Source organism: Rhododendron vialii, chromosome 11a (genome assembly GCF_030253575.1).
Source record: "Rhododendron vialii isolate Sample 1 chromosome 11a, ASM3025357v1".
NCBI classification, from domain to species: Eukaryota; Viridiplantae; Streptophyta; class Magnoliopsida; order Ericales; family Ericaceae; genus Rhododendron; species Rhododendron vialii.
This window is the reverse complement of record NC_080567.1, coordinates 21,590,735-21,708,298: the sequence shown is the minus strand read 5'-3', so window position 1 is coordinate 21,708,298 and position 117,564 is coordinate 21,590,735. Positions and strand designations below refer to the sequence as shown.

Below are 117,564 nucleotides of genomic sequence, written 5' to 3'. Positions count from 1 at the left end.
TTTATATAATAAATATATTTATTAGACCAATATACACCACAAAATATCAACCAAAAACCCATAATTCAACTCCTCCCCTATGTTTTTTTATATTTATATATATATATATATGTATATATTATACACATATATAACCGGTCTTGTTTCAACCGGTTTTTAGAACACATAAACCGGATCGAAATTATTTTTCCGGTTTATAATATTTTATAAATCGGAACCGGATCGAAATTATTCAACCGGTTTAAAAAATTCGGTCCGGTCCGATTTTTCCGGTTTCGATCGATTTTCCGATTTCGAGTAATAGCCCTACCATGGTTGAATAATGTGCTTAGATTGGTTGGAAAATTTGGATAGTCACCAGCCGTTCCTAGGCATTTTGCCATAGGAAAAATGCCAATTTTTACTATAGCAAGCCAAAACATAGGAATGCCCCAACAGTCTAGGCAAAAGGAAAATTAGGATTTACCCAATTCTGGGTGCACCAATTCTTCGATCTCCAAACCAACACGACAACGATGATGACTTCAAAATTTTAAGCACGAAAGGAAGGAAAAACATGCACACCAACGCAATGTTTTTTCTAATAAGGCAAAGTCAAGGATTTACCCAATTGTGTTGTGTTTGAATTTGGAATTTATGAAAAGTATGCGTGAAGAAAAAATAAGGGAAAGTTATGAAAATGACTTTTAAAATAGTAGTAATCCAGAGTTGCCAACTCATTTTCTTTCAAAATATATGTCCTCCGATCATATATTGTTCGGTATCTAATTTACACGATGTTTTGCGTGATTGTTGTACTTGACAAGCTCTACAATGTGGACGAGTCAGATCATCAAATTGACTCCAAAATGAGTTCAAAATAAGCTGGATTTGGGCTCCATTCCGGAACGTAAAATAAGTCCTTATTTTTTAAGAAGGCAATTTCAAGCTAAAAATCAACGGGCTTATTGAAATCTAAAAATATGCAATATGGATCTTTTTTGAAAGATCTCGATGAGATCTTTTATACGGTGCAAAAAAATCAAAAAAATCATTTTTTATTTACACTATTTTTGAATTTGAAAATATGAAATAATTACTTATTTTTTAAGAAGATGTTCTGGAATGGGGCCTAATTGCACAGGGTGTAGTTGATTGCTTGGTCTGTCGTTTTCGTACAAAAAATATAATTTATAAAATAGCGAATTAACTAATATTTCGAAGAATAGCAGTCAAGTCCGAGAGCGTCCACGGAGAGTAAAAAGCTAAGTTACGGTACTTTCAATTTGTTTCTAATTTAATTCTGAAACTAAAAGGGAGTTTGGATTTGTGATTGTTTTGATTAAACTAAAACTAAACTAGAAAGCAGATTAAAGATTTTGGAAGCAGGAGAGAGAAGAGACTAGGGTTTCCGATTCAACCTCTCCTTGTTATATAACTATATCAAAATCTAGGGTTTCGATATTCAACTTGAAGAACAAACTACTGTTAGGGTAGCGATCCCCATCGAGAGTCACCAATAATATAATCAAGACTCGTATTCAGTATAGACTATCTCAACACGCACAGATCGTCTCACTGGACTTAACCAACGGCATGACCCATCTTATGTCGTATAGTCTATATCAAAGACTATCCCGGAGAAGTGAAAATTATTGTATGACGGTGCTTGATATTACGAATACAAACACAATAGATAAATCGAAAAAATAGTAACTTTCATAAAAACTATGAATCATCCAAAGTCATACAATTTGTTGTTGAATAAAAAGCCTTAAAGCCTTAAAATCTAAACAATCATACTATTTGGAGAAGTATCCTCGTCGCCCTAGCCAAAGAAGTTTAGCCAATCATGGCTCCCAACTGCAGCCGCTGTTCTTTGTTATGTGCCGAAGTGTAGAAGCCCCCCAAAACAGAACCCTTGCTGCCTCTTTTATATTAGTGGGGATTGGTTTCTTGCTATTTTTGTGCATTTATTTATATATAGATCACTGTTAAGCATGTTAAAAACCAGTTTACTGCTTTCCTTTGTTAGAAACTGCCAGTTTGTTTATAGTTAATTTGTGTTTCTGTTGTTTTTGAGTACCCCTGGGATTATTCTGGACCTGTCCCAGAACCCAGAAATATGTAAACCACACACTGGTTAAAAGGCTCAGACCATCGTGCGCCTGACACACCGTCGCGCGCCAGAGTGAGGCCATCGCGCGATAGTCTGCCTCTGACAAGCAAGTGGCCTTGCACGGGTAGCTTGACTTTAGGTCGTTATTTTGTCCCCACACTGTTTATGGGGTGTTTTGTTAGCCTTTAAACATTGCTTAGAACTGTATATTACGTTGCCTATAAATTGCTTGGTTTGTCCTGGGTGTGCACTGGTCCTTCCAGAGCCCAGAGGGTTTGAGAATAAGAGCTGTGGGTTTGAGCTCACCGGCGCGCGCGTGTCTTGGAGTTGTGCCCGCATGAGTGAACAGCATGCAGTGACTTGTTTAGTGCATGATGGTTTCTTCCTGCGCATATCACTCCAAAACAGGGGCTTTCCAGTTTGTTTAAACTCCCACAGCAGTCTGTTCTCATCCTATACTAACTGCATTCATGCTATCATTCATATCCTGCAAATTGTTACAGTTTTAATCCCATTAAACTGTTCCCCCGCCCCTAATTGGCTAAAGAATTGATTAATCAAACAGAATCGCAAATATTTTCGCAAATGCCTAAGTAGAGACCGATCTTCGGATTGGGGCGAGAGGGGTGCCTTAAAACCCTTCCCCTCTAGTAACCTGGCTCCCGAACCCAGATATGGTTATGACAGATCTTCACCTTTTTCAAATCAAACAGCGTAGCAAGCGTTTCAAGTTCGGTTCCTTGGGTGTCAAACCTTCAAAACCCAATGGCGACTCTGAATTGAGCGCTCGTCTGCCAAAGAAGCGCACTCATCGATCTGCCCTTCTTTTTCCGTGCACGCTGCCCACATCGGCATACCAACACGAGTGCCCATCCTGAACGTTCAGAGCAGTTAAGATCAGTGACTGAACGTCATTATGAAGGACGACACTCGACTGATTCTTATGGCCACCACCGAACGTCAAGCAGGGACAGACGCTCAGAGCATAACAACACGATCGTTTTATATGATCAACTCACAGGTTTGCCAACTGTATATCAACCCGTTGATGGAGGAACCGAGCTCCATCACGCTCGTTTAGGGGGCTCAAAAGGTGAGGCCCCAAAACCATTGGGATGAGGCAGTCAGCAAAATCGGGAACGAGTTGAACAGCCGCGACACCATCACCGAGAGCACAGAAGGGTTCCCGAGCCTCATGTTGATATTCCGCAACTCGCAGTTTAACCAGATCCCGTGCCTGTTGACAATACGAAGCTTAAAAAGGCTAAGGCTTCCCTCTTCGTTGACGCTATCCAGTAAGAGCGACTGCTGGGTCGATTTATCATGCCGAAACTCAAGCGTTATGAAGCAAACGAGGACGTAGTCGTGTTCATCTACCGATTCCGACAGACGATGAGCCTCCACAACTTCATTGACGCTCTGATGTGTAAGATCTTCCCTTTCACATTGAGCGAGCCAATCATGTTATGGTATAATCAGTTTAAACCCAAATCTATTAAATGCTTCAACGAGCTGGAGTTGGAGTTTACAAAGCGTTTTATGATGAGCAATGTCCAACCAAGACATTGTCAATGTTGGTTAATATGAGAAGGACGGCGGGAGAGACTCCTTGGTTGTATACCAAACGATATTGGAAAGTTTACAATCTCATTCCTAATTGCGTTGCCGAGTCATTCATGAATGGACTAGATCCTTCTTCGGCAATGTTTTGTGATCTGTCTCGAAATCCACCAAAAACTATGGGAGAGCTCATGGTCATTATCGAGAAGGATTGTGTTCATGAAGAAGCAGTGGCCAAGCGCCACGTGCCAAAGGCCTCAGAACTCTCTAAGACCCCAGTCATGGCATAGAAGCAGGTGACGAACATTCACCAAGGGCAGGGTGGCCAAGGCAACACGAGCCAAGGAACTAGCAAACCAAACAACAAAAACCAACCTCTATAGCACCCTCAACAACAACAACCGTGGCAGCAGGCAAGGCGGGAACCAAGGCCAGACGAGCATGTGGCCGAGCGAACAGCCTTCACCAAACCAACTTACAAACTCTTGGGTATCATAAGCCAGCTACCATTCTTCATTTGGCCGATAGGATTTATGGGGACTATAGGAAATGGCCCCAGGATGTGCACGTATCACAAAGAGCGTGGGCACTACACTACACAGTGTCAACCATTCAAGCGATACCTGGAGGAACTTGCCGCAGCTGGGCATCTCAATCCTTGGATTGATACTCGGAAGAACCCGCTTTCCCCCCCACAGCCGATCATTGGAAACATTGTTGGAGTCATCCAAGGTCTTGTCTTTGAAGGACGAGCGGATGATCTCTGGTCTGAAATCGATAGAGCCATCGCTGCTTTGTCTGTTTGCAACATTGGCACCTGATAGGTGCGTAAATGTTCACATAAGTGCTTCCTAATTTATCATTGCTGAGTCTATTTATTTTATTACTTGGTGTTTAATGCTTGATTTTTGTATTGTAGGAATTTTGGAGAATACATTAAAAATACATTCCAGGTCCTGGCTAGAGCTTCAAGAATTGGGCCTTAAAAATGTTCCAATTGTGCACGTGATTGTGAAGGTGTAATTGGCAGCAGAAGAATAGAAGTTATACATGTTATATTGGTGGGCCCAAAGAGCAACCATTCTTTATTCCTAATTTTGACTTAGTCTTGGACTAAGAAAAGAAAAGAAAAAGAATTAGGAAGCCCAAGTCAGTTTCTCTCGGTTGTGGGCATGGCCCACCATATTTGGAAGTAGCCTTGGAGCCCACTCAGAAGAAAATTGAAAAAAATAGGTCGACACTTCTATCACTTATAAAAGGACGAAGGACAGGGGCTGCGAGGATGATGATTTATTTATTTATTTTTCAGTAGTTTTCTTTTACGGATGAAACAAAGAACAGAAGCTGCGGTGATATCTTCTTGGGTAACACACATGAATCGACAGAAAACAAAGAACAGGACTGTGATTCTTTGTTTCGAATATTGTTAATTCTTTTCTGATTTTTTTTACTCTCTTCAAGTTATTTTAAGTTTTGTTCAATTACTCGCACTCTGGTAACTAGTTTTAATTTCTGTTCTTAATTAAAGTTGTTCATTGGAACTCAATTAGTTATTATCTTCCATTTATTTTCTTTCTCTGTTAAAAAAACATGATTAATTCTAGGGTTTTATTCGTTTTATTTTTAATAATGAGTGAGTAATTTTTCTGAGATTTGGTCATTGGGTAAAGGCGCACCGCAACCCAATTAGGATTCGTCTCGCAATTTTTTTTCGTATATTAATTTAATTACATAATTTTAGTTGGTGAAAACTACGTCCGTTGGACAAATCCGAGGCATTGCCGGGACTCATGTGAGTGAGAACGGGGGACCAAAACTTTTTCGCCACTGTGTACGGGACCGACAACTTTAGGATTCGCATCCTTCGAATTTTCTAATTCTCCCTAAAATTTAACCGTTTTTTGAACCTTGAAAAGCGAATTGATTCTGATTGGATAGCGAGCACCGAATTACTTATGACTGTGCCTCTCATTTTTATCATTTAAGCAAGCTATCTGTTAATATTAGTTAGTTAATCTACTAAAAGACAAGGGGTGGCTACCTAAGAGCTAACTTTAATACTACAACCCGAGGTTCTACAGCATACACTTCACCGTCCTTAGTGGATTCGACTCCGGTCTTACCGGGTATTGTGCTACATCGATCTCAGCCCTATGCTTGGGGCAACCCATTATTTTAGGTCTAGGAATCGGTCAAACAACACCTCAACGAAGCGAAAGTGGGTGGATCCAAACTTCGAAGGACCTATAACCTTTACCTCTGAAGACTTCAACGGAGTACAGTTGCCTTATATTGATGCCTTTGTCATCACCATTACTGTTGTCAAATCCACCGTTCAACGAGTGTTGGTCAACTAGGGAAGCTCGACTGAAGTAATGTTCTCCTTGACATTCAAGAGCCTTGGACTTTGTCTTGATCAACTTCAGACAACAACCACTCTGCTCGTTAGCTTCATTGGCGCCCCCATCTGGCCACTCGGTTTAATAACCCTTCCCGTGCAAGCCGGTTCTTGAGTGATTGATGTTGAGTTTATGGTGGTCGATTCTCTAAGCCCCTACAACGTCATTCTCGGCCGAGCCTGGCTACATGGAATGAAGGCAGTCGCCTCAACCCTACACCAGGTCATGAAGTTCGTTGGATGGAATGGTCGACAAGAGAGCCTTCATGGGGATCAAGTCTAGTCCAAAAAATGTTATATCAGTATAGTGACGAACAAGCCAAGCTTTCTCGAAGTACAATGTGTAGAAACAAGCCAAGCTTTCTTGGCTTGCTCGAAGTACAATGTGTAGAAATAAGCCAAGCTTTCTCAAAGTACAATGTGTAGAAACAAGCCAAGCTTTCTTGGCTTGCTCGAAGTACAATGTGTAGAAATAAGCTAAGCTTTCTTGAAGTACAATGTGTAGAAATAGTTGATATTCCTATGCTTGAGGATGTATGTTTGCCCGCCTAGCAACGATCAACCGATGAGCTTATGAGAATGCCAATTACTGAAGATGGAGGACGATATTTTCTTGTCGGCAGTTCCCTAGATGAAACCGAGCATATGGAGATGTTAAATTTCCTTAAGGAAAACATTGAAGTATTTGCTTCGACTTTGCAGGAAATACCGAGCGTGGATCCCTCGTTCGCCTTTCATTGGCTCAACATCGATCCGAGCAAAAAATCGACGGTGCAGAAGGTCCGACGCTCGGCGGCTGTGTACGTAGAGACAGTGATGGCAAAAGTAGATCAATTGCTGAAGGCTAGAGCAATTCGGGTGATTCTATACCCAACTTGGCTCGCTAACCCTGTCGTCGTTCCGAAAAAGAATGGTAAGTTAAGAGTTTACGTTGACTATATAAACCTCAACAATGCCTGTTTGATGGATCGCTTTCCTCTTCCTCGGATCGAGCTAATGGTGGATGCAACTGTGGGTTATGAACGACTGAGCTTTATAGATGCCTACTGAGGTTACCACCAGATTGTCTTGGCAAAGGAAGATCAGGAGAAGACGGCTTTCATTTCTCCTCGCGGGATATATTGTTACAATGTCGTTCCATTCAGATTGAAGAAGGCCAGGGCTACTTTTCAGAGGACGGTTACCAAGATATTCCCTGGTGAGCTCCGAAAAACAATGGAGGCATACATAGATGACATGGTCTACAAGAGCAAGCTCGGCGTAGATCATCTTCGGGACTTGGGAGAAAGTTTTGCAATCCTGAAAGAGCATAAGCTTCGTTTGAATGTTGAGAAGTGTGCGTTTGGAGTAGGATCGGGCAAATTCCTTGGATACATGGTGAGACTCCGAGGAATAGAAGCTGATCTGACGCATATGGAGATGTTAAATTTCCTTAAGGAAAACATTGAAGTATTTGCTTCGACTTTGCAGGAAATACCGAGCGTGGATCCCTCGTTCGCCTTTCATTGGCTCAACATCGATCCGAGCAAAAAATCGACGGTGCAGAAGGTCCGACGCTCGGCGACTGTGTACGTAGAGACAGTGATGGCAAAAGTAGATCAATTGCTGAAGGCTAGAGCAATTCGGGTGATTCTATACCCAACTTGGCTCGCTAACCCTGTCGTCGTTCCGAAAAAGAATGGTAAGTTAAGAGTTTACGTTGACTATATAAACCTCAACAATGCCTGTTTGATGGATCGCTTTCCTCTTCCTCGGATCGAGCTAATGGTGGATGCAACTGTGGGTTATGAACGACTGAGCTTTATAGATGCCTACTGAGGTTACCACCAGATTGTCTTGGCAAAGGAAGATCAGGAGAAGACGGCTTTCATTTCTCCTCGCGGGATATATTGTTACAATGTCGTTCCATTCAGATTGAAGAAGGCCAGGGCTACTTTTCAGAGGACGGTTACCAAGATATTCCCTGGTGAGCTCCGAAAAACAATGGAGGCATACATAGATGACATGGTCTACAAGAGCAAGCTCGGCGTAGATCATCTTCGGGACTTGGGAGAAAGTTTTGCAATCCTGAAAGAGCATAAGCTTCGTTTGAATGTTGAGAAGTGTGCGTTTGGAGTAGGATCGGGCAAATTCCTTGGATACATGGTGAGACTCCGAGGAATAGAAGCTGATCTGACGCAACTCATAGCTGTGTAGAATCTTTGAGCTCCAACTACTATTAAAGAAGTGCAACGACTCATGGGAATGATGGCTGCATTGAATCGGTTTATTAGATGCTCGGGAGATCTCTACCGACCCTTCTTCCAAGCAATCAAGACCAGCCGACGCAGGTTCGTGTGGAACGAGTCGTGTGAGTTGGCTTTGCAATTATTAAAGGATTACCTTTTCCACACTCCACTCCTCGTCACACCCCTTGCCGAAGAAGATTTATACCTCTACCTTGCTGTCTTGAATCATGCTACGAGCGCAGTTCTTGTTCAAAAGGAAGGGCTAGAGCATTTACCAATTTTTTGTTTCCAACAAAACAGTGATGGACTCTCAGACTAGGTATTTGCCTATGAAAAAGTTGGCATTGGCTCTTGTTTCAGCTAAGATGAGCCTCTTGCCTTACTTTAAATACCATGGGATTGTGGTCCTTACTGAGTTTCCTCTCAAGGTCGTTCTTCGGAAAACAGACTCATCAAGTAAGATCTTGAAGTTTTCTCAAGACCTGGCCAATTTCGACATCAGTTTGAGCCTCGGACAGTCGTCAAAGGCCAGGCTTTGGCAGACTTTTTTGTCGAACTCACTCCAGGATTACAAGATGAAGCCAATGCCTTGGCAGCTGCTGAAGAAGACGCACAATTGGTCGACCAAGAGACCCTAACCGAATGGAACAATCCTCCCCAAGAATCCCTTCGAGCTTGGTACACTTAGGGCAATAAGAAGCCTAAGAAGGAGTGTAAATTCTTTTCGGGAGATGCTTGGAGGATGACAGTTGACGGGGCTTCGAACGTCAATGGAGCAGAGGTTGGCATTGTACTAGTGTCTCCAGGTGGAACTGTTCACGAGAGTGTGGTTTCCATTGGATACCCCACGACGAACAATGAAGTTGAATATGAAGCTTTCATTGACAGACTACAACTCGCCCGTCGGATGGATGTAGACTCAGTTCACGTATTTTGCAACTCTAGGCTGCTTGTGGGTCATCTAAACGACGACTACCAGGCTAAAGACGAGCATATGAATGCTTACGTTAGTCATGTTTTGGCCCTTTTCAAAAGATTTGGCTTCGTAAAAGTGGAGTAGATTGCTCGGGAACAAAATGCTCATGCTGACGCCTTGGCAGGTCTTGCTTTGGTAGATAGGACCTCGGGCAGTCGTTCAATTGTCTTTGACAAAGTAGAATCTTCAAGCTTCAAACCCTCCATGTGTTTGGTATTGGCGATTGGTCCAAGCCAGATGGATCTGATAATTTCCTACTTGAAAAATCAAGTTCTTCCACCGAACAGACGTGAAGCACACAAAGTCCATTGCCGAGATGCCAACTATTTCTTGGATCCGAATGATAATTTGTACTGAAGGACATTCACATGTCCTGATTTGTGTGTTGTTTATGAGGATCAATTGGAGGGTGTCTTGGACGAGCTTTATTTGGGCAGCTGTGGAGCACATTTGGGAGGATGAACCATGGCCCAACGAGCGCTGACACAAGGCTATTGGTGGTTAAAGATGGTCAAGCAGTTCGAAGATTATGTGAAGCGTTGTGTTCGGTGTCAGAAGCAAGCATCCCTCATCCACCAACCTGTCTTCCCTTTTAAAATGATCATTAGTCCAGGGTTGTTCGCGGTCTGGGCTTTTGACATTGTCGGCAAAATGCCGAAGGCACCTGGAGGATTTGAGTACATGCTCACTGCCACTGATTTGTTCACTAAGTGGGTGGAAGCTTCACCGTTGATCAATACTACTGCAAGGGACGTAGAACGTTTCATCTGGAAACACATCATCTCCAAGTTTGGTGTACTTTATGCGATCCTTTTAGACAACAGCTCCCAATTTGTCGCAGTAGCCATCAAGACCTTTTACAAGAAGCGCCATATCACGATCCACAAGTCGTCCGTAGCTTATCCCCAAGGCAATGGCCAGGGGCCTCAAATAAGACCATCACTTGGGGGCTAAAGCGTCTCTTAGATCAGAAGCTCGGATTATGGGTCGAAAAGCTCCTTCTTGTTTTGTGGTCCTATCACACTGCCCCTCGGAGGTCTACAAGTCGAACACTGTTCTCGATGGCTTATGGTAATCGTTCTCCCCTCATCCACCTTGATTCCTATAGCTCGGACGGAGAATTTCAATCCGGTGAGCAACAACGCTCTTGTGGGTGCCGAGTTAGACTTCGCCGAAGAACTTCGAGATAATGCTAATCTTCGGCATGCGGCATATTAGCAGGAAGTCACTAGGGGCTACAACAAGAATGTTCGGGTTTGTCCGTTCAATGTTGGTGATCTCGTTCTTCGGATGGTCACCGAAGTAGCTAAATTGACTAAGTTGAAGGATCCAAACGAAGGTCTCTACTGAGTAGTCGAGAAGATCAGCCATGGCGTTTACAAACTTGTAGAGATGGATGGTCCACCGATCGCTAACCCTTGGAATGCCCAAAAACTTAGGAAGTTCCATGGGTAGCCTCGGCGTCCTCTTCTTCTCCATTGTTTTGTTCTTCGTTTTGTTTTTGTTCGGATTGTAAGCCTTCAGGCATCATCTTAATGAAAGTATTTTTCTTTTCTCATTGTTTCTTTGGATTTATGTTTGGTTTGCTGGGTATACTATCTAGCCCGCTTTACATCCTTCGGGATCAGGCACTTCTACCCAATATTTTTCCTTCAAGATATTGGTTAGCCTTCGGTTGCCGGCACTTCTACCTAATGATCCTTCGTTCGAGATATTGGTTTGCTTTCGGGTTTGGTACTTTCACCCAATTTTCGATCGTTAGGGAAATTGGTTCTCCTAACTTTACGTTCGGAATATTTTGTTACCTACAGATGAAGTGATGTAAAACACGGGAGTTGCATATGAGAAATCCTCGTAGCCTTTTATTCTTTAGGACCCTCCTGCGCGATGGGGCTTGGAATTCTTTGTTGCTTTACCCATTCTTTTGCCTTATTGAATTTCCACTTTTTCCTTGGCAATCCACTAAGGCAGGGGGCTACTACATGGGTAAACCCCGAACAAAAAGACATGAAAAATTTTCAATCCTTTTTCACAGTTCAATTGAACCAAGCAATCAAACTTTGGCATGAGCAATCTGGGTGTCAATACAAAGTAGCATTCACAAAGAGGAATCATCAAATGAATCAAAAGTCATGTAAAATTTTCTCAAACTTCCATCAATTAATTGGGGCCTGGCAGGTGGTGTATTGTTCATAGCCATCCCCTAAAATATTCCTAAACTTACCGAGACATGGCAATGGTAGATCGTTTGGTGCCACCCTCAAACCTGTATTAATTATATATTGTGGCACGGCTAAGGCCCAATGTTCGGCTCCGACTGTGTCAAAATAAAATGTTCAAATTCAAAAACCAAAAGTAAACTAAAACTTCTAAGTATTAAACTTCAGAAGGAGTGGCTAATGGAGATTCTGTAGGATTGTCTGCCGGAGCTTGAACTTTTGAAACTTCGGAAGCATTCATTGTTGGCTCTGTAGCTCTGGCTTTGGAAGGAGCCATGGGAGGCACTTCCACGAAAATCCTTCTATCATCATCCGGCTCAATCCCTGCGTCGTCCAGGCCTCTGTTGTAGCCAAGCATGAAGCTCACTTTGTGTTGCGCCTTTTTCATTTCTGCTTGGGCTTCCAAGAGTTCATCAGCCGCATCCTCCTCGACCTGGTAACAACCTTGGTTACACCGCTCCAACAGCTCCTTTTCCATTTTTGCTTTCATTTTTTCTCTCCCCAAAGCTCTTCCCTTGGAGAGTCCTTCATCCTTCCCCTCGGCTCTGGTTCGTTCAGCAGAATCCTGCAGCCCCTTTATCAAATCATTGAGATTTGCAATTTGCAGCTCCAAGGATTGGTGTGTGGCTTCGGATTGATCCAGGCTGTTCTTGTATTCCTCAGCCATGCCCTATGATGCTCCAATGATTGCTGCAGCCTATTTGTCTTCTTGTCATGCTCAGTTAAATAACATTGGGTGCTTATGATTGATTGAGTGGCCTATTCATAATACAAATACACATTATTCGAAGAAATAAGGAAATGAATTTACAGGACATGCTTTGTATGGAAAAGTAACTTACCCTTTCGATGTAGAAGTAGTATTCACTCGGAGCTATTTTGATGGATTGGAGATTTTGGATGTCCCTCAACAGAGCGAGCCTGAATTGTAGGGTGAAGGCAAGGGATGGGTCCTCTTGTAGGCTGTCAGACTTCAAGATCTGCTTCTTGTCCGGTGTGATGAAGTTCAAGATCCACAGAGTGTTGAAATCCGAGGCTGTCTTTCCCCTTTTCCTTTTCCCCTTCTTTCTCTTCTTCTTTCTTTTTTCCACCATCCCTTGGCATGTCCCCCCCCCCCAGCTCCAGGCACCTTCAAAGTGGTTTTGGCCTTCTTGCTGCCCGGTGCGCCCTTCGGGGAGGTGGGGGCAATGGGAGGTCATTTTCTGTGATTGATGGGATGAAGGAACCGTGAGGCTCGGAGCAGAATCTGAAGCTCCGAGCGCTCCAGACTTCTTCATCTCGGCTTTCTCTCTGTCTTGCTTTACCAACTTTTGTTGCAGAACGACCTTCATGCTTCGGGGAGGCATTTCTTCTTCTTCTTCTTCTTCGGGTAGAGTTTCTTCTTCGTTTTGGAAGTCAAAAAATCCCTCGGAGAGGTTTGTCCTTGCTCGGAAGAAGTTCTTCAGGAAGCTCAGTTGGATCTGCTAGGGGAACCTTCCTCTCACCCTTGTTGGAAGTTTTCTCTCGGATCCGGCCTCCGTAAGTTGGCTCGTAATTAAGAATTGTTGGGGCATCCCTTTCTTCTCTTGGGATCGTGAGAAGAGCAGCAACAAGCCCACAACCCTTTGTTGCTTTTAAAAGATCTTTGTTGAACTTGGGGGTATCTGCCGAGCACAGAAAGATGCAAATCAAAAACAATAGCAATTCCACTTAAGCAAAAATAAACATGACAGTGTGAAACAATAAAAATGAACATGTGATCGACTCTTATGTGGTTTTCCCCTATGCGTTGCAACCTCAAATTGCCCATATTCAAGTGGAGGAAACTGATAGTTTCCCCGAACCTCAACATAGTCCGAAGCCCACTTCTCTAAATCATACATACCTTCGGGGATAATCTTTTCCATCTTTCTCCGAGAATAGAAGTAGTACCGGGAATACCTTGCATTCCTCGACATCATGTAGTTCTAAAAAATATAATGGGCTTCGAGCCTGAACATCTTCACCTCGGCAAGTTTAATTATTGAGTGAATGAAGCGGTACGAATTCACGCTTAGTTGACACGGAGTGAGCTCGAAGTAATAAAGGATTTCCCTTAGGATCCTGTGCATCGGAAATCGGAGTCCTCCCTCAATAATAGCCATCAAGGGAACTGTGATGTGTTTATCACTGAATCGTATTCGGTTACCCTCGATGGTTGATATTACGACGTTGTCCAGGATATTGTATACCCTCTGAAAGAGGGAAAGACCCTTCTGGTCCTCGAAGCATCCCCAATATGGGCAATGGTCTCTTTCGGTGCGGTCTGGGATCAAGTCAGGGTCCAGTGGGATTATTCTCCTCCTCTTCTTTGGCGCTTAGGAAGAAGATTCACTTACCGCACATGTATACTCTTCTACTCGGCTCAACGAAGCGGCGGGAGTTTCTTCATCGGCCATGCCCCATTCGGTTGTGTCTTCGCCGCCCTCTTCTTTAGCTTCATCCTTCTTGTTCTGCTCCTCCCTCCCTCTTTCCGAAAATTCCTCGTCGATACTTATTATGTTGGGATCTAGCCCCATTGATTGGAGAGGAATTACCCTAGAAGGGTAATCGATCCCCTCTATTCCTTGGGGCTCCTTCCTACTTCCATCGACTCGGTAATCCCGAGCGAGATGTTTGATTGCTTCTGCGATTTGTGGTTCGACTCTTCGGAGGTGTGAGGAGTTGCTCTCCACCGAACGATATGACTCAATGGATGAAGTTGACTTCAATGACTCCATACCTAAAGCACAAGTGCAGGGGCAAGACCATTAGTAAGTTGCGTGGTCAAAGTTCCTAGTGTGCCTACGTTTGGTGTTCTAGTTTTACTGAGCGTTCCCTAACACTCCCGAACGACGATTTGTCATACTGGAATACTGAGCGTGTGAATCTATCGTGCATCGGAAAGGTCTTGGAACATCGTTTCAAGTCCTTTGCATCTCAAAGTTTCCAAGCCCTAAGTTTTGTTCGGAGGAATCATTTGGAAAACTCGCTTGAATGTCGTCCTTTGAAAGAACATGTGTTCAATTTATATTGATGTTCGGAAGAACATGGGTTGAAGATGTACATATGCTCGGAAGAACACATGAACGTCTTCAACATTATCTACAGTGTTTCAGGCAGTTGTTCCAATCAAAACGGAAGAGAAAACCCGATTTATTGGGCCAAAACATGCATGAAAACAACCAAAATGCAGGAAAAACATCATGAATTAAGAAATACCTGAAAACCAAGAGAAATCTGTGATCAAATGCTTCAAATCTTCAGATTATTGGCGGTTTTTTTGTGTGTTGAATGTCTCTTTGCAGAAGAAACGATCAAAAGATGGAGAGAAATAGTGATTTTCTCTTTCCATCCTTCACCTTTTATACCTAGGGTGAAATTCGAAGCGGTGCCGAAATCCCAACCTTTGGATTTGAGCGGGAGATTGATGTGTCGTTCGATGAATGTCACGTGGTGGTTGATAGGACATGCCGTATCACTACCCAATGACAGCGTGACGCGTGGCTAAATTTGAAAACGGTGGTTACAGAAGCATTAAATGCAAACCCTACATTCAGCAAGCTCGAAGTTCGGTTTATTGATGTTCAGAAAAATTCTTAATGCATGTCTTTTGTTCAGCCACTATTTTTCAACTCCTCCTTCCCTACTGAGTGTGAAAAGAGGAGTTGAGGGGCTATTGTAGTGGGCCGAAATATCCGAAGGTTCAAAGGGATCATGCCACTGCGGATCCATCGTTCAGTTGTCTCAGTTCATCTGTAAGTCGAGTCACGTCTTGACACATCACATCACGTTTCTCCTGAAGGATAAGCAGATCTTGGGCATCCTGCCGAGCTTCAAGGTCTTCTCTGAGTGTTATGGAACTTGTTTCATTTGGTAGTCGTTCTTATCGTTCGGTAAAGTCTATTCTATCATTGGACCTATCTTTGTTTAGTTGGTGTTGTTTATGCTCGGGGGATATCATTCGTTTGGTAATGTGCCCACTTGTTCTTGGTGTTCGGAGACCGCTGCTGTGGAACATTCTAGAAGCTTCCGATGATACGTGAGCTGTCTTCTTTGATAACTGAAGAGATATCTCTGTGCGATGTGACATACCTAACATTGACTAACGCGGCTCTGCAATCCTCGAGGGGCGGCATTCATTAAATGCTCCTAACATGTGACGTCATCCGAGCTTGGCTATGTGCGTGGGAAGCAGAACCGACTTGTTCAAATACTCTACACCTTTGCCTATAAATAGAAGAGAACACCTTCTAGGGCGATGGTCTGAAACTCTCTCAACTACTCCCTTCTTTCTCTTAGCATATTTTCTTACCAAACTTCTTTCCTCCATCTCCACTTATTAACTAGTTCGTCGGAGCTTCTCCCCGGAGGAACACTCCCCTCCGGTTTTGCAGGTACACGAAGGTTGGCGTCACTCCCTTACAGATTTACGGACGGGAAGAAAGGTTCAAGAAGGTCACGGTGAAATCAACCCCCCACACCTATCATTGCCAAATTGCTGAAAAAGACTTCTAACTGTATCTTCTCCACTTTGTAAGCCCCCCACACTTATCATTGCCAAATTGCGGGAAAAGACTTCTCCTAACAAATTGCGGAAAAAGACTTCTCCTAACAGTATCTTCTCCACTTTGTAAAAACCTGATTTTGTGAACAAGGGTGAATTTCTTTGCCTTAGTTTGATTTGTCTTTGGGTTAATGTACTGAAGTAAATCTATATGTTATGTTGTATTTCTTCTTGTAAGGTGTTCTATCCTGAGAATGAGGACCGTACCACTCCGATGACAAACAAACAATCGGCCATGGAAGAACAAATATGCTAAGGACACATACATTTGTACACATATATTGCACATACACTTTTATGGGGCCCACCTCGGATTCCACCAATATGATTCGAACCGTTCATTATTTTTAAATAATGTTTTAAGAGTTTTTGTAACAAATCAACTCGATAAGATATCGATAAGGACTTTTTCATGAGCTCAAACAACAACTAGCTGAAATACAAACAATACCATTCCGTAAAGCTCAAAGAATATAAGCATCTCATTTTCCAAATTTTCAGGAATTTTAACAAGTCTGGTAATTGAAGCCATCCCCCCGTGACTCTTGCATTTTGTTCTGCTCGGCCCCATGACTCTTAAAACTTACAGAAGGCAAGAAACTCATCAGGACATAATAATCACCAACAAATTTGAAGAGAAAATCAAGTAAAAAAAACCCCTTATCCCTGAATTGCTAAGTTCATAAGTATCAAAACTTCTGTAGAATCTCCGTTTGGTTCAGAAAAAGGCCATGAAAGATCACTCCGATGACAATCTGTAGGTCCTGAAGATGACTATCGGCGAGAGAGAAGCCTCTGCTGCTGGATGGCGTAGGTGAGAGAGGAAGGTCTGTGGTGACTTTTTCTTTTCTTTTTTGGTTGAAAAATGGTGACTTTATCTTTAAAAGAAGTGAAACAAAGAAATGGAGAAAGACCGCCAAACACACATGAAAATGAAAAGAAAGGTAAAATTAAAAATAAAGAGCAAATGATTAGAAAAATAAAATTTATTATGACCATTTAAAATAAAATGATCAGAAAAATATAATTTTTGCACCGGTTCAACTGAATTGAAAATTGAAGCACTTAATTTTTTAATCATATTTTTTATGTTAGTTTTATTAACGGTGTTAACGATTTTACCAATTTGAAACGTAAAACAAACTATAAGAACAAAATTGAGACAATTGAAATTAAATTGATGAAATTAAGACAACCGTAAAACTAGAGTTACGTTTACGAAAATTTGCCCAAAAATAAACGGAGGAAACCGTGGGAGTCGAATTATGGAAATCCTTCATGGACCGTAGCATTACTCTTGCATTTAAGATGTGAGAGAGAGAGAGAGAGAGAGAGAGAGAGAGAGAGAGATGGATGCACCATTTTCACTAACTTTGACACTGTTTTTCTGCTGCTCATCTGTTTCCTCAGATGATATTTCCCCAGGCTCAACCCTCTACGCGTCAAACCCAACCCAAACTTGGACCTCCCCGAACAAAAACTTCTCTCTCGGCTTCATATCTGACGGCCCCGCCCACTTCGCCGCCGTCACGTGCGACGGCGTCCCAGTCTGGAAGGCCGGCGGCAGCGAAAGCGGCGGCGGGGCGGCCGACTCCTCCGCCTCCCTCCAGTTCCAAGCCAACGGCAACCTCCGCCTCGTCAACGGCTCCTCCGGCTCCGTTGTGTGGCAATCCCACACCGCCGGCCGCGGCATCACCTCTGCCGCCCTCGACGACTCAGGTAACCACGGGCAGATCTAGGTAGGTGCAAGTCCCACCCGGGCCTGCACTCCTCCCAATCATCCTATTATTTCTACTATATTTTAGGTTTTGTCGGTACAAATTAGTATGAAGAAAGGTCCCCTAAAAGTGAGTTTATTAGTATATAAGGATAATATTTTGGTTTTTTTGTGTGATAAATATGATGTTTTGTTGTTAATTAATACATGTGATTTGGTCCCACTCATTAACAATCCTGCGTCCGCCACTGCAGGTAACTTTGTTCTGAAAAACAGTACCGTTTCTGTTTGGTCCACCTTCGATAACCCAACAGATACCATCTTGCCCTCACAAAACTTCGCAATAAACAAAGTCCTGCGATCTGGGTTGTACTCTTTTAGTCTCCTTAGCTCTGGAAATCTAGCACTGAGATGGAACAACTATATTGTGTATTGGAGTTTGGGTTTGGATTCATCATTCGACAGCATTAACTTAACATCACCTAGTTTAAGTCTTGAATCGAATGGCACATTATCGGTCTTCGATCCATTGCTTTCGAGCCCCGTGGTCATGGCTTATAGCAGTGATCATGCCGAAGGGAGCGACGTACTCAGGTTTTTGAGATTGGACAATGATGGGAATTTGAGGATTTATAGCTCTTCCAAGGGAAGTGGGAAAATCACAGAGAGGTGGGCAGCTGTTGCTAATCAGTGTCTAGTTTTCGGGTACTGTGGGGATATGGGTGTCTGTAGTTACAACGATTCGGGTCCGACTTGTGGGTGTCCTTCCCAGAATTTCGAACCGATTGATCTGTATAATAGACGAAAAGGGTGCCGGAGGAGAGTGGAGATAGAGGATTGTCCCGATAGAGAAACAATGTTGCAATTAGACCACACAACGTTTTTGACATACCCTCCCGAGTTGGCTCCACAACTTTTCTCCGTGGGTATAGCTGCGTGCCAATTGAATTGCCTGAACAGCCGCTCTTGCATTGCCTCCACTTCATTGGCGGACGGGCGGGGGTCGATTTACATGAAATTCCCGGGTTTCTTAAGCGGGTATCAGTCTCCGGCCCTCCGTACCACTTCATTTCTCAAGGTTTGTTACCCGATAATACCGAATCAATCTATTTCCCGCGAGAATGCTCGCGGGTATCATGCATGGATTGTCGTACTTGTGGTTCTGGGCCCCATTTTTGGTTTTTTCGTGCTAGAGTGTGTCTTGTGGTCGTGGTTGCATGGAAAAAGTCAGCGATTTGGGGGGCTCTCCGGTCAACATTCCCTTCTCGACTTCGTCTCTGGCGTATCACTCCAGTTCTCTTACAAAGAGTTGCTATCGGCCACAAAAGGTTTTAAGGATAAGGTCGGAGGAGGAGAATTTGGGGCTGTTTTCGTTGGTACTCTTGCCAATGGAACCGTTGTTGCGGTGAAGCGTCTTGAGGGAATCGAGCTGGGGGAGAAACAATTTCGGAAGGAAGTTGCAACTATAAGTAGCACCCACCATTGGAATTTAGTCAGATTGATCGGGTTTTGCTGTGACGGATATCGCCACAGGCTTCTGGTATACGAGTTCATGGAAAAAAGATCCCTTGATCATTTTCTTTTCCCAAGGGAAGAACAGTTCAAAACATCGTTGAATTGGGAGTGTAGGTTTACCATAGCCCTCGGTACTGCCAAGGGACTGACGTACCTTCACGAGGAGTGTCAAGACTGCATTGTGCACGGTCATATGAAGCCAGAGAATATCCTCTTGGATGAGAAATACATTGCCAAGGTCTCGGATTTCGGCCTTGCAAGACTCACGAGTCCTAAAAAAGACCATCATCGGTACCGAACTTTGGCAAGCACCAGTGGTTTTACAAAAGATTATTTGGCTCCAGAATGGCTTAAGAACCTTCCGATAACATCAAAAGCTGATGTTTACAGCTATGGCATGGTTTTACTGGAATTAGTGAGCGGGAGAAGAAGTTTCGAAGCCTCCGCAGAAACAGATGAGAAAAAGTTTTCAGTTTGGGCTTTTGAGGAGTTTGAAAGGGGAAATGTGAAGGAAATTGTTGACAAAAGGATTTTAGATCACGAGGAGGTGGATATGGGCAAAGTTATTAGGGCCATTCAGGTGGGGTTTTGGTGTATCCAAGAGCAACCTTCTCAGAGGCCAACAATGGGAGAAGTGGTGCAAATGTTGGAAGGGGTTACCAAGATTGGGAAGCCACCAAACCCTAAGGCTGTTTTTGAAGGGGCTTCTAACGGAGAAAACAAGAATGTGAGTGTTTTTTCAAACTTTGTAGATTCAACAATGGCTCCCTCTTCATCATCCTCATTCCAAACTTCCCAAACCTCATCTTTTGTTTTGGAAAGGAATCTAGAGAGGGCATCTTCATGCCTTGCAGCATCAGAGCACAAGCAAGGATCACTTTTGATGGGAAAAGTGGTGCAGATGTTAGAAGGGATTATTGAAATGGAAAAGCCACCACCCCCTAAGGCTGCAGCTGAAGGATCCGTTTAGTGGAACCAGCATGAACGTAAGCGCTAGTGTCTGTCCCTTCTCCGCCTTTGCAGCTTCAGCCCCAGGTCCCTCTTCGTCGTCTTCATTCCGAACTGCAGAGATTTCATCTTTTGTTTCGCGAAGGAACGGGGAGAGGGCAACTTCCGCCTCTTTTACAACCTAAGCTAAGCTCAATTGATGCTCATCGGTGTGTACAAGTACTTTTGGGTTCTACTTCTCTGAAACCTTTTGGGAAGGGAAGAAACTGGAGGTGGGTAAGCTTTGTTCATTCATATATTGGCCTACAATATTCTTATACTGTATCATATCGTTCCCATTGTCATGATATTTTTAGAATTTTCAAGACCAGGCTTTGTTGTAGAGTCTAGCCCTTTGTACAGGTTCACTCATGTTGTTCAAGGGAAGAATTACGATTAATATGATTGTGAATTAGTGAATGCTGAACTTTTTTTTTCTACCTGTGGTTTTGCCAAATCATTTTGGGGTGGGGGCGGGGGGGGGGGGGGGGCGCATCTAAAAAAACACTCCAAATCTCAATCTTACAGTTTTCGATCAAATTTTTATGATCCGAACCGTTCAATGTGTGCAGAATGTGATTTTAAAGGTGCTCGCGAGAAATTAGCAAAAATATGACCGGGAAGTGCTTGTTTTGAGCAGTTTTTAAGTGAACCGTTCATCAAATTTAAGCTAAAAACTGCTCAGATCAGCCATTTCTTGGTCATTTTTTTCCTGATTTCTAACGAGTGCTCATAAAATCACGTTCTGGTCACATTGAGCAGCTTGAATCATCGAAATTTGATTGAGAACTATGAGATATTTTTTTTAGATGTTTTTATAAATGTCTCCGAAACCGCATCGGAGAATATAGAATTTGGGTGCAGGAAATTTGTGTTGGGCGGTACTTGTCTGGAATGAATACTCTGCCAGCCATATCTGAAGAAGCCATGGTTGAATAATGTGATAAGATTAGTTGGAAAATTTGGATAGTTTACATTTGAAAATTCATGCTGCGAGCATCTTCAGCAGTTCCTAGGCATTTTTCAAAATGCCAATTTTTACTATAGCTAGCCAAAATATAGGAATGCCCCAACAGTCTAGGCAAAAAGGGAAAATTAGGATTTACCCAATTCTGAGTTCACCAATTCTTCGATCTCCAACCAACACGACATCGACGATGACTTCAACATTTTGAGCACGAAAGGTAGGAAAAACATGTACACCAACCAATGTTTCTTCTAATTTCCTCATTTTTCTCATCAATTAAACAGGAGAGCATGAAGCTAATTCCAATACTTCTAATTAACCTACTATTCGGAAACAATCAGATTCAATAATAGACTGTCGAAAGTAGTGAAGTGATGGCCGGAACGACGATCGGAGTGGAGACCAGCGATGATTACGGAGGGGAGAGAGAGAGAGAGAAGGCGATGAAGAAGTTGTTTACACCCATTTTTGGCCAAAAATAAGAAAATGAACTTATGGGTTTAAAGGTGGCCTGGAAGTTCAGTCTCTCGCCTTGAAAAGCCTTAAAATCAATGGCCCACAAAATTGGGCCAGTTTGGAATTTTGCAAAGGCTTAGGTCAAATTGATATCTAAAATTTCGTTATCACAAGCCCAAACCCAAGATTGGCCAAAGACTTGAATCGACCCACTAGGTCTGAGCGTTTTATCCAGGTCTAGGCCAATTCTTAGAAATAATAAGGCCTTTTAGCAGGTCCAAATTAGTTAAAGCCTGGGTTTTTCTCCAGGCTTGGGCTCACAAGGCTTACAAAAGATGGAGACCTATAATTCACCTCAAGCTTAGGCCCAAGTGACGGATGGGCCTGCTTCTTAAAACGTTTCATATGGCCTTCAATTGGCAGGAAAAGGCCTTAAGCTGCTCACAAGCATCTCGAAGGCCTAGAATGTTCTTGCATGGCAGGTCTGAGCAAGCTGCTTACAAACAGCTCAAGGCCTAAGTCTCTACTATCCTTCAGCATGAAGCAAGGCTTGGGACACATGGCAGCCATACATGGAGATAGCCCAAGTAGCTCACAAGTAGCTTAGGCCTGCACAAAGCAGCTGCAAGCAGCTCAAAAGTCTAAAAGCTTCTTCCTAACAACATACAAGCTACTCACAAGTAGCTCAACTAGGCCTGCTCTATGAAAGCTTAAAGAAAGCAGATGGCAGAGCACAATTCCCACAAAATCTTTCTTTTTCATATATAAATGTGTGTGTGTGTGTGTATATATATGCATATATATATATATGGAAATACTTAAAAATATGGAAATACTTAAAAATAGCAAGTGGGCCATCAAGAGAGGCTCAAGAGCCAATAAAATGGTTGAAAGGCCTAGAAAAACTTCATCCTTTGAACTTGGTGGGCCCAAGATCTTCTATCTAGGAATTCAAACAGCTTACAAGCAGCTTACAAAGCCTGGAGATTCTGCACAGCTAAAATTCTTTTTGCCCTTTTACAAATTTTTATGCAGAATGAGAGTTTTTTTAGGCCTCAGCTGATTTCTTTGAGTGAGGAGCAAAGCTTGGACCGGTGGCAATCATTCATTCGAGGAAGTAGAAGCAACTTAAGCTTAAGCCTTTACCAGGAGGACACTTGGCAGCCATGCATGAAGGCCTCTGGAAGCAGCTCAAGGCCTGGAACTTCTGCCTATAAATACTAGAGTTGAAGGCCTTGGCAAGGGTCCCCGACCATCAAGCCCATGGCTTATGCAAATTTATTTTTCAATTATCTTCTATCTTTCGGTCCCCGACCATACAAGCCCAACGCTTATGCAAATTATCTTTCAATTATCTTTACGTTCCCGCAAAGTATTTTATCTTTCAGTCCAATCTAGCCTAGCCTAGACTTTATTTCCTTTCATTTGCTTGTACCTAAACTTCGTTAAACCGTTAATGAAGTTCTTTTAATTTCATCGCACCTTGTTTCTTTTTCTTTTCATTTTCAACAACGTTTAGGAAATTCTAAGTTCTTATCCCGACAAGGCAAACCACGAACCTCCTCACGGTCTTCACCCTCAGGCCGTGCACTTTCGTTTGATTAGAAGTCAGATTGAGGCTTCCAGGCCTTGATACAAATCTGAGCAGCAATCCTGCCCTGGCACGCTCGCGATTCCAAGCCAACTCGGTTTTTGCACTTTTGTGGAGAAACAGAAGTTGCCTAGCGCTACAGTATCGCCAGAGCTAGCATAGCAACCCACCAAAGTAGCGAGTCTCCTGGGTCAGGGTTTTTGTGCTTGGGCTAACCATTCTACCGAAAAATAAATTATGCTAAGACTGTTGGAGGCAAAGTTATCAATCCCATACCAGCAAACGTACCATTTTCACTACTGGAACGGTACATACCAGTACCTGTGTATATATTAGTATTGTTCCGATATATAAAATAAATTAAGATGATTAACTCATAGTAGAGGTATAAAATAAATTCTAACACTTTGATATAGGTTAAAATTAGTCCTAATAACAAATTAAAATAATATATATATTATAGACTCCAAGTTTTGTTGAATTATCTTAAAATTCAAGCATTTTTTAAATTAAAAATAAAACACAATTTTTTTTTTGTTCCGGATGAGATGCCAATACAGGCCGATATGCCTGGTATTTGAGGAGGCATGGAACATATACTTATGTGTATTGTTTTATGTTTGATATGGCATGTAACGGCAGGTACATGCCAGTATAGAACAGAATTGACAACATTGGTTTGAGGTGCTCTAAGGAGCCAATGGGATGCGAGATTAGATTTGGATGGATAAAATATGAGGAGGGTAAGATAGTAGAAGGTATTATTTATGAAGGATGAGTCCACATTAATGTGACTTTTATGGAATGCAGATAAAAAAGTATTTGGTTTGAATGAGTGGTCAAATAGAGGGGGATAAAATAGTACTTGGATTGGATAATTGTTAAAATGGGTGGAAAAAGTTGTTTTGTAATTAAAATGGAGGGATATAAGGTGGGGGGAGGGGGGATGAGGAGGGCCTCGTTCGCCTGGACTAAAATTATGGACTGCCTTCCATAAATAATACCCTGAACTTTATTTTAAAAATCCTATTTTTCAAAAAATGTTGATCCGATAATCCAAATACGGATTAGATTTAGATTGTATCGGATTAAATCCCGTATCAATCCAATCCGAACTTTATTTTAAAAACCTTATGTTTTTGACATATATGCATAGTGACTAGGCCTCTCAATGGATCGGATCCGATCCGATAAATTCGATCCCCAAAAATGTATTTTTTCCCTCCTTTTCTGCTAAAATTTTGGAAGTAAAAAAATAAAATAAATCAGATCGGATTTGAGCAATTTCAAATTCGGTCCATTAACAGCCTAGGTTGAATGATAACCAACTTCACTTATGATTCTTCGGTCACAAGCTTTGGATTTAGCGTGAAGTACTAGTTAAATCAAATTCCCCTTTTTATTTAGCTCGTCAAAACTTACAAGAAGTTTACAATGAAATTAATAAGTAGAGACCAATTAGTGAAAGACAATAAATTGAAGCAATGTTTTGGCAAAGATCCGCATTGTGTTGTGTTTGAATTCTGAATTTATGAAAAGTATACGTGAAGAAAATAATAAGGCAAAGTCAAAGATCGATCAAGTATGTATTGAATTCTGAATTTATGAAAATGACTTCTAAAGGAGTAATCCAGTGTTGTCAGCTCATTTTCTTCCAAAATATATGGGCTCCGATAAGATATTATTCGGTATCTAATTTTCATGATGTTTTGAGTGATTGTTCTACTTGATAAGCTCTACAATGTGGACAAGTTAGATCATCAAATTGACTCCAAAATGAGTTTGAAAATGGCCGGACTGCACAGGTGTAATTCATTGTAAATCAGTATGTTACTGTATGTGGTAATTTCTGTAAGTTTTTCATCCAGCAACGAGGACCGTACAACTCCAACCACAAACAAACAATTTGCCATGGTGAGTAAGTTGAAATGAAAAGGGTAACAAAATCCAAATCTAACCAAAAGTGGTGAGACAGGGCGAGAAACAAAATGGAGCAATAAATGTTCACCCTTCCTCCTCCTTTCTCATTGCCTTCGTTGTGAATGTAACGGAATCCGAATCTCAAATATCGGTCAAGAACCAAGCCGGCTCTGATATCACTTGTTGGGATTAAATATAAAAGCACCCAAGAACCGAGATTCAAACACAATTATAATCGATCGCAACTAATAAAAGTACGATGAAAAATAAAATAGAGAGAGACACGCAAGATATACGTGGTTCGGCAATGACATGCCTACTCCATGGAGATGATCCAGTTCTTTCACTATGAAAATTTTCCGTGCAAGTACATTGGAGGACGATATAACCCACACCAAACCCTTATACACTGACTCAAAAAAGAACACACTCTCATTAAATACGAGACTTGACACTTGCACACAAACTGTTTTTCTCCTCACTCTACCGGAAAATTCTTCTTCATGCATGCCATAATATAAGCACCCACCAACCCATGCATTAATAACATTAGCTGGCAAAGAGAAAATCAACTAGCACCAGTTAGCACTTCGGTTCCAGAGGCAAACAACCATATGTGCAAGACTTTTAATTAATTTGTTGGAATTTGAACCATCCCAACAAAGTGGTAAGAAATGGTGAGAAATAAAATGGAGCAATAAACGTTCATTCACTATTCCTCCTCCATTCTCATCCTTTTTCATTTGTTTTTGCAATCTCATTTACAGAAGAGTGTTCTCCTTTCTTTTCTTTTCTCGCGATTTCTCTCAATCCAAATGGGCTATTGGCCCCATTCCGCCAAAGTTCTTTTGTTTAAGTACTTATTTAATTTAATTCAAAAAATAAGTACTTTACGAGAAAATAAGTACTTATTTAAGTTGATGGTAGTGGTAGTGCCGGAGGGGATGGGGGTGGTTGAGTTAGTGGGAGATGGGCGAAGGAGATGGTTGCGGTGGCGGTGAGGATGGGGGAGGAGGTGGAAATGTGACAACTAGTTATGCTAGGGAGGACATGAGATGAGCATATCTGTGGGAGAAGGGTGAGAGATCATTTTAGGCTTAGAATTTTATTTTCTGTTAAACTTATCCATTTTCCTTCCAAAATGTTAATGTTTGTTAACGGATTTGGATGGAAGGGGTGATGTTGCTTGATTTTAATAGTTGAGTTGCTTGATTTTAATAGTTGAGGGGATCATGTTGATGAGTTTTTTAGTTGAAGGGGTGATGTTGAAAAACCGTGATAGTTGAGGGGTATTTTTGAAATTAAGTGGGGAGAAGCTATTTATAGGAGGCGATTTCAATGGTCATGTGAGAGTGCATAAACAAGAGTATGAGAAGGTGCATGGTGGCTTTGGATCTGGTGACCTTAATAAAGGTGGTCGGAGGATTTTAGATTTTGAAATAGTTTTTGACCTTATAGTAGGGAATAGTACTCTCTATAGAAAATGAGAAGAGCATTTAATTACCTTTAAGAGCGGAGCCAATAGAAGCCAAATCGACTATTTTCTTGCTAGAGGTGCAGACCGCTGACATGTAAGGATTGTAAGGTTATTCTCGGAGAGTATCTAGTGGCACAGCATAGACTTTTGGTGTTAGATATTTGTCTCAAGGGGAATATTAGAAGGAGAAAGAAAACTAGATGCCCACGGACTAAATAGTAGGGCCTAAGAAGGGAGAAACTAGAGGTATTCAAGGAAAGAATGTCTCAAGAAGTACGGTGGGGAGTGGAAGGCGATAGTGACAATATGTGAAATACCACAGCTGACGGTATTAGAAGAATATTGAAAGAGGTTTTTGGAGAGTCGAAGGAAAAATGCGCAATTTTTAAGGAGACATGGTGACGGAATGACAAGGTTCAAATCATGGTAAAAGCCAAGAAGGATTGCTTTAAAAAGTGGCAAAAAGACCGAAATGAAGAAAATTTTCAGGGTTATAAGCAAGCTAGCAAGGAAGTGAAGAAAGTCGTTAGGGATGCTAAGTTGAAAGCCTATGAGAATTTCTACGCTAGACTTGATAGTAAAGATGGAGAAAAGATTATTTATAAACTTCCCAAGTTATGAGAAAGGAGAGCTAGAGATGTTTCTCAAGTTAAGTGTATAAAAGGTATTGATTCAGTGGTATTGGTGAAAGATGAGGCGATCAGGGATATATGGAAGTCGTATTTCGAGAAGTTGTTAAATGAGAAACATGAATGAAGCTTTGGTGGGGAGGAAAAGTATGTACCTGGCGAGAGCATATAATATGATTTTTATTGGAGAATACAAAAGTTCGAAATGGTTAAAGCTTTGAAAAGGATGAAACCGGGTAAGGCCTTAGGATCAAATGGTATCTCTATTGAAGTGTGAAAAAGTCTAGGTGACCTTAAGGGTGACTTGGTTGACGAAATTGTTTAAGATGATTATCATGACTAGGAAGATGCCCGACGAATGGAGAAGGAGCACTTTAGTACCTATATATAAGAATAAAGGGGATATTCAAAACTGCAACAATTATAGAGGTATTAAATTGATGAGTCATACAATGAAATTGTGGGAAAGAGTTATTGAGTATCGCTCGAGGATGATGACTACGGTATCAGAGAAACAGTTTTGGTTTACGCCTGGAAGATCAAGTATGGAAGCTATCCACCTATTAAGGAGAATGGTAGAAAAACACAGAGCAAAGAAGAATGATCTCCATATAGTTTTCATAGACTTAGAAAAGGCTTATAATAGGGTGCCTAGAGACATCATATGGTGGGTTCTGGAGAGAAAATGAATGACTAAAGGGTATATTGAGGTGATTAGAAACTTGTATGAAAGTGCCGTCACTACCATTCGATCACCAGTAGTAGAAACGAGTGAATTTCTAATCACTGTAAAATTGCATCAAGGGTCAGCCTTAAGCCCGTACCTATTTGCCTTAGTTATGGATGAATTGACTAGACAATTTCAGGAGGATATCCTATTGTGTATGATGTTTGCAGATGACATTGTCCTCATAAATGAAACCGCTAGAGGTGTTAATACAAAACTAAAAATTTGGAGGGAAGCATTAGAGTCAAAGGGTTTTCGGATAAGTAGGAGTAAAACTGAGTATATGGTGTATAAATTTAGTGGTACTAACAGTGGGTACGAAGAAAGAGTGATGATCCAAGACCAGTAGATACCTAAGAGTAACCATTTTAGGTATTTAGACTCAATTATTAGTAGCGATGGAGAGATTGCCGATGTTGTGACCAGTAGGATCCAAGTGAGGTGACTTAAGTTGAGGAGCGCTACTGGCGTACTATGTGATAAGAGGGTACTCATAAAATTGAAGAAAAAATTCTATGAATCTGCCATCAAACTAGCGATGCTTTACGGGACAGAATGTTGGCTTATTAAGAAACAACATGTGAACAAGATGAGTGTAGCGAAAATGAGAATGTTGAGGTGGATGTGTGGTAAGACTAGACGAGACAGAATTAGAAATGAAACGGTTCGTGAGATGGTAGATGTAACACCCATAGAAGAGAAGTTGAGGGAAAATAAGCTAATGTGGTTTGGGCATGTCTACCGTAGATCAGGAGATGTAGTAGTTAAGAGAGTGGGTATGATAGCTTTGAGTAGCAATGCTATGAGAAGGGGTAGATCTAAAATAACATTAGATGTTGTGGTGCGCAGCGATATTAGTATAGTAGGTTTCTGTGAACAAGTGACTCTTGACAGAGTTTAATGGAGGAAAATGATTTATGTAGCCGACCCCAAGTGATTGGGACATAAGGCTCGGTTTGATTTGGTTTGGTTTAAGCCTGTATGATTACAACAGACAAGATTGTCATATGAATATTCACTGAGCTAGGTGATATTATTATGTTATAAAAGCTAGCTAGAGAACATAGATCCATGCAATTTCAGACCATGCAAAGACAATTAAAAGAACAGAAGATCTAACCTGGAATCATCATCAAAGATTTCTGTCTAATCAAGGTTTCGAAAGCTCCATTTTCCCATTGTATACTCGCCTGATCAAATTTTTGCACCTCAATAGAATCCTCATAATAAAAGAGAAAATACACTTTCAACCTTTTTGTGGGATTTTCAACTTTATAGATTTCAATCTCCCTGACAAAGGCCATGTCAGGTGGTATACAATAACTGTCCAAGGCTTTAAAATGTTGACGATATCCTGATCGCTTTCTATTGCATAAAAGTGCACTGGTGGAAGCTGCTTAGCATTACTTGATGATGCAACATCAACCCCTTGATGGTGCTTTCGAAGAATTACGTTGTTCGAATCCCCAACCACAGGATCAGTCTCATATCTTTGGACTCCATTTTTCTGAAGCTGACATCCCAGTTTTATCATTCATGGCCTCCTTATTGCCACTTTTGTCATTCTTATTCACAGATAAAGAAACCGATCCAGAGGTTTTTCCTTTCCTTCCTTTCCCCTTTCCTTTGGCATGGCCTCCATTTCCAGCATAAGGTTGAGGGTGATCTTTAACAAGAGTATCTTTTTTATCGTGTTTACTTACTTCTGTAGCGGCGGCTAGCAGTGCATCGTTTTCTTCTGCATTTTGTCCAAGTGTCTTTCGGAATCATTCCATCAAGTATACCGAAACCTTTAGGATCTTTTGCTTTCTTTTTATCAAGTTTTGGTAGGCTGTGCAGCTCTATTTTGCTCAGTAGATATTTCTCCCACTCTTCCTGCATGGCCTTTAAACAAAAATACATAAGAAAGCGTTCAGTTACTAGTTACATTTTCACACACATACACTAACACCCCATTAATTGCTAAATGGATTATAATGAAGGTCAATGAATACATGAACTTCACATTCAAAGGGATTTATGAAATGCACTATATGACAATGTATATGCAATTCTTTCGAACCACTCCTACTTGCGAAATACAATTTAATAAAAAACAACACAGAACCAAGAGGATAGAAAACACAAGTTCTTATATAATGGATAGACAAGAATTCCATTAATTAACGAGAGGTATGAGATAGGCAAGCAGTCCAATAGTTGTTTTTCCGCTAAAAGGAGGAAGGACGGGGCAACAAGTACGAGGCAATCCTAACTAGGCACAACCATAGCAGCCCCTACCCATAGTTGTTTTTCCGCTAAAAGGAGGAAGGACAGGGCAACAAGTACGAGGCAATCCTAACTAGGCACAACCATAGCAGCCCCTACCCCTTGGGGAGCTAATACGTTGAATGGTTTGATGAGATATTTTCATAAATTAGTTGCTATAAGAGCTTCCAACGATCATTGAATCACAACTCTACTAGCAAAGCTCTTGCAAAAACATGGTTGTGGGCCTTCCCTGCTGCTTGGCTTAAGAGTAAGAGTAAACAGGAAAAGTGAAAATCATTTGCCGGGTAAAAGTTATCTACTATAAAGACCTTATGTGGGCCTTTGATGATGCAATCTTCAAGCTGCATGCATGAGCATTCATCTTTGCAGGCTACTAAAACAATGCCATTATCATCCTCTTCACCTTCGATCACAGGTTCTACCCTTGACAAAGGGTGCGTCTCTCTTTCCTCTTCTATTTCTTCAAGAACCTCCTGAAAAACATGATCCCAAGTAAATATGGTGATAAAATGCCTGAAAATTGCTAAAAGATTTCCTATTGATCCCAAAATTTATAGTCAACAATAATAGCAGAACAATTAAACATTATGCTATAAGAAAGCAGAGCTCAATTGACAGTAACTTTCCCTATGATATGCTACTTTGTTCTATACGCGCACACAGTCACAATACATGGTTGCAAATTGTTGCTTTTCTGCATATGACGTGCAAATACCAAAGAAAAATGGACTCACTCACACGCAACACCTTCCACTTCGGTGGCTCCTTCAAGACTTCCTCCAAAACTATTCCACTATTTGTACTCGTTGGCAAAGAATCCACACGCGTAGGTGGAAAAAGTCAGGATGGCTGTTTGTCCACAGTCAACAAATTATTCAAGCCTATGGCAATTTTCTGTCCACAAACAAGTTTCAAATGTAAGCATTTTCAAAGCAGTAACGTTATTTTTTCAGCGCTACTTTGAATCTCAAAATAAAAATAAATATGCTAAACAAACCAGAACGATACAATTTAAAACCATGGATAGCAATATAAATGTAGAACAACTTTGACCAATGACAATACGGTACCCAAAAAGAGCTAGAGAGAGTTAAACAACACATGGCATCCAAAAGCACACCTTCTTTCTCTGCAGTGCTATCCTCCAGCTTTCTTTTTTTAGTTGTCGCACTTTTACTCTTCCCAATCAATTTCTCACTGTCCAACCTTCAAAAATGATAAAACACGCTTTTTTGCATACTCCAAATATCTTGTAACTTGATTCTGCAATTATCCAAACAGATCTAAAATTCTATGCCGCTCTCAGTGAATCCAAGTACTTCAAGTAAGTCACCGCATCATACCTACATATGTAGAATATCAAAATGTACTAAAATGAGACTTACAGAGAAGAGATAACCAAAATATTTCACCACCAGAGTTGCTATCTATCAATTTCCTAACCTTATAAGAACAAATCCATAAATCACTATAGTCACAATAACGGATGCAAGACGTTATGAATTAAATAAAAATCAACAACATGCAAGATGCTTCAAACTATCAATCCCCATTGCCACAGGGGACCCCAAGGCTCCGTTCGTATTCTCAAGAAGGGACCAAATTTCATGGATTCGTCACGATTAAATATCCACCTGATAGAAATCTGACAAAAAAGCATCATAGAATATATACCTGGGTTAGTAAGGTTTCAATTATATCCCCTTGGCCCACACTATAGGTCCATGAGCTTACTCATAGTATGGAAGTATATAACTCTTTATTATTAATCCAATCAAAAACAAACAAAGGAACTTTTGGTTGACAAAAAGCTAATGCAACTATCGCTTCAAGTCTCCAGAGGTTATGCTCATGGTGCTTTTGAACTAATGCCATCTACAAAATGAACGACTAGTGCAAATTCAGAAACAGGAGTCTCTCAGCACAAGAACTACCAAATTTTAAGATATTGAGGGAGCTTCATTTTGAAACCTGACAAGGTAATCCATCAACTTCCTCAGCGTTCTCAAATCCGATACAAGCTGCTTGCTCTTCTTCCCCAAAGTATGCCAAATGGGATCCAACTGCCGCCTCACAATCTCACCAAACGACTTGAATAACCCTTTCTCCACCGTTAGATCGTCCACATCCACCTTATTGGTCTTCCTCATCTCCCTCAAACACTCATCCATGACCTCGATCATTGCCTTCTGAATCCCCCTCATGTAGGGGCTACATTGGTACCCTAACGTCCACCACCTCCGACGGATTCCTCTCCAAATCCTGCGACACATATACCTGAAACATGGGCGGCTCTATCATCAATTTAAGGGTTCAATCTATCCCTCTGTGTTCAACAAATGCATTAGAAATTTGTAATCTATCTATATAATATGACAAGGTGGTTTTTTGTAAAAATTTCTAGGCATACAAATATATATGCATTTACAGTCGTTCGATCATACTTAGTGATAAAGTTATAGCCGTTGGATCAAATGAATGGAGCTCTCTCTCTCCACATAAATTACTCCCATTAAGACATTGTATTCAAAACCACCCATTAAGACATTATTCAAATGAAAACCAAAATCATATATAACATTTGTACAAAACCGAAATCAAAGCCACTGAGATCACCGAAATCAAAGCCAACATTTCTTTTCCTATTAGAAATTCTATGGATACCGACCTGAGCACACCGATCATGGTCAACGATGGTACACGGGGCTCACTCCGGACCCCGCACGGATGATCCGACCCATTCATTAATTTTAAAAAACAACAACGAATGGGCTCGTGAAAAATCAGCTCCATCCGATATGTGTAAGCGCTTGATCAAATCTCCCCATTTTTTAAAAATCAGAAAAAAAATGGAAAGATTGGATGAAAAATAAGAAGATTGGATCGAACATTTATACATATCGAATGGAGCTGATTTTTCACAAACCCACTCAATTTTTATTTTAAAATTATTAAACGGCTCGGATCATCCATGCGGCTCTAGAGTGGACCCCTCAAATGGTCAGTACGTACGATTTGTGTGCTTGGGTCAGTATCCGTAGCATCCTCCTTTCCTATTTCTAGGCTATCAAACGTATATCATGGAAATCACAGAAAATTTTCTATACATTGTTTATATGATTTTCACATTCTTCTTCATTACTTTCTCTACATCTCCCCTCCTCTCTCTCCCTCTTGGGAAGTTCAATACCACCAAAATCTACTTTACCAGAACCACCTAGGTGAGTTCTTCCATTATGTTTTGTATATTTGCAACCTGTTTTCTTTTCATTAAGATTATGATGTTTATCAATGGATATGTTGCGTTATTGTTTATAACATAGTTGAATTTGTTAGACACAAGTTGGTATATGCACGTAAGTTCAGTATTAATTTGCGTGTTATGATTGTTTGAACCGTATATTGCACGCAAGTTCAGTATTTATTTTCGTGTACTGATTGTTCGAGTTGTGCCTTCAGGCACAGACATACGTTGATCAAATGGTTTGATTGGGTTTGGAGGGAAACCCAAATTTTTCAGCGTTTTATTTATTTATTTTTTGGGGCAGCTGTTGACGTGGGGCCCACCCGCCATGTCAGCATTGGAAGACTTCGAGGAACTTCCAACTTCGGGGAACCAGGTCGGGAACGGTAGACTTATTGATAGCCAAAGTATTTGTTAGCTGCACCTTCCCAGGTGAACTAGACCCCTTCCCTTTCCTGCCAACACCACCTGTATGAGTAGATCAGATGGTTTTTCTTTCTGTTCTTGGGCGGGCTTAAGGGCTAATGTAAGCACACATCCCTCTCTCTCAATCCTTTAGGATATATTCCCTTCGTCCAAATTGCTCGTCCTTTTTCACTATTTTTGAGATATAAACAATTAGGATATATTCCTTTCGTCTCAAATTGCTTGTCATTTTTCACTATTTATAAGATATATACAGTTTTTTGTGTGACATGACAGCCTAAAGAGGACCAGCAATTTAAAACAAAAAGAGTTAGATTAAATTATGAATGCTGATAATACCAAAACCCTTTTTGTTCCTTCCAAAACTCTTTTTGTTCCTGTCAAAACTCAAGGTGTGTCTTTTATGACATGACTTAATTACCCTCCACTACACCACTTGCTTTACGAAGTGTCCCTTCAAATTCCAAAGCATTATTTAATCGTTCCTTTTTTATTCTCCTACTCTAAACCCATCAAAGCTTGAACGGAGAGAGGCTGCACAGAGCTTGGCTTGGGTTTTCCTTTGGCAATCCCCAACAAATCTATTGCTCTATTCTTTAATCAGGTAATAATTAAAGAAATATTTTATCCACTGCTTGTTCTTTATTCGAGCTCCCCCAATTTTATTAGTATTTTTACTGTTTACTATTCCTTCCGTTCCTGAATAAGTGTTCAGCGCGCAAAACTAAGCCTTAAAAAAGAAGCATTTGTTTCGTTAAAAAAATTAATTTTTTTTTCACAAATCAATAGATAACAATGAGTTCTATTAGAATGTGAAAAAAAATTAATTTTTTAAATAAAAAATATGCATGTTTTGTAAAGCCTAATTTTGCTCGCCAGACACTTATTTAGGGACGGAGGGAGTACAACTTTAGGGCTTGAACAGACACCATCGCTTAATACATAGAGTTTGAACTTTTAGGGCTTGAACAGACACCATCTTGCTACCGGGTAAATCCAAGTTTTGAATTTCATTCCAACTGATAAAAAAAAGAATTCCATTCCAACAAAGCTACTACGGTCAAAAGCTTCTGACGACAATGATAAAATTGGGGAAACTACGTATCAGTTTCTATTGAAGAGAATAGGAACCTTGCTTCGTTAATTCACTGTTCTTTCTCTTGGGTCCCTAGAAATTGGAATGGGATTGCCCATTGTGTGGCATCCCATTATTTAAAGGGAGCTATACCAGTTGATTGGGTTTCTACAATCCCCCCTGGCTCTCCCTTCCATTTTTTATGCAATAAAGCCACGTTTTTTCCTATAAGGATCTATCAATTGTGAAGAGACATTTTATCCATTTTTTATGCAATGAAGCCACGTTTTTTCCTATAAGGATGGCTCTCAATTTTGAAGAGACATTTTCATAAAACAAGTGGTGTAATAGTAGTTTTTCTACTGCATAAGAAATTACAGAAGACTTTTGATACAGAGTATTAACTACTAGGTATGGTCATAGAATGAAAAGTGCACTATGAATTGTGGGATCAAAAAAAATTTTAACATCAATTTCCTAAATTATTAGGTTTAACAAATAACAAAATAAAAAACAGGAAGCCAACGTACATAAAAGAGAGAGAAGTTTCAGAATGATTTGGGAGGAGAGAGAGAGAAAAGTTTCAAAATGATTTGGGGGGAGTGGTGGTTTGGGAGGCCCGCACGAGCGAGTTCTGCAAAGTAAGCAGCGTCTACGCTCGGCAAGCCTATAACCCCTCCAAAAATTCGTGCGCAACAAAGTTTATGTCATGCGCGGCGAGCAGCTCTCACCACTCGCTTTGTTTTCCTTACTCATTAGTTTAAGGCAAGTTTCAATTGTGAACAGCTCCTCATTATTTATATGGCCTTCCAAGGATGGAGCTCTTCCTCTATACCCGATGTGGGACAAGAAGAGGACGTTCTGTTTTGGTAAACAAAGTTGACGTTCTTTACTTTTGCTTCCAGTTTGCTCCTCCAACTAGGGATGTATTGACATATCCGAATTCGAACCCTCCACCCATCCTTCAAATCTGTCCCAATCGGATATATTTTCGGTCCTCCATCCCCACCCCGAACGGAGAACGGAGATCTGATCGGAGATTCGGATATCCGAATTTGAAAAAAAATAACACACCAGATTTTGGATCAAACAGAGTAAAAAAATAGATTTTCGATAAAACCAAAAAAACCACTTACCACCGGGATAGCCTCCAGTCCCCAAGGTTTGAAAGGTTTGGCTTTCATGAGATTTGACCTTGCAACCCCTTGGGGGCAAGCCCTTTAATTGTTGTCTCATGCCGCTCGGCCAAACCCTTTTGGATTGCCGAGTACCTTGTTCGGTGTGGCTTGTTACATGGATCGTAAGGGGGGAGTTTAGTTTCTGTTTGGCTCCATTCAGTTGGGAAGAATTTGGTCAATGGAAATTATTTCCGAGGAAAGATTAGTCAAGGATGGGATTGGATTAGTAGAAAATACATGGAGCCTACCTTGTTAGAGATTGTCCCCTAATCCCATGGGTAAATAAACAAGTGGGGTGGGATTGAATTATGGTTGGGACTAAATGAGACAATAATCCCTTATATGGCTCAATATTGTATCCCACCTCCCTCTTGGGATTAATAATCCCAAGACTAACCGACCTTCGGATAATCTTGCTACTTTGATCCAACGGCCGATATTACTACTCAAAATTTTATCCCATCCTTTATCCTCTTTTAGCCAAACACAGTATAGCTAATCCCATAATATTAGCTTATCCTCTTGAGATTAAAAAAAAAAACCATGGACCCCCTAACTTGGATAATCACAAACTTTGTGCACCTATAATTTGACTTTTCTTTACTAAAAATGAATAAAATTCATTTAAGTTCGTGAGAAAGTAGATAGATACGTCAACAACCATTTCCACCCAATCAAACGTTACGAGTTAAGCAAAATGGATGACTGGAATCACTCCCATTAGCCTGAGACAGGCCCCATCGATGATTCACAGCACTCTACTGTGCCTTTTAGGCACTGCAGGGTCCCTAACTTGGATAATCACAAACTTTGTGCACATACAGACCAAAAAAGAAACACTTGTGCAAATATAACGTCATTAACGTGGACTTTTACACATTCATGTGAGCTTAAGTGTGTACAATTTTATTTTATTTTTGGCAAAATGAAGAAGCATTTTATTCATCAGATAGGTAGAAACCTATACATCATAGATAAACAAGCCCCATGACGGCAGGTTGGAGGTCCACGTAGTAGAACCTCCAAGAGATGGGGCCTTTTTCGCAAATACATGTGCATCCCCGTTACAAATTCTATGAACGTAGTTATGTTGGCAAGACTGAAAACAGTGCATAATCGAACGACAATCTTGAATCAACACAGCAACATCAGTTGGAGAAGTTTTAGTCGAGTCAAGCATCGAACTGTGGCTTCTGCATCTGATTCCAAAACAACCCGTTCCAACTTCAAATCCAGTGCCAAATTAAGCCCTTCAAGGATAGCCAATGATTCAGCTACTCTTGGAGATTGGATTCCATTGAAAGATCGCGTTTCTATCCCTAAGACATCCCCAGAATGATTCCTCACAATGGCACCCACCCCTGCTGCTCTGTTAGTCTTCGAATCGCCACGCCCACATTAACTTTGATCAAACCAAATTCAGGCCTCTGCCACCCAATATTTTCAGGGGTTCTCTGGATACCTTCACCCTTTGTATTTGCTCACCGGAACTCCTCAAAAGCAGCTTGAGCTTTCATGTTGACTGCCTCCGTTGGCCAAGCTCTGTTGTTAAACACCCAGACATTGCGTGATCGCCAAATCCACTAACAATAGCTCAAGCCAAGTCCAATCACATCACCTGGTAGCCCTGCTTGCTCGATCTTTTGCTCAGTCAAAATCCACCAATCTAATATGGCACAGAGATCTCCCAGATCCACTGGTATAAGCCAAAAAGGAGAAAGAAGCCATACTTTGACCGCTGGTTCGCATCGAAAGGACAGGTGACATAATGTCTCTCCATCTCTATCACAGATTGCACATATTGGATTTGCCTATACCTTCTTCTCGAACAGTCTTGAATTAGTAGCAACTATATTCCTGAAACATTTCCATGCGAAAAGCTTCACTTTGGGAGGAATCATGAGACCCACAGTTTCTTCCAAACTCGATCAAGTTCCACGGTTGCCCTGGTTTCCTCCCCGGTTGTACAGTTACAACAGATTATCAAATAAAATTAGCATCTATTTAAGATGACAGAAAAGCTCTAACCAAATACATAATAGAGGTAATATCTAGAATGTACATGATTTGAAAAAAAAGAGTTAAAAAGGTTGGAAACATACAATACTGATTTCGCCTGGATGTTAGTACAAATAATTTGGGAAGTTGAAAGATGAGGCAGGACTGCAAAGAAGAACTTCCAGGAAATACAAATAATTTGGAATCCTGGTGTTGTATGTGACTGTCTTATTTTCTCGCTCATATAGCATATCCATCAATCACAACTTTGTTGCTAAAATCTCAACAATTTTTTATGAAAAACTAATTGCGAAAGGGAGACAATTGGACTTGAAGATCCCGGAAATCCATCGTTTATTTATCTTCATTACCGGAAGGAGTTACAAAACTGAGTACAGGTACAACAAACAACAGTACACAGGAAGTTAATTTGCACCATCAGTTTTACTTATGTATAAACAAGCATCCAGATCAAACCATTCGGACAAGCTGCTCAAGCAGTGGCCTTTTTAATCTGCCGAATCCGCAAGGGTACGGGCTTTTCCAACACCGAAACATTAATGTTGTTCCAAACATCGGGAGTTGTGGGGAGGTGTGCGATTTTCTCTGCAATTTCCATGTCTTCTGGAAGAACAGAACCAAACACAGTGTATGATTTCTTCCACTCTTTGTGATTTGCTAAGCTTATAAAGAATTCTGGACCGGAGCCAATCCAAGCAACCGAACCTCTCCTGATGTCTGGGCAGACTTCGATGGGGATCTTCTGGAAGGTGGTTCCCTGGGCTTCAAGGGTTCCTTGAATCAATGCAAATGGAGGACCAAAGGAAGCCTACATAGGTTAGGGAAACCGCATTGGGTTAGAAATAGAAAACACTAGGTAGAAATAAGACTGAAATCATTTTGACTAATTTATTAATCCATAAGGGAAAAAAAGCCCCAATGCCATCAGTGTGGTTGATCAACTGTCAACAAGATGTGGGAAAAAATAGGCTCCAACCACACAATCTTTTTTGTTTTTCGTATTCGTCAAAGACTTGGATATTAGCTCCATCTGCCTTTTAGTGAAGCTGCATAACTCAAGACTGTTTTACACCAATAAAATTGCAACAGAGAAACGAAAAAAAAATGACATGACATTACCCGAAAAGAAAATTGCAAAAGTAAAAAAATGACATACAAGAAAGAGAATGAAGGATATTTAACTTCACTAGTCAACAGAAATCTTTATTCAAGGGATACAAGTATCCCGCCGATCCCAAAAAAAAAAAGGGATACAAGTATATCCCTGAACTGAAATATAGAAGCAAACCCAACCGTTTTAAAACTTTGAGAATTCTACAAAGATGCCTAAACATAGAAATAGCTAGATGTGGGGTGTTCACAATCAACTACTTCGCAAAAGATGTAACTTTCTTTTGCTGTGTCCGTATTATGTGGCAAATTGGGTCACTTACAAGAGGAGAGTAAGAAGTCTTACATCTTTTAAGTGGTTTCCTTGTGAGTCCCAAATTTGGCCACGACCCTCTGCACGATAAAATTGGCAACCCGCACAGTGGCGCACATTCAACAACTCAAGAATGAAGGCAACCGAATATGGAGCACAATCTGGAAAAAGCTGCACAAAACCATCTAGTTACAAGGAAAGAAAATGGATCAAAGAAAAAAGAGGACAACATGAATACTGCTTGAAACAAGGATATAAACCAAGCTTCCTTTTTTTTTTTTTTTTTTCTGATAAGTGATACAAGGATATAAACCAAGCTCATGCTGCAGGAAGAGATAAAAATTTCTAAATAACATGATGGTAGGTAGACCGTGGAATAAGAAGGAAGAATATTTAGTTGATGCTCTATTCAAGAATAGTCAACATTTAAAAATGGGGTGGTGTTGTGTTATTCACAGTACCAGATGTAAAAAATTCATCACAGTCACGGTGGCTAAGAGCATCAAGTTTAAGCCTTGGGTCCAAAATACCAGCTTTTCAGTTAATCCATCACAAACATGGAAGTTTTTCCATTCAAAATTAAATCTCTTGTTTAGTATAAGCCAATTTTTTCTTTAAGGGGTAGCTGCCGAGTAAGAACTCCTCTCTGCCCTAGCAATTGTAGTTATTGGTGGGGGTTCGGTTCGTTAGTTCATATTTGTTTAGTCATTCATAGAGTGACTTCAGCTATGCATTACACAACTAATGCCGATCTAGCTTCAAACAGCATAGCACACATTGTGAGAGATGTTGAAGGGGGCTGGATTATAAGCATATGCAAATCTACCAGGGACATGAGTATTCACCTTTATATGAAGCGTGCCATATTCTGTTTCCAAGCCAACAATGCCCTGTCCGAAAGAAGAACAGAAAGATTTGTTAGTTGCAAAAAGGTAACAACAACATGGGAAGTAAATATACACAGCCAAACAACAAATTTTACATATCAAATCAATACAAAGCAATACAAACAATGCCTTCAGAACCAAACCAATACCAGCATGCAGGAAGTACCCTGAAACAGTACGCTACTCAGTAAGTACTGTGCGGATAAAAAAACTGTGCGGATAAAAAAAAAGAGAGTAAGTAATGTCTAGCAGCCATACCTATTCCACAGTCCCTTGTTTCTATAGATCCTCTACACTAGATCAAGAGATATTGGACTCTAAAATGTAGATAAACGGAATTGATAGATTTGGTAGGAAGTAGTTGATGCTAAAAATCTTATTCTTGTCAAGTCCAGAAGGAAACTCTAGACACCTAACCAGCAGATGAGTCCACACTGCATGTCCATGGAAATTGTATAAGTATCTTTTTTTTGCTCGGCAAAGTTGTATAAGTATCTTGAAAGGGAGAAAGTTAAGACAGCCCAAAGAAGTCTACTTTAAGCTGTCATACATAAAATCAAGATCTGTTTCTGGAGTTTACTTCAAGTAACCCAACGGTTCCTAAAATCTACTTGTCAAGATTTGTTGATCATTAATCCGATACACATATTTTCTGACAAATAAACAGCTTATATGGGACAATAGCTTCACCAATAAGTAACAATAAAATCTTGTTATGTAAGACTCACTTTTTTTTATTCCTAGTTAAACATGACTTGTATACAAAAATCATGGAAAAAGTAACTAAAGAAAAGTACCAAACTTGTTTACCTCGCCTTTTCCAAAGATAAGGCCAGACGTCCAACTGACCTTGTTTCCTGCCTCTTGCCGTTCAGGAGCTAAGGTATCTTTCTGTTTCTTTAACCAGCACTACGTAAACAACATTACGAAATGTCATTACAAATCCATTCTTCAAACATAATGCAATATAGAACATTTGACAGATCTTAAACAACTGAATATGCCAAAACAATACAATCCCTGAAACATGTGAAGTGGAACCTTTGAATTTCATTGAACAGAAGTTAGATCTATCAAAAATCCCAGTGCAGTAAGCTTTACAGGTACCAGGCAAAGATCAATCGTTTACTCTTTGGATCCACTACACAGGTAAATTGTCGACCCAATTCATCCATGGAATCACATCGTTCAGACTTCATAAGCGTTCTTCTAACTTGGGATCTATGGATTTACCAAAAAAAACTTGGGATCTATGGAAGCTTTGTATGCAACAAAATCACAGTTACATGGGGTCACATCAATGTTTGAATGTGCTCATGAGATGCAATTTTAGGAGCGGCCTATTATGTGAATTGCAAACTAACCAAAGCGATTTTTGAACCACAGCACAATGACAAAGGATTTTACAAACCAACCCAATTGAAGCACAATAAGCCCCAAATCAAAATAAAGCACAATAATCCTCGTCACAAACAAATGATCATAAACCCAACAAACCAATTCCATGAAAAAAAACATCCAAAAGACATGTAACCAATCATCAAATTCCAGCTCACCTCACCGAATTGCGATCCACACGCATCCCGGTTCCCGCAGAAAACCCAAGTGTCACACAAACAAGGCCCATCATTCCCCGTACACATGGCCTTACAAGCTCTACAACACTCCTCAGAAGAATTAAACTTGAATTCAGAACCCCACTTCACAGCAGCCCCCCACAGCTCCAAATTCTCCATCCCTCTACAACACTCCCCACTCTCTCTCTCTAAACCCTCGTCATCCCCACCGTGTCCCCCGACCATTTCCAAAGACTCATTGGTGTTTCTCAAAACCGTTGATGCAAACATGTAGACCACTGTACAAGAGAGGAGACCCATCAAGAGGAGGGCCAGAGGGGCCCAGCGAGTGGGTTCGGAGTCAATTGGCTTCCGACCCATTTGAGATCGAGGGATGGAGAGAGAAACCCAGAAAGAGTTTTGGGATCTTGGAATGGATCCCTGAGATTTGGGCAGTAATGAGGGTCAGTCGTTGACCTGAGAAACCGACGAATCTGATTTGAAATCTATTGCTTTTATAGGCATTGTATAATCAAATCATAAACTCAAGGTTGTTATCTCACCGGTATTTTGCATATCTAATAGTCTAATAAAAGTCTCGGTTCTAATACCGGTTCTTACCGGCGAGTTCCGGAAAATCCGGTCAAAATCGGACGAGATAGGGGTACCGGAGATTTCGTCCGGTACCGTTCTACACGACTGTGACTGGGCCTTACAAACCTATCTCATCCGATCGCGCACCAGAGAGAGAGAAGGAGTGAGAGCCCCACAGAGAGAGAGAGAGAGAGAAGGAGCTATACGTGTAGCCTATACCTGTGTTTGCACTTCGCCATGGATGGTTGACTGGCTGACGAGAGAGAGAGAGAGGCGGGGAGGATGTGCCGGTAGAAAAGTTCATAATTAGAAGCCTAAATGAGTTTTTTTTTATTTATCGGAAACCTTTGTTATTACTACTACTAGTACTATTTACATGTTACAACTTACACGTGCACCTAGTTCAGAAAGGATAAATGAGCCCTTAACGAGCAAACATGTAGAGTACTGGCTCTGGCGTAGCTAAAAGTTAACGATAGTGAAGGTACTTTTTAAACGTACTTCAACAAAAAATAAAATCATAATTAGCAACACCAAAATAATAAAAGAATGTTTGTGCTAAAAATAATTATAAAAAAAAAAAACTAACACATTTACTAAGGAAGGTAGTAATTTCATAAACTATCAAAATAAATCAATTGTTTGAATTGTCTCAATGGACCAAGTCTAATAGCAATTAGATACACAATAACTAAAATGCATGTTAATATTTAGCAATCTTGATCCAATCAGAAAAAATGTGCTTTTCATTTCAAATTTTATGCTTAAACCTCTAATTTCGTCACGCGTTGTGAGTTCTATCGACAAAGACAAGATTACTTTCAAAATAGTGAATAATTAATGAAGTATAATGCATATAACTCATGATTTAGCCACTTACAAATTTGGACATTATGTATTGAGGAGTTTTAAATGGTGAGTGATGACTCTTTTTATTCGTTAAATATCTCACTTCGCAAGTGTAGTGGAATTGTTGTAATATTGGAAACAAAAAGTTGAGAATGAAATATGTACAAAATGTATTAAAGTAATTAAACAAAGAATAATTTAAGAAGCCAATTACAAGGAAAAATACAAAATCTGAAAAAAAGAAAAAAAAGAAAAAAAAAAGAGTATTCACTATTTAGTGGGGTCGCATGTCCCGCTCGTCCTCGAGTGGCTCCGCCACTAGGTACTAGTGCATGCCTTCGACGTCGTAGAACCATGAGCCCTGTTTTTGTTTGACGAAAACCTGAAAAAATGACTAAACCGCAAAGTTGAAGAACTAAACTTACCGTGACTAAACCGCAAAATTGAGAACTAAATGACCAATGCCCTAAACTAGGGGTGTGCAAAAAATTCGTGACCCGACGACCCGGCCCGGCCCGAAGGGTTTCAGGCGGAGCCGAACATGTGGTTCGGTCGGGTACGGGTTCATTTTTTGAAAAAAAATCGATTTTTGGTTTGGAGCTCGGGGTGCTGTTTTTCTTATCCGACCCGACCCGACTCAACCAAAACCAACCAATTCATATAGATTACTTCGGTTTTGGTCGGACCCAACCTGACCAAAAAAATCGGGCACGCGGACGGTTATTCCCACTCGTTTAGTTCGGGTTCGGGGGTGAACCCGCCCCGTCCAACCCGTGCACACCCCTACCCTAAACCTTATATTTAATGAAAACCCAAAAAAATGACCAATTAAAATTTTTTTGTGGGGAGGCAAGTGAGAGATAGATACCTGTGAGAGAGAAAAGGTGGTTCGGTGGTGGTTTGGGGTCGTTGTCGTCGTCGATGGTGGCCAAAGAGAGCAGGTGGCTGAAGATAGAGAGAGAGAGAGAGAGAGAGAGAGAGAGAGAGAGAGAGAGAAACGATGTTGGGAGAGAGAGGAGTGCGTGATGCCTTTACCCAAAAATAAGAGTTATTTTCCATGATGCTCTTTTTGTAGAATCCAACGGTTGAAACGCATTTGAAATTCAATCGAATAGCTCGAGAAGCGCTATGGTTTGTATGTGTAGATCAATATCATACGATATTACTCCATGGAACGATTTGGTTGGTTATGTAAGTAACAATAATTTTAAATACTCTAAATAAATATCTCGAAAATATTCTGAAAAAAATAATAATAATTCAGATCCACTTAGATGTGAATTTGAACTGTTAATTTTTCTTTTCAAGTACGTAGCATCGCTCAGTTTAAAAATGTATCAATGTTAATCATGTGATGTCATAAATAAGAAAGGGAGTAGCAATCATGTGATATACTAACGGCCCGTTTGGATGGAGGATTTGTTTTGGGTGGATATAGAATGAGGGGGAATTTGAAGATGGATATGTAATGAGGGGTGATATGTTAAGAATGGTGACTTCGCCTCTTAAGAATGGTAGCTGGATTTGTAATGAGGTGTTTGGATGATTTTTTGGAAAGGGGGATTTGGAAGGTAGATGTGATGGGATAATGTGTCAAATGACTTAATTGCCCACTTTTATTTTTATTTATTTATTTTATTATTATTTTTTTAATTTTTGGACAAAAAAATGTTAATTTTATTAAATATGGAATAAAAGGTATTCAATAAATCTTTAAAATGTTTTGTGACTCCCTTTATATTAAAAAAAAATTCGGGAAAAAAACTGAAAAAATTAAATTCTAAAAAATGTTTAAACCTCATTATTTGATTAAAAGGGGAAAACAGTGAATTTCTTCCCCAAAGTTATTCAGTGGCTCAGGAAGGAAACGGTGGCCTCCGATCTCGATCTTGGTCCATCAGGTTCAAAGCCTCTGATCCCATCCATCAGGTTCTCTCTCTCTCCCCGATCCCGTCCACCATCACCGATGACGATGGTTGCTCCGACCCACCATCACCGATGACGGGGCAGTCCCTTCTCTCTCTCTGATTTTTCTGGCGAGAAAAGGTAACACAACGCTCTTGATTTGCAGGGGTAGAATGGTACCAAAAATGTCCAAAACTCCCCTGATTTGCTAACGACAAGGCCCGGGGTGTCGTTACAAATCCGGGTGAAATCCGGGAGAAGGAGAATATGTAGTCCGAACAGTAAACAAGTCCGGGAGAGGAAATTTGGAGCCAAACACCGGATATGTGTGGGGCCGGGATTACATCGGCTTCTCGGCAAATCCGGGTACCATATCCGGTATCCAAACAGGCTGTAATATTAAATTAATGTTAGATGGATGTGATGTAAAGCCGGACTATTTGCAACCACAGGAAATTTGTGGTTGCAAATAGTCGGCCCCTTTATCCCGCGCCCCAGGTTGAGAGCTGGATAGACTTTCGAAACGACATCGATTTGGAAGCCGCGGGGAACGTAATTTGCAGGCGGGGCTCGCGGCCGGCGGAGATCGGCGATGGCCGCTGCGTCCGCCGGAAATCACCTCTCTTCCTCTTCTTCTTCTTCTGCTGCTAACAAACCCTTCAATTTCTCCCCCGATTCTCCACCGCAACTCCACCTCTCCCCCGATCAGCTCCGCCACTGTACCGACGCTCTCAGAGCTTTCAAGGACAAGCTCCAGACGCCTCAAGAGATACGCAAGGAGTTTCGTTCCCTGCAGGTTTCCATCCAAGCCATCTCAATTTTACTACTTTCCGTACAGGATATATACATGGAATTGTAGATACTTGCGTGGATATATGTATCTAACTCCAATGGCATAACCAAAATCGGATAACCAAAAGTTGCCGCATCAAGCTTGATTCGACCAAGCTTTGATTCAGAGGATCTCCGATTCTCCGTTTATTGCGAGGATTGTGAGCATGATCAGAGAGTCCTACTTAAGAATTATGTGACTAAGGTCTGGACCGTACCTGCCAATCCCACAGCCCTGAAGTTATGGACCTGGTAAACACCAGTGGCCCAAAGCCCTTTTTATTCCCATCAGTAGGAGTCAAGCGTGCGAGTGGTAAGCCCCATATTTGTTGTGATGCTCCCACTCGACCAATCCATTGCGTTAATGATGATGTATATTACATTGCTGTTCGTCGGTCTGAGGTTTCCTCGTTTTATTTAAATTTGAAGAGCATAATTTTGAGAATCTGTTTGTCCTATCTCTGTGGTTTAGCTTTTGTCTTCATCTCCAGTTTTCAACTTCCGACTAAGAATGATCGTGTGACTCAACTGAGCTAAGATACATTGCGACTCTTATCTTGTTTAAAACTGACATGCGTATCATTTCTTCTAAACACATTCTTAGCTTCTTTTTCACTATTTTTTTTTTCTCCTTTGGTTTTGTTGTAGACAAAGAAGTACTCCTCACTCCCACATTCTTAGTCATGTTTGAGAATTTAACTATTTAAACCATACGATCAATGTAATTGAATTCTAATGCAGTAACGTATCTCCTACTTTGCCTCCATATCTTTCTGGCTTTCAAACGTTTGTAGCTGTTTATAGTGGATAACTTTGAAAAGTTAAAAACTTTTTGCTTTGATTTTTCAAAATTGGCAATCTTTTGGGACAATCCCAAACAGGAAGGACGGACCAAGAATGCGGGACAAAGTGGGTTTCCGCTGCTATTTTGAGTAGAGTATAAAAGAACAATGTTAGTAATTACAGACATTAACAAGATACTTGTTTCGGCTTGCAGAATATCTTGGATTGTAAATATTTTGTTCTTCAAATATATTTTATCCTCCTCATTCTCTATTGTGATGCCTCTTTCTGAACTCACCCTTGTTTGTTTTCTGGTTATTTGACTAACTCCTATTGTGCTTGATAACAGAGCAATAGGACAAGAGTATTAGACATGAAGAGTAGTTGCTCGGTGGCTCTTGACAGTGTTAATTATAGCAAAAACCGCTATACAGATATCTTACCCTGTACGTAATCTAGTAGGCTTTGTTAACCTGGGAAGTTAAGATTCTTTAGCTCATCTTTTTTTTTTTGTTCGGCAAGATTCTTTTGCTCATCTGGTTGGGCATAATCATATAGAACTCATTGCATCAGTTGACAGAAACAGGGTTGTACTTAACCCATGCAATGATTACAGAGCATCAGCAAGGGGTTATATCAATGCAAGCTTCATCGAGGTCAGGACTTAAATGTCACCTTCATCATGTTTGTATGCTACTGTAGTATACACTTACTTGATAACTTTGTTGGTTGATCTTTTAGAATGCCTTTTCCCACCATTGTAGACATCTTCATCTGGAAGTATTTCTCGGTTCATAGCCACTCAAGGGCCATTACCTCACACCTTTGAAGACTTCTGGGAAATGATTAGCCAGTATCGTTGTCCTGTTATTGTTGTTCTCACTCGGTTGGTTGATAATCACAACGTCCTCAACTGTATGGAGTTCAAGGTAATATTTAAGGTCGCGTTATATTCATCAACTGGTATTAGTTCCTACTTTGGCTTTGCCAATTTAAGTATAAATACTAATGGGATGATACATCTTGATGGAACCACGTCTTTAGTTATCAATATTCGACGGTGGTCTATGCATAGTACACATACGTCAGTATAGAGTAAATCTTCATCCCACATTAACTGTCTTGCGAGACATGTAGTGTACTTCCTTTCAAGGTACTTTTGATTGGCAATATTTTTCGCAGAGAGTTACAAGTTATTTGAGTAAATACAAAGCAATTTCTGAAAGTCAACAAACTAGCCATGCTCTTTCAACTTCAAATTCGACACTTCTTAATTTCTATGATGGATATGAGATCGCAGAAGAGGAAGGAGATCGAGTTGAACTAGAGGATGTGATATTTGTTGAGCCTAACATCGAAGAAACAGTGGATGTCGATGTAGAATGCAGTCATTATGGGCACATTGACGCTGATGGTAAAGAGAAATTTAACCTTGGTATTGGCAAAAAAGGAGGAAACTATAATTGAAGTTGATAATAAAAAAATTGGTATCGATGTTGGTGATCAAGTTGTTGATGACCAAAATAATTGTCCATTGGAGGTGGTTGATACTATCAATGAGGAGATTTTGGTCAGCGACATTGGCAAAAGTAAATTGGTGTTCGTAAAAATTCGGCTAACAATCATGTCGAAGCATACATCCACATAATGGATTCAAACCACGATTGTGGGCAAAACAAAATTAATGATGCTAATTTTGTCAAGTTTTTTGGAGTGCAACAATTTGATTGGGTTCTGAATGTTTGTCTAGTGCATCTTGTCAGCAAATTGAAGCAGGGAGAGAAAAGAGCATTGCATGAACATTTTTTTGTGAATTGTTTTTGGAAGAAAATCAAGAGGTTGAAGTATTTTAAGTATCTGTTTCATTGGAATGGAAGATGACAGATTTCCAACGATAACTCGAGGACGAGTTCTTATGAAGAAAAAGGAGGCTGATGTAGGATAAGACTCTGAAAGATTTTATTCTTATTTTTATGATTCCAGAATTATAAAAATAAGAATACAAAATCTTAATTAGAATTAGAATTTTATTTTGAAATTATATTATTAGGAAGTCTTATTTGTGCTGCCTATTTTGCACATTTTCAGTTTTCTTGTTTTAACAGGATTTAGAATTTCTTCTAGGAATTTTAATTCCTTTCATTTTAGGATTTTATTGGTCTTTTATTTTATTTTATTTTATTTTCATCTTTATAATTTCTTGACTGGCAAGAAATTGTCTTATCTATATTCCTACCTAAGATAGGATTTCTCTACTAGTATAAATAAGGGTTGTAACCTATTCAATTATTCAACTTTTACATCAATTATATTCAGAGTTTTTCTCTCTTTTCCTTGTGCGTAAGGTTTGCTTGTGGACTCGAGTTGTTTATCTCGTTTAGATTAGTATGTAATTAATCTCTTTGTTAATTCCACTGCGTCATTTTTAGAAAGTGGACGCTTATTTTGGGACATCCCAAAATAAAAATATGAACACTTAAATTGGCACGGAGGGAGTAAATTGTTTTCCCACATAAAGCAACCAAAATATCAAAAAACTACTGTTTATCCATCTAGACATTTGTACTCTTATTTATGCTATGAATGTCAATCTCAATTTCATTAAAGTTTTAATGTGTAACTCGAAAAATCTAGAAGTATCCTTGAAACTATAAAGAATCAATCTCGAGTATCGGATACATAAGGAAGTAGAGGTGGCAAACGGGTGGGTCTGCACGGATTGAAGCGGGTCATGGGTCAAATATGGGTCAAAAGGTAAGCATGTTGAAATGGGTCGGGTCGAATATGGGTCAAGTCAACCCCAAATCCACCCGCCCGACCCGACCCGTTTCCACTTCTTCTTCCTCTTTTTTTGGGTTTTCCTTCCCCTCTCTTCTCCCCCTCTCCCCTTCTCTGATCTGTCTCAATAAGGGGATTTAGAGAAGTAAAATTTTATGATTAAAACTCAATTTTTTTTGGAATAAAAATGAAGCAATTAGAGGCTAAAAAAGCTTTAAAAAATTAGGTTTTAACTTCTTTTTTTTTCATTTTCAAACAGTAACGTAACTTCGATGAGGAGTCAGAGGCCGCATTAGAGAATTGTCTGGAAGGCGATGATTGAATCGATTGTACAGTTTCGGTCTTCGTTGCGTTCGCTGAAGCCACCACATAGGTTTGGATTAAAAAGTCAAGTGGCTTTTTTTTTTTTTTTTTTTTTGTCTCTATTCAAAATTTTTATTTGTTTGTTTTGCAACAAACTTTTTATCCCTATTAGTTCGTCTCAACGAGATAATTGAAAAAGTAATTTTTTTTAATTTTACCCTAATATTTTTTGTACAGTAATATTCAAGATAAAACCCAACAACCAACTTTTTGGGCTTTATCTTGGATGTTTTCAAAAATATTTGGGTAAAAATCATAATTTTTTACTTTTATGGATATTCCTTACCTTGGAGTAAAAGAACGAGAGGGAGGGAAAAGTGGGAGGGCTCCTCTCCACGTGGATCATTGGCTGGTGGGTGGGAGTAACCCGTTCGGATAAATAAGCCACAGTGGCTTATTTTTTGTCCTTATTCAAATTTTTTTCGTATCACTTGGCTTATTGTCATTTTTTTGGAGATTATTGCATCCTCACGACAAGAGGAATCTAAAAAGTAAAAAATTTTGACCGAAATCTAATTTTTTTTGAATAAAGACGAAAAAATTGGCTTATTGATCTACTTTCGTCTTTATTCAAAAAAAATTGGATTTCGGTCAAAATTTTTTACTTTTTAGATTCCTCTTGTCATGAGGATGCAATAATCCCCAAAAAAATGACAATAAGCCAAGTGATACCAAAAAAATTTGAATAAAGACAAAAAATAAGCCATTTTGGCTTATTTATCCGAACACCCAATTTACATACGTGAAAAGCCGACCGACGGGAATTTTAGATTGGGGCTTTCTTTGGTTCTTTTAATTTCAATTCATATTGTCAACCCATGTAAATATGAGTTTAATTATATGGGTTAATCCATACCAACCCATTATATAATATGGGCGGGTTGGATTGGGTTATAAGTGGGCGGATTGGGTGGGTTAAAAAAATATGGGTTGAGATTGTCACTTCTATAAGAACGTATCATATTGTTTGTACCATAAATGGACCGCTCTTATCAACGAGATCTGTCACCGAAAAAAGCCTTCTGGAAAAGATATCTCCTGAAAATGGAGATCTCCTAACACGGCCAGATATCTCCTGCTATGTCAGCACGATACCTCCTGAAAACGGATATCTCTTGTTATGTCAGCATGATACCTCCTAAAAACTGATATCTCCTGACACATGGCAATACATGATAGCATTTGAACTCATCTAACTGCTTCAAGTTCATGGGGCTTAAATCAAGGAAGGTTGTTGAGATAATGGAGGATAATGGGCCCACTTTCTAGATAATGTTGAGCAGTTGGAGGAAGTTACAGAATAAGTGAACATGGGACAGATGGCACATAGAGAAGCCAATCACGATATATTTTGGGGCAGTTCCTATGTTAATTCCAATGTGTAGGTAGGAATTAATATATTTTAGCTATAATCATGGGAAAATTAAGTGGTCCCATCCACTACCACATGTTGAAGTTGTCACGCCCTCGATTTTCAACATAAATAAGTAATCCAATTTGACAAAAGATCCTCACATAACATAAATAATACCCAAAAGAGTTCCCAACTGTTTAACTTTACAAGCAATTCCCCAAAGGACTAAAATTATGCAACTTTGGCACCACGGCTCAGATCAACTTAATTACAAATACGAATCTGTTTAGAATATTACAATCTTCTTAGTCAAAAGGAATTCAAGAACAATTAGTTACAATTTCATCTTTACCAAAAGTAAATGAATTACAAAAGATGATTAAGTAACTAAAATAAGGTTAGCTTCCAACAAGAAATCTTCATGTCAAGGCACACCATCGCATGCAGTCTATTGCCCAACATTCGAACCTGAAAAGAAGAATTTTGTTGAGCTACACTAGCCCAGTAGGAAAATCTTTACTAATCTTATATGTAAATATGATGACAAGTGCCAAGAGAGGATAAGAAAATAAAGTTCGGTAGACGATAATCAATCAATTTGTAAATGAGCCCTTATCGAAATTGAATGCATAAACTATTTGACACTAACCCTCAGATAATCCCAACTCGACTCACTAACCCAAAATTCCACCATCGGTATTTCCACCACTTGCGTTACCGTATAACACCATAAGGATTACCGTGTTACCACCCCATGCGTCATGATGATCCCTAACGACTCGAGTTATCGTATTACCACCACTTGCATTACAACACCCTCTAAGTCTCCGTATTATTACCACTTGCGTTACGGGACTTCCTATCTCAACTTCTGACCCAAAATCAACTATTTCCTCATACAACATGCAAGCTAAGACTCCCCCATGAACACATTCTTAGATAGAACATCCTTCGTTATGCCAATGTCATCACAAATGCACCTTGAATGATTACAAAAATACCAACAATCTATCAAAAGCACTTAAACAACGTTTTAACTAAGTAAATTCTTATCTGGTTCTTGCTAACGGAAGACCAACGGAACGAGGATAGTGTCGACTAATCCAAGGGAGTCAATTAGACAAGTTTGAGATAGTTTAGGAGGTGTCCAAAAGGGTTTAGAAGTGATCGGAGGTCAAAACAATCGGCGGAGAAGCAATAGGTGCAACACTGGAGTTAAGCTCCTGGTGTCGACACGCATGAAAACCGTATCGATACAGTGTCAACTATCCAGAAAGATAACTGTGTGGTATCGATATAGCGCTTAAGTTGTATCGATACAACAAAGTTTCCAGCAGCGATTTTACAGAACTTCAAGGCAAGCACAACAACCCAAAATCCAACAACCCAAGGCACGATTTTACACCAAATCAGCATATAAACACATAAAAGAGGTAAAAAAAATCCCTACCTCGCAACAATGGCCGAGATTCAAGCGTTTTTGAACGAGCCCTAACCTCTCGAACTCCGAAACTTCGATTTAAGCTCGACCCAAGGAATTCCAAGCGCGAGAACGTGATTGCAAGGCCGGAGGGAGGTTGTTTCTTGAAGATTTTGGGAGATGGAGTGGAGTTTTGAGTGAGAGGAGAGGAGAGAGAGAGATGGCCGGTAGAGAGAGAGAGAGAGAGAGAGAGAGAGAGAGAGAGAGAGAGAGAGAGAGAGAGAGAGCTTGGGGATGAAATATCATCCTCTACCACACACACACCCCTTATATACCCATATATCCTTTTTATTACATCAAAACTCCTTCAAACTTCAATTCATTCACTTCAATCCCCAAATCAAATAATCACCTAATAAACCACCTTTCTCATTTCGACATTAATTAATCATTTTCAATAATTAAAGAAATTATGGGTCTCTACAGAAGTGGTCAAAGAGAGTTACAAAAGAGTGAGACACTTGACGGCTCAAGTTTTATCTTCAGTAGCAAATAAAGAGGGTGGGCTTGGTCAAATGGACATATGATAGCTTGGGAGAGTTTTTTGAGAAAGTGGGCAAAAGATGTGCATCATGCGGTCCAATTTTTTCTTAGCCCACTCAAGGAGGATTATGCCTATAAATACAAGAGTTGATTATTTTTAAGGCTAGGGGGCCACGACCAAAAGCTCACAGCAGCCATAAATATCTTAGAATCATCCTATCCTATCCAGGTAGAAGAACTACCCCAAGTAGTTAGTTATTATTTGTTTTTTACTATCTCCTTCCATTCAATGCAAATAGTTTATTTCTCTTGAACTTTGTTAGTTAGTTTCCAGTTAGATTAGAAGTCCTCTTCATTCAGGCAAAAAAAAGAACCAGATGGTCATTTCTCCTTAGGATATGCACATGCAGCGCCTGAAGGAGGTTCAAATTAGGCACAACATCAGCATCAACACTTGGAGCAGTCTAACTCCCGGCACGCCCACAATATCTCCTACACCCGCTAGAAGACATCTCACTCATCACATGCCAACTATTTGTTAAGGCTCTATTTCTCCTGCTTTTTGGAAAAAAGTGTTGCAACACATATACGTATGCACAATCTCCCTTATAGAAGTAATTCTTGAATTTCAACAACAAAATTAATAGGGAAATTAAGATCAAGAACTATAACGACATGCAATTTCAAAATAGAGAGGAATTAAGACTATAAGGTTGTTGTTCCATAGGGCAAAAGTAGACATCCTAAGCATGCAATCGCAATTGAAAACTTTCCACATGAACCGATGAACAACTATTACACATATTAAACACATATATATACTTCAAATTAAGAAACCAGGTTCTCGACTGGCTGTTGGAGTAGCATATTGCGGAGGTACCATTATCGGAAGGCATTGGTAGTCGCGAACAGTGGACAAAAAGGCACACAAGTGCTTTAGTTGACTTGCTCAAACTCATCTTTGCTACACGACTGATTGGAACAACTGGGAAAGAGCAAGAGAAACGAAACGTTGTAATGAGATAAAAAGTAATTGAGATCTATTAGTAGGTGAAAGAGAGTGGGGCACACACCTTTGGTTTTGATGTTGCAAATTCAACTTTCCAATGTTTCTACACTTCGTTCACCCAAGTATTTTTTTTTAATCTTACACAGTTTGCTCACGACGGTTCCCATCTCCATGCGATCTCTTGGCGATTCAGATGAACATGCAACTCCAATTGTCAGAATGGAAACCATGCAATCGTTGATCGAACTTCCATTGTTGTGCTCCAGTTGGATGGAGGGATCGACGATATCCATCACTCGTTCTGGCAAAGCATTCTTAACGAAGTTATGAAGATTAAGATGATCTTGAAACAAACTATCAGTTGGTCTTTTGCCAGTAAACATCTCCAGTAGAAGAATGCCAAAGCTATATACATCCCTATTAGTCGAAGCCATGTCACCCATGCCATACTCTGCAGATTGATTCAGTTGTTAGTCTATTTTAGTATGGAAAGTGAATCTGATTGGATGGCATGGTTCTAAACTCCTGATTCTTATAGAAAATGCATGCATTAATCTGTGGAGCCAGATGGTATTTATGGATATCTGCTACTTAATATGGTGGTTATTGATTGATGGGGAGAACTTAGGACACTTCGAAGATAGCTACTATCAAATCATTGCGGAAATGTCATATAGGACGATATAATTTTTTAAACATATTTTTAATAGATTTTACACAGTTATGGATTTTTCTTTTCAATATGCAAAAGATTATTAGGTAAAGTCTTCTAACACAAAAAAACAGCATATCGAAATAATTAGGCTTCTTTTCAAAATGTTTGCTTTGTACAAAAAAAAAAAAAAAAGCAGAGCCATAAAGTTTCAATTTGAAACTTTGCCCTTAATCCTTCGTTTTCTGGGCAAACAAGGAGGTATTTTTGGTGACTTTGCCCTTAATCTTGACGTCCCCAAATCCAAGGACTATCTATCTCCCCCCCCCCCCCCCCCGACTATTTTATCCCCTTCAAAAATGACTAATAATCTAGTTGGGATTATTAGTCCCGGGATTAAAGTTTGCACAAACGCGAGACTAAAGAGGATTGGGGTGGCGGGGGGGTTGTTAAAAGTCTTATCCTACATCTACTCCCCCTATCAAACAGGGCCTAAAACATTAAGGACATAGAGTATGTATAGAAAGGCATGGAGTTTGTATTGGCGAATGCTTCAAATGAAAGGACAAACATATGTAGGGGTCCACTAGTTTACACAAAGCCAAGCTTTATAGATTAAATTTTATAGTTGATTGAAGATTTTGTACCTGGAGCGATGTAGCCTATTGTTCCCCTTATTGCACTTGAATTGCTTTGATGTTGCGGTACATTTGTTGAGGCTGCAGAAATAATTTTTGCTAACCCGAAATCTCCGACGTGGGCAACCATTGTATCATCCAAAAGGACATTACTTGGCTTCAGATCACCATGAATGATTGTTGACTCACAACCACAATGAAGATATTCAAGTGCAGAAGCAACATCAATAGAAATGTCCAGCCTCTGGATGGCTTTTAGGTACTCGTGCTCTGCTCCATTTTGATGCAGCCATCCATCTATTGTTCCATTTGCCATGAATTCATATACTATGGCTTTGAATTCATTACCATGGAAGTCTATGCTAGAACATGCACTTAATACCTTCAAAAGATTTCGATGCCTTATGGTTTGAAGTGCTTTGCATTCTAACATGAAGCTCTTTAAAGCCCCTTTGAGCTGAAGATTGAGTACTTTCACTGCCACAACCATCATGTCTTGATCAAGGATCCCTTTATAAACATAAGCATAATTCCCAACCCCTACTAGATTAGCCTCTGAAAATCCATTGGTGGCTTTGAAAAGATCTGCATATGAAACTCTTAGAATTTGGTGTTCGAAAGATGCCTTAGAAGAGTCCTCCTTCCTTGAGACACGTTGTCGGCGATGAAACATAAAAAAGCTAACTGCCAAAGTTGAAGATATTACAAGAGCAACCACCACATATAGTATTATCTTCTTCTTGTAAGATAGTTTGTTTGTCTTGGACATTGAGAATGGGCATGGAGGAAGATTTAAGTCAGCAACACCTCCACATAGATTATCCATTCCCACAATTGAAATTGCATTGGCATTTCGAAAAACTCCTTGTGTTGGAACTTCTCCATACAGCATATTGAAAGACAGATTCAGTTTTTCTAATGCAAGCTCACCAAAATAATTAGGGAACAACCCCGTTAAATTGTTGCGTGAAAGGTCCAACTCTTGTAAACCCCTAAGCTTGCTCAAACTTTGAGGTATCTCACCTTCAAGTGAATTTCCTTCCAAATGAAGCACTTCCAAGCTCAAACATCCACTCAAGGAATTTGGAATAGACCCTGATAACCTATTATTGGACACATCAAAGTTTGCGAGGTTTTTCAAAGACCCGACTTCTGATGGAAGAGAACCAGTCAATGAATTATAGCCCAAATCGAAAGAAATCGAAATCGATGAAAGATTCATGATTTCGAGAGGTATTGAACCATATAGATTATTATGAGAAAGATCTAATGCTAACAGCTGTTGACAGTTGCCCAGACTCAAAGGTATGCTTCCGCGTATGTTATTTTGCCCCAAGATGAGAAGATTCAGTGCACTTAGATTACCAAGTGAAGAAGGAAGTTTTGTGAAGTTGTTAATGGGTAAAATCAGTTGCTGCAACTTATGAACTCTACCAATGGTGTCGGGAACATGGCCAGAAAAATAATTGAGGAGGTTTCCGATACCCGAAGGAATACTTCCATGTAGTTGATTCCCCCCTAGAGACAAGATGCTAAGATCGATAGAAAGATTGGCTACGGAGTTGGGCAATGTACCTTTGAGAAGATTGTCGTTGGCAAAAAGAAATCGTAATCGGTTGCAGTTTGTTAGAGATGAGATAAAAGAAAGGTCGTCTTGCAACCTATTAAATTGGAAGTTTATCGTTCCAAGATTCAAAAGTTTTCCAAGATCTTTTGGCATCGGCCCGATGAAGTTATTGACACCGAAGTTTATAAATTCAAGACCAGAAGCATTAGACAACGAATTAGGAATCATCCCTGTGAACGAATTTTGAAATAAGCCAAGAAATATAAGATTAGGAAGTTTTGATCCTATATCAGGAGGAATACTTCCTTCAAGTCGGTTAATTTGTAGTGAGAATACAGTGAGAGTGGAGATGTTGTATATGACTGAAGGGATCTTTCCAGACAGCTTGTTATCTTCGAAGCTGAGAGCTTTCAAAAGCCGAAGCTTAGCAATGCCCTCTGGAATCTCTCCATGCAAATTACATTGGGAAATAGAAAGCTTGACAAGATAAGAGAGGTTACCAATGGAAGGAAGGATGGTTCCCGAAATTTTATTCTCATAGAGGAATAATTCTCGAAGCTTTGGCAAAGACCCTAGCTGAGTTGGGATGTTTCCACTCAGGTGGTTATTATCCAAGTACAAGTACTCAAGATTTGAGCAGCGAGACAGGTTGTTGGGTAGTCCACCGCCAAACGAGTTGTTGCTGAGCTCTATAAATTGAAGGCGAAATAAACGACCGATCTCCTCCGGGATTGGGCCATGGAAGTTGTTGTTTGGAAGAATGATTCTCCTCAGGAAGGAGAGGTTTCCTATATGAGGAGAGAGTGATCCAACAAGGCCTTTGGATGTTAAGTTCAACTGCACAACTCTATCGCGATGCAGGCGGCTGCACAGAATGCCATTCCAGTCACAGTGGTGGATTGAATCATTCCAAGAACTGAGGGCACCAAAGGAGGAGGCTTGATCATCTATGGCAGCCTTGAAGGCTAATAAAGCAAGTCCATCAGTTTCATTTGTACTCATGCCGAAAGTGGACGGAATGTTGCACCACCACACAAGGGCAGTATAGAGCACAATAACTAACGACTTCGCCATGATTATTTCTTTTGTTGTGTGTGTGTTTTGGTTCTGTTCGTGAATATCCTTTCATATTGATGTTTTATAGAACAGAAATTTCTCCTTAACGTTTACAAGGCGGCAGGTGGGTCCCTACTTGGAAGAAAATTTTCTATGGACCATGTAGTAGGTCAATTGTGCGCGTCTCTTTGGGCAAACAAGGTAGAAAAAATAATCATTTAGGGAGGATATTTTTACTCTCCTTCCTTTGTATACAAGGTTGTCAAATCGTGAATCTAATCGAGTATTGGATTTATGCTTTTCAGGATCGTGAATTGTAATGACTTGATCCAAATTTTGAAAATACAATTGGGAAATGTATTTGCACCTACATAAGAAAGATACATAATAAAATTGAAAATTTAATTTAAGCTTAAATCTGTATTGAAGTTTATTTTTAATTTTTTTAATTTATGATCACGTGGTCTAATAGGAAAGACACTTGTACATAGTAAGAAAAATAGTAATACAACAAATTAAATGGATATGTGTGCCTTAACACTATAAAAGTATGTAGCCTAATAGGTACGAATGAGCTTATATGAAAACATTTATGAATTGGTTAGAAGCTATGACTTACGAGCCCTTCCCCCTCTATGATTTATTGTGCCCTTTCTGCAGAAATAATTTTATGTTTTCTTTGGCTCCTCTCCGTACTATCTTTTTTTCTTTCTTTCTTTTTCCACGAAAGTGCTCCCTGAAGTCTTCTAAAGTCATTTCTTCTCTTCTTTTCTCTTTTCTCTTTTATAAAGAAGAAAGACTCAACGTGCTTTGGTCTAAAGATTGGATGGAAAATGGAAAAATGTTCCCATGCATGCTTCTAGCCCCATGGAATCTTTGCAAAATAAAAATAAAATATAAGATTAAATAAAACAGCAAATGGTCCTAACAAAATGAAAATTAGGAATAAAATACACACTTTTTTATGTGTTTTATCAGTGGTAATTGATGACTTGAGTGAAGGGAGAGCTGCACAGTAACATCAAGGTGTACAACGTGGAGGATTATAGGGGTGTCGATCACTTTGGATGTGTGAGAGTGTGAGTGAGACTTGTTTGTTGAATTTGATTAATGAGAATATGTTTTGTGTTTGTGAGTGAACCTCTCTTGCCCATGCACACCTACCCTCGATTGCTGCCAGTGACAAGAACATCGACGCAATTTCCTGCAACTGAATATTATTTGCGAAATACACCACGCCGGTGCCCATAGTTTACGTTTCTATTTCGCAGGTCATTAATCAAGCACACCGGAAACCACCTCACCCAATTTGGAGGATCAGATGAGTGGCCGAAGGACCTCATTTCCGAAGGTGCCGGAAACTGCTTCATCACTGGAATTTTTGTATGGAGTCCATGTACACAGTGGGTCAATTTGGCGTGTCTATTGTGTCACTGGGACTTTCACATGCAACTACCAAGTACTTGTATGCATAACAACAAACAACTAATCAAAGGGCGCCGCTATTCGCAGCCCTTTATTTTCTCCCGTAGCCCACAATATTTCGGTAAATGGTTGTTGAAAATCATAAATAACATTTCGGTAAATTGCTGTTGAAAACAAAATTATATTTCGGTAACTACATGTCGAAAATATGTTCAACTTTGGGTAAACAACTGCCGAACATGCATTTTCGGTAAACATCTGTTGAAAAAAATATTATATTTCGGTAATTAGATGCTGAAAATATATCTCAATTTCGGTAACTAACTGTCGAGTATAATTGAAAATTTTTAACGGGCTATGGGAGTAAATAGAGGGCTACGAATAGCAGCGCCCCTAATCAAACGCCTCCACTTAACCACCATTAGGAAATTACGATATTGACCCTGATCCGCAAGTACATGTCATACTACTTAGTTCACAATCACGTACGCTAATATTTTTGCTATTTTTTTCCGTCTTGCCAGAATTTTTGTTAAAATTCATGTTTTATTTTTTGGAATAATCATCCGTCTTGACGAGATGAGCCTAAAAAGCTAAATGCCTAGCCTCCATAGTTAGAAGTTAGATGCAAGAATAGATAAAAGAAAATTCAAAAAAAAGAAAAGAAAAGAAAAGGGGAAGTGACCTCCACAAATAAAGTTAATTAGCTGTTAGATATCAGGAAATTAGGTAGGAGGGGTTCACCTCCGAAGTTAGGAATTAGTAGTTAGAAAATAAGGGTGTCAAATCTCAGAGACTTGGAACAAATTACAATTACACGGAAAATTGATTTCTAAACTAACTGAAGGAAGGTTAATTATTTGGTGTCTTGAGGTGTCGACTAGTTTAAATAAAATTAAAGGATTTCCGATTTCTTTAATAAATAAATGGAAGCTTAGGGTGTCGGGTCCACTGCTAGTCTTGTTACAATGAATTTTACAATCTTTGTATCAGTCTCATGATTTAATATATTCATGTGACCACGATATATCCAGTTATTCAGTGGCAGATGCTAAAGATACTGGGAAAACAAAATGGAAACATAAGTCAATTGAAGATATGTTGGGCATTCCGAAATCAAAGAAAAGAGGTGGCAGGAAGAAGCAAAAGTTGGTCGTAGCAAGAGCCATATTGTCATCTGAAGAAATTAATAATACGAATAGAATCATTCTCGACCATGATCAGGCTCAAGCAGTATGGGCTCTCGACGAGGCTCAGGCAGTTTGGGACTTCGAGAAGACTCTAGGTATGGGCTACAATGGTGAGGAGGAGGGTCAGGATGATTGCTCGAATGGAGGAAATTGATGAGGAGCGTTATAGAGCCATGTTGGCTTATGTTTTTTGGTTTGAGGAGTTAGGTTAGGATGCTTTTCTATGGGTGTTTTATCTTGGTTGGCATTTCACCAGTCTTGGGTTGTTATTTCCTATTTGGGTCCGGCGACATTTGAGCATCGGCGTGCAAGATTGCCATTTTATAATTATCCCTTTACGCCGTTGTGATGTCTCGTACTTAGGATCCTTTTAATTTTGTAATTTGTTTCAAAAAATTAATAAAATCTTTTTTAACTTATAGTTGCAACAACCCATCTTACTCACAAGTACATATGGCATGAATTTTCATTTTTGTCATGAAAATGGTGGAGATCATGATGTAAACTTTTTGCCTTTGAAGAATTCCTCCTCATTTCTCCCTCTTGTCTTTTTCTTTTTACTTGAAGAAGTTTTTTTCTTTATGTTTTCTTTGGCTCCTCTCCGTACTATCTTTTTTCTTTCTTTTTCCTCCAAAGTCCTCCCTGACCTGAAGTCTTCTAAAATCATTTAACCTCCTTTTATAAAGAAAAAGACTCAACGTGCTTTGGTCTAAAGATTGGTTGGAAATTGGAGAAATGTTCCCACGCTTATAGCCCCATGGAGTCTTTGCAAAAGAAAATTAAATAAGACTAAATTAATAAAAACAGCAAATGGTCCCAACAAAATGAAAATTAGGAATAAAATATACACTTTTTTGTGTTTATCAGTGATAATTGAGGAGTTAAAGCGAAAGGAGAGCTGCACAATGGGTGCACTTCGAATGATATATAAGAAGGTATTATTGAATCACAGTTAGAGGTGTTTGGATGTGTGAGGAATACCGCAATTGTCTGCAAGTATCTGATGCATTCCTTAGCCGTGTCGAAAAAATTAATTATTTACTGGTCAAAAATACAAACACATCTAGACCATTGATTATTGAAATGGACGGCCTGGATGAAAATTCTCACACGATCCTCACAGAGAGATCGTTATAGAGGATCCGAATCCATGTCTAATTTGGCAAGGGTAAACACCCCTACCTAACAAACCACAAAAATCTGTAACAAACTCCACAAAAAATCACAACTAAAAAATTCATAAATAAATTTCGTAAACAACACACAAAATTTCATAGCTTCGAGCCGTCTTTTTTTACCTTGAGCCATCTTTTTTTTACTACAAACAACATCACAAAAATTCTTAGATAACACAAAAATTTGTAAATTCCGTACGTAGCCGTGTGTCCTGTTCTTTTAGGCTTTGAATCCCCGGCCCTGTCCTGTTTTTTGCCTTCTTTGCTGTCTAGTTTTTGGATTGTGTGTTAGTTTAGTTGTTATCTCATCAACAACAATATATCCCTAGCTAGTATTAATATATATATAACGTTATCTTTGCACTCTTCTAATATTGAAGTTAATAATAATACTATTTTCGTTTTCCTGATCACTAAAACGGAACAAGGTGAGCACTTCAGGGATTAATAGCTATCGGTAAAACGGCATTGTGTCAATACTTAGCGGCAAAACAGATTAAACGGCGTCAAATTAAAGAAATTTCTTATGGCGCTCAAAACTCTTCCATTCTTTCTCTGGGAACTTTTCCTCTTCTAATGGAGATAGAAGACGCAAAAGAATCAGTCATGGTAGAAACTTGTGCGCGCACTATATATCCAGTTACTTAACTTCTTAGTTCACATGTAACAATCAACTTATGTTTTCGTATATTCACCATTGAAAATTACAATATTGACCCTTATCTGCAAGTACATGTCATACAACTTAGTTCACACTAATATTTTTGGTATTTTTTGTTTCGTTGATTAGTACATCTTTTCAGAATTTTGCTAAAAAATTTGTGGTTTGTTTTTTTGATTAATCATCCGTCTTGACGAGGCGAGTCTTAAAAGCTAAATAGCTAGCCTCTACAGTTAGACAAATAAAATACACAAGAGGGGTTAACCTCCTGAGTTAGAAGTCAGATGTAAGAACAGATAAAAGGAAAAACAATTTGTAAAAAAAAACAGAAAGAAAGAAGAGGGAGTGGCCTCCAAAAATAAAGTTAATTAGCAGTTCGATATCAAGAAATTAGGGAGGAGGGGTTAACCTCCAAAGTTAGGAATTAGTAGTTACAAAAGAAAATATGTCCTTCGAAATTATGTCCTCTACAAAGCTATATTAAAACGGTTGGGAGGTGCAACAATGAGCAGTTTTTTCTTCAAACAATTTAAGTTTTCGTGATGTTTTCTTTTCTTCTACATTACATACATACATATACTGTATGAGAAATTATGCAATTGGCAAACTACCTGCAAAAGTAGTGAAATCAAATCTAAGATAAGTTAAAAAAAAATTCTAACCTTCAAATTCAAATCAACATCACTTTTCTATTACTAGTAGTTATGTGGATGTCCCCGCAACAGCATTGAAAATTGATCGTTTTAAAATCGTGCTTCGGTCAATCTAAATTTTAGGAGCAAAGGGAAAAATGTGGGTGTCGAACCTCAGAGAGATGCTCTTTATTTTCATCCGCTTTACCCCTTTTGCTCTGCCTTCTCTCTACTTTCTCTCTCTATCTTTTTTCTTCCAAGGGTTTCTGCTGGGGGGTGGGGCTGCCGCCGCCCACCTCCACCTCCCCCTCTCTCCTCCAGCCGGCCACTCTCCTACTCCATGCCGCCTCCTCTATCCCTTCCCTTTGCCCCTCTTTCCACCTCCGCCACAGATCTTCTACCCTTCCCCCCCCTTGCTCTAAACCCTCAACCGCTCCTCCCCCGCCGCCCCCTTCCGCCGCTCCTTCGCCGCCCTCTTCCGCTGCTCCTCTCAGATCCATTTCCATCTCCCTTCTCAAACCCCCTCTCCGCCCTTCCTTTTTCTCTGCTGCGGGTTAGGGCTCGGTTGGTTGGGGTGTTGTGTAGTTGCTGTGGTGGTTTGGCTCCTCCGGCGAATAAGTTGCCGGACCCGTGGCGGCGCTTCCGGTGATAGTGTGGGTGACCGGAGTTTTTATTTTCTGTCTTTATTTTCTGTTGTTTTCGGTTTCCCTCCGGTTTCGGAGCGGTCTGTTCCCTGCGTGGAACCTTCTCCACCCTCTGTGGGTGTTTCTGTTCCCTCAGTGAGTTGCGCGACGGGGAGGATGGTGAGGCTGGTCAAATTACCGCTGCTGTCCTCGTTACCTTTAGCGTATTATCCCTGTGTGGAGCTTTTTTTCACGTGCATTTGTGAGTGTCTTTCCCTCGCCTTGGGGATTCGTCCTTGGATAACCCGGTCGTTGTGGTCTGCGAACCCAACGACGGGCTCTGGTGCTTGGGAGTCTGTAGCCTCACGCGGGCAATTTTCTGTTCTTTTATGAGCAATGAAATTGTCTGTTATTCAAAAAAAAAAACCTCAGAGATCAGAACAAATTACTTTTACACGGAAAATTGATTTCTAAACTAACTGAAGGAAGGCTAATTATTTGGTGTTTTGAGGTGTGGACTAGTTTAAAGAAAATTAAAGAATTTCAGATTTCTTCAATAAATAAATGGAATCTTAGGGTGTTGGGTCCTGTTAGCCCAAAGGTTTCTATAGAATATCTTATTGATTTTGATGATAACAAAATATTTTGGAATTGAAATATAATTAATATTGTGATATTTGGTACTCATTTGAATACATGTTTATTTTGTAGGATTTGGTTAAAGTACACTGGAAACATTGCTACACCAAATCACTATCTTCAATAGCTAAGATAAATTGAAAGGAGGAAGATTATTGACAAATCTTCTCCTAACTTAATTGGCTAGAGATTGATTCAAATGGATGAGTTATCGGTTTCATGATTTTATATTTCCATCGGCTAATGGAGCTTCCCAAGTTACAAATGCATGGATTGCACATTTTAGTGGCAAAGAAATGGAAACTACAAGAGTTGATTGGCTACCTAAATTGGTTTTAACGGCTAAATGATGGGCTCATTAAAAAAAAGGAAGATTGATTTCCTGATTGAAGAAATCAAGAATGGTAAGGGAGGAGCCTGTTGTGTCTAACGGTAAAAGTTCTCCAACAGTCATATTCTTTGAAGAATAAAAAGAGAAGCAAGAGGAAGCATTACACAGAGAACTTTCGAAGGAAATTGCTGTGAGCATCACTTGAAAATCTATCAGACATACAACTACACTTCATCTTGATATCTATACACTTGTGTGTGAGAGAGTTCGTATTTTGATCTTCATTGTAAAAGGGATTCTACACCCTTATTCATACTCCTGTGAGAGTTAATCTTTTTGTGAGTGATTTTGGAGAGAAAATCACTTGGTGATTAGGTGTTACTAGTACCGGAGTCAAAACTAGTTGGGTTAGGTGTGACTAGCACCGGAGTCAAAATTAGTCGGAGCGATTGGGGATAGATTGCTCGTTGTAAAGGTTGTCTAGCACCCGCGAAGCTAGAAGATTGTAAATATTGGAGATAGTACTGCAGCGAATCCCGAGTTGGACACTTGGGGAGTGGACTAGGCCGTGAAGTTGCGGACCGAACCACTATAAATCCTTGCGTTCGATTCTCTCTTTCCTACTCTCTTTACTTTCAGTTTTGCATATCTATATCGCATGAGTAGAATAGAATATCATTGAAATTATAATTGTAGTTGAATAGATTGCAATTAGTTTTTTAAAATTCCGCGTTATATTTGAGATACCCAATTCACCCCCCTCTTGGGTTGCTATTTGGACCAACAGGTCCACCGCTAGTCTTGTTACAATAAATTTTACAATCTTTGTATCAATCTCATGATTTTATATATTCATGTGACCAAGCACGATATATCCAGTTATTGTTGGCTCTCAATTCAGCGCTAGAGGTTACTGGAAAAACAAAATGGAAACAAAAGTCAATTGAAGATATGTTGGGCATTCCGAAATCAAAGAAAAGAGATGGCAAGAAGAAACAAAAAATGTGTTATGTTCAGGTCGACAGTAGCAACTGCATTATCATCTGAAGAAATTAATAATAGCAATAGAATCAGTATGGCCTCTCGACGAGCTAGGCTCGAGCTGTTTTGGACTTCGAGAAGACTCTAGGTATGGGTTACAATGGTGAGGAGGAGGAGGATGTGATCAGGATGATTGCTTGAATGGAGAAAACAGAAGAGGAGCGTTATAGAGCCATGTTAGCTTCGGATTAATGTTTAATAGTTTGAGGAGTTAGTTTAGAGTCCTTTTCTATGGGTGTTTTTATCTTGGTTGGCCTTTCGCCAATCTTTTGTTGTTATTTCATCTTCGGGTCCAGTCGGCACTTGATCAGCAGCATGCTTGATTGCCATTTTTTGATTCTCTCTTTGCGCCGTTGTGATGCCTCGTTCTTAGGATCCTTTTAATTTTTGTAATTTGTTTCAAAATTTTAATAAAATCGTTTTTGCTCTTCAAAAACAAAAAAAAAAAAAAAATGTTATACTATAGCTACAAGCTATAATAATATCTTCAAAAGCAATCATGTGCTTGAGAGTTTGGCATGAATCATGTTTAAATTATCGTTACAACAACCCATCAGCTTTGTGTACAATTCATCTTACTCACGAGTACATATGGCATGCATGAATTTTCATTTTTGTCATGAAAATGGAGGAGATCATTAAAACTAATTTTTGCCTTTGAAGAATTTCCTCCTCCTTTCTCTCTCTTGTCTTTTTCTTTTTACTTGAAGAAGTCTTTTTCTTTATGTTTTATTTTTTTTCGTTCTTCTTTCTTTTTCCCCAAAAGTGCTCCCTGAAGTCTTCTAAAATCACTTCTCCTTTTATAAAGAAAGAACGACTCAATAAAGGAAGACTCAACGTGCTTTGGTCTTAAAGACTGGATGGAAAATGGAAAAATATTCCCATGCTTCTAGCCCCATGGAATCTTCGCAAAAGAAAATCAAATAAGACTAAATAAAAACACCAAATTGTTCTAACAAAATGAAAATTAGAAATAAAATATACACCTTTATGTGTTTATCAGTTATAATTGAGGAGTTTAAGTGAAGGGAGAGCTGCACAATGGGTGCACTTGGAATGATACAGGAGCGGGTATTATTGAATCACAGTTAAGAACATCAAGGGGTACAAGGTGGAGGATTTTTTGAGGTGTTATTTTGGATGTGTGAGGAGTACTGCAAGTATCTGATGCATTCCTTTAAGAATAAACAGGTTAACCGCGTCATTTTCAGGTTATGCAGGGTGAATCTGACCCAAACCCGTTTAGCAATCGTGTTCTCGAGTTATGTTATATATATATATATATATATATATATACGTGTTTTGTGTCAGAAATAGTCAACTTTACCTGCTAACTACGTGTTGATCCTTAGCCGTGACGTCAAATCCGGCTAGATTAAATACCTCTAACTAACTACAAAATTTCGTAAAGAACACCACAAAATTTCAAAGCTTAGAGCCGTCTTTTTTAACCTTGAGACTGATGTGCCGAAAACGAAATTGAGAATATAATAATTTAACAAGCGATAAATAATAACTCAAAGATATACGTGGTTCCGCTCAAGCAAAAAGCAAAAATGTACTCCATGGGGAAAAGAGCAAGAGGATTCACCATAAACGGGGAGAGAAACACAGAGCCGGCTATACCCGTAACTCTCAACGACGCACCAAACAGATATCTAGGGACAAATCTCTGGTGGAACCAAAAAGGAAGACACAAATCCTTGGTAGAACCCTAAGAGATAAACAAAACCCTAATATATAAGCCCTTGAACAAAAGAACATACATAAGCAGCCTCCCAAACCTCCTATTAATAGGGGACCAAAAACTGGACAAAACCCTAAAATTTGTGCATAACAGCCATCACGAGGGCCCGTGCCAATTTGATTTTCGCTCGGGCAAATTTTACTGCAAGCTAACTGACTGCTAAGCGGCTGAAATGGCCCGGGCCAATTTGGAAATGGCCCGGGCTAAAATTACCGAAAGTGCCCGATTTTTGTTTCTGCTGCTGTTGCTCTCGCGATGGAATTGAAGGCAAATTCCAACAAATCTCCACCTGGACTTGAATTCCCTCATACTCAACACTATAGGCAATCCTCTACATCAATCGCTCATCTCTCCCAAAAGCACCCCACGGGGCAATCACCAACGGCACATACGAGGAAGGAGCACACCTGCTTTACCTTGTAAACATGACTTAGGAAACCAAGCCGCACATGCCTCCAAATTGAGCTTTCATCTTCCAATGGGCACCTCCCACCCAACGCATCCTTCCCAGATACACACGAAGATCTGCTCAAACTCCCCACGGAGTTAATTACCAACTCCACCACGGAGTTAAAAACCCAACATCAAGTCAACCTCGAATTCACTGATGAAGAATGATACGCACCTAAGATTGCTTGATTGTGGTGCTTAAGTCCATTAGTTAGAAGTGCTTTTAGCTATTATTTGTCGTTTTTAGTCAATATTGCTCGTAAGGTAGTTTGTTCAGTGTTTCAGGCAAAACGCCCTTAAAAGGCGTATTTTGAGTGCAAAGTCAACCCCCAAGTTAATTCAAGAATCATCGCCCGGTGGAACTTGTGCCAAAGTGACCAAAGAACGAAGGCGAGGAGCATCGGGCAAGCCAACGGTCGTCGGGTGTCAAGATTGGGAGGCTGGCTTGAAGAACCAGAGATAAGCATCCCGTATCGATACGAATTTATGGTGTATCGATACGCGTTTGTTACCTTTCCAAGCAGAGCTTCCCGTATCGATACGGCCATAATCTGTATCGATACGGGATTGTTACGGGAGATTGGCCTTTTCAGCTTAACGATGTGGTATCGATACTTTGCTTATTCTGTATCGATACGGAGAGCCTTCGGCCAGATATTTTGCTACTTTTTGGGCTTTCCATTTATGGAATACTTGCCTTTTATAGTATGTTTTTAGATATTTGAGGAGAGAGAAACCCATTGTGTATAAATAGGGGTCTTCTCTCTCCCTTTGATATAGAGGGTATTTATTAGCTTTTATTTTTCCTCCATTAATGGTCTTTTAAGCTTTTCAAGTTAATTCCTTAAGAACTCAAGTAAGTAATTCTCGTTTGTTAATTTCTCGTTTATTAAAGTTGTTCCTACGGACTAGATCTTTTATAATATCAAGTTTGTTTTCGTTTTTATCGGTTAAAAGTCATGTCTCGATTTTATGCTTTCTTTTATGCTTTAGCTATGTGTGAGTAGTTGATAGGCCAAGTCTCGGGGTAATCTTTCCCGAGCACTTAGGTGGTTATTTGGTTCTCAAACCTTTGGGCTTAAAATCTTGGTTTTCGGAATTTCATTAACCTAGTCTTTTTGGTCTAAGCGAGGCGTGTTAACTCCTTGGTATGAAGTTTAGTCAAGCGGTCTTGGCAAGCGACATATTGAGGGCTCGTGGCCCCCTACGTGTTAGATACATTAGCAAAAATAGGTTGATTTAATTCCGGTTAATCACATCTTCCGATAAATGTAGTCTTTTACAGCTAAATCTTCCGGGCGTGAGCACGCGGTCGTGACTCTCGCCTGAGTTATAATTGAGAACCGGTAACGACTTAAGTCAAGGGTTAGACGATCCCTAGACTTGCCTCCTTTAAGTTAATTAGGCGTTATCCTAGTCTTTTGCCTTGGCAATTTTCCACCGTTAAAAGCAAAACCAAGTTGGCCGTCTTAAACGCCACAATCCACCTTACAAAATCTACAATCCGATTAAGCTACATTCGAATTCTCTGTGGGTACGATCCCGGACTTCCGGATATTATGCTATCGACGACCTAGCCCTACGCTTGGGGTGTTTCAACCTTATTGGAAGGCGAGGTTTGAAGGCGAAGCAAAGAACCCAAAGATGTAGCACCCAAAATCGTACTACCATCAAGCACATAGAGGTTATTCGATTCCTGACCTTTCATCAAAACACAAGCACCCTTCGAAACCCTAGCGGTATGCTTCCAACCTAAAAAGTCAAGAGTACCCAAAGAGATAAGGTTCCTCTTCCGGGCACATGCCGAATACCAAACAACGTCCTCACAAAACCATCATGCATTCTAACTTTAACTGTTCCAATCCCAACAATTCTACAGGTCCTGTTGTTCCCCATAAGAACTGTACCACAGTTGACCGATTCATAAGTATCGAAATAATCTTTATTTGAAGATATGTGGTAAGAACATTCGGAGTCCATAATCCATTTGGTATTCGAACAGACATCACTGATACTCATAGAAAAAGCCAAAAGTAAATCATCGGAGTCATCTTCAACAATACCAGCAACAATCTTCTCTTCAAACTTATCGTTATTTTCCAATTTAGGACAATTTCTCACCATGTGCCCGTATTTCCTACAGTAAAAACACTTTACTTCAGCCTAATTTGCGGAACGAGAGCTAGAAACCCCTCTACTACCATTATCCCTCTCTGAAGTTCTTCCTTGCACCATCAAACCCTAAGCATCGAAATCACCACCCTCACCATATACCTTTTTCCTCAATTCTTTTGAATACAAACTAGACTTAACGTTCTCCATGGAAATCGTATCCCTCCCATACAATAAGGTAGTAATAAAGTGCTTATAGATGCAGACAAAGAACACAAAACAATAAGGGTCTGATCATGATCATCAATCACAACATCAATATTTTTTAAATCCATAATAATTCGATTCAACTCATCTAGATGATCTTAAATAGGTGTACCTTCCCTCATACGAAACATATAAAGGCGCTACCTCAAATACAACTGGTTGGTAAGAGACTTCGTCATATAGATGCTTTCCAACTACAACCAAATACCGGCAGCCGTATCCTCCTCCCCAACCTCGGGAAGCACATCATCGGCTAAACACAACTGAATTGAACTGAGCGCATTCGCATCGAAATCCTCAAACACATTATCCGGCATATCAACAGGCTTCTTGGATTTCCCCAACATAGTCTGGTGTAATCCTTGTTAAACAAGCAAAGTCTTCATCTTAATATGCCATAAATTGAAGCTAGTGCTCTGCCCATCGAACTTCGCAATTTCAAAACAAGTCGACATTGAAATGATCACCAATTGCACAGTATGTAATAGAAACAAAAGCCTCGGATTGAAAACCCAGTATTCTAATACCAATTTGTTGTGCCGAAAATGAAATTGAGAATATAACAAATCAACAAGCGATAAACAATAACACAAAGATATACGTGGTTTCGCTCAAGCACAAAGCAAGAACGTACTCTATGGGGAAAAGAGCAAGAGGATTCACTATAAACGGAGAGAGAAACAAAGAGCCAGCTATACCCATAATTCTCAACGAAGCACCAAATAGATATCTAGGGATAAGGGTCATCATCGGGCCGGGCCGGGCCGGCCCAGCTTGCCAAGTCGCTGCCCAAGCCTGCCCATTGGCCGGGCCGACCGGGCTTTTTCTTTTTGGCGGGTTGGCGGGCCAAAAGCCGGGTGGGCTTAAATTTCCTTGGGCAAAACTAAACCAAGGGAAAAAAGAAAGGGTTTTGTGGGATTTTGGGCTAATAGGCGGGCCCGTTGGCGGGCTTTTGGGCGGGTACCATGGGCGGGCTCACGGGCCGGGCCTACTGGCGGGCTGAGTAAAAATTCATAGGCCTGAGCCCGCCCATTACAAACTATAGGCCTGGCTAGCTCGCCCGTTTTACGGGCTCGGGCCGGGTAAAAGCCTGGCGGGCTGGGCCGGGTTTGAGCGGGTCGCTGGCCTTCGGGCTAAATGATGACCCTTATCTAGGGACAAATCTTTGGTGGAACCCAAAAGGAAGACACAAATCCTTGTGGAACCTTAAGAGATGAACAAAATCCTAATATCTAAGCCCTTGAAAAAAAGAACATACATAAGCAGCCTCCCAAACCTCCTATTTATAATAGGAGACCAAAAACCGGGCAAAATCCTAAAATTCGCGCATAACAGCCATCACGATGGCCCGGGCCGATTTGAGGACCGCCTTGGCTAAATGCCAAAACCGCACGGGCCAGTTTGATTTTTGCCGGGGCCAATTTTATTGCAAGCTAACTGACTGCTACGTGGCTGTAACAGCCCGGGCAAATTTGGAAATGGCCTGGGCTAAAATTACCGAAAGTGCCCGATTTTGGTTTCTGCTTCTGCTGTTGCTCTCGCGACGGAATTCAAGGCAAATTCCAACAGCGACATCATTTTTTAGTATGAAAATTGTAAACACCACCGCAGCAAGTATTAAGTAACGCCACAATATTTGTAGATTCCGTACGTAGCCTTGTGTCCTGTTCTTTTAGGCTTTGAATCCCCAGCCGTGTCCTGTTTTTTGCCATTCTTTGCTGTCTAGTTTTTGGGTAAATGTGTGTTAGTTATCTCATATCAACAATCCCCTAGTTTACTAACTACGTGCAGGATAACAAACCCCAGGGAGGGGAGCTTTGAGATCAAGTGTTCTTCATAGCGTTGTGCTTCGCGTTTTGAGATCTCAAGGAGTTTTGCTCCCGTTTATTTCCTAGTTTACTAACTGGGGTAAATTGACAGCTCCAAAAGGTATGGGAGGAATGGGTTTCAAGGACTTTGAAGCATTCAACTGTGCTCCTTTGGCGAAACATTTTTGGAGATTGATCAAGAATCCAACAACTTTTGGGCAAGAGTGCTAAAAGAGATTTATTTCCGGAGTAACTCTTGCTTGAAAGCTGGAAGGGGTGCAGCTCCATTATTTACGAGCGATTTACAAGGAAGCAAATGTTGGCCCCCCTAAGCCAAGGAGGGAACAGAGGCGGTCTCCTCCTCCGGATTATGTTCAATTGTGATGGAGCATTTAAATCCTCTTGTAGCGCAGCTGCCTTTGGCATTATTGCTAGGGGATAATGGTGGATTGGCTCAGATTGGGAGGTGTGGTAAAATAATGGCTTCGTCTACGATCTTTGTTGAGGCTTGGGCTTTGCAAAAAACTTGTGGTATGGCGGTGGATGTGGGTTTGTCCGATGCAATTTTTGAGTTGGATTGCAACGTGGTGATTGATTGCTTAAAGAGTGATACTTATCTTTGCCCTTGGGAGATTTCAGCTTTAGTGGAGGATATTCGACAGTGGGCGTCTTCGACAAATTGGGTCTTTTCCCGGTGTTGCGGGGAAAACGACTAAGTGGCTCACTGGTTAACTTCCAATCGTTTAGCTAGCTAGCTATGAATTTTAACTTTTCTCCATGTTGTATTCCGTCTGGCATAGAGAGTCAACTTTTGCAAGATAGACTGTGTTAGCTCACTTTTGCTTTGTTTTATTTCGTTTTGCCATATCAAAAAAAAAAAAGAAAAAGATGTGAATTATGAACAAGTATGGTATTAATAATTAGAAATTAGTTCCATATTATTAGCCAGTGTATGGAACTCGAGTTGAGTACACACACGTGTCATTATGAACAAGTAGGGTACTCTACTAATTTGTTCTTCTACAGAAAAGCTACCTAGATATTAAAAATTTATACTTTTACGTACCCAGGCATTTGTACTCTTATTCTATGCGACGAATGTCACAGTCTACATTTCATAAAAGAGTTTCGATTTGTAACTCAAAGTATCCAAAAGTGTTCTTGAAACTACGGATAAATCAATCTCAAGTATTGAATTTGCATAATAAGTACCATGTACGTGTCTACGAGTAGCCGAGGAGTATATGACTCCCTTCTAGAAGTGTCCTTGATTTTCAACAACAGAATTAACAGCGAAAACGGGAGAAGAAACAGAGAACACAAAACTATAATGCTGTTGTTCTACAAGGCATAAACAGTAATCCTAAGCCTGCAATCGCAGTTGGAAACTTCCCACATGGACTGCAGAACAACTATTATACATAGTGAATACGAAAGATTGGGGGAATCGCCATCTACCCCTCCCAGAAAGCGGGTTCGCAACAGGCTATTGGAACAACATATTGTGGAGGTTAACACCATTGGAGGGCATTGGTAATCCTGGACAGTGGACGCCAAGGCGTAAGTGCTTTAGTTCACTCGCTCAAACTCATATTTGCTACATGAACTGATGGGAAATGAAGGGAAAGAGCAAGAAAAAGGGAAACATAATGACAAAAAAGTAATTGAGATCTATGAACAGGTGACAGAGCATAGGGTACATACCTTTGGCTTCCATGTTGCAAAATCTTTTTAACATCCTTATGTTTCTACCCTCCGTTCACCCAAGTATTTTTTATCTTCCACAGTTTCCTCACAACGGTTCCCATCTCCATGCGATCTCTTGGCGATTCCAATGAACATGCAACTCCAATTTTCAGAATGGAAACCATACAATCGTTGATCCAACTTCCATTGTTGTGCTCCAGTTGAATGGAGGGATCAACAATATCCATCACTCGTTCTGGCAAAGCATTCTTAATGAAGTTATGAAGATTTAGATGATCTTGAAACAAACTATCAGTTGGTCTTTTGCCAGTAAACATCTCCAATAGAAGAATGCCAAAGCTATATACATCCCCAATGGTGGAAGCCGTGTCACCCACGCCATACTCTGCAAATTGATTCAATTGTCAGTGTATTTTAGTATGGAAAGTGAATCTGATTGGATGGCATGGTTCTAAACTTCTGATTCTGTGAGACCCCAAGTCTAGGCATGAGTCACATATCGGTAGTGTACGGAAAGTTGATTCCGTATATTATGAAAAGTGACGAGCAACTGCAATTAACGTGAATTCAAAGCCCCTTGGAACAATCACTGCATCTGGTCTGAGAGATGGAACAACAAAGTATTTCGACTTTGCTGTGATTGGTAGTGGAGTTGCTGGACTTCGCTATGCTCTTGAAGTTGCCAAACATGGAACTGTTGCAGTGATTACTAAAGCTGAGCCTCATGAAAGCAACACAAACTATGCCCAGGGTGGTGTAAGTGCTGTTTTGTGCCCTCTAGAATCTGTGGAGAATCACATGCGGACTTGCAAAGTTGATAAATCCAATGGTTTGACGTGCACCTGCTCCAACACCTGTAGCTGAATCCATTTAACATATTATAAAAGTAAACTTTTGCTTATTTGATTTAGTTGCACGTCGGTGTGGTAAGCCCCCAAAATTTTGGAATATATAGAAATTGTTGAATATGGCAGGGGTATTGAGTATATTATTCTCTCTGTTTCTATAGGCCTTGCTTTGCATTGTTGGGAAGGTATAGACCTTTGCCATATTGTTGCAGAGTGCTTTACTTTGTTTTGCTTTTCATATGGGTCACATCCCATTTTGATGATCATGTCCTTTTTTAAAGAACAAGTTCTGGAAAGATCAAAAATCTCTATGTTCATGTTTCGTAGAACTTTGTAACCTGTCAAATAAATTCCTTCGACAAGGTTCTTTGGTAGCCCTTTTTTTTTTTTTGTAATTTTTGTCACATTATGTCTTCTTTTACAAAGTTAAACCTATAATTGATAAAGTCAACATCAAAAGTTTACTAGTTCTCTGGAGAGCCATAAGAATATCTCTATGTATGCGTGTGATTGGTTGGTTGGTCAATGAACTTCGAAGTTCTCTGAATCTTATCAATGAAATCTCTTAATCCTCACGCTAATAATCCTTCTTGGAAGTAGAATTTCTACCATCAGTGGCTTATGTAATGATTTCATTTGGTTTTTTCTGTGAATGGTAAGATATATAGATATATTTTCGTTTTAAATCTTCTGATAATGAACTAGTTGTGCAGACAGTAAAATGTGGAGACTATTTTCAGACAGAGGATGTCCACAGAGAATTTGGTAATATCTGTATCGCAACTAAATGGTTAAGCTCTACTGATACTAACTTAGTAGTGCTCCATATGGAGGTGAACTATAAAGAGGTAAGCTAAGAGCTTTGATGTGATTCACAGCACTAACCTGAAAGATTGTCGACATAAACTCTAACCTACTATATTTAAACCCGAAGGTGGGCTAATCATCGAGTACATAACAATGTATACCTGTTCTGAAAATCACTCTAGGCAGAGTACATAACCAAGCATCGTTCTTTCTTCAAGACGAAGAAAACTGAGTACATGTTAGAAACTTTTTTTCTGAAAAATTACAAAGAACTTCCACTATACAACACTGGAGCTGTCCTGCCAAAAAAGAATGTTTTGACAGACTATAGATGTTGGCAGTTACATCACAAGTCACTGCATTTTGTAAGAAAGTTGGGTAACATTCTGTTTTCCTCACTGTTTATTGATGTTGCAGTCAGGAGAGCCACCCGTCTGTTTTGCATATTCAATATCCTGGATGGCCCGATCAAGGAGTTCCCAAGAACACCCATTCAGTCCGGGAAATATTGAAGAGAACTTACAACGTGCCACCCACTCTAGGCCCAATTGTGGTGCATTGCAGGTTACCTTGTGTTTATCACTTGTCCTCCTACTGCTGTTCAGGAAGCAAAATATCCACATATTCCTGAGATATTTTCTCCTGTTATACAGTGCAGGTATTGGGAGAACTGGAACTTTTTTTTTTTGCCAAAACGATAACTAATGATATTATAACTTCAAAACCAATACATCAAGAAGACACTTCATCCCTTGACAAGGGATCAAGAAGCCAAACGGGTGGGGACTCAGTCCAATGACTATACCCCAACCCAATTAAACCCTTACTAGCCAACAAATGCGCAACTGAGTTAGAGGACCGATGGCTATAAGAGAAAATACAAGACGCAAAACAACTACTCAACACCTTGATATCGTCAATAATAATCTTCACTTGTTGGTTCACCACTACTAGACCGTTAATCATATTGATAACCGCTTGTGAGTCACCTTCTATAAACACATTCCTCAGACCCAAATTTTGTCCCAGTTGGACCCCCATTCGAACAGCTAATGCCTCTGCAACCATGGGGCTAGAACACCAATTCAATCTTCCATTTGCAGCAGCTCTAAAAGCACCCAGTTCATTCCTTATTATTACCCCAAAAGCACCCAACCCAGAACCTTTTGTCCAAGCGCCATCCACATTAATTTTAAAAAAACCTCGGAGAACTGGAACTTACTGCACAATTTACAATACAATCCAGAGGGTTCTAGTTGGTGATATGTCTGCTGTGGACCTTGTTAAGACTGTAACCTTGTTTAGGTCACAGCGGATGGGAATGGTTCAAACAGCGGTAAATCTCCTTTTAATTTGGTGCTTCATTTTTTTTAATGTGATTTCGTGCTTCATATTTCAAGTCTTGTCTTTCATAAAACATCGGTATATCTCCTTTTTTATTTGGTGCTTCTAACATCACAAGCTGCTCGATAACTGTGTATGTTGTTAATCCCTGAGAGTACAATGTGAACTGGGGAGAAAATCAGGGTGATGCTATGTAGAACTAGCCTTCCAAACATTTTGGGGAAAGTACTAGTGTCAAAGATATTAAAAGCGACAGTTATGAGGGTCCCTTATATTCTGTTTTGTCTCTCTTCGCTGCTTTTCCTTGATGTGTAGGCTAGTGCACATCTATTGACAAGAGGTGAAAGTAATTGTTAAAGCATTCACCTCAAAACCAATTGACAAAGAGTGGAGAGGCCGCCAAGACTCATATTAGTTTTGGAGGAGATAATTAACTAATGTGGGACAAACTCCAACAGTAAATGTTTCCTGATATAGTCAAGGCTAGTTTTGGATGTTTCCTACTTTTAATGCTTTTATACCCTAGAAAGCAATTATCGGCTTCATAACTGGTTCCCTTAAAGGTCTACTCGTCTCCCAAGAAATTACTTAGATCATGGATTGGTGGACCTTGGTGAGATAAATTAACAAGATTTACTTCATCACGCTCTTCTCTTGTTGTGATGTTTTCCTTTCCCTCCATAAATTCCAACACAAATCCATGATCCAAACAGGGACCAAGACTTCATTCCCAGAAATTCTTACAATCTCTCAAGAGGTATAATTCCTAGGAAACAAAATTTTTGTATTTGCGTTCCCATTATAGAATATTATGAATGCATTTCAGTATCTCATACAATAATGTAACTGTGGTAGGAGGAATCAATCCTCCTTAAAAAATCACCCGAGAAAAGAAGGTTTTAGTTTGTCAACACTTGCATCTTTCTTTTCTCCTTGCTAAAAGTATTACTATGACAAGTATCAAGATGTTATTTTGACAATATATAAGCAGCAAACAGAGAAATACGACATCTGGATAATCGTTGCAGAAAAATATAAGTACAAAAAAAAGTAAGAAGGACAAGGAACGATCTTATGGGCTCTGTCCCTGGATAAATTGTCATAATGGGGAATGTGAACATGTACGGCAAAAATGCTTATTGTACTCTTTTATTGGCATGTCCTTGTTTTGTTCTCTCACAAAATCTTCAGAAATTTCAAGGGGCATGTTTGTGTGGTTTGGTAATTCTTTCTGACAAGGTTTGTTTTCCATGCGATTTTAGTTTGGATGTTTAATTTCTCAATGTCATGCGATTAGAAGTTGTCAAGAATTTATAAAACCAAAAGAAATGTGATCAATACCTGGGCTGATACCATTAACCTTGCTAACCTTGGTATGGAAGTTATGCATGAAAGTAACGCTTGTTGACGAGTCTTGGGATTTAGTGCAATTCTAGCCACAATTTCTTAGGTTACGAACCGGCCCCCAGAGGAAGTTTTGTAGGAATTTATTTCAACCACGTACAATGTAATTCCCTTTCTGATACCCTTGCTGGTTAGTGATCAAATATATATGAGAGAACCATTTACTGTTATATTTTCGTACCATGTGGAATTGAAGATAGGACGAGCTGTAATAAGTAAATTCCGATGCTGTTGTATTCCTACACTGACCATGAAGTTTCGTTTGCTTTTTTTCTTCCTCAACTGGCTTGATACGCAACTCACTGTTCTTTAGGAGCAATACCAGTTCTGCTACGAAGCTATTGTTGATGAACTTGAAGACCTCATTTCAGAGTCCACAAGACAGGTGGTCATATAAATCTCCAATCCACACTTAAGGTGTCATTACAGGTTTCTGCTTTACTTGCTCTAAAATCCCCATGTAAATGACAGTACTTTGATTCTTGGTTGTGTTTTGTTGTCTATGGCTCTATACAAGGCAATGCTAATCCAATCCTAGTTTTTGCAGCTATATTAATTTGCACTTTGTTGGTGAAGTTGTGGCTGCAAAAATGGAATAGTCCAGCCATGTTTGGTCCAAAGTCAAGATTGAGCTGTACTGCTTCCATCAGGTTTCTTAACTTTCTTTATTTCAGCTGTAAAAGTTGAACGAAGGATGATGTGATATTGTTTTCTTTATTTCAGCTGTAAAAGTTGAACGAAGGATGATGTGATATTGTTTTAGCCGAACGAAGTTATTTCACGTCCATTTATCCTCTTTCTCTGACTTAGAATCTGAGCAGGAGAGCAGAACAATGAATCCACTCCGACCTTAAAGCACAAAACTGTATAAAAAGTTGTAGACGACCTTGAATCCCTGATTATTATAGTTGGGACATTTATGAGAAATTTATTCGAATCTGCAATATGGATTACTTCATCTCGTCTGCCTGTGTTATATATCGATGATCATAATGTTCCGGCAATTGAGGAATGTCTATGTCAATACATTGTCTTTCCAGTACCATGGCGAAAAAAATCCCTGGTGGTCCAAGGAAGTCCTGTCCATCAAGCTGGTGTGATGAGCATGGGAAAGACAGATTTGGCTGGCTCCAACCAATCACAGGGATACAGGATAGGAACTTGAACCTTCCGTTCGGATTTTGTTCGTCCAACCATTGATTATACCAATATATGGTCCAGCTTTGGACTGTCCTGTTCAATCCAACTTAAAGACTAGAGATGATCTAATTCCTTGAAACTTTTACTTCAGTCTGAGGGGGAGTTTTTCTCTGGAAATTCTATGCACTTGAGGTAAGAGATCCAGGAAGATTTGTAACTAAAAACTATTCTTGTTTTGCTATTGCTTATAACAGTAGCTAGGTTTTAGTCAAGTGGCCTTTGCCCAACGCCATCATCAGGGCTTCACTTAAATGCCAGGAGTAAGGAAGTCTAGAGTTTAACTCTTCTAAGGTGCGTTGATCTAACTAGTCTTACAATACTAACTTTCACCGAGGAAAAAGAATAGTAACTTCTAGGTCAACAAAGTCAAAAGATAATCCACTAAATCGCAAATCTGTTAAAATTACCAGGTAGGGCCCCGAATTGTAATGTTATTTGGCTTTTGCTACAAAGTGTCAATTGGTGATTTTTTTTTTTTCTCGGCAATTGGTGATTGGTGAGGAGCAGTATTCTAAATATCGCTTGTCTCTAAATATCTAGAATTCCTTTTTAAATGATAAATTGATAATCTCAATCGAAATATCTTCACTTGTTTTATACAGAGTTTCTTTCATATCCAATAATCTAAATTTTGTGAGTATAATTAGAGACAAACTATTCTCATACATGATACATACCAAAAGTACTCCGTCTAGTGTGTGTGTGTATAAAAACCGTTGTAAAGATTAACTTTTAGATTCGTTTCAAATTAGAAATAAAGCTACTCAAGTTAAACAAATCAAGCTTCAATAACTTTTTAAGTTGAATTGAACGGTACAATCCATATATAGAGCTTCAACAACTTTTTTGAAGCTTGTTAAGTTTTGAAGACAAACTTGAAACGAGCAAAAGAAGATTTGCCAAAAACCGCTGAGATAGCCATAGTCATTCATTGCCCAAAGCCACTCCATTCCTTGAGACAAAAAAAAGGGAACACCATTTTCTGACCGCGTTTAATTAAGAAAACAAAACATGGCACAATCCTAAATCTCAACTGTGACAAACCATCAAGGAGCGAAACAGATTTCAAGTACTGCTGCTACAATATGCAGCTTTGCCACTAAAGAAAGTGAATCAATGACAATTGGACGGACGGGAAATCAAGTCAGTCATCCATAACAGAAACATTTAGCAGAAAAATAGACTAACAACAGACTGGACTGCGATCTCATGTACCATCAGCTTGAAGTTTACTGTACTCTCATTTGGTTGCTTGCACAATTATATTGCTAATCGAACTTGCCTCCTCTTTAGCTGTCTCCACCAAAGAATCCTGCAAATCAAAAATGACCCAGATAATGCGAAAACCCTTTCCCTTTTTTTTTTTTTTTTTTCCCCTGTTTATTGTCGTAACTCAAAATAACTGCTTCGAAATAGCTGTGAACTTTTGATAAATTCATAAAAAAACATGACGCAGCTGTAAACTTTTTGTCTAGGCATTGACTCCAGCAAAGATGTCCAGTTCCGTGACTCTGGAGTCGTTCAGACGACAAAGCGGCAGATCTAGCTATGACAACGTGAGAAGGCGAAGACCCAATAATAGGGGTTGTTTCCCTTCTGTTGGTGTTTTGTTCTCTCTTCACCTTTTGTGAGTTGTTTCCCTCCTTTTATGGAGCTTTTGGGAACTTTGTGGATTTCATTTTTGCTCATTTTCTTTGGTTTGGACTACCCATTTTTTTGGGATCTCTAATGCCTTGCCTTGACTGGCACACTCCCCGAATTTTATTTTAGGTCTGCTTTGTAATACTTGATTATTGAGCTTGAAGCATGCTTCTAGGTTTAGCTGGTTGTAGCTCGTGTAATCAAATTTCTCTACAAGTGTTGTAATGGCTGTTTGAATGAAATTTCTGATGTGCAAAAAGAAAAAAAGAAAAACAGCTGTGAAGAAAAATAACCTGTGCCGCTATCAGACGTGCAACTGTTTTCTTGCTAGACTCTTGAAGTTCACCAGCAATCAAAAGCTCATCCAGTATAAAATAAGCCTGCCAATTTTTCTATCAGAACCTTTTTCAAGAAGAGCGGAAAAAGAGGGAGCAATTTTCATATCCTGAATAAGTACTACTAAAGAGTTTTTTGTGATTGACAACCCATCATAAAAAATTTCAAAAGATTCACGGGAAATCCCAATCTATTGGGATCAACTAAACGAAGTCCAATCAGCTCCAAGGATTGTCCATGACTTAGTTTGGAGCTCCAACCAGAAAAGCATAAATTTATTCTGTTGAGTAATAGTCTTCCCCAAGAAACCGGGGACCAAAGTGAGGGTTCAAAAGTGAAGCAGGTGAAAAGGAAAATACCTTGTGGAAGTTAAAGATCAAGTCCAACTCGCAGACCTGAGCAGAGAAGAAGTACAATGGTAGTCAATATTCGATAACGGACTAAGCTAATTCGTATTCTTATTTTAACACGGTTTAGGAAGCTCACACTTCCAAAGTAGCGGTCAAGTACTTCAACAAAGAGGTGAATAATTTCAAGGACCTCCAACTCATTGTCATCCTGATTGATGCACATGCAAAAATACAGGCTCGCATATCTGCCAGAAATATTACCCCAACATATGACTGTGCAAGTTGACCAAAAGATTGCCTCAACTGCTTGCCAAAATGATGATGAGAAAAAAACAACAGACTTCCCTTTTATACTCACAGAGTCACGGTACTTCCAATCAATAACACCAAATCGTGGATGGAAATGCAAACCTACCTTCTATAAACGACTTTAAAACCCCTCCACTCCACAAAGTGGCAAAGCTTTGGGCCTCTTGGGAGAATTAAACCACTGAGCTCTCGAATGACCTGTGCAAAATGTGCAACCGTTAACATCTCAGTGATCAATGAGATGCACATCACTTCAGGAACCTCTACAAAAATAAGTTGTCCTTTGAAGTATTTGCACAAAAATGTTGCATATGGTACCATCTACAATTACAGATAGCTAGTTATATGACCAAGACGTAGTTCCTAGTATTTTTACACTGAAAACTCCTTAGTTGACCATAAAGGTCAGCTTTCTTTGAAAGAAGGCTTGAAACAAGAACACACATCTAAGCCACAAAAGAAGAATTCTTAATGTATCTTCTCAAAATGAAATCCACGAAGGAAAGGAATGCAGTTGTCAACAGTAATATGCTGCATTTCTTGAGGCAGCCCTCAGTTCTTAGGGTCTGTTCGGTTGAAAATTTCAGAATCATTTTTGTAGGACACTTTTCAAAAACTTTTCTTGTTGAGGTTTTAGAAACTTAGTTTCTGCGAATTTTCAGAAATTAACACATTTCTTAAGAAGATTATAAAGATGTTTTCAAAAAGCCACTTCCACTTAGTACTAACTACATATATAAACGATGAGTCTTTTGATTTTCAAACATAAAATCTCAAAAGCTTTCTGCAAAACCGCAACAAAAAAACAGTCTTAAAAAATGAATCTGTCAAGAACTAGGCATGTAGTAGCTTCCAAAAAGTAAAGTGGCAAGATAAAAATACCTTAGTTCTTTCCTTCTGGGAATAAGGTGAGTACCACTTTGTCAACCTCACCTTTCCTTGTCGGCTAAAGAGAAGCACAAAGTGAATCTGGAACATGTGGAGAAACATATGCACTGAGAGCATTAGATCATTTTCATGGGCAATCAAAAACACAAACCTCATAGTATTCTAAGAGAAGATAGAATTCTACTTCAAAGCTACTGAATCTATTAAACATCTCATGATAGTAGTAAGTTATTTACCACAAGACATGTTCAGAAAGAAGAACAAGCAGAAACAATTTGCCTAAGGAGGTAAAAAACAGTAAATGAGTAGAGAGCCAATGCATTGTATTTACCCAGAGTATCTCACTTCCTCCAAAAAAACTATACACATTCATCAGTTCCACTTCTGGAATAATTATCTCAACTGAATGCAGTTCTAACACTAGTTCCACTTCTGGAAACCAAACATGTACACATACACGGGTAAAAACATTATATTCAGCTGATGTATCCACCAAGGAAGGGTTACAATTTAAGAATCCCTTGTTCTCAATTTGAAAAGAGTTGTTTTTTCCTACTGCAAACAGATGTACACAGTTTTTATTTACATAAAAAGGAGTTATTTCATTATGGGTAACCTTAACAAAGAAGTGATCCCTCTCCTACCAAGTGGACCACCAACTCTATGCACTTTCTGCATCTTAGTTAAGCAATGCATGAAATATTCTATTATGAAGCATGAATGCAATCAAACCCCTTTCTGAAATACGACTTAACGACAATATTACGGGCAATAAATCACCCCTCGAACAGCATTGCAACAAATAAGACAGTTATAGAAGTTCGTTATCCAGATATTCATCCATCTCTCCTGAAGTATAAGTCAACAAACAAAGGTCCTTGATGCAGACCCTGCAACAGCCAATGCAAGAAGCACCTCGATCGACGGGTGGCAAAATCACAAATTTGCCTCGCCAGGCACTTGTTTGATTGGGAAACAGCCCTACGACAAAACTCATAGCTTCACCATGACCTATTGGCTTTCGAGCAAATTCAATAGTTGCTGCTTTTTAAGTTGTTTCCTAGTGGGATTGGCATTTACAATTACGAATACGCAAGTAAGCCTCCTGGCTATGTATAACCGGCTATGTAGAACCGACATGGACACGTGACAGACACCAACACTTTGACATGCAAATTTCCAAAAGAAGGTAGACACGACACGTTGGGAACACATTAAGGATTATGTCGATGTATTTCTGTTATATACTAGAATGATGTTTGTGTAAAGTAATGAACCTTATAAAAAAAGGCTTTACTATTAATAGAAGTACCCTAGAGGCCTTCATTCAAGTTTGCCATTACATCCTTCATAAAAGTGTTTCGGCAAGAAGCTTTTCATCAGTTATATGTTTCTTTCTAATCTGCCAACCATCATTTACACACAAAAGACTTTCCTAAGCTTTCACTAGAACATATTATTCCATTTGACACCAAAGACGTGTCCACAGGAGTCTTAGGGTGACCCGAGCCTGTTCTAGGACTAGACTATTACTGAACTGTCAAAGTGAAATGCATAGAGACAAAATAAGGCACCGATTTGCTGAGAAGCAGGACATGGAAATAGACACGGATGACAAATACATGGGACACGACAATTGTAAGTAAGACGGGGGACAAAAAAATTAGAAATGCATATTAATACATATAATCTAATAAGAGTATTGTATCGACACAAATTCAAACTTATATTAGCTAACAATTAGCAAATAAATGAAAACTAACAAAATTGTATACTATTATCCATGAAAACAACCAAATGCAAGGTACAAATGACGAATTTCTTTGAATTTAACCCAGCATAAAAGTTAGATATACTATGTAAGTTACCCCTTCCCGTGTCCCCCTATGTGTATCAATTTAACAAAATTATTGATACATGCGTGCTACCCTTGTGTGTGTTGCTTAAAATTTAATACAACAAAATGGACAAGCATTGCATACGTATCCCGCCATGTCTACTGCATATCCACGTCCGGTATGTCTAAGAGACTGAGATGCATCCGGAAACTACGTGAATGTGTGGGCGCTTCATATGGCATTTGAGTGTCGTACACGTGTCAAGAGAGTATCTCTGTGCAACACAGGTCTAACACCTACATGACCTCCGGCAAGGTGTCCGTGCCTCGCAGCCTCTACTTGGTTGTTCATTCTGATTAATAAAGTTGCTTGTGAAATGTGACCGTTGTTCCTATATATTTTTTTCGCAATCTTTGGACTCAACATAGCTATAACTCATAGGAGAGTTGTTGCCCACATTCTGCTCTTACACATTTCCGCAACATTAGTCTCGCAAATTTTCCTCATTTCCGGAAAAAGAATTTTTTTCAACGTTCCCCATGGATTGGGTAGAAAATAAAATATTTAGTTACGGAGTACTTCATTTTGATGATAGGAGAACGAGAAGGAAAATGCTAAAAATTCAGGATGCACACAGCTCAACCTCAGGAAATCAAGCAGAGACGTGCAAAATTAGTATGTGGGTACAATGCCAGTAAAACACTGCCGCAACATTACTTCAATAAATAAAAAGAAATCAAACAACAAAATAACAAAACGAGACACGCATCTCCTACGATCGAAACGACAATGGTTCAGGTTTCCAGATCCAAACAATTGACGCAACATCAAACTCAAAAATCCCACTATTACGCACTGTTTGTGCAATTTCACGGAGCTATATATGGAATGAACATACAAAACTGTACAGATGTATATGTGCAAAAATGGGCAGAAAGCAAAAGGGAAAGAAAATCGACAAACAGGAAGAAGATCCAATGATACCATTGTTGCAGTTTAGAAGGCAGAGATCAGGTGGGTCAGACGATCTACTGTTGTGCTTGAATTCAATTCAAATCTAATCAAGGGAACAAACACCTCTCACGGTGCAAATCAGCAGCTTTGCGCGGTTGGGCAGAAACAGGTGGCGGGTTACGGATTAAGGCTGTGTTTGGTTTCTCTAAAAAGACTCATCATTCCATCAGTTTTTCTTGGCAAGGTTGCATGCAGAGGTGTGGGCCGTGCAGGCACCGTTTAGCTTGGTTGCTTTGTGTGATGTCGTACCGTCCGTTTACTTGATTGTGTTTTGCCGTGCCAACCATTTACTTAATCGTGCCAAGCTATTTCATAATCATATCGTGTCGTGTTGGCTCATCTCCAACCGAATTTGATCGGATAAAAAATTGGTGTAACACTTGTGTCCGTGCTCTTTCGTGTCCGTCTAGAATCGTGTGGTGCCATGTCCGGTCCCCTTCCGTGTCATGCCCGTCTCAGACCGTATCATGCCCGGCTCATCTAAAATCGTGCTCGTGCCATGCGGCGTCACATTTAAACATGTCATGTTCATGTTCATATTAGCCCGACCCATTTTACACCTCTAATTGCATGCAGTTTCATTGGTGCAGTTCTCTAGAAATTCAGTCATTTGTAAAATTTATAGTCACTAAAAGACCATTTTTCGTCTTTTATAAATTTTGTTTTTGTCTTTAGTCAACTTTTTAAAAATTCGATTGACCAAGCCATTCATTAATTTAACATAACTTTTTTGAGTTGTCCCTCTAAAGAATTTCACTCATACGGATAATTATAAGTGCTTGATTTGATTGTTTAACTTTTCATTCAGAATCTTGAGTTTTGAATGAAAAATTAAAAGATCGAATCAAGTACTTACAATTCTTCAATTGCACTTATTTTTGAAAGTAATGAACGGATTTTTTGAGACCCTAGAATAAGCCCCACACAAGCCATCGATAGAACCCAGTTACCTATATGGTTGGTATAAAGCAACAAGTTTTATTTTTGTCTGGATCTTTTTGTAGGTTGAAAGACCCCTAGCTCGCCAAGATTTATAAATTTGTCATGTATTAACTTCTAATCAACAACCCATCGATTCCAATATAAAGCCACCAGTCACACAAACAAAGCGATAAGATAACGTTTGGGTATATGTTGAAAAAACCCTAAATGGATAAAAATCACAGAAAGGAATAAAAATTAATAATAACAACACCGGACCAACCATACCCGCCTACGTGGCACTCTATGATTAGTGGTTGCAAAATAGTTTCAAAGTGGGTATTCTCCCATTATCAATCATGCAATGTCACGCTGATGGGTGTGGTTGGTGTTTTGGTGAAGTGTTTTGCCCCTAGCATTATTCAAAAAAATATATTCAACCTGTAGTTACAAGCAATCTTATGATTATAAATCATCACCAATCGCCTTAATATTTATGTCACGCCCCTGATTTTCAATAGAAGAAATAGTAACTTTCGATAAATGAAATCCTCACATTAATACAAATATTACCCCAAAAGACAATTCTTTCTTATAATCACAAGTTAAGTTCAAAGATTTCATCTCCGGCTCGAAGGCCCCAAATTGTCATGGTATTAGTACTGAAAGAGAGGATTAAGAGTTTACAAGATTCCATAGTCAAAATGATTTTAACAATAATCGAAATTACAATTACATCTTCGAAAGAGTTTTACTACGATGCCAAGTAGTTCCCCCTTGTTAGCTTTCAAAAAAAATGAAATCAAACATGCACTCCAAGCACTACATGTCGAAGACCTTGAGATGTACCTGAAAATGATAATAGGTTGAGGTACACTAGCCTAGTAGAGAAATCTATACATAAATTATAGAAAAATATGCCGAGTACGTTATGCATCTAGAGTGAATGAGTATAAACAGATACGCCTAAGGTTTATTTGGCTATCAATAAACAACTCACTATGGCCAAAGGATTCTAGACAATCCTATATGCAATATCTATCATCTCACATGCCATACCAGTACCACTAACTTTCCCACATCAATCACAATTAACCAATATTCGGTTTATCAACTGATTCATCCAATCACATATGATTCCACAATCGTTCTCATTCTCATAATCATTCTCCCTTTCCTTATTATTAGTCATCAACATCATTTTTCCCAGGAATCAATCTCTTTTGTTTTCAAATAGGTATAATGTAGAGAAATACATAACTTATAATGGTCAAATTCCGTTGATTCGAGCTTGAATAGCTGGAGTCCGCTGATTCGCTACACGAATATCGGAAACCGTTAATTCACTCAAGAATGCAGAGGATTTTTATGTCAAAAATCATTTTTCCATTTAAATAATCCGATTTAGTAAAAATCAATCTTTCTTTCTTTTTCTCAAGATCTCATGTCTCATCAATCAAGGTTTTCGCATGCATCGCGCGTACCCGAGACATTTCACAATAAGTGATACCCATTTATATGCTCCAGGACATATTACATATAAGTGATACCCAATTATATGTTCCGTGACATATCACATATAAGTGATACTCATAGTGTCATATCTCGTTATATCCGTATGTGTCGATCAATCAATCCCAATTTAATCATCCCAAGCAGTTCTATAAAAACATCGATTACACTTCAAGCATATTAAATGATCTACCAATCCACCATATTGCTTACATTTCAAAACGTTCCAAACTGTCAACCATATCATGACTTTGACCAATAAATGAATACACGTCCGTCCCTTTAAGTATACCACAATACCACACGTAAAGTACCAACTCATCACTACCCTACGGCATACCTCTTGCTAATATTGACACCTAGACCTCATGGAATAAGCACCAAAGGAATTAAAAGAAAACAACAAGACGGATCATGAGAACATGGATTTCGGTCTTACCTTCCAAATCACTTGACGGACACCCATCGACCCATTCACACTCACCACAATGCCTCGCATAACCTACGACACTCTTAAACCACCTTACGATACATCCTTTGTTTACAACGATACTAAAGTTACATTTTACAAGTGTCTCGAGAATGAAAACATCAATGAGTCAATAAAGATTGAATAATCGAGTTTAGAGAAGGTCTAAAGACGTTTAAGAAGTGCTAGAAGTGATCATGGGTCCAAACGATGAAGTATGGAACAAATGCAACAAAACTATCCATAAAGTCCTGGTATCGATACGACCAAAACCAACAATCTAATCAGAAATTCTGAAGCTTCGGTATTGAGATGGTATCTATACAACAAAAATCATGTATCAATACGGTGACGTTTCAAGCAGCAATTTCTCCAGATTTTCAAGAGATGAAACCCCCAACAACAACTAACAATCTAAAACACGATCAAGGTGTAAAATCAACACATAAACATATAACAATTGCAAGAAATCCCTACCTCGAAGTCGGAGAGCAAACATGCAAAGAGATCGGGCCACGCGAACTCTTGAACTCAAACTTTGTAATACGCCCAAAATACTCCTCTCTGAGCCAAACCGTACAAGCTACAAACTCAATGGCACGTGAGGAAGATGGAGAGAGGGTTGAGTTCTTTGGGTTTCGAGCTTTGGTGGTGGAGAGAGAGAGAGAGAGAGAGAGAGAGTGGAAAGAGTTGGGATTTTAATCCCCTACTCCCACACATACCTATATATACTAACATATACACTAATCACACTTGCACTCCTTTCAATAGCAATCCTATCATATTGACCCCGGATCTCATAAACACATATTCCACATTTTCCTCAATTTCTAATATTAATAAACCTTTAAATAATTTTCGAAAATACGGGTCTCTACAATTTATTTATCGAATCCATGTTCACCACACACAATATTTAACTGTTGTTGCCTTGAATCCACAAGCCTTCCATTCTTCTATTTGCCTCTCGAAATCCATCGAAAAACTTTGTATTGCCTAGGAAACCTCCTTATGACTTCTCTCAAATAGGTTAAGAAACGATGATAGAACTTCTTGGAGATGTATTTAGCGCTCAATGATCAATTCATCGTGTGTATACTCTAAGATACGAAGCAAAGAACACTCTAGGTGTTTCTACGTACCCTCCAAATGACTACCTCACTCAAATGCAATACATGAATCAAATCGATTCCTTTCCACAACCCTAAATAGACGCTCTAGAAAGAATATAAAAAAAAAGTACAACTCGATAAATAAGGGATACGTGCAAACGTGCATTTTCACATGAACTTTCCAATCAAATTTAATTCATCTCTTAAGAGTTTTATCAAACAAATATTTAGCTTAAGAAAATTCAACATTCAGTTTCTAATATTTAAATTTTCAAGTTTTAATTTTAGTTTTCAGCATTATCGAACTGAACCCGAGGCACCAGAGGACCCACCAAATTGGAATACAGGTGTAACGCCCCGATTTTTCAAGGAATTTTGGAAGCATTAACCCAAAAATACACTAAATTTTACAAACTATTAAGCCCCTGTTTATCCTTATACAAAAATTACAATTTCAAAATAATACAAAAATCTATGTACATTTATTTAACAAAAGTAACTCCAGAGCGACTCTAGTTTTGACACGAAATTCCAAGCAATGTTGGCCCAGACTCCGTTTCAGGGGTCCCACCTGTATCAACTGCTCCACTGTGGAATCCTGCACACTCTGGCAAATTGAACGCCGAAGCAAACGATTTGCCAGGATACAAACGTATCCTGAGTGATAATTCACTAAGTAGAAATCCTAAAACCCAATACCACAATATTCAGATCAACAATATAATAATTCATAATACACCGAAGGTACAAAATAATAACACATCGTCTTTTTCTTTACTATCCATCATCTTACATGTAATCTAAGGATTCTCTCCGCGAGATCCTTTCCTCCCACATCCACTAACTACAATCGTCTCATGGGTCCACCCTTCCTCTTGCTTGTCCTGCACCAGGGTCCTAGGTGAGCGCATCTAAGTTATGTACCGAGTATGTTCTCACTTAAGACCATAACAGGAGGATTGAGTCATCCCATGACGTATCGTACATTAGGGTCGGACATCCACTACCCCACGCTAACTATAACCGTCTCATGGGACCCATTCTCTTTCTCCAAGAGAAACTTCCCATGACGTATCATACATTAACGTCTCACTAACTATAACCGTCTCATGGGACCCATTCTCTTCCTCGAAGAGAAACTTCCCATGACGTATCATACGTTAGCGTCACAACACCGGGCCCCTCAGGTAACCCATTTCAACACAGGGCCCCATAGGTTACCCTTGCCATCACCATGGCTCAAATCACAATCCACACAATCACACTTCCAACACTTTATCAATTTCCATTTACTTAACATCGTCTACATGAGTCACTACTCGTAACCACCCAGGGAACCTATTTGTCCAATCTACAGCCACAACAAAATATCGCACGGTTCAATATTTCAACTAAAAGTACTAACAACACATAACCATGCGATAAAATTAATCCTGTCATAGAATTAATCATGCGAGTAACAAAATAATATTCAGTCAAACAATTAATTACTACACTTAAAATTAAGTCTGTTTCTCTCATTTAGAAATTTTATAAAACATTTCTACTATTTATACATTTTTCTTTAACTATCGTATTATTCATAGATTTTACAAACAAATTTTTATTGGAAAATACTTATTGCTAAATTTAGTATTTACTAACTATATTAAATATTAATATGAGATTTTTATAACAATAAAATTATGCGAGGCTATTCTAGTTAATATTTATTAAAGTTAAAGATTAACTAATATATAATCTAAAATATTTCTTGTTTACAATCTAAATAAATTTTTACTAGTAAAATATTCTTGTTAATATTTCATAAACATTTATCTACCCCAATAATTTATTAAACACGTAAACGTCCACTCAAATACAAATTAACAATGCAACATCAATAATAATTTCACAATCAAACATTTGTTAAACGATCATAAATTTTCACAGGGTATAACACTAATCATTCCAGCACAACCAGATTAAATTTTAATATAAACAGGACTAAAAATAAATTAACAATTTAACAGCAGATCATCATCTTCAATAAACTTTAAATTTAAGTAACTCCATTAAAATGCAGATAAAGGTTTTGGGTTTCCGGAAAACTACCTCAAACGCGATTCTAAGTTCGGATAAGTGTTATACGGTGTCCGTAGATCGCTGTGGTGGTTTTGAAATCTCGAGGCAGCGTCCGGCGGCACTCTGATAGGGCCCGCAGCAGCGGTATGCCCACGAAACTCACGGCATGCACACACCTACGGTCACAACTCTCTCTCTCTCTCTCTCTCTCTCTCTCTGTTCTAGACTCAACAATAGAATTGGGAGTGAAATAATCTACTGGTGTTCAATTTTCGGATTATGTGGGTATGTATAATGAGAGAGAATAAGATAGTAAGAAGGTGAGAGGATAAGTGTAAAAGTGGTGGAATGAGGAAGGAGAGTGATACTGATAACGATAAAAAGATAGGGGACAAGTGCCACATTTGGGGGGGGTTTCAATTCTAATGTATGTGGACGCATGTATGTACAGGGTGAGAATGTATCTGGACGCTTTTATGTATAGGATGAGAGATAGAGAAGTGGAGAGTTAGTTTGAATAGAGTTCTACTTAGGGTTTAGATAGGAAAGATAAGAGATGAATATGAATCACTGATTTCTTGTATATCTAAAGTTTAAATACATATCTTATACAATAATGCAAATAATATCAATTGCACACATAATAATATATTTTAATTATTCAATCTAATTAATTATTGAATTAGAAATTTAAAAATATAAATTTGTATTAAAAAAAATTGGGTCAAAAATCCGGGTCGTTACAACAGGATTGAACCCTCTTGCTGCTGTCTTTATTATTATTACTGGTACTAGCTTTGACTAGTTCGGGTTTTACCTTAGACGTCTTCGATAGCTTTTCAAATCTACCCATTTGATAACTATATATTGCCGAAATCAGATTTTAATTAACTTACCAAAAACATGGATTTGGCTTTAATGATTTTGAGTAAAGTTATTCGAATTATATACCTTCTGATAACGTACGTATGGAAAGATAAAGGATATACTATATACGTGGAGGTTACCAACAACATGGATTTTGCTTTAATGATTTTGACTAAAGTTATTGGAAACCTTCTGATAACATATGGAAAGATAGTGCGTGTGCCTGGAAACCTTCAAATTTGAGATTCTAGTTTTTCAAAATCAGTTTGGATAGTTAGCCAAAAATTCAAGATAATGGACTCTCGGATTCTATATATTCTGAAAAAGTTAAAAAAGGAAGAAAATTCTTAAAATTTCAAAGCTGAGTTTGGATATCTTTTGAGATTTTGCAATACAATTTCCCCAAAAATGAATAAAATTATCATAATTTTGCAGCAGCAACATGTTTCTCAACTTTTACTAAATCTACAGCACCAAAATCTGAGGTTGAAATCTAAAATCTATATCCTCACAAATAGTATACGCCCCCATAAATTGTTGGAGGACATATATATATATCTGGGGATTAAAATCACTATAACAAGTTTTGGTATCTAAGTTCTTTAAAAAGTGAAGGGCAAAATAGTTATCCAAACTTTTGAATCCATAATGAGAATTCAAAAGTGGATAAGGGTAGAATCCTCTTGCTGTTATTTTTTAGCATTGAGTTTGGATTTTAGGTTCCAAATCTATCATTGCATAAAGATTGTCTAAATCAGATTGTACCTTACCAAAAACATGGATTTGGTAAGTTACAATCTGATTTAGGCAATCTTTATGCAAGTTAATTTATGGATTCACAGAGAAATTTACAATATGATTTAGGCAATCTTTATGCAAGTTTACAATCTGATTTATTCTCATTATGGATTCACAAGTTAATATGGAACTTTTCTTAACGTATGGAAAAGACAAAGGATTTATATACGAGGAGGTTAAAATCAGTATAACAAGTTTTGTTATATACTATGTAATTGAGAGAAATTTATTCACAGAGGCTCCGCGAACAACCGCCGTCCATTCGCGCAATCAATGGTTGAGATTCGTTTTCAATTTTGACCAGTCATAATTAGTTTTCAATCCGGACCGTCCAAAAATACTTTGGCTTTGGACACGCACAATTGGATTCCATAACGCCTTTTATACGGAAAGCTCCGTAAAGAATTTTTTCTACTATGTAATTTCTTGAACGGTGAAGGCAAAATACTTATCGAAACTTTGAAAATCCATAATGAGAATTCTGAGGCATCTCTGGTCCATATTAATCAAGTTCCTACCGCAGCGCGGTACTCAAGATCACTTTAAAATTACACATTCCTATGGAGTCCATGTATACATTTAGTGGCAGACCTCACAAGAATGTGTAGTAAAGTGGTCCGGAGTGCTACGTAGCGGTGCTCCCCAACTGTTGTATAATATGTATGGACCCCACAGAAATTTGGTTCTCAGGTTGGAGTTCGGTTCTTAGGCATCTTCACTAGCTTTCCAAAATCTACCATTGCATACAGATTGCCAAAATCAATTTGAAACATACCAACAACATGGATTTGGTTTTAATGATTTTGACTGAAGTTTATTGGAAATAAAATTTTCATTACTTATGGAAATAAATTTTCTATATTGAGGCTACAAATCAAACGTGGCACAAAAGGGATAGAGTTGTACCATGCACCAAAATTAAAGCAAATACAGAACAATGTAGGATTGACATATCCAGAATACTCTGAATGCAGTTACAAGTTTTTAATTTGAAATTAATAAACCTCTAAAGCCCACGTTACTCGTTCTGATCCATTTATTTATCCACTAATTTCTCCCCCTAAGAGAGATTGCTCAGTCGTTCGAGACTCTATTTATTCGAGCCTTACGAAAATCTTATCCACATATATTTGTACGAGTTACATACACTTGCTAGTAGACCGCACACATTTGCCCGAATCGGTAATCTGTCTTCACCATTTTTTGTGCTGTCCTCACTTGTCTGCCCGTTAGCCAAGCACCATCCCCATACTCTCCGTGAACCCCTCTCTCTCTCTCCTCCCTCTCTCTCTCCTCCCGCCACACTATAAATACTTGTTCCCACATTGGATTTCCCTCGTCTCATCCTCCCAAGCCCTCTATACAACCTCCCAATAAGTGCGACTTACAATAAGTCTCTCCCTCCCATGCACCCCTTCCTTTTATCTCCAACCTTGGCCGGTGTTTCTTTCTCATCAAACACCCGATACCGCCTCCGGCCAACTGCGACGAGAGATAAGGGATAGTAAATAAGCGTGAGCGAGAGAGAGACAGATATAGTCGTCTATTTCGGGAAAAAAAAAAAACGAAAAAATGGAACACGGAGCGATAGTCAGCACCACCTCCGCCTCCGGAGTAGATGCCCCCAACGTCCCGGTCGGGAAACTAATCCTTGTATCGTCGATCGCCGCCGGTGTCCAGTTTGGGTGGGCCTTACAGCTCTCCCTCCTGACACCTTATGTGCAGACTCTTGGTGTCCCCCATGTATGGTCTAGCTTTATCTGGCTCTGTGGGCCCCTTTCAGGCCTACTTGTCCAACCCACTGTTGGTTACTTCAGTGACCGATGCACCTCGAAGTTCGGCCGCCGCCGCCCCTTCATTGTCTCTGGCGCAGTCCTGGTCGCCGTCGCGGTCTTCCTCATCGGCTTCGCAGCCGACATGGGGAGAATCTTCGGCGACTCAGCCACAGAAAAAATGAAACCACGAGCAGTCGCGCTGTTCGTGGTTGGATTTTGGATGTTGGACGTGGCGAACAACACCTTGCAAGGGCCGTGCCGAGCCTTCCTGGCCGATCTGTGCGGGTCCAACCACTCGAAGATCAGCGCATCGAACGCATTCTTCTCCTTTTTCATGGCCGTCGGAAACGTCTTGGGATACGCAGCGGGATCCTACTCTAAGCTGTACAAAATACTGCCCTTCACGAAAACCGAGGCGTGCGACATCTACTGCGCCAACCTTAAAATGTGCTTCATTTGCTCCATCCTCTTCTTGATTATCCTAACCACAATTGCAGTCACGATAGTGAAAGAAACACCGATAACGCAGGAAGATGTCAACAACGGATCCGAATCGATGCCATTTTTCGGGCAGCTTTGCTCCTCGCTCAAAACCCTGCCAAAGCCGATGTGGATTTTGTTCGCGGTGACCGCGTTGAACTGGATCGGTTGGTTCCCATTCACATTGTACGATACCGACTGGATGGGCAGGGAGATCTACGGTGGCAACCCCGATGGTAACGCTGCCCAGGCCAAGCTGTACGATCAAGGAGTGAGCGCGGGATCGCTCGGGCTAATGGTGTACGCCGTGACCCTGGGACTCATGTCTTTGGCAATTGAGCCGATGGCGAAATGCCTGGGTCACGTGAAACGGGTGTGGGGACTTGGAAACCTGGTGTTGGCGATATGCCTGGCGATGATGGTGGTGGTGACGAAGATTGCTGACAAAGCCCGTGGCGCAGCCGTTCAGCCGCCGGATTCCAACATCAAGGCCTCCGCCATTGCTATTTTTGCCGTCCTGGGTATCCCACAAGCGGTTAGTTTATACTCCTTGGTTCCTCTTCTTAATCCCAATAACGTCAAAACAAACTAATCAGCAAAACATCCATATCCGAATAGGATTTATTCAATTGTTTCCTCTAATGTTTGTGCAGGTGACTTATAGCATTCCATTTGCTCTAGCTTCAATATATTCTAGTAGTTCAGGATCCGGCCAAGGTATTGCTTTTTCCTGGAGGGGATGGTGTTGTACACATTCGTACCGTTCGTCTAGATAATCAATGGTCAGAATCGTCGAGACGGTTGGACGGTTGAGATTATGCACAATACCAAACAATCCGTACCATTGATTGCCGAGACAGACGGCAGCCCCATCCCCCAAGCCGCTTTTGTCCACTTTCATTCTTACAAATACTTTTGCAGAAAAAAAGTCACCAACAGAGTGACATCACTACCATATAGTCACCTAACACAATATTTATGTCTAATATTTTGTAGGGCTTTCTTTGGGGCTCTTGAACGTTTCAATTTGCATTCCACAGGTAAGACACTAAACATCATTGCTACAATTCACTAGTTCTCCAAAATGCAGAGTTTTAACTAAGTGCATTGTATTTCATCAAACAGATGTTCGTTGCGGTGGTGGTTGGGCCGTTGGACGCTGCGTTCGGAGGTGGTAACCTTCCGGGGTTTGTATTGGGAGCCATTGTAGCCGCCGCGAGTGCAATTTGCGCATTCACAATTCTCCCATCATCGGCCCAGAAGAATGCCTAAGAATCGAGGGAGGCGTTCGTGAACCCGCCTGTATATATGCACATATTCCTCATCTGGCGAGCAGAATCGAACAACATGACACAATGTGATTACTCCCAGAGTTACATGCGGCTGCGTCGGGGGCTTCAATCGGGATGAGTGAAAAATATTGAGTTGTAAATAAACACATTGTTCATCTTGCAATTTTTTTTTTTTGGGTTTTGTGAGAAGATAGGACAATGTGGCGTTAATTTGCCTATGTTAGTTTTCATATGCGCTCTTTTAGGCATGTCAACTAATGCAGGAGTTGCCAATTTTTGTTTTACATTTAATGCTTACTCTTGGAAATTAGATGGTGTTCTTTCTTTCTGTATTTTCTTGCTTTCGAACTCGGCTTTTCCCTCCCGCTCTAGGAGAAGGAATTTATCGAACCAAGTGCACATGGCACCTCTTGATTTGCCCAAGTTATTTTCCTTCGAAATCCATGCCCTTCTCTTCCTAATGCCTAATGGCAATTACAATAACCACATTTCACTACCGTTAACTCTAAACCACGGTACTTATAAACCACATTCCGCCGTTAACCAAACTCTTCCCTATGTCCCATAAAATTAGTTCCCTGTGAAATAATGTGCAAATTTCAAATTTAAAAATAATGCACTTGCCAAAATAATTTTTTAAATTTTTTTGCACCGTTCAAAAGATCTCATCGAGATTTATTAAACAAGATTCATATTGCACAAAAAATTATTTCGTTAAGTACATTATTTTTAAGTTCGAAAATTGGATGTCTAAAGAAGCTATTCCAATTTTTTCATTGTTATGTGAGGGTTGGAAGGCTTCCCGTTGGCATTTAACTTGTTGGGTTCGTGTTGGTCTCGTGTGTTTTTTTTTATTGATCTCTTTTGAAATTTTTTGTTATATTTTCAGGCAATTTTATTGCATTTTTTATGTGGTTGAGTTAACGTTAGATTTAGAGTTAATGGTAGTGAAATGAGATTTAATTGCTGTTAGGTAGGGAAGGCCAGGAAAGGGACTTAGGCGAATCAAGAGGTGCCATGTGTCCTTAGTTGGAGGAATTCTTGGAGGAATTCCTCCTACTGGGGCACAGGAGGAAAACAGAGTTCCATGGGAGCCATATCCATTACCAAAGTAACATGGTGGTAAAATATAATGGTGAAAAATTAGAATCAGTAAAATTCATTTCTCAATGACCTTATGGTTTGGGATGACAATCTCGCTTGAAACCGATAAATACCTGACTTAAGCCGCACCGATCGAAATGGTTTTTGTCTGATTTTTTAATCATCGTTTTGGTCTTTAATCATAAATAACCGACAGAATTTTGTTTGGATTTACAAATATTCACACTCCAAATCGAATCTTAATCCGCTTTATATTGTTGTGTTTTAGTTGGTATCTGTTTACACCCATTTTTGGCCAAAAATCAGGAAATGGATTTACGGGTTAAAAGGTAGCCTCGAGGGTCGAGGCCCTAGCCTTGAAAGACCTTACGACCAGTTGCCCACGAATTAGGGCCGGTTCTTAAGAAATGATGGGCCTTCCATATAGGCCTAAATCAGTCAAAGGCCTAAGGCTTGAATCAGTCCACCAGGCCTAAGTATTTCGTCCAGGCCTAACCCAAATTCCTAGTAGTAACAAAGGCCTAAGAAATGGGCCCGAATTGGTAGAAGCCTTGGTTTTCTCACCAGGCTTAGACTCAGAAGGCTTACATTGGGCAAAGGCCCATGATTTACCAACAAGTTCAGGCCCAATTGATGAAAGGCCCACTGCTTTAAGAGCATCATTAAAGCCTTTAATGAGCAATTAGGGGGCCTTAAGCAGCTCACAAGGAGCTTAAAGGCCTTAAGCTGCTCACAAGTAGCTCAAAGGCCTTAAGCTGCTCACAAGCAGCTCGCAAGGAGCTCAAAGGCCTTAAGCTGCTCATAAGTAGCTCAAAGGCCTTAAGCTGCTCACAAGTAGCTCAAAGGCCTTAAGCTGCTCATAAGCAGCTCAAAGGCCTAGAATATTCTTGCTAGACAGATCTGGGTAAGCTGCTTGTGGTCTGAACTGGTGGGACCCCATTCTTCAGCATGAAGCAAGGCCAGAGACAGGTGGTGCACATGTAGCCCTTAGAGCTATTGGTGAATGATTCATGCAGACCTAAGCAAGCTGCTCACAAGCAGCTCATCCAGGTCTGGTTAATCCTTTGTTTCTGGATCCTTCTTCCGTAAAAGATGAACCTCAGAGGATTTAGAGGGCCCACAAGTATGCAAGGTCCAATAAAATGGTGGGAAGGCCTGAAGAAGCCTTGGTCTTCAGCATTGGTGGGCCCAAAAGACGTCCAATCAAGCAGTAGCTGCTCACAAGCAGCTCAAAGGCCTGGATGCTGAAGTTCCTTTTACTCTTTTACAAAGTTTTATGCAGAAAAGAAGGGCTTTTCAGGCCTTTACCATTTCCTTGGAGTAAAGGGCACGTTTTTATCAAAGAATAGCCTCTCATTGGAGCATTTTGAAGCAGCTCAAAAGGGACACTTGGCAGCCATGCATGAAGGCCTGTGGAAGCAGCTTGAACAGCTCAAGACCTGGAATATCTGCCTATAAATACCAGAGTTGAAGGCCTTGGCAAAGGTCCACGACCATTAAGCCCCCGGCTTATGCAAATTTATGTTTTAATTATCTTTTATCTTTCGGTCCACGACCATCAAAGCCCATGGCTTATCCAAATTACATTTCAATTATCTTTTTAACTATTTTTATCTTTCGGTCCAAGACCATCAAGCCCCCGGCTCCTGCAAATTTATGTTTTAATTATCTTTTATCTTTCGGTCCACGACCATCAAAGCCCATGGCTTATCCAAATTTCATTTCATTTATCTTTTAACTATTTTTATCTTTCGGTCTCCGACCAAACAAGCCCACGGCTTATCGTTCAATTAACTTTACTTTCTAAAATAGTTTGTACTCAATCTAGCCAAGCCTAGATTTTATTTCATTTCCTTGTAATCAGACTTTGTTAAACCGTTAATAAAGTCCATTTATTTCTGTTTTAGGCCTTGCTCTACCTTTCTGTTCATTTTTCACACGATTAGGAAATTTTAAGTCCTTAGCCCGCAAAGGCAAACCACGAACCTCCTCACGGTCTCCACCCTTAGGCCGTGCACTTTCGTTCGATTAGAAGTCAGATTGAGGCTTTCAGGCCTTGATACGAATTTTGGCAGCAATCCTGCCCTGGCACGCCCGCATCAGGCCTAGAACTGCACTATTCGCTGTTCCTAGGCCAATTGTTACTTTTTGGGAAACAAACAGTATCATTGAGTATCTAACTGTAAACGAGTCTCTGTTCATTTTTTGGAGCCGTAATTTACTACAATTTTTCAGGACCACCATTGTTAATTGGGTGCCCGTCAATGGTGGTTCGGGGAAAAATTGAAACGAAGTCGTTTCCCGTCGGCTAGGGTTCAGTGGAAAATAACCTGTCGGATTTTGTTACGGTTTGGTTTCGAGTGGAAATTTTGAGTTTTGGTTCAATTATGTCAAAATCCCGAATCCAAGCCACCCGTTGTCGTCTGTGGTGATAAAAAAAAAGAGAAAGGGAACAGTGTAATGTGTAATGGTGTATGTTTGGATATCCAGAGAGGTCCGACTTATTTTTTTGGAGAATTCAGGAAATTAGACAAAGATTTGTCTTTAATAAAATATTACTGTTGTCGATTAAAAAAAAAGAGAGTCAAAGATCTGTAATACTCCCTTTGTCCCAATTTAAATGGCTGTATTTCTATTTTGGGTTGTCCCAAATTAAGTGTTCACTTTCTAAAAATAACTATCAAAACATGCCAAGCTTTCAATTTTACTCCTAAAAAGTACACATTGATTTGACAGCTTTTTATATTCGTGTCATTTTTAGATTGATAATATCTTTCAATTTTTAATATATTTCATGATTTTAAAATTTTTGTATAATAAAACTGATTTAAATTTATCAAACAAGATCCATATTACATATTTTTTGAGATCTATATTAAAAGATATAAGCGATTTTCATACATAAAATTAACTTCACAGTTTTTAAGGTTAATTTTGAAAATTTTGAGTAAAAATTTTGATATCTTAGAATGCACGATTTTCCGTAGAGGACACTTAAATTGGAATGGAGGGAATAGTAATATAGGATGAGATTAAATTCTTTCCACTGGCGGTGGAAAACCCCACTTTTCCACCACCACCACCTTTTTCGGTCCTACCGTATGTTTATTGTTGATCTAAACCGTTCATGTTGTAGACACCACATAGTAGTATATCCATGCAAAAAATAAATTTGATCGAATATCGATTGTCATGCCCTCGATTTTCAACATAAATAAAGATAATTTTTCATAAAGAAACTCCTCACATTATCTTACATAATACCCCAAAAGAGTTCACCATGTCCTAGTCATCAAATTACAGATCCAACTCCAAGAGTTTGAATATATTATATCATTAAAAGAAATAGAATTAAGATTCTATTACATTCCCAAAATATGTTTTTTCAAAATGTCCATGAGTCTCCTTTACCATCTCTTCCGAAATTATGCACTAGAATGCATGCACTTCACTCCATTTACTGCTCCGGGATCATACCTGAAAGATGATAGGTTGAGTTATATTAGCCCAATAGAGAAATCTACACAACCATTATATGAAAATGGAATGACAGGCAGAATGAATAAAGTAGGTAAATTACTATGTTTCAAGTTTAAAAATGGAATGTGAAATGATAGACATCTCACCGCCATTCATGATAATACAACATTATGACTACACACCAAGATTCTAGGCAAACCACAACATCCTATTCCGAATACTCTTTCCGCTCCTAGACTTCACTTTAGTCATAACAACACATGTTAAAAGGACCTGTCGACACATGTCTCATTGGTGTTGTTTCGACAACCAATCATTCCTTTTGTAAATTCATCAAACAACCCTTACATTCACTTATATATATATACATCACCGTTGGAAACCCACATCACATGTCATAAGCGAGTGCTCTTTTCGGGCCATTTATGGAGTCCCGGTACTCCCAACAAGTGCCTCCCTCACTAAAGGAACTGAGTCAAATCACATAGTATAGGTCACCGTACCACAATTCCTCCAATACACTTTACAACCCAGCCATTCATCTCAATCACATATATATTGAATTCACAATGAAGACTTATTCACATAGAAGTAGTACGAATGATTTCACCTCAGTCAACTTGCTATCATTATGTTATTAGTTCCTCATCACCATACAAGTACTCACATATCAAGGGATATTCTCTCATAACGATTCATAGATTTCTACCATGCAACTCATAAAATCGTACAAGTTACGCAAGAGATGTATTACATATCAAACATAAAGAAAGTGTATCATGTATCCACGCCTGGCGTTGTTTAACTTAAAGGAGTGTTCTACGTGTTCGTTTTTCATATTACATGTCAACACATACAACTTTCGCCACCAATATTCCTTATGTTATCTAAACACTCGTTTCGGTCAAAAGACTCATACGGAACCCAATGATCACTACAAAGCCTTAAGTATACCACTAGCCTCGTCAAACCATTCAATTAAGTACTCTGGAGAACTCATCTGTGTCTCACCCAAACGATTCTAAGGAAAAAGGATTACCTAACGTATACGAACATACCTATCTTATTTTGGTTACCAAACTTTATTATCTTAGAATTAGGCTATAAGACCACCACCGTTAGAAAGTAGATTTTGAGTACATGAATTTTGATATAAAATTTGCCCAAAATGGAGTTCGGATGAAAAAGTTATACTTGTTCGAAATTTTACCAAAAATTCAGATTTTTCAATCCCTACCTGTAGAACACAACCTCCTACCGGTAATAGACTAGAATTTCAAAAAATGACACTACTGGATAGCGTTTCTACCAGTAGGGCTAAAATTCCTACCGGTAGGACCTGGGTGTTCAGTGCATGATTTTCAGATTTCACAAGAACAAATTCAACAACGAAACCAATGATTTAGGACACGATTCAAACACCAAATCAATGCATAAACATATAATAGAAGTGAGAAATCTCTACCTCAAAGTCGAAGAATGAAATCCAAGCTCAATCAAGTAAGCCCTAGCTCCGAAAATCTAGAATCAACCGAATACTCCTCTTCAAGCTCAAACCTACGAATTTCCAAACTCTAGAACACTTGAATGCAAAAACCTTATGGCGGATCGAGGTGGGTTTGAAGTATTTTGGAGTGTTAGAGTGTGAGAGTTTGAGAGAGAGAGAGAGAGAGAGCGAGAAAAGCCGAAAGAAAGTGATCAGAGATCGGGAAATGAGAGATAGAGAGAGGACTGGGGATATTTGATCCTCTACACTCTAACACACACATATATACTAGGGCACACACCAACCACACTTGCACTCCCTTCACTCTCAATCCTATCACGTTGACTCCAAATCAAATAAATTCAACAAATTTCACATTTATTCGATATTCTAACATTAATAAAATCTTTAAACGATTTTTGTAACGACCCTGATTTTCAATAAATAAAAATTTCGTTACATATTGGAATTTTTATTTTTATTACTTGGTATTACTTTTAAAATTTTTCTTTTTAATCCTTATAATCCATCATAATTAGATTTAAGCCCTTAAAATTATATTCTTGACTAGAAATCCTACATGGCAAGAAGAATTATTTTTCAATCGATTAGTTGGAGGAATCGAACTACCAATTCACCTAGTTACGATTTCCTAACCCTAGATAAACCTTTTTGACCATCTTTGAGCCTTCTAAACCTCTCCCAACCCTAATTGAACCATTAGGCCATTAGAGGTAATCATTATACCCCATGACTAGTCATTTAAGCCCATACCTATCTTCTTTATTTCTTAATCCATTGGTCAATAATTGTTAAGAAAATTTTTATCCCTTGGACAATGGACATTAGATTGCCAATGAATATATGATTTGACGAGACAAATCATGGGCCATAGGAAGCCATCATTTTGCTTCCAAAAGAAGTAAATTTAGCCTTGTCATGCATGCAACCCTAAGACTAATAGCCTTAAACCTAAATTGCCCACCAAAGTCACTTTCCTAGATTCTCTAAGTACATATATGTACTTATATATAGGTATACACACCTCATAACCTATTATAAGCATGCCTATATATGTCTATATGTACATATATACACTTTCTAGGAAAAGTGTTAACCATTGGACAATGTTCTTGTCATTGAAAGCCTTAACCTCTCTTCATTACTTTTCCTTAGCCTTAGTAAGTCTACTTGATACTTTAGTGTACTTTTATATATATATATATATATATATATATATATATATATATATATATATACTTAGGCATATATATACATTGTGCGAGAGAGAGAGAGAGAGAGAGAGAGAGAGAGAGAGAGAGAGGGATAGGGCCAAAAGGGAGAGAGAGGAGGAGTGAAGTGTGTGTTTGTGTTTTGGGCACTTTTACAAGCTACCTATTGTACCAACTTCACACTCAAGCCTAGTACTACATGACAACCCATTCTAGGCTTCTTAAAACACAAACCTAGCCAATTATCTTCTTCTTTCTTGCAAGCAACCCCATCCTAGGACATGACAAGACTAAAACCCTTCATGATAACCTAAGGTATGGCCTAGAATGGAAATGACAAGTGAGAAAGGCATGGCATGCTTGATTTGACCAAATAATGGAACAAAATCCATGAGAGAGAGAGAGAGAAAGAGAGAGAGGGGAGAGGGGGCGGGGGGCGAAGGAGCTAAATTTTGCTATAAATAGCACCCCCCCATTCACCATTCAACTCACACCTTCATCCTCCTACTTCTTTCTCTAGAAATCCTTATGTTCTTGTTTGTTCTTGCCTTGTTCTTCTTCATTCTTGAGTTCTTCCTAAGTTCCTCAAGAAACTCATCCTAAGCCGCCACTCGACCACCCTCTCGATCCAAAAGTCTTAGTGGTATTAGTCAAGATTTAGTTTCGAGAGAAACCCTTCTTTTTCGAAGCTATCGGAAGCTTACCGTAGGAAGTTACTCCGCCCGATCGCCAACTCATTTTCCGTAGCCACCCTACCACCAAGAAGAACGGTAGAATCTTCTTATCCCCTATACTTTTACTCCAATAAACATATGTTGTTTAGAATTTTCCACAAAGGAAGAAAGAACGGATTTTTAAAAGCTAAGAATTTAACGCTTGATTAGAAGTAGTCGTATTTTGATCTTAGGATGGTTACGAGCATGTATACATGAATTGTTTGTATTACTTGTTGAGTGACAAAGCATAAATAATTTTCACTCCAAAGGCGTCCATACATGTGGCGTTATGCTTTAAGTGATGATTTGAGCATGATTGATAATATAGAGTTGGATGATCTTGCTAGTTTAGTTTCAAGATTACAAATGAATGATTTATGATTACGTATGTGAAAAGTCCTACAGTAGAGTCGTTGCATGATAACGAGACAAAGAAATCGAGGAGGTAGAAACATGACACCTAGGCTGTGTTAAAGGCAAGATAAGTTTTGAAACCACAATGGAGCCGGGCTTGGCAGCGCATTGTGTGGTGTGTGTGGGCATGCGCCCCGAAAAATTTTATTCACAAAAATCGGGTGCGGCCCTCTTTGAAGAGCGCGGCGAAACACCTCGATTCAGAGTCGCCACTAGGATTTTAGCGGTGAAAATACCCAAGGAACCGAACTCGAAAACGCTTGCCACGTTTGTTTGATTTTGAAAAGGCATGGACCGGTCCGTCGTCACCTTTGATATCTGAGGTTCGGGAGCTAGGTAACGAGAGGGGAAGGGTTTTATGGCACCCCTCTCGCCCAATCCGGAGATCGGTCTCTACTCAGGCATATTGTTGTGGGCACGCGACCCGAAAATTTTTGTTTACAAAAATTTGGGTGCGGCCCTTTTTCGGAAAGCGCGGCGAAACGCCTCGATTCAGAGTCGCCACTCGGGTTTTAGCGGTGAAAACACCCAAGGAACCGAACTCGAAAACGTTTGCCACGTTTGTTTGATTTTGAAAAAGGCGCAGACCGGTCCGTCGTCACCTTCGATATCTGAGGTTCGGGAGCCAGTTTACGAGAGGGGAAGGGTTTTATGGCACCCCTCTCGCCCAATCTGGAGATCGATCTCTACTCAGGCATTTTCTTACAAAATGTTTGCATTTTTCTCTCATTTGATCATTATTCTAGCCAATTAGGGCGAGGGAACAGTTAATGGGGATTAAAACTGTAACAACTTGCAGTTATATGACAAAATGCTTTATGGATGATTTACTTGCAATGATAAATATAAATTGAGAACAAGCACTGAGCAACCCGAATAGGCTGGAGTACGCTGCCCTACAGGGGCGTGAGCAGGTCCTGCGCCAGCATGCACTGGCCGATCCAGCACATGTCGACTGGACGTGCGCACGCCACAGTAAGACTGGCGTACTCCACTTATATGGCTTCACAGTCTTTGTTTGCAATCCTCTGGGCTCTGAAAAGGGACCAGCGCACACCCAGGGCAAACCACGCAGTTTATCAGAGTAAAGTACATACAGTCGCAGACATACGAAATGGGTTCAAACCACGAAAAGCAGCATAATACCCCAAAAACAGTGTGGGGGCAGGAAATAGGCCAAGATTACATTAAGATGCAAAGGCCAGTCACTGGATCATGGGACAACTGCCGTACGCCAGTCATTGGATGCCGTACGCAGGTATGACCATCATCCAGTGCATGGCTTTGCATCATCTGGGCTCTGGAACATGACCAAAAGGATCCCAGAGGCCTTTTAAACAACCGAAGAGTAAGCCAATGGATATTACGTCTAAACAGAACTAAACACAGAAAGCAGTAGACTGGTTGTTAGCATGCTGAGGTGATTGACTGTAATGTAAAATGACAGAAACGGTGGTCCATGAACCCCACGCCAGTAGTGCTCGTACTGCCATGATTGGCGTACGTCATAAGTATACTGGCGTGCGCCATGTCTCACTTCATACGATCTTTGTATTTTACCAGTTTAAGACCAGGACTAGTATTATTCACCAGCCTGGGCCTTACTGGTCCTCCTCAGGAGCTGAAAACAGAAAGGGACGTAAAGGTGGTATACCTTTTTGTATTGAAGTTTGGAGGTGGTATTGAGCTTTAGAGGTTGAAGATAGAGGTTGTATGGTGACTGAACATCAGTGGGTGTATGGAAGTGGGTTGCCTTCCTTTCTCTTTCAATGGAAGAAGAGAGGTAGAGAGCAAGAAGAGAAGGAGAAGAAGGCCTTTTGCTTCTTAATGTGTCTAACCCCTTACAAATGAATGCAATGGGGGGTATTTATAGAGGAGAGAGGCTGAGATCAGTTGGGACCAAGGCCTTGTTTGGCTTGTTGGAAGAGGAAGGGAGCCTCCCATGCATTAAATGCATGGGACTTGCCTTGATGGGGGGTCTAGGAGAGAGAGGGAGCGTCTCTGCCGAGAGTAATCATCAGGAATACTGTGGCCGACGTTAGAGTGGCACAAAAGTCTCGTCCATGTGGCTGAATAAAGTTGATTTGACTGGATTTGACTGGCGTGCGCCATATATAGACTGGCGTGCGCCAGTAGAAGCTGGGTCAACGGTCGATGACTGACACGTGGCAGCTGACTGGCGTACGTCATCAAGGCACTGGCGCAAGCCAGTTGGGTTTTGCTGGGGCTGTTTGGCTCTGGATTGAAATGGGTTTGAAAGGAGGTTCGGAATGCTCAAAGCTCAAACACACCACCGTCCTCAAACTATTCTCGACTTTAATCATCATTGGGGAAGTAAAAGATCGACAAATAACGTTATCTGGACAGTCCAGAATGGGGTGTCTACAGTGTAAAAACGATATTTGAAAAATCAATGAGAAATCAGACTGGCGGAATCATTGTAGGGATACTCGGGAACTCGGAACGGCGGAACCGAGGGATAAATTGTGGTTTGGTTATCCATGGAGAGCCAACACGATTGTTTAATAATTTTCGAAAACCCAAATGGGAACCGAAATGGCGGAACCATTGTGGGATGCTAGGGAGACCGAAACGGCGAAACCGAGGTTAGGTGTGTTAAAAACGATTTTGAAAACGTTGACTTGGTAAATGAAAGGTGAAACCAGTGACACAGTCTATGAAATGACGCGTAGGAGAAACTCAGAAATCATGAACATCAACAATAGTTGAATAGCAAATATGGATGTGTCATTGTTAACTGTCTTGTTAAATATGCATGAACTATGTGGCAATCGTTAATCTTATGATCTTATGTTTGTAAGTTAAGGGTTAGAGGGTATGGATTATTCTATTGAGCTCTTGTAGCTCATGGTGTTACCTTTTGGTGACCCTGACATATTATACCATGGGCGATGCTGGTATAATGTGTCAGACTTTGTAGATGAACAAGGTGAGTTGTACACCTTGGAAGCTTTTGGAGCCGAGGAGCTGGCTAGGATGGAAGAGCAGGCAGCGCAGTAGATAGCAACCCTAGTTCCCCCTCCTTTTGTTTAAAAATAGTATTCTTGTTAGAGTTATGATGTAATATCGAGCCAGACTCTACTTAGTTTTTTAATGAAATTACCTATTTAATGTTCCCGGAATTAGGGGCGTTACAATTTGGTATCAAAGATTTAGGTCCAAAACCTCGGCCATGGGTAGAATGGGTAGACCATAAGATAGTTCGATCGTTGAACAAATGTGAATTGAGTTTAAGTTTACCATCCAAAATTGGGTGGAACTCTGACAAAACAATCTTCGGATTGAAGCAAGGTGTGGAAATTGGCAATACCATCGAGCTGGGAATTTTCGAACAATTGGATGATGACTTAAACCAAGGATCAAATGTGGAACTAGAAACTCGAAAGGTTTCTCTAATTGTTAGTAAACCTTTGTCCTAAAACGTTACTAATTAAGGTTAAACTCTCTCCTTGTAGATGAACCAACCAAATCTCTATCAAGTCAACTTGCTCGCTAAAGCTCACCATCTTACAAGCACCATAAGATCTATGACAAACCTACTAGTGGGGGATCCTTACTTCCCCTATGCCTTTCCCTGCACTCATGACTACTACCAAGAACATAGCACCATCATACTTCTCGAGGAGGAGGAGGATGCCGAAGTAGTACCAGTCTTAGTCCAGTTGGCACCCCCCAATGATGTGGAATTTCTAATTGAGGGAGTTGAGGATAACAATGCTAAAGCAGCCCCCGCCCTGATTCCAATAGCACGCCATGACAATGTGGTTGAAGAAGTTGAGGAGGATCCCGAGGAAGAAGATCCCGAAGAGTTCCCCGAAGAGGAACCAATGGGTTGGGAATCTGACGATGAGGAAATATTGATTTTTGGAGAGGAATTGGCAGAGTGGGTTATTCCCACTTCATGGATATACTCGCTGACTCTAGAGATGTACCACCACCACCTTTCGAGACCGACATAGGCGCATATAGGGTCAAATTCCCAGACATCTTCTAGACTTATTAGGAAGATTTAGCATGTGGTTGGACCTTTTGTTATAATCAGGAAGCAGTAGAAAGATTAGGCTATTATAAGCCATCTATGTTGTATTTGTTTCGTTAAGTAATGAGAGTTGTGTGTTTCTTCTTAACATATGATCACAGTTTATGAGTATGCTTGTATCTAATTGTGTGCAATCTACTCCTTACTCCGTTAAGTCTAATATATAACTTTCCTTATTGTTATAAATGTCGAACGTACCACAAGGAGGATGCCCACCTTTCGCCCCACGAGTCTTGGCCAACTATCAGTCATTGCCAGCACCAGGGTACACGGGACCAACATTCCCATCCGAGGATGACATGGAACTCTACAAAGTCCCAATCACTTGGGAGATGCCCCCACCAACTACGAACCCCGGGTACTTCCACCAACCGAAGTCCCTGCACCACCTGTGGAGGACTTCGAGCAGCCATACAGCTTCCCTACGTTCGACATGACCCGGAATTGGAGGTTATAATGCTGAACCTTTCCCAGTACTACCTGGAACCATTGGAGGAACCACCTGTCCTGACTACAGAAGAACTGCTTGCTCAAAAATGTGAGAATTTTCTTAAAGCCGAGACTGCTTCCGAGAGGAGTTACAAGATATGGCTCAGAGAGATTTACGGAATCAACTTACCCTAGGATGGAATACCATTAGCGTAGAATAAGGCTTGACGATCGATCTGTAGGACTATGTAGTAGGAGTATGTAGGATCGTTTCCACTGGTATTAGGAAATCTTATCTTAAGTCTACTTGCCTTGTAGTAAGAACTCTATGCTTATGATTGTAATTTTCTGCTTATTTATGAAAAGCTTGCCTTTATTAAGAGAGTACTATTGCATACTATTTGATAAATTGCTTGATGTACCATTTGCAAAAGGAAAATTATTTTAGTAGACTAAAACCCCCCTTTAAATTTCACTTATAGATGGTGAATCGACGCAACGGAAAAGGACACGATAACGGAGAACCATCTCACGCAAACCCCGACTTAGCCCAAATCATGCAAGCGTTCATAACAGCCTTGAATGCCAACCGCCAAAACCAAAACCACGACGATGGACCTATGACCTGAACCTGAGCGATGAATGAGTTTTGCAATTGTGGACCCCCTGACTTTTCACAGAGATACCAATCCTGTCATGGCCGAGACATGGCTAGATGAGGTCAAAATAATCCTCATAACCTTAGGGATCACCCAAGATGGAGATCGTGTGGCCTTGGCCACATACCAGATGAAGGGAGAAGCACGCTACTGGTGGGATCTGATGGAGGCAACCCATGCCATAGCCACCATGACTTTTGCCGAGTTTGAAACCCTGTTTCTCGACAAGTACTTTCCCACGCCTCTTCGCCTAGCCAAGGAACAGGAGTTCCTAAATCTGAAACAAGGTACGATGACCGTTACCCAATACGCGGCCAAATTCGAGGAACTGTCTCGTTACGCCCAAACTGCCGTCGCAACTGAAGACAATAAGGCGAGAAGGTTCGAATGGGGGTTGACTACTGCTCGAAGGGCCGTGGTGGCTCAAACCTTTGCCACCTATGCCGGTGTTGTGAAGTGTGCTCTTCGACTGGAGAGTGAGGAGAATGACTTCAAAACCCGATGGAGGAAGGCGACAGGCAACACCGGAGGACTGATCCGAGCCCAACTACCCAACAAAAACCGTGGACCCTACCTGGTCTATCATTTTCGCACCAAAAATATAATTTATAAAATAAGGAATTAACAATTATCCCAAAGAATAGCAGTTAAGTCCGAGATCGTCCATGGAGAGTAAAAAGCTAAGTTGCAATACGTTCAATTGATTTCTAATTTAATTCTACAAAGGAAAAGGTTTGGATTTGAGTTGATTTGATTAAACTAAAACTAAACTAGAAAGCAAATTAAAAGAGTTGTAAACCGATTAGAGAATGGACTAGGGTTTCTGATTCAGTCTCCCCTTGTAACATAATTATTTCGAAACCTAGGGTTCATATTCAACATTCAACCAGATCACCATAGGGTAGCAATTCCGATCGATAATCCCCGAAAATAAAATCAAGATTCCTACTCCGTATAGGCTATCTCAACACGGCACGAATCGTCTCATTGGATTTAACCACGGCACGATCCGTCTCACATCGTATAGTCTATCTCAAAGCCTATCTCGGAACATTCAAAACCATTGTATGACAGTGCTTGAAACCATGGATACAAACACATTCGAATATCAGAAAAAATATAAACTCTCATAAAAAGTTATGAATCGACGAAGTCATACAATCAAATCGAATATAAAACCCTAGAAATCAAACAACTACGCTATTTGGAGAGACCTCCTCATTGCCCTAGTCGAATAGTTTAGCCGCTCATGGAGTGAGAACAAATAAGCATGCAAGAACAGAACTCCATTGACAACTTAAAAGCTTTCGAATAAATAACAAAAAAATAAAACCCAAGCTCCTGTTGTCGCCAGTTCGGCCGTGATTTGCATTGATGTGCCGTTCTTCTGTTTCTGCGTGGAAAAGTAATGATATTAACCCTTGCTACTCTTTCTTTGATTCTTTAAGATTAGCCTCATTGGTACATTACAAATATGGGTCCAATAATTAAAATCATAAACTTCAACAAACTTCCTTCTGAACTGAATTTGCTTTCTACGTGGGCCCATCACATAAAATAATTCTCAATTTACCTCCGTACACTATGTAATTGCTTCGCGAGTCCTGAAACACAATTAACAAGTATCAAACTCCAAGTAGCGTGCTAAATGGACATAAAAAGCCTAAGTTATGGGACGTAAATTGGCATATTTACGCACCTATCACATCCCCCAACTTACACTTTGCTAGTTCCTAGCAAAGAAAAGCAAAACAATAGAATAAAGCAACTAAGGGATAGATCTTTTAAACCCTCGGGTGGCCCCAGTTGGACGAGTGAAGTCTCGTGAGGGTTTTCAGCAGTGATCACCCACAAAACACCATAGATCCCTTCACTTGGAACCCAAAAAGTAGCAATGCAACTCATCGATACACCAATACCAAGAATATAGCATATGCAATAATAGTTCTAGACGCTATCAAAACATAGAAATAAATCATGGCACTCAAACTTAGCATGTGTGAGCAAAGACCTCGACTACAAGTGAACCACAACCGAGCACCCTCTCCGGACCAAGCCTCGACTTCAATTCTCACCGTGTCATGCACTCAACAACAGAAAACACTCGAAATAGGGTGCATTTAATAGACTGTCAATGTGTGCAAGCGGAAGTTATGCGATAAAGATCCAAAGTATCCCGCACACTTAGACACGAAAAGAAAGCTTTTTAAAGCGGACACAAGATCTCATGAAAGGAATGTCAAGTATCGAAAACTATTTCTATCCATCAATCCACAGCCCATTGCCCCTAAGATCAAGTAGGACTTTTATTTGGTTATATCATTGGGGGTAAGGAAAAGTGTTTCAAAGGTTAGGGTAAGACATGTTCAAGTGTCCGAGAATAGGCCAAAAACTCATAGGGCAAGTACTAAAGTGCCCCCTCTTCCAACGTACCCTTTTCAACTCCACTATATCTCTCATATTCTTCACCCTTCACACACTTCCACAATGAAATCACTTGTTTCTTTCTTGCAACAAGTATTGGTATCTTTCCATTTTTCATTCAAGTTCCTTTTTTTTTCTTTTGCAATTTTCTCAATTTTTTTTAACAATGGGGAAGAACACACCACAATTAAAGCACATCTTTCTCAAAAACACTTTCTCCATTCTCTTCAAAAATTAACCTTCACATATATTTGCCATTCTCAAGACACAATATAAATGGTGAAGCGCAACAAGAAAAAGGCTTATGCAGAGGTTCAGTGTGGCTAACAAGGGGTAAGTGTGTGGAAAGAAACGAATCGGCTCAAAGCACAAAAATGGCCTACTATCATCTCCTAGGGGCAATACAACCGTGTAACTTTCCATTCCCAAAAGATGACATAATAGGCATGCATTACTTGACGACAAAGATAATGAGATCGACAACGATTAAGCTCCTTTTTTTATGACAAACAAAGAGTTTATGTGACACCACTCCAAAGGAAAGTAAGGCACTAAAGCTCACATGGGCATAAGTCTCCACTAATCTAGCCATTGGAAGCACTCAAGTTACAACTCACAAGCAGTCAAGGTCCAAGAAACGTGCAGTGCAAAGATGCTAAGAGCGTATGCCAGATAAATTCCTATCGCCAAGCTAGCAAAAAGAACTACCATGCAACATAAATATTCAAGTAATGCCGACAGATTCTCAGCACAAGCAATCAACAAGTAAACATCACAATCTCTAAGTCTCAAGTAAAAAGGATCCAACAAGTATTTTTTTTTATTTTTTAAACTTTTCAATTTTCAATTTTTTTTATTTTTTATTTTGGATTTTATAACTCCATAAACAAAAAGCAAAGCGATCAATCCCCCAACTTATAATGGCACTGTCCTCAGTGGCAGCTCAGCCATAGAAAAATAAAAGAAAAGCCGGAGAAAGAAAGGAGAGATATCACCTCGCATGGGAGAAACAGAGGCAAGTCATAAAATATGGAGGGATTCATCCCCCAACTTGAAGTGAAGTACCTGCAAAATGTTAGTCCCACAATACAAAAAGCTAATAGAACAAAACAAAACAAAAAAGAATTAAGAAAAAAATAACTACCTAAAAAGGAAAAAATATATATATGAAAAGAAAAAAAAATAAGACTAATTTTTTTTTATGGAAAGTGTACCACGCTCACGTGGATTTTGAACATCCACCAACCCTTGAAGAGTTATGAATATAAACACCTTACCCCTCTTCGAGCACTCTTCTAAAAACTGAATTCGACCGTGCCATATGATCAAATACTTCGAGTATCGCAATTGCTTAAGTTGTTTAAGAAATTTTAGTTCCACCAAGCATGCAATTTGAACCAAATTGATTTTTAGATTATTGACAATGTCCACTAAAAATGGAGGAAAAACCGAATAATAATCATCAACCCTAAGAAAATCAATAAGTTCTATTTTATGAATATTTGGCAATGGTGGAGGCTTAATAGAAGGGGTGGCATCATCTAGCACTATGTGGGCTTGATTTTCAAGTTCAATTGGACTTTCAACAACTATCGGGATTGACCCCTCAAGAGTTTTTGAATGAAACAGTGTATCAGATGGGCAAGTAATATCAGGTGGGCAAGTAAAATAAGTTGATTATAATAAGCCCAACCCTTTTCATCAACTTTATCCAAAAATTCACCATGGCATATCATGTCCACAAACTGACGCGTTTTACAATTCATGCCAACATAAAAATATTCTATAATACGCCAGAATTCAAAGCCATGAAATGGAAAAGAGGATAGCAGATTGTTATATCGTTCCCAATAGGGCAAATAAGACTCTTCTTCGGCCTGAGTAAAATATACGATTTCTTGTTTCTGAAGAAAAATCTTATGCGTCTCAGGGGAAAACTTCTCCAAAAATAACTTTTTCACCACTTGCCATGTTGATTTAGATGCTGAATTCAAATTGAAAAACCAACCCGCAACCTTGTATTGTAAAGAATGCTCGAAAAATTTAATCTTAGCTGCTTCAATTTCTAGGGGAGACAAAGTGGCACAAAACTCTTCAAATTGTTGAATATGCAAGTATGGGTTTTCAGCTGAAAACCCATAAAAATTGGGAAGCAATTTCATCATTTCAGGTCTCAAGTCAATATTTTGAGCCATTTTTTTAAATATGGGAAAAAAAATTTCTTACTGCAAGCTACTCTATTGAAACAAGAAAACAAAACTCATAGTGCTTGTCGTAGAATCAATTACCGCACCGAACTTACTCTAACACCAAGCAGTTGCTAGCTTTAAATTTGTCTTGCACAAAGTTAAGGAGCCTGCAAAAAGAAAACTAATACAGGAAAAAAAATAGTACTCTTAAAAAAAATAAACTAAGAATCAAACTAAAAATAAATTGAAAATACGCAATTGTGTTTTAACTCTCCGGCAACGGTGCCAAAATTTGGTCTGTTATTTTCGCACCAAAAATATAATTTATAAAACAGGGAATTAACAATTATCCCAAAGAATAGCAGTTAAGTCCAAGATCGTCCACGGAGAGTAAAAAGCTAAGTTGCAATACGTTCAATTGATTTCTAATTTAATTCTACAAAGGAAAAGGTTTGGATTTGAGTTGATTTGATTAAACTAAAACTAAACTAGAAAGCAGATTAAAAGAGTTGTAAACCAATTAGAGAAGGGACTAGGGTTTCTGATTCAGTCTCCCATTGTAACATAATTATTTCAAAACCTAGGGTTCATATTCAACATTCAACCAGATCACCGTAGGGTAGCAATTCTTATCGATAATCCCTGAAAATAAAATCAAGATTCGTACTTCGTATAGGCTATCTCAACACAACACGGATCATCTCATTGGATTTAACCACGGCACGATCCGTCTCACATCGTATAGTCTATCTCAAAGCCTATCTCGGAACATTCAAAACCATTTTATGACAGTGCTTGAAACCATGGATACAAACACATTTGAATATTAGAAAAAATATAAACTCTCAAAAAAGTTGTGAATCGACCAAGTCATACAATCAAATCGAATATAAAACCCTAGAAATCAAACAACTACGCTATTTAGAGAGACCTCCTCATTGCCCTAGTCGAATAGTTTAGCCGCTCATGGAGTGAGAACAAATAAGCATGCAAGAACAGAACTCCATTGACAACTTAAAAGCTTTCGAATAAATAACAAAGAAATAAAACCCAAGCTCCTGTTATCGCCGGTTCGGCCGTGATCTACGTTGAAGTGCCGTTCTTCTGTTTCTGCGTGGAAAAGCAGTCCCGATGGCAGCCCCTTCTGTTTTTCTCTGATGTGAAAAGTAATGATATCTCCCACTAATCCCTTGCTGCTCTTTTTGTATTAGCCGTGAGTCAGCAGCCATGGGCTCCAATCTCCATATTAACTTACTTGCTTAAGCCCACAAGTCAAGCTTTGATTCTTTAAGATTAGCCTCATTGGTTGTAAGGAGATATTCCCGAACAAGTACAATCAAATGGCCGAATACGTGGTACGTGGAATCACGGGTGATATGAACCATGATAAGCGGTGATCGGCGATATGGACAAGAGGCATGAGAGGTCATTGGTCCAAGCTATCTGTTCGGCAGATAGAGACATACAATGACACTGGTCCAAATAGTTAATACAGGACCAGTTACATGTGAAGTAGCTAGTCCAAGCCAATCTGTTCGGTTACGAGAGAGCCGAACAACGAAAGAACTCTAATCAAATGCTGAAGAAAGGAGAACATTCTAGAAGGGTCCAGAAGCAGTGTTATTCTGTTAAGGAATGAGATCCCCAGATTATAGGATCTAGATAGGACACCCAACGAGAGTGGGATGTTCGACCAGCTATGGAAAAGAGTCCTAAATGAACTACAGTAATGAACTGATAAAGGAATGAGAGTCCAAGATATTCTGGTTTCCTATACGAGGTAGGAAACCTAGAGCAACACGGATGCTTGGGCAACAAGCATAAAAAAATCTATAAATATGAGG

General features: G+C 39.6%; 7 protein-coding genes, 1 long non-coding RNA gene, 1 other non-coding gene and 1 pseudogene across 15 annotated transcripts; 5 read left to right on the top strand and 5 right to left on the bottom strand.

Moving 5' to 3' along the window:
* The first annotated feature begins 3,669 nt into the window (after positions 1 to 3,669).
* Positions 3,670 to 4,479, top strand: LOC131306993 (uncharacterized). Its single transcript, XM_058333424.1, has 2 exons — positions 3,670 to 3,942; positions 4,072 to 4,479. Exons 1-2 carry the CDS (start codon positions 3,670 to 3,672, stop codon positions 4,477 to 4,479), a joined length of 681 nt encoding a protein of 226 aa, XP_058189407.1.
* A 12,824-nt stretch (positions 4,480 to 17,303) lies between these two features.
* Positions 17,304 to 20,699, top strand: LOC131308263 (G-type lectin S-receptor-like serine/threonine-protein kinase At1g34300). The gene is made up of 2 exons (XM_058335136.1): positions 17,304 to 17,762; positions 18,015 to 20,699. Exons 1-2 carry the CDS (start codon positions 17,393 to 17,395, stop codon positions 20,243 to 20,245), a joined length of 2,601 nt encoding a protein of 866 aa, XP_058191119.1. The 5' UTR covers positions 17,304 to 17,392; the 3' UTR covers positions 20,246 to 20,699.
* An 8,445-nt stretch (positions 20,700 to 29,144) lies between these two features.
* LOC131306992 (DNA repair endonuclease UVH1-like) lies at positions 29,145 to 32,671 on the bottom strand (annotated as a pseudogene).
* A 2,986-nt stretch (positions 32,672 to 35,657) lies between these two features.
* On the bottom strand, positions 35,658 to 35,814 carry LOC131308991 (U12 minor spliceosomal RNA). The gene has a single exon (XR_009194664.1). It is a non-coding gene; the product is annotated as a U12 minor spliceosomal RNA (small nuclear RNA).
* A 2,744-nt stretch (positions 35,815 to 38,558) lies between these two features.
* LOC131308262 (uncharacterized) lies at positions 38,559 to 42,650 on the bottom strand. Of its 2 annotated transcripts, none has more exons than XM_058335134.1 (5): positions 42,109 to 42,650; positions 41,363 to 41,461; positions 40,511 to 40,555; positions 39,699 to 39,836; positions 38,559 to 39,050 (listed from the first exon to the last, which is right to left on the bottom strand). In XM_058335134.1, exons 1-5 carry the CDS (start codon positions 42,487 to 42,489, stop codon positions 38,715 to 38,717), a joined length of 999 nt encoding a protein of 332 aa, XP_058191117.1. In that variant the 5' UTR covers positions 42,490 to 42,650; the 3' UTR covers positions 38,559 to 38,714. The 2 variants fall into 2 exon arrangements, with proteins under 2 accessions (XP_058191117.1, XP_058191118.1); XM_058335135.1 differs by having other exon boundaries at positions 41,402 to 41,461; positions 42,109 to 42,649.
* A 3,250-nt stretch (positions 42,651 to 45,900) lies between these two features.
* LOC131308260 (protein-tyrosine-phosphatase PTP1-like) lies at positions 45,901 to 76,593 on the top strand. 3 transcript variants are annotated; one of them, XM_058335131.1, is made up of 6 exons: positions 45,909 to 46,252; positions 47,420 to 47,516; positions 47,593 to 47,726; positions 47,835 to 47,999; positions 75,820 to 76,477; positions 76,567 to 76,593. In XM_058335131.1, the coding sequence occupies exons 1-5, from the start codon at positions 46,049 to 46,051 to the stop codon at positions 75,961 to 75,963; spliced, it is 744 nt and encodes a 247-aa protein (XP_058191114.1). In that variant the 5' UTR covers positions 45,909 to 46,048; the 3' UTR covers positions 75,964 to 76,477; positions 76,567 to 76,593. The 3 variants fall into 3 exon arrangements, with proteins under 3 accessions (XP_058191113.1, XP_058191116.1, XP_058191114.1); XM_058335130.1 differs by lacking the exons at positions 75,820 to 76,477; positions 76,567 to 76,593 and having other exon boundaries at positions 45,901 to 46,252; positions 47,835 to 49,398; XM_058335133.1 differs by lacking the exons at positions 75,820 to 76,477; positions 76,567 to 76,593 and having other exon boundaries at positions 45,907 to 46,252; positions 47,644 to 47,726; positions 47,835 to 49,398.
* Positions 54,165 to 58,854, bottom strand: LOC131308259 (probable LRR receptor-like serine/threonine-protein kinase At3g47570). 2 transcript variants are annotated; one of them, XM_058335129.1, is made up of 3 exons: positions 55,837 to 58,854; positions 54,602 to 54,838; positions 54,165 to 54,513 (listed from the first exon to the last, which is right to left on the bottom strand). In XM_058335129.1, the coding sequence occupies exons 1-2, from the start codon at positions 58,466 to 58,468 to the stop codon at positions 54,624 to 54,626; spliced, it is 2,847 nt and encodes a 948-aa protein (XP_058191112.1). In that variant the 5' UTR covers positions 58,469 to 58,854; the 3' UTR covers positions 54,165 to 54,513; positions 54,602 to 54,623. The 2 variants fall into 2 exon arrangements, with proteins under 2 accessions (XP_058191112.1, XP_058191111.1); XM_058335128.1 differs by having other exon boundaries at positions 54,171 to 54,513; positions 54,602 to 54,988; positions 55,837 to 58,845.
* A 534-nt stretch (positions 76,594 to 77,127) lies between the features above and the next one.
* Positions 77,128 to 79,448, top strand: LOC131308261 (uncharacterized). Its single transcript, XR_009194394.1, has 3 exons — positions 77,128 to 77,249; positions 78,975 to 79,090; positions 79,209 to 79,448. It is a non-coding gene; the product is annotated as an uncharacterized LOC131308261 (long non-coding RNA).
* A 1,308-nt stretch (positions 79,449 to 80,756) lies between these two features.
* LOC131308257 (AP-1 complex subunit sigma-2-like) lies at positions 80,757 to 86,462 on the bottom strand. 3 transcript variants are annotated; one of them, XM_058335126.1, is made up of 7 exons: positions 86,208 to 86,462; positions 83,380 to 83,466; positions 82,604 to 82,695; positions 82,325 to 82,433; positions 82,198 to 82,233; positions 81,796 to 81,882; positions 80,757 to 81,173 (listed from the first exon to the last, which is right to left on the bottom strand). In XM_058335126.1, exons 1-7 carry the CDS (start codon positions 86,208 to 86,210, stop codon positions 81,102 to 81,104), a joined length of 486 nt encoding a protein of 161 aa, XP_058191109.1. In that variant the 5' UTR covers positions 86,211 to 86,462; the 3' UTR covers positions 80,757 to 81,101. The 3 variants fall into 3 exon arrangements, with proteins under 3 accessions (XP_058191109.1, XP_058191108.1, XP_058191110.1); XM_058335125.1 differs by having other exon boundaries at positions 81,796 to 81,894; positions 86,208 to 86,443; XM_058335127.1 differs by lacking the exon at positions 81,796 to 81,882 and having other exon boundaries at positions 86,208 to 86,434.
* Positions 86,463 to 95,107: 8,645 nt separating this feature from the next.
* On the top strand, positions 95,108 to 97,837 carry LOC131307792 (sucrose transport protein-like). Its single transcript, XM_058334480.1, has 4 exons — positions 95,108 to 96,770; positions 96,889 to 96,952; positions 97,232 to 97,275; positions 97,361 to 97,837. The coding sequence occupies exons 1-4, from the start codon at positions 95,553 to 95,555 to the stop codon at positions 97,505 to 97,507; spliced, it is 1,473 nt and encodes a 490-aa protein (XP_058190463.1). The 5' UTR covers positions 95,108 to 95,552; the 3' UTR covers positions 97,508 to 97,837.
* Positions 97,838 to 117,564: the final 19,727 nt, after the last annotated feature.

Coding starts and splice junctions, on each gene's coding strand:
- LOC131308259 (XM_058335128.1), bottom strand. CDS start 58,468: ATGGCGAAGTCGTTAGTTATTGTGCTCTATACTGCCCTTGTGTGGTGG. Junction 54,989..55,836: donor AATAGGCTACATCGCTCCAG/GTACAAAATCTT, acceptor ATCAATCTGCAG/AGTATGGCATGGGTGACATG.
- LOC131307792 (XM_058334480.1), top strand. CDS start 95,553: ATGGAACACGGAGCGATAGTCAGCACCACCTCCGCCTCCGGAGTAGAT. Junction 96,953..97,231: donor TAGTTCAGGATCCGGCCAAG/GTATTGCTTTTT, acceptor AATATTTTGTAG/GGCTTTCTTTGGGGCTCTTG. Junction 97,276..97,360: donor TTTCAATTTGCATTCCACAG/GTAAGACACTAA, acceptor TTCATCAAACAG/ATGTTCGTTGCGGTGGTGGT.
- LOC131308257 (XM_058335125.1), bottom strand. Junction 82,234..82,324: donor TTGACCGCTACTTTGGAAGT/GTGAGCTTCCTA, acceptor TTCTCTGCTCAG/GTCTGCGAGTTGGACTTGAT. Junction 81,174..81,795: donor CACGTCTGATAGCGGCACAG/GTTATTTTTCTT, acceptor TTTGATTTGCAG/GATTCTTTGGTGGAGACAGC.
- LOC131308263 (XM_058335136.1), top strand. CDS start 17,393: ATGGATGCACCATTTTCACTAACTTTGACACTGTTTTTCTGCTGCTCA. Junction 17,763..18,014: donor TGCCGCCCTCGACGACTCAG/GTAACCACGGGC, acceptor CCGCCACTGCAG/GTAACTTTGTTCTGAAAAAC.
- LOC131306993 (XM_058333424.1), top strand. CDS start 3,670: ATGTTGGTTAATATGAGAAGGACGGCGGGAGAGACTCCTTGGTTGTAT. Junction 3,943..4,071: donor TCTCTAAGACCCCAGTCATG/GCATAGAAGCAG, acceptor CCGTGGCAGCAG/GCAAGGCGGGAACCAAGGCC.
- LOC131308260 (XM_058335130.1), top strand. CDS start 46,049: ATGGCCGCTGCGTCCGCCGGAAATCACCTCTCTTCCTCTTCTTCTTCT. Junction 46,253..47,419: donor AGGAGTTTCGTTCCCTGCAG/GTTTCCATCCAA, acceptor GCTTGATAACAG/AGCAATAGGACAAGAGTATT. Junction 47,727..47,834: donor TCAATGCAAGCTTCATCGAG/GTCAGGACTTAA, acceptor CCACCATTGTAG/ACATCTTCATCTGGAAGTAT.
- LOC131308262 (XM_058335134.1), bottom strand. CDS start 42,489: ATGGGTCGGAAGCCAATTGACTCCGAACCCACTCGCTGGGCCCCTCTG. Junction 41,462..42,108: donor GTGGATCGCAATTCGGTGAG/GTGAGCTGGAAT, acceptor TTGTTTACGTAG/TGCTGGTTAAAGAAACAGAA. Junction 40,556..41,362: donor TTATCTTTGGAAAAGGCGAG/GTAAACAAGTTT, acceptor TCTTTCGGACAG/GGCATTGTTGGCTTGGAAAC.